This window comes from Cynocephalus volans, chromosome 16 (genome assembly GCF_027409185.1).
Source record: "Cynocephalus volans isolate mCynVol1 chromosome 16, mCynVol1.pri, whole genome shotgun sequence".
In the NCBI taxonomy this organism is placed as follows: domain Eukaryota; kingdom Metazoa; phylum Chordata; class Mammalia; order Dermoptera; family Cynocephalidae; genus Cynocephalus; species Cynocephalus volans.
The window spans coordinates 1,391,768-1,531,069 of record NC_084475.1 but is presented as its reverse complement, the minus strand read 5'-3'; the positions used below and the strand labels follow the sequence as shown (position 1 = coordinate 1,531,069).

At 50.5% G+C, this 139,302-nt stretch overlaps 6 protein-coding genes across 25 annotated transcripts; 2 read left to right on the top strand and 4 right to left on the bottom strand.

The window, feature by feature from the left end:
- Window positions 1–5,796: 5,796 nt before the first annotated feature.
- On the bottom strand, window positions 5,797–10,683 carry HEXIM2 (HEXIM P-TEFb complex subunit 2). Of its 2 annotated transcripts, none has more exons than XM_063081251.1 (3): window positions 10,616–10,683; window positions 9,697–9,803; window positions 5,797–6,820 (listed from the first exon to the last, which is right to left on the bottom strand). In XM_063081251.1, the coding sequence occupies exons 2-3, from the start codon at window positions 9,757–9,759 to the stop codon at window positions 6,026–6,028; spliced, it is 858 nt and encodes a 285-aa protein (XP_062937321.1). In that variant the 5' UTR covers window positions 9,760–9,803; window positions 10,616–10,683; the 3' UTR covers window positions 5,797–6,025. The 2 variants fall into 2 exon arrangements, with proteins under 2 accessions (XP_062937321.1, XP_062937320.1); XM_063081250.1 differs by having other exon boundaries at window positions 10,529–10,647.
- Window positions 10,684–19,752: 9,069 nt separating this feature from the next.
- HEXIM1 (HEXIM P-TEFb complex subunit 1) lies at window positions 19,753–22,050 on the bottom strand. The gene has a single exon (XM_063080695.1). It carries the CDS (start codon window positions 21,441–21,443, stop codon window positions 20,364–20,366), a length of 1,080 nt encoding a protein of 359 aa, XP_062936765.1. The 5' UTR covers window positions 21,444–22,050; the 3' UTR covers window positions 19,753–20,363.
- Window positions 22,051–25,854: 3,804 nt separating this feature from the next.
- Window positions 25,855–32,439, bottom strand: ACBD4 (acyl-CoA binding domain containing 4). Of its 12 annotated transcripts, none has more exons than XM_063081112.1 (13): window positions 32,393–32,439; window positions 32,154–32,279; window positions 31,879–31,989; window positions 31,498–31,618; window positions 31,343–31,427; window positions 30,944–31,064; window positions 30,613–30,699; window positions 30,237–30,307; window positions 30,069–30,144; window positions 29,498–29,629; window positions 29,244–29,383; window positions 26,653–26,774; window positions 25,855–26,272 (listed from the first exon to the last, which is right to left on the bottom strand). In XM_063081112.1, the coding sequence occupies exons 3-13, from the start codon at window positions 31,964–31,966 to the stop codon at window positions 26,251–26,253; spliced, it is 1,065 nt and encodes a 354-aa protein (XP_062937182.1). In that variant the 5' UTR covers window positions 31,967–31,989; window positions 32,154–32,279; window positions 32,393–32,439; the 3' UTR covers window positions 25,855–26,250. The 12 variants fall into 12 exon arrangements, with proteins under 12 accessions (XP_062937182.1, XP_062937183.1, XP_062937181.1 ...); XM_063081111.1 differs by having other exon boundaries at window positions 25,856–26,272; window positions 30,069–30,147; XM_063081109.1 differs by having other exon boundaries at window positions 25,860–26,272; window positions 30,237–30,346.
- A 1,755-nt stretch (window positions 32,440–34,194) lies between these two features.
- On the top strand, window positions 34,195–54,014 carry PLCD3 (phospholipase C delta 3). 2 transcript variants are annotated; one of them, XM_063080874.1, is made up of 15 exons: window positions 34,195–34,447; window positions 44,007–44,168; window positions 44,259–44,487; window positions 44,680–44,809; window positions 45,759–45,987; window positions 46,320–46,521; window positions 46,626–46,770; window positions 47,392–47,544; window positions 50,360–50,503; window positions 50,646–50,796; window positions 51,599–51,715; window positions 52,391–52,557; window positions 52,759–52,894; window positions 52,979–53,128; window positions 53,315–54,014. In XM_063080874.1, the coding sequence occupies exons 1-15, from the start codon at window positions 34,303–34,305 to the stop codon at window positions 53,401–53,403; spliced, it is 2,349 nt and encodes a 782-aa protein (XP_062936944.1). In that variant the 5' UTR covers window positions 34,195–34,302; the 3' UTR covers window positions 53,404–54,014. The 2 variants fall into 2 exon arrangements, with proteins under 2 accessions (XP_062936944.1, XP_062936945.1); XM_063080875.1 differs by lacking the exon at window positions 47,392–47,544.
- Window positions 54,015–59,059: 5,045 nt separating this feature from the next.
- NMT1 (N-myristoyltransferase 1) lies at window positions 59,060–92,620 on the bottom strand. Its single transcript, XM_063081220.1, has 12 exons — window positions 92,480–92,620; window positions 79,640–79,748; window positions 76,936–77,080; window positions 68,786–68,904; window positions 67,251–67,342; window positions 66,274–66,390; window positions 65,288–65,458; window positions 64,233–64,341; window positions 61,924–62,094; window positions 61,222–61,389; window positions 60,104–60,241; window positions 59,060–59,415 (listed from the first exon to the last, which is right to left on the bottom strand). Exons 1-12 carry the CDS (start codon window positions 92,608–92,610, stop codon window positions 59,395–59,397), a joined length of 1,491 nt encoding a protein of 496 aa, XP_062937290.1. The 5' UTR covers window positions 92,611–92,620; the 3' UTR covers window positions 59,060–59,394.
- Window positions 92,621–92,939: 319 nt separating this feature from the next.
- Window positions 92,940–124,201, top strand: DCAKD (dephospho-CoA kinase domain containing). Of its 7 annotated transcripts, XM_063080753.1 has the most exons (6): window positions 92,940–93,051; window positions 96,671–96,894; window positions 114,994–115,223; window positions 115,631–115,879; window positions 119,557–119,644; window positions 122,894–124,201. In XM_063080753.1, the coding sequence occupies exons 3-6, from the start codon at window positions 115,112–115,114 to the stop codon at window positions 123,183–123,185; spliced, it is 741 nt and encodes a 246-aa protein (XP_062936823.1). In that variant the 5' UTR covers window positions 92,940–93,051; window positions 96,671–96,894; window positions 114,994–115,111; the 3' UTR covers window positions 123,186–124,201. The 7 variants fall into 7 exon arrangements, with proteins under 7 accessions (XP_062936823.1, XP_062936820.1, XP_062936824.1 ...); XM_063080750.1 differs by lacking the exon at window positions 96,671–96,894; XM_063080754.1 differs by lacking the exons at window positions 92,940–93,051; window positions 96,671–96,894 and adding an exon at window positions 97,508–97,539.
- Window positions 124,202–139,302: the final 15,101 nt, after the last annotated feature.

Below are 139,302 nucleotides of genomic sequence, written 5' to 3'. Positions count from 1 at the left end.
ATTAGGGGCATCTAGGAGTATCTTGCATGCCTCCTTTCAAGATATCTATGTGTATGTCTATAGCTGCACATCTGTCTGTCCACCTATCTGTCTGCATGTTTATATATAGATATATACAGATATGCTTTTGGGGGGGGTCTGGCTTTTAAACTTACTGTGGAGAAAATAATGATTTTAAAACATCCAGGAATCTTCCAGTAAAGGAAGAATAAGGGAGAACAGAACTATCAGATATCAAAGCATATTATGTAGCTATAATAATTTCTTAAATGTGATTGATTCATCAATAAATTAAAAAGAACTGGTATGGAATAGAAAATTCACAAATACATGTATGAAGGTAGTTTATAATAAACATGGAAGTTCACATCATGGTGAAAATAATTTTTCAATACTGTTAGGACCACAGTGGTATAACCATTTGAAAAAATTAAAAATAAACAACAATTTTTTAAAAGATCCTCTAGAATCTGGAGCCCAGGAAAGGAGTGGAGGAGAGGCAGCTGGGGCGTGCTGCCAGGGAGGCTGAGGAAGCAGGAATCGTTCACGGGGCCGGGGAGCCTGGGAGTGGGGTGGAGGATGGGGCGGGGCCTGTGGCTACAAACACGGCTAATGTCAGTTCCAACCGGGGACACCTGGACCAGGGGCCCAGAGAAAAAAGATCACCTTTCTCAGAGACCCAAGAAGGAAACAGCCGGCTGGTACTGAGAGGCAAAAGAATGGCAGTGTAGCTAGAAAGGACAGTGGAGCGTAGGGACCCAGTGGCCCTCCGAGTGGGAGCGGGCCAGCCTGGCGGCCACAGGGCTTTAGCTCAAGGCAGGAGCATGAGGAGCCTGTCCCAGGGTCTCACGCTGGGACAAAGGAGTCACTGAATGGCCGACTGGGTGTGCGGGGGCCTGCAGAAGACACCAGGGAGGGAGGGGGAAGGTGGCAGGGGAGGTCACACGAGGAGGCCCGAGGAGGCCCCTTCCCTGCCTTCTCCGTGGAGCCATGGGGCTGTAATGAGGCACGCTCTGGAGGCCTTCGTAGGTCACAATGTCCTCCTCACAACCCAGTCTCCTTGAGAACTTCTCTTGGAGCCACTGGGGTAAGGAAGGAGGAGGAGAGAGAGCCCATCCTGGGTGCAGGAGATGGCAGGTGCCTCGAAGGCTTGTCTGGGGTGTCCCATCTTGGATGAGGTCCAGAGAGGATCCCCGGGGCAGGTGGTCTCTGGAATGTCCATGCCCACAGGCAGCCGGGACACAGTGTCCAACTGGGGACCAGCTGCTCTGCCTGTCCCCCTGCTAGGCAAGGCCTGTGTAGGCCCCTCCCTTCTCTGGGTCCACAAAGGACTTTCTGTTTGGGGAGCGAGGGGGATGTTCAGCCATGGAGAAATGAGCGAATCAAGCTCCAGGTGAAGGAAGCAATAATATCTCCTCCTTTGCAGGGAAGGGAGACAGTGCTTCCACCCCCTCCTTCCTGAAGGGCTCAGGGTCCAGGAAGCCCCATCTAGCCCCAAGAGTTGTCATCGTAGAGAGGCCAGTGGAGAGGGCAACGAGGAAACCTTCTCCAAAAGATAAGGGAAGCGGGTAGTGGAAAGAACTCCCAAGAACCACCTTGGAATGGAGCTGTTCACGATTATGCAACGCTCCGAAAGTAGTAAAATCTATGGTTGCTTCCATTTGACAGCACCTCCCACACAGCTGGCATTTTGCTAAGCCCTTAACTTTATCTCTTTGAAGACAGGAGAACACGATGGTCAAGAGCTTAAACTACAGTCAGACAGACCGGCTGGGGGGACTTGTGTGGCCTTGGGCAAGTTCCTCAACCTCTCTGAGGCGAAGTTTCCTCATCTCATGCCTTTGACCCCAAACCCACAGCATTAATCGCACTGTCCTCTGGGGCCACCTTTACTGTCTGGACCTGCAGGGAGGAGCCAGGAGGTTCAAGGGGGTGGTAATATTTTCAGGCCAGTCAGCATCGTCCCAGGCAGAAGCCCCCTGGCCAGGGATAGGCTCTGGAGGGCCCAGGATCCTGGACTAGCCTGAGGTCCCCCACCCCCTTGAACAAATGAAGAAAGGGGGTCTCTGAGAGAGAAGCAGAACTGGGATGGATCACAGGTCTCAGATGTGCTTTTCAGGTACAGGCACCGGGAGACCACATGGTTTTTCCCTCCTGGCTCTACCACCAGATTATCCAGAATGAGTAAACCCATAGAGATGAAAAGCAGATTGCTGGTTGCCAGGCTGGGGATGCAGGGGAATGAGGAGTTCCTGCTTAATGGATACAGGATTTCCTTTTGCAGTGATAATGTTTGAAAGTAGACAGAGGTGGCAGTTGTGTACATTGTGAATGTACTAAATGCCACCGAGTTGCTCTTTTATTTTTGTTTTTTGTTTTCTGAATTGCTTACTTTTAAAAGTTAATTTCGTGTTACGTGAATTTCATGTCAGTAAAAAAAAAATAATGGTACCTGTAGCTAAGAGATTAGAGGAAGGAGGGTGGGCAAGTGCTAAGGGGGTAGGGAAAGCACAGGGGGGCTGGGGACTGGGGGCTGAGGGCAGGGGGACGGTGCAGAAACAGGCTGAGGCGGGGGAAAGGTTTGAGGAGGAGAACCCGGGCTGCAGAGAGATGGCCTGGAGGATGCTGCTGGTTGAAGAAGGAGACTTTGATCCCAGGGACAGAACAGGAGGGGGTTTGGGGAAGGTACTTGTCTCTGAGCTGTTTGCTTCCTCCAGGGCTGGAAGCTTCTGGTGGGTGGGGGCAGGGACCTCACCCTTTTGGCTCTGCTTAATTTTCAGAGCACCATCACAGGTAGATCCTTTTAAAAACCCTGGCACCAATGGAATGAAAGGGAACATGTCAAGCAGCAGGAAGATTAGCCACCACCCACACCAGGGAAGTGAGGCTGGCACTGGGCTGTGTGTGTGCCACCTCCAGGCAGCAGGGAGACTTTCCAGGGCAGAGAGGACCTGCCCAGCACCCTCTGCAGGCTTCAGCACTTCCAGGGGGCAGCACCCCCCTTGGGGTCTGTGGCGGGGGAAGGGACTGGGTGAGCACCATGGGCTCTTTTGTCAGACCCAGGAAGGAGGGTAGGGGCAGCTACAGGAAGTAGGGAGAGTGAGAGGCTCCCTCCGGAATCTATCCCCCTACTTCCCTCCCCTCCCCACTTGCACAGCTCCTGCACATGCTCAGTGTGCCCACGAATTGGGTTGGCTGGGGGAGGACATTGACTGGCACCCCCACTTAAAGGGCCAGTGCCACCCTTGCTTGCTCCCAACAGGGACAACAGGACCTGGCCACCTTTCCCCCCATATGTTGTTGCCTCACCTCAGACCCCCTTGCCCACTTCCTAGCAGCTTCCTCCTGACTACCCCATTAACTTCTGCCCACCCACTACCTCTCATCCCCTGACCCCACTGCAGGCAGGGTCTGTCCACTGGGAACAGGAGTTTTCACCTGGGGCCAAGGAGCCCCTGCTGGGGAAGAAAGGGGAATCCAAGGCCAGGCTAGGCAGGAGTGGCAGGAAGCTTCAGCAATCACTCCTGTGAAATATTTACCCTCTGGCCTCCCTCCCTTGGCCCAGGTGACCAAGAGGGCCCTAGAAATGGGCTTGCGGGAAGCAAGGCCCTGGGCATTTGCTCTGGAGAGGCCTCAGGAGAGGGGACTTGTGTCCAAGCCCATCCTCCCCAGCTGAGGGCATGTGTCGGGTGGGGGAGTCTGTTTTAAAGTGGAGTTTCCATCATTGTGGTGGGGTAGAGGAGAAGCCCGGGCTCAGGACCAGGCAGCAGAAGGAACAACTGGAAGGCAAAAGGGGGAGGCACAAAAGGGAACCACGCCTGCCCCTGCAGCTGAGCCCCAAGGCGCTCCAGGTCCAGCCCCCAGGATGACCTCCACCCTCCAGGCCCTCACCCTGGGGTTGGCAGAGGGAACCAGAAGGGGAGGGGCTTACTGAGCCCTCCAGGCAGCCCCCCTGACACTTTCCCAGCTCACACCCTCTCCTTTGTTTTCTTATTACTCCTGACCTGCCCCTTCCCTGGCATGCAGCTCGTGCCCAGAGACGCTCAACCCACTCCCGCCCTGGGCACCTTCTCCCACACTGCACCCTTCCCCCTCCCCCTCAGCAGCCCTCCGGAATCTTCTCTCCCCTCCTAGCTACACACACACACACACACACACACACACACACAGCCTCCGGGTAAACAACCTTAGTCCTGGCCTCCCTCTCCCTGCGGGCTGTGGGCTCCGTGCTGAGGAATGCAGCAACTGGGATGCTGCCTACACAGGCCACGGACCTTTGGGTCCCAGGCCAGCACCCCACAGGGGAAGGTAGGCCTGGAATCTGGAAAGCCACTTCCTCTCTGAGCCTCAGGTTTCCCATCTGCAAAGTGGGGACGATCATTCCTGCTGTCCTTCTGCACAGAGCTGTCGGGATTAAAGGGAAGGAGCCCTCGGCCAGGGTTCCAGGCACAGATCCCCCAGGATGGGACTAGGCTTTCTCTTGAAACCCATCCCTTCCTAGAATCTGTTCTGGCCTCACTTCGTCGCAGATAGTGCTGGCCAGGCCTGGGTGTGGCAGAGCGGAAACGAAAGCTGTCCCAGCAACACACAGGGTTTTGTCAACATTTCCATCCTCAGGCCTGGGCCCTCTCTTGCCCAATGTGGCTTTCAAGATGAGCACCTGGAAGGGAAGCCGGGCTGGGTCAGCCAGGCCTCTGCCCCTCCCTATAGGGCTCACTGGTGAGTTAACTAACTGCCCCACAGTGATGCTCATTGTCAGCCTGACCCCAGGTCCCAGCCAGCAAGGATGCAGGGAGGGTGATGGAAGACACAGGGTGTCTGGGGAAGGGTGAGTCTGAGTGTGAGGGGGTGGGTAAGCTCGTTTCAGAGCCCAAAACGGGCTGGTGGTATCTGTAGTACCCAGGCTGACCCAGCTCTCTATGGCCCAGACCGAGAGGGGTTCACACACTTCAGAGGGAATTAACCACACACGTGACTGGGCCAAGAGGGGCAGGATGAGCAGATACAGCAGGCACCAGGCAGGCCCGGCAGAGCAGTTCTGCTAAGGATCGATGCACTGCCTCCCTCTGCCTCTTGGCTTTATTTTCCATCAGGAAAATACCCTCCTTGAGTGCTTACTTATTAGTGTCCTTCCAGGAGGAAGGGACAAACACGTGATGACTAACCTCAGGCCCAACCCTTGCTGTGAAGGGGGAAGGTGGGGGACTGTCAAGGACAAGAGGCACAAGGCACCCAGACCTCACCCAGCCCAGCCCTCTAAACGGTGGGGAAAACACACAGGGCCTGGGAGCAAACCCTGAAGGAACCCATGGGATTGGATCTTCTCCAAAAGTCCTAGCTCTCTCTTCTCCAGGGGTAGACCCCAGCTCCTCATAGCAATCTGGCATCTTTTTTTTTTTTTTGGGGGGGTCTTTTTTGTGACCGGTACTCAGCCGGTGAGTGCACCGGCCAGTCCTATATAGGACCCGAACCCGCGGCGGGAGCGTCACTGCGCTCCCAGCGCCGCACTCTCCCGAGTGCGCCACGGGCTCGGCCCACAATCTGGCACCTTGAGTGCAGGGTTCTGGCTAAGCCTGGAGGCTCCTGACTGAGCTCCCTCCCACCTATAAAACCTTCAGTGCAGTCTGATTGCTCCAGGACACACAAAGCAGAATTCGGGCATCCTAGAGACCCTGACACGTCCCCACCCAGAGGTCTGCTGTCCTTCCAGGCTTGGGGCAAGTGGGGGCCGGGACCTCTCTGGGACAAACATCTTTTGATTCTCAGAACAGTCCTAGTGAAATCAATCCTAGCCACTCCTATTTGGTCTCACCCAGACCGTTTAATTTCTCTGTAAAAAGTAAGATGACATTGAAGAACCAATTGCGGAAATGGCCAGGTGGAAGTCTGAACCTATTTTAATTGTTCTCAGGGGGCGCAGGGGGCTGAGAAAGGCTTCAATCCGCCGCCCGCCTCCTTGAGAACCAGCTGGCTTAAGTGTGTGTGAAACAGAACCTTCTCCTTGGGTCTACCGCTTGGGGGCATCCTAGGTGCCCGGCTCCCCATCGCGGCGGCTGCCCTCTCGGTTCCACATCTCGTTCTCCTGCCGCAGCCGCTGGTTCTCGGTCCGCAGCCTCTCTACCTCGGCAGCCAGCGCCTCCACCTGGCGACAGGTCTGCCGGCCGCTGCACCCCTGAAGCTGCTGCAGCCTCCTTGTCTCCTCCTCGGCCTGCGACAGCCTCTTCTCCAGATCCAGGTAGTCTCGCACCAGCTCCTGCTTGCTGCGGCCCTGCAGGCTCTCGGTGTGGTAGCGCTCATAGGCCTCGGAGAAATCCCTCTGCTGGAACTCACCGTGAGCTCGGCCCCGCCCATCGCTGTCCCCTGCCTCACTGTCCCCACTGGAGCCTGGGTGGGAGACCCCGTGGGGCACATCCAGGTTGGGCTCCTCCGGGTCCCGGTCGTTCATCAGGAACTGGGTGGTGTTGTAAGGTGCCACGGGCTGGCCTTTGGCGAACATCTCCTCGCGGACCCGGGAGGCCCTCTGGCTCTGCCTCTCATCCCGCTGTTGCTTCTCGGCCCAGCTCAGCTCCAGGTAGGGCCGCCAATGCCGCTTGCGCTTCGATGGCCGCCGACGGTGCTTCTTCCGGCCCAGCACAGCCTCCGCTGAGCAGCCCCCTGGGCTCTGGGTCCGAGGACCCCTACCATTCCAGCCCAGGCCACCGCCAGCCCCAGCAAGATCTTCATCCTCTGAGTGGCTCTCCATCCGGGGTGTCAGGGGCAGGGAACCACCAGAGTCATGAGGCTCAGGGGGTGTCTGGGGGCTCCCTGGAGCACCAGAGGTCTAAAGAGAGGGGAGGAGGGAGGAAGGATCACAGACAGCCTATCCCTAGGGATGAGAGCCTTCCCACGCCCAGCTAGACTGGTCATTCTCAAGCCCCTCACTTACCTGTCTTCTGTCTGTCCCTCAACCCTCCCCAAGTAAACTCACAGTGACAGCAGGAATTTTGCCTGTGTTTTTCACTCTGTAATTTCAATGCCTACAACAATAACTGGCACAGAGTCGGTGTTCCATAAATACTGTCTGAATGAATGAAGTAGGAGAAGGAGAAAACTGGGATGGAAGATAGCTCCTGATGCATCTGCTTGATCAGAAGCCCGAATGGCACTTGCTCGTCCCTCTTCCTAGAAAGCTTGTCTTTCAGACAGAGCTGGCTTCACGGGCAAGCGACCTGTGCGGTCACACAGAGCCCCACGTTCAGAAAGGCCTCCTATTTGGCTTAATGCTCTGCTGTCCCTGTCTTGAACTTTTTAATAATATTTGAACAAGGGGCCCTTTTGCACTGGGCCCCACAATCATGTATCCGATCCTGCTGCCAGCTATTTGCTTGGCTGACTCCTTTTCATCCTTTCAGGCTCAGTTCTAATGTCACCTCTTCAGGGAGATCCTCCCTGACCACCCTGTCTAAAGTAGACCCCATCTCCCCTCCTCAGTGACACTCCATTAAGTCACACAGTTAGCATCCCACATAGCATTTAGTCCATTACCATTTAACACGAGAATGCATTTTGTCTGTTAACCACTGTGTCCTTATGCATGACACAAGGTAAGTGCTCAATACATTTTTTTTTTTTTAAGTTTATGCCAGTTTCACAAGTCTTTTTTCTTTTCTTTTTTTTTGGCGGGGGGGTGGGGTGGGGGTGGGGGTGGGGTGGGCGGAGAGCTGGCCAGTACGGATATCTGAACCTTGACCTTGGTGTTAGAAGGCTGTGCTCTAACCAACTGAGTTAACCAGCCAGCCCCAATAAATTTTTGTTAAATGACCTAAAACTAGGGCTGGTTGGTTAGAGTGCAGCCTTGTAACACCAAGGTCAAGGTTCTGATCCACATCCTGGCCAGCTGCTGATGTCAAAAATATATATATGAAACAAATTAAAAAATAATAATAAATGACCAGGGCCTGCCCGTGGCTCACTTGGGAGAGTGAGTGTGGTGTTGGTAACACCAAGGTCACGGGTTTAGATCCCTATATGGGTATGGCCAGTTAGCTCACTCGGGAGAGCGTGGTGCTGACAACAACCAAGTCAAGGGTTAAGATCCCCTTTAAAAAAAAAAAAAAAAAAAGTAATAATAATAATCATCATCATAATAAATGACCTAAACTTATAACATGGGAGCATCCAAAAGATATTGAAAAATGAGACTTTCCTTTCTATCCTCCTAGGGTAAAGAAATGGAGCACATTTATTCCAGGCAGCAATTCGTATCACTCTATCACTGTTCTATATGAGTGGCAGGAAAGAGGTCCTAACTAAGGAGAGGAAGGGTCAACCTCCAGTCTGCAGTGAGAGAGTTCTAGCACCTAAGAGGTGGAAGGGATCTGTCAAGAGAGTGTGTGTATGTTCAGAGCATCTGTTTATCTCTGTTGTGGTGAGGGTGGGAGTACAGTGTGGGGGATGGGGAATGAATTGCTCTAAGTTTGTGGTTTGGGATTTCTAATAATAACCACTACCATTTGTATGTTGTTTTATAATGTATGACATGTGAATCTGGGCATGGGTCCATACAAGCATAGGGTGGGTACTGGTGGATGTGGTATATGCAGCCCTATAAGAGCTGGGGGTATGTTATGTGTGTATTGGAGACCCTGAAGAGAACTTCACGGGAAAGGAGGTATGTCAGGGTGTGTGTGGAATGTGTTGTTACTTCACCTGCAGAGAGATCACCAGTCATAAGCAATAGGCCTTGTCTCCATCAGTGGCTTGGGCCAACTGAGACAGAACTGCTGCTCCACCTGGGAAAGGCAAGGCTGCTGGGAACTCCAAGGCAGAGTGGCTTGTTTGTGTGTGTATACAAAAATTCACCTGCTCCCAGCCCTCAGTAAATGTCCCCTAATGATCCTTCCCTGCACCCAAGCCAGCCCTGGCCCCTGGCCCCACATGCTGCCTCCCTCCTGAAGGTTTGTCCTTCTACCACCTTTACCGCTACTGCAGATAAGCTGTGTGACCTGGGTGAGTCATTTGCTCTCTCTGAACCTTCTAGCCCTGACATGCCATGAACTCCAAATTAAACAAATCCAGGAAACACTGGAAGTGGCTAGGTAAGGTGGGTCAGAAGTTCCTCTGACCCCCCACCCTAAGTTCCCTGCTCACCTATAAGGAGTTGTGGGTTAGGGGAGAAGAATGGGTAAGGTGGGACAGTGAGAGAGATCATGGGCTGGGAGGGTTTGGGCTCCTGCTGCCAGATCAGAAGGTGGCATTCTTTGAGGGCCTGACACAATCTGTCCCTCTCCTCTCTCCTCAGTTAGATTCTACCCCCCCCACCCCCGCTTCCATATCAATTATGAACCAAAATGTCTCTTCTTCCTGAGACTCGGTTCTCAGCCTGGACAAAATGTTCTTTGGCCCTGAGATAAAAACAAGGTTCTGTTGTCAGGAGGCCCTAAGTTTAAACCCTGGGTCTATTGCTTATATGCTGCACGATTCTGGAAAAGGTTTTTCAGCTCTCAGAACCTTAGTTTCTGTGAATTGGAAATAATTCTTACCTTGAGGAGCTACTAGGATTTCATAAAATAGCATGGATTTTTCATCTGGCCTATTATCCAGCACATAGTAGGGGCTCATTTAAAATACTGGTTTTCCAAATCTACCAGCACGTCTGAGACAAGAAGCTGGGATCCCAGTTGGCAAGATCCATGTTCAGAGTACTTGGGAGCTTACCTCGGCCTCCTCCAGGGCTGCTGGTGACTCTGTATTACAGTTGGTCTGGTTCAGAGTGGCCATCTTCTGTTCCAAATCTTTCAGCAGATGCCTTTAACTAGTGACACCTGCTTTGAACAACAACAGAAACCTAAGTCCTGAAGGAGAATTCTTGGGAAGACTGGCTGCCTAGGAATTGTTTGTCCAGGCAGCAGCAGCCATTTTGTAGCACCAGCCATGCACATCCTCACTTTTAAATGAAGGCCCTGAAGGCTGGTTTTCACACCTCCAGCCAGCAAGGGGCCAAATGGGACTAAAGGGCCATCTTCCCAGCCCTGTTCCTCAGGCCCTCTGGCCAGGGTTTATGTCCTATACTGTCCTGGAAGTCACTGAGGCCCAGGCTGGCAGCTAGAAAGCAAGGGCTAAGCTTTGTTCCCCCAACAACCAAACTGGAAAAGAAGACTGCCTGGGAAGGCTGGGAGTAGAGTGCGCCTATGCCCACAAGGCAACACGTAGCAAGCTTAGGAGGAATCCTTTCCCCATTGCCTCTAAGAGGCCCTCCATTGAGACTGCAGTTCCGCCCCCCACCACCTACCCTCCTTCTTCCTAGGCTGGGCTCCACAAGGCAATACCTCTAGAAGCATGGCTGGGACCTGGGCCGAGCCTGGAACTGAGGCCTTTCGTCTACAGAGCCTGGCCTGATTCCCTCCTTCCTCTCCGGACGGGAAACAGAGGAAAGGGGAAGAAGTCTGCAGTACATGCAGCTGGGAGGGAAACCCAACTGGGATAAGGATGGATTTCTTAGAAGAGGGGAAATAGTCATGGAAGGAGGTTTTGCAAAGGTGAAACTGACCTATTTGCTGTCAAGGGCTATGCACACGACTACATCTGTGTGTCTTTCTGTGCGATGCCTGTGCAATTCCCAACGCCTCAGCCCTACCTCTTGCTGCAGTTGCTGCAGCTCTGCTCAAGCCGCTCAGGCGCTAAGGTTGGGGGGAGGGGACAGCCTGGAACGCGGTGTCTTCTGGGGATTGTAGTTCTTATAATCTGGGAAGGCGGTCCAAGATGCTACACGTCAGCAACCATGCCCGGGAACTTCGAAACCCATCCACCCTTGCGCGGGTGGCGTCCCGCGCTCAATGCTATCTTTTTGATTGGTCAGATCGTCTGCCAATATTCTCGCTTTCGTCAACGATTAGCTGTGCGAAAGCACAACCGGATCCGCCTTCTCAGAGCTCAATTAAAGAGCTCATTGATGGCGTTAATCTTTACCGGGCAGAAAATAGATCCGGCTGAGAGGGGAGGGGCCTGATCGCGGAGGGATCCCCGGCCGTTGAGGAAGGCGACAAGAAGATCGGTGGCCGCCGCCGCCGCCATTTTGGGCTGGGAGGAGGCAGCGGAGGGACTCGCTGCGCAGTGAGAGCACCCCATGGGGGGTGGTCTGGGAGCGGGGAGAGGCCGGGCCGAGTGGGCTGCTTGAAGTGGCCGCGCCGGGAAGCGGCGGGGAGAGGGACCGGGCACCAGGAAGGGTGAAGGTTGGAGTCTCCCCGACCGAGCCTGGTCCTCAAACCGTCCCGGCAGCCCCGCAGCCTCGCCCCTCACGGAGGGGGGCGGTTCTTGGGTAATTACCGCGTGTTCCCGAGACCCCAGCGGGAGAGAGGCCGGCGAAACTGCTCATCTCTGCTGCCCTTCCACAGGGGCTTGGGCCCTAACGCCTAGCTCCGCCAAGTTCTCTCCCCACCCCCCATTCGGCCTGGGTATGGCGGCGAGGCCCAGCGTAGTGGGACTCCCTCTTCGACCCGCGAGGTGGGGGTGACGCCAGATTCCAGAGGCTGGTACCGAGGGGGAGGGCGGAGGTCGCAGCTCTGGCCGCCCAGCCCTCAGGAGTGGCAGTCAGCTGCAGGCTCCGAGGGCTGAGAGCCCGGTGCACCCACGTTCTTCCCCCATATACCAAAACCATCCCGTCTCCCGGCCTGCGAAAATGAACAACCCTCTGACTACTGTAGCAACCACTAATTCCCCCTGGGACGAGCTAGAGAGGGGCACGTGGAAACTTTCACGAGCCCAGTGCGTGGAGATCTCTGAGCGCTCTTGCCCTCAAGATTTCTCCCATCCAGCCCCGATTTTCGGAATGACGTGACCTTGCACGTCGCCAGCCACGCCACTTTGGGAAACTTCTAATGTGTGCTGTCCCAGTTCTCTTGCAAGTTTACACCAAAGGAGTAGGTTTTTGTCCGTTACAGGAATGGGACACAGAATAGTCGCCAGTAATAGAAATGGAGTGGCCCATTTCGGATGCTCCATGAACACCTGCTTGCATTTTGAAATCTGAGTTATAACTTTTACCAAAACTTTTGGCGAAATGGCTGCTCTCCTAGAGGGAAAAATGAACGAATTCCATTGTAATCTCTGTAAACTACAAGATCTTTCCAGTTTAAAGAATTTTCTGCCCCAAACTAAACAAAATGGGGGAGTGTTTTGCGTGCCACCGGTGCATTGTTACTAAGGAACCTTTTTTTTTTTTTTTTTTTTTTTTTAAAGATGACTGGTAAGGGGATCCTAACCTCTGACTTGGTGTTGTCAGCACCACGCTCTCCCAATTGAGCAAACCGGCCATCCCTACATAGGGATCGAAACCCGTGGCCTTGGTGTTATCAGCACCACACTCTCCCAAGTGAGCCACCGGCCGGCCCAGGAACCTCTATTTTGAAATTCTAAGTAGTTAAAAATCATTGCTGTAGATCCGAGATGCAACTAAAATAGAAATTTCAGTTTTGATCCACTTCAAATGTAAGGTGTTTAGGATGTGAGGAGACCTACTATGAAAGAATAAACTCTCATCCTTAAATTATAGTTCTTAGCATCTTCTTAAAGATTAAAGTTTGATGTGAAGTTCTTGCAGATTGAATTGCAGATGAAACCGTGTTTCCTACTGCTTGAAATCTAAATCCAGAAAGACTTGTGGCTCAGAGTTATCTTCAAATAAGTTTTGTTGCTAAAATGTCAGTTAAAATTATACCTATGTAGGCTCTGAAGTAGGATGACAGGACATTGAACTTTATCTTTGTAGGGACCTTGTGATGAATCTTTACCAATTACAGATGGTCAAATGATTCCTAAGCCTTTGGCCTTAATAGCAAGAACCTTGAAAGTTTTTTTTTTTTTTTTTTTTTTTTTTTTTTTTTAAAGATGACCGGTAAGGGGATCTTAACCCTTGACTTGGTGTTGTCAGCACCACGCTCAGCCAGTGAGCGAACCGGCCATCCCTATATGGGATCCGAACCCGTGGCCTTGGTGTTATCAGCACCACACTCTCCCAAGTGAGCCACGGGCCGGCCCCAAGAACCTTGAAAGTTTCTTCAGAATTGAAACCCTGCTCCTCCTATTATTTGTAAGAGTGTCAATTCCATAGCTTTAACTCTTTTCCTCTCTGCCTCCCAGATGTTCTCAGAGAAAGCCTTAACAACTGGATTGCAAAAAACAGAATCATCATTGACCAGGGTTCTTAATCTAAAATTTGAACCACTTATTCCTAACTGAAGCGTCAGTACACTTGATTCATACTGTGGGTTGATTTTTGGCCTACAGCATGTTCACTGTACACTGATCAATAGGAGATGTGAATTACAGAGAGCTGACACTAATTTGGTAGGAGTTAAATAGTCACAGGAGCTGAAAGGTGTTTTAGGGATTATCTTTGTGGTTCTTTTGTGAAGAATTTAATGGGGGAGGATCCTAGACTCTTGTGATTCATCTTCCATTGTGAGGTAATCAAATTAAACCTTTGGATGCTACTAAGTGGTGACTACTTTACCAGTATACTGTATACCAGAATACTGTGAGTATTTGTTACTCATTCATAAATAAAAGTTTACCATCTTTAAGGTTGACCCATAAGCTTTTCCATTCCTAGACAAGAAAAGTTGTGAATAAAACCAGTTTATTAATTGTCTCCTGGTTATCTACTGAGCAAAACGCAGACTGGAAGTTAGGAACTCCAAGTTCTACTTCTGTGTGTGCTACGGCGGACTTCCTTGGCTTGGCTAGAGACCAGATCTTGGAGATAAGGCCAAACTGTTCATTTTGTTGCTGAGTCTATTCATCTAATGTTCATGGAGACTTTCAACATCCTACTCAGCTCTCCCCTTTCAAATGAGTTGATTTGTACTTTATGACATATTGTACTAACCCTATATGCTTCAGTTTCCTCATTTGAAAATGTTATCATTGCTTCCTCTATCATAAATACCTTAAGGAATAATAACTCTCCAGTAGCTATGTAAACATTACTCCCTATAACTTCATTTTTGGGGGAACTCTACAACTGCTTCAGAGGTTATTGGGGGCAATTGGCAGGCCCGCCTTACCAAGGTATGGCCTTGGTTGTCCATGGCACCATAAAAGCGTGACCATCCAAGTAGGTTGAGTGAGGGTCAATATGTCAAGGTGCCAAGCAGTTGTTACCGTGATGTCTGGAATACTTTACATTTACTTAATGGCCACCTCCTAGGGACCACCAGCTATATGTGAACAAGATTCATTCACAGAGGTCGGAGTGGTGCTTTACAGCATTCTTCCTCTTCAGGGTGAAGATGCTGGCTTCTAAACTGTGTGGTTTTTCCGCAGTTAGTTTTTTACACTCCTATGTTTAGATCCCACCATCTTCCCTCTTTTCTATCTTTTCTCTTTTTTAAATTGTTCACATTTCGCAGTTTTATTAAGTACACTTTCAGTAATAACTAGAGAGGAAGATAAAACTAACTTACGAGGTATTCTCTTCCATTTCAAAATTTGGTCTTTTGTTTTTGCCTAAAAGTAATCCTAGGGTTATCCAGATATGCAGAATTACATGTTTAAAGCAGGCTTCAGAACTCCAAATTAACCCTTTGGAGGCTAGGTCAAGTTCTATTGAGTAGCTTACAAAAGAGGTGTTGCTCTCATTTTCTCATATTCTTGTGTCTGGAGCACTCTAAATCTCCCACATTTTCCTTCAGGAATATACTTTTTACTCACTGCAGACCCAGGGCTTTTTAATGCTTCACACACAGTCAGTGGATGTGTCAAATAATATATGGCTTCAGATGAGAGTTTACAATTCCCTTCTGAATTTTTGGTCTTCTTGAAAAAAAACATTAAGTCAAATATAATGTTGTTAGCGCTGTACTGAGGGAAACATCACACTATTTCAGAAGACTTATTAACAGTTTCCTATAGCATCTCAACCATTTGAATTTTATTGGTGTGCAAAGGTTTGTTAGTAAACCACTAGGATCATTCCTGCTGTTGCCCACGTTGTATCATTTGTCGTAATCGAAGCTTCTCTAAGTAAAACTCAAGAAAAAGTTTATTCGGGAGGATTTGTGAGAGCTAAATTATTGATCTTTCTTTTTTTTTTTTTAAAGATGACCGGTAAGGGGATTTTTAACCCTTGACTTGGTGTTGGCAGCACCACGCTCTCCTGAGTGAGCCACGGGCCAGCCCTAAATTATTGATCTTTCTAAACCCAGCCTTCGTTTTTTCTTTCTTTTTTTTTTTTAAAAAAAAAGATGACTGGTAAGGGGATCTCAACCCCTTGGCTTGGTGTTGTCAGCACCACGCTCAGCCAGTGAGCAAACTGGCCATTCCCTATACAGGATCCGAACCTGTGGCCTTGGTGTTATCAGCACCGCACTCTACCGAGTGAGCCATGGGCCGGCCTCAGCCTTTGTTTTTTCAACAAGAAACAGAATGAGGTGTTAAGTTTTCCAGTATTCAAAGACAAGTGGTAAAAATTGGCCAAAGATTGAATCTTTGCCTCCTGGACAGTATATTTTGTTCCAGTTGCAAAGTATGACATTACCCTTTGGTCAGCAGCTCCCATGGTGTTCAGGACCTGAGTTTGTAATCTTAATTTTTAGTTCTTTTTGGCAGCTGGCCAGTATGGCGATCCGAACCCTTGACCTTGGTGTTATCAGCACCATGTTCTAACCAAGTGAGCTAACCGTGTTCTAACCAAGTGAGCTAACCTTGATATTTTCTTTTAAAAATTACTTTTCATTTCTAGCACCAAACATTTATACTTTGCATTAGAAAGAATAGTAAAGTGTAATTTTTTTTTTTTTTTTTTTTGACCGGTAAGGGGATCGAAACCCCTGGCAAGGTGTTGTCTGCACCACGCTCAGCCAGTAAGTGCACTGGCCATCCCTATATAGGGTCCGAACCTGCGGCTTCGGCGCTACCAGCGCTGCACTCTCCCAAGTGAGCCACGGGGCCAGCCCATAAAGTGTAATTTTTATTCCAATGATGTTACTTGTGCAATTGTGAAAAATAGTTAATCGCCCCCCCCCCCGCAGGAAAAAGCACACACTCAAAAAAGCCCACAAACTTAGGTACAAGTACTATCTTTACTATAGCCAACTTGGGCCGAGCCCGTGGCACACTTGGAAGAGTGTGGCGCTGGGAGCACGGCGACGCGGGTTGGATCCTATATAGGAATGGCCGGTGCACTCGCTGGCTGAGTACCGGTCACGAAAAAGACAAAAAAACAACTATAGCCAACTTTTCCACCACACTGTTGTGAATAGTTGTTGCCAGCTGTTACAGGTGTAAGTGGCCAAGGGTACTTCTGTGATACAATACCTAAATTTGACTAAATATAGCCAGCCCTTGATTTTCTGAGGGTAGAAGTATTTGTGGGCTTTGTTTTTTAATTCTGTGGAGTCTCTCTTTGGTTTCTCTAACTTTTGAAGTCATTACGGTAAAGTATATATATTTACATTTCCCCAAGCAAAGGATTTTTATTTTATTCTGGATGTAGTGAAAATTAAAATACTCATCAAATGGCAATTGCTGGTCTTAAGCAAAACCAATAATAATAATCATAGTAATAGTACCTTATTTTGGATAGCACATTTTCATGCTGTCTTATTTAGCAGTTATCTCAAGTAGACATAAGCAAGTATTAGCTCTGTTTTGTTAATTAAAAGAATGAGGCTCAGAGAATGTGAGCGATGTGTCCAGGGTTGCACTGCTAGTCCATGTCAAAGGTCTCCCTGGTTTTCTGACTCCCAGTTTTGTCTAATCTTTATTATGGTTACTGTCTTTAGAAACATCTAGTTCATAGAGCTGACCCGTGGCTCACTTGGGAGAGTGCAGTGCTAACACCAAGGCCGCAGGTTCAGATTCCTATATAGGGATGGCCGGTTCACTCACTTGGGAGAGCGTGGTGCTGACAACACCAAGTCAAGAGTTAAGATCCCCTTATCGGTCATCTTTTTTGGCGGGGGATCACAACCCTTGGCACGGTGTGGTCCACACCACGCTCAACCAGTGAGTGAACTGGCCATCCCTATCCAGTCATCTTTAAAAAAAAAAAGAAAGAAAAACATCTAGTCCATTTTCCAGAACTAAACCAATTTGGAACTCCCTGGCTCTCCCCACTAAAACTCTGAGAACTACAGGACTCTGTCTCACGAAGGCCTCTATAATGTTACAGGCTAGCCCAAGAAAAGCTGTCCTTTTTCAAAGGAGGATAAAGCTATTCAGCTAGCTGTATCAAAGGTTGGAAAGCAGTTTTCCCTCGCTGGATACTCAGGCCCCAATATGAGAAAGATAACAAACTAAAACTTCTAATTTGTAAACATCTTCTTTTGAGCAGCTCAGTTAAAATGCTTGGCAGAGGATTTTATTTTTTTATTTATTTATTTTTTTAAAGATGACCGGTAAGGGGATCTCAACCCTTGACTTGGTGTTGACTGCACCACGCTCAGCCAGTGAGCAAACTGGCCATCCCTATATAGTATCCGAACCCGTGGCCTTAGTGTTATCAGCACCGCACTCTCCCGAGTGAGCCACAGGCCGGCCCTTGGCAGAGGATTTTAGTAGAGAGGCTAGAATGGGCTTGGGGATCGTTTGTCATCACAACCCCCTGTTAATACAGGTAACTCAGAGTCTTCTCTCTCTGCCAGGAGAAGAGTATGCTAATTGTTTCATTATAGAATGTGTTGATAGAAAGCTGAAATTTTGCATAAACCATCACTGTAAGAACATAAATGCAGTAAGAAAATGCCAGTGTCATGGGCTGGCCTGTGGCTCACTCGGGAGAGTGCGGTGCTGATAACACCGAGGCCATGGGTTCGGATCCTATATAGGGATGGCCGGTTTGCTCACTAGCTGAGTGTGGTGCTGACAACACCAAGCCAAGGGTTAAGATCCCCTTACCGGTCATCTTTAAAAAGGAAAAATAAAGGGCCAGCCCCGTGGCTCACTCAGGAGAGTGCGGCGCTGTTAGCGCCAAGGCCGCAGGTTCGGATCCTTTATAGGGATGGCCAGTGCGCTCACTGGCTGAGCCAAGGTTTGCGATCCCCTTACCAGTCAAAAAAAAAAAAGAAAGAAAATGCCAGTGCCTTTGAAAGCAAAATTCAGACAAATTTGTACAACTCAGGGTAAACTGAAGTAATTTATGAAAGTTACTTAAAACTAAATATATGTATATTTTTAAAGACTGTACTGAATTTATCTCCTAAAACTAAATCATATCCTATTTTTCTGATAATAGTTAAGATAATCTTTCCAATATTCATTTTGGAAGTTTCATTTTTCTAATAGTAGGGGAAATAGAAGTAAGGTCTTTATAATTAAATCCTTCTTAAGAAGAAAATCTAAAAATCAAGAGGTTATCACTGCTGCATCCCATAGTGCAGTCCAAAATGAGGCTTTCACTCTGCACTGTGAAGCCAGAGGGCACTGTTGCTGCCTTTCCACCAAGCCCCGTTTTTCTGGGGCTACTGCATGACGTCATAGCAGAAGAAAAATTAAAAACACGAGGAAAATTATTTCAAAATAAACGTTTAATGCAATTTTTAGGCCAAAGAAAAAACCAATCATACATTGTCACTAGTGGACCATCTGCCAGAAGAGGACCAGCTCAGTCCAGCTGTGAAGGCCCTGATTCAGTCCCACTGGCATAATTTCCCTTGATTATTCATTTGTGTATGCTTCTTATGCATCATAAGGTGCATTTCACACTTGAAGTTCGGTCCACCTCCACTATTGCCATTTAGCTGCAAAAGCAAGCTTCCTGTTGGGAGGCATTTCTTCCCCTTTCCCTGCAGGGGTTTTTAACGTTCAAGGACTGGCAATCTCATGAGTGTCTTGAACCCTCTCCTTAGAAAAATGTACATATAACACAAGTCTACATATACTTTCGTGGGGTTCATGAACTCCAAGGCCCCCTGTGGCTTCTAAGGCCCCAAGTTAAGGGACCCCAGTGATTTGAGCAGTGTAATTGCCCTAGGGAAACACTGACCCAGGGCAGGTGAAGGACTGGGTTAACCATAGTGACAAGAGGGAATAATCTTAAATTTCTTATTTTGATTTTGGGGCAGAAATTAGTTGTCAGAGCCTCCCTGTGTTCTCAAGAGCACAACTACTCAAGAACCTAAGCAACTATCTGTGTAGTTTAGGAGATTGAGAATAGCAGCTATACAGAGAATGTGCCAGTCTCTCATCTAGCCCTAGGGCCTAACTTAGCTCCAGAAGTTTTACATTTGATTTGCAGTGAGGGGGCATTTCTACTCTTAGTTTGACCCACATGGAAAGGTGGACAGCACCTTTGTTTTTTTTTTTTTCTGTACAGTGAGCACATAAGTATTGGACAGTTAGGGTGAATCTTTGGAATCCCCTAGACTGCCATTTTCTATATAAATTCAATATTCCCTACCTCTAAACATCTTAAAGAGCTGCCCCACAAGTTTATTTAATTTAATCATTGCTTGCAGTAAGAATGCAAGAGGTTCACCATGAACCTCTTCCAGGCGTCCAGGAACTCTTCCAGCCTTACTGGGGGGAAAGAAGGGAGATGGATTATTAAAAATCACTCTGTAGGAATGAAATGAGGCTGTCCGTTGTCTAACCTAACGAACTGCTAAATTAGGTTTACATTTTTGTTAGTAGACTTTTGAATGGCTGTGAGAAGCAGAATTAAAATTTAAGCTGATTGTAGCCACTTTCCACTCCCCAAAACACCCAGCATTAGTTTATTTACTTCTCCAGCATTAAGAAAGAAAACCAAGGCACTAGAAAGCAAGCACACTAAAGTATTGAAGATAACTCTTTATATTTTGCCTGAACTGTGTATTGTAACATACTACAACTCATTGAAGGAAAAAATAGGCGAATTGAAAATTCTCCCATTACAGACTTTTCTTTTTTTGCAAACTGGCAAAATTTACTTCGTTACCCTTCCCCAAAAATATAATCACATAAAATAAGTCAATACTATTTTGAATTAGCTCTAGAAATCACACTGAAGCTATGTTACATTTACAAATATTAAATTTATTATAACTAGAATGAACTTAATGGTTCTCAGATTTGGCCACCTTTAGCTCCGTTTAAGGAGGGGATTTTTTTTTTAACAGAAAAATGCATTATAACTTGGTCAAGGTACTTACACATTTAATAATTAAAAAAAAACTTCTAAAAAGGAAAACAAGAAAACAACCCTTCAGTTTCACATAATAAAAGAACAGGAGAAAGCTCGCAAAAGCTACATCATAGCTAAATTCATGAAACCAACTAAAGCCGGGGGGAATTTCTCTTCTGACGATGTGTCATAAAAAGGTCCACTGTCTTATATACACGTATATAATGATACATTCCATCACTGTAAAAAGTCCCCTTTGCCCCCTCCCCCCAAAAGTTTCAGTCTAGTCTCCAAACTTGGAAAGCGGCGCTCGCTCCTGCTGGCGGTGCAGTTCGTTCTCGGTCAGCAGCTGGAGGTTCTCGGCGCGCAGCCGGTCCAGCTCCAGCTCCAGCTCCCGCACACGCTCGTCGTCGCCGCCCAGCCGCTTGCTTTCCAGCCGCAGTCGGTTATTCTCGTCCTCCATGCGTGAGAGGCACTTCTCCAGCTCCAGGTACTCCTTGATGAGCTCCTGCTTGCTCATGTTCTGCAGGCTCTCCGCGTGGTACCGCTCGTATGTCTCCGAGAAGTCCCGCTGCAGAAACTCGCTGCCGTCCCCTCCCATCCCGTCGCTGCCCCCATCCTCCTCGCCCGCTTCTTCCACAAAGTCCTCATCGCTGGTGTCGTCGGATTTGACGGCGGCTCGCCTGGGGTAGAGGCCGGTTTTGAGATCCGGCTCCTCCTGGTCGTGATCATCCATGAGGAACTGCGTGGTGTTATAAGGCGCCACAGGCTGGCCCTTGGCGAACATCTCGGCTCGCACCCTCGAAGCTCGCAGGCTCTGTTTCTCGTCGAACTTTTTCTTCTCCTCCCAGGTTAGCTTGTAATACGGTTTCCAATGCCGCTTCTTCTTGGAGGGGCGTCTCCTATGTTTTTTCTTGCCCAGTTGTCTCTGCTGCTGTCCCCACGCCTCCTCGCTCCTTGTGGCAGGAGCCCCCAACTTGTTGGCCTCGGAGTCATGGCACGGCTGGGCGAGCAGCTCTGCTTCGGGCTTCGGTTCCCCTCCAGCCGCCGGCGGAGAGGAGCCTCCAGCGGACAAGTCGTCCCCATTCTGGCCTTTTTCGCTCGCTTTCAGGCAGCTAGGTTTTGGACAGGCCTGGGTCTGCAGGGGAGGCGGCAGGGGTTCCAGGCTCCCTTCCCCCTCCGGCTCCGGACGGCCACTCGACTGGGGGGACGCTCTCGATTGCCACCTACTGTCCTCCTCGGGCACCCGCTCCTCTGCGCCTGTGGGGCGCTCAGGGTTCCGTTCTTCATGGACAACAGCAGCACCTGTACAGTTGCTAGTTTGAGGCTGGTGTTGATATTCTGACAAGAGTGGCTCGGCCATGCTGGTAGAGTTCTCGAAGTTTGAAGAATTTTGGCTATAAGTCCTTACGGAAAAAAGGCTTTTCTTTAAAAAAAAAAAAAAAATGTCCAACAAAGTCTTCTTCGGTCTGTAATTCCTGTACTGACGCCTTTAGTCCTTCTGTCAGCAAACTTCAATTGCAACTTGGGGAGCTAAAGTCAGTAAAGGGTTAAGTGCCCACAGGCATCCAGCTAGTGAGTCCAAGGGGGTGCAGCAGCAAGAACAATACGCAGTGTGAGGAGGGAGTGGGCCTCGAGCTTCCCCGCAGTGCGCCCCCACGACCGAAGAGTTGGTGGGCAAGGAGATGAAGTAAAGTCCAACGCGTTTAACCCAGTCCCGAAAGGGTTAAAACTACCCGATGACGCTGCCTCAGAGGGGCCAGATCCACAAAGGGTTAAATCCCCTGCCGCAGAGCCCACAAGGGGTTAAAGTCCCAGAGCCACCTCCTCCCACTTCCACGGGTGTCGCTCCAACCCGAGCTCCCAGTTCCCTAGGCCCGGCCGGAGCCTCAGCCGAGGACAGACAAACTCATCTCCCCTTTGGCTCGATGCTCTGCTCTGCTCAGTTCTCCACCTCCTCCTCTTTTCCTCCCCTCCTCCCCCTTCCGACAGCTCCTCTTCCGCCTCTTCCCCCGACTTCCCCTCCCAACCTGCCTCTCCACCTGCCAACTTCCAACTGCTGCCTCCCAGCCCGCTGCACCCCTTTTATATAGAAGCCTGTTCGCCCCGCCCATGCGCATGCCTAACGGAGTCCCCATCAGGGAAAGTCGGGAGTCGTAGTCCCTGTCTTTCATGCCCGCCGTCCTCGCGCGCCGTGCGACGTAACCAATCCCAGAACGCGTAGGGGGCGTCTCCGAGGCTGTCCCTTTCCATCGCTTATCCCTCGCTCTAGAAACGTGAGCGACCATTGGTCAAGAGTAGCACGACTCGCTGAGGAAGGAAGACCAATTACAGTGAAGATGGGGCGGGTTCTGGGCCATACCATTCTACTTCAGGAATGCGAGAAGATTCTATGGCCTTTCAGAGTCCACACAGAATATTTTTATGAAAAGGTGCGTTTTAAGGGCTATTTTAGTATTCTGTCCTTAGCGGAAGGATTCTGGAGGTTACGAACATTTGTTAACGAAAGCAAAAATGGTTTATTCCTAAAAAGTAGTCCCTAAAGTGTAAAGGAGGATTATATCCTATAAAAAGAGATGCTGGCCCACCGCGACTACCCCTGGATTCTTAAGATTACACTAATGGCTTTAGGGCGTATGGTTAGTGCCTGAGACTGACACCTGCGGAAGGATATTGTGAACATATTTTTGTAAAATTACGAAAAGCGCATGAAGAAGTAAACAAATGAAGAATAAAAAGTGCCGCCTTAAAGCGACAGTGTGGCTGCGTCTAATACAGCAGCCCCGGAGTAGGCCTCGGATGACGAGAGGGTGGTTGGAGTCCCGGGAGACGTCGAACTGGACTAGCCTCGGGACCCTTGGGTGAAGGTGGCCGAGTCCCAGCCCCAGCATGGTTTCCGAGAGTCGCCTCCCCCCCAGGGGCTGATGCAAACTGTGATTCCCGACCGAGCCGGGGTGAGGGGGGTTGGGGGGGTGAAGGCCTCTCGCCCGGCCTCAGCTTCTGTCGAAGAAAATGGCCTCCCAGCCGACTTTGGTGTCCTTACTTCTGACCGGGAATATTTCCTGAGTTGGGTGGGACAGGGGAGTCCGGGACAGCCAGTGAGCCTGTTTGCTAGGGAGGGGTTCGAAATTAGTAATGAGCATAAATGATCGATCCCGGCTGTCCGACAGGGAAGGGCGTATCATCCACAGAGGCCTTTCGTCGTCAGGGCTCCCGGCAAGACTGGGAGCGAAGCGGAGCCAGGGGCTACCCCAAGGAGGAGGAGGCCTTGCCCTGAGATGGAGGCGGGGGTTCTGGCCCAGGACTGTGGGGTAGGCATGCGGGGCCATATTCTCTCTCGAGAGCAGTTCTCCAGACTTCAAATCCCAACCCAAAGGACGGATTGCGAGGACCCGGAGAACCCATTCCACTCTCATCACTTAATCCTAAAATCTTGGCGTAATTTCCACGTTTGCTTCTTGCCACACGCCCAGTCAGTGACCCATTCTTATTATTTCTTCCTTAATAACAATCCCTTACATTCCAACCAGTTTGCACTGTATAATGTTCCTTTACACACTACCATCTGACCTCACCACAGCTCAGTGAGGTATGCAGGTTAGGGATTATTGTCTCCAATTTTAGATTCAGAGAAATTAAGTGACTTGCCCAAGGTCACATGACAGGTAAGCGACAGTTCTGGTTAGAGCACGGGTCTTTGTAACTCCCATGCCATTTTTCTCTTTGTCACCAACACAAAACCCCCTTTTTTTTCTCAAGAACTCTGGATTTAGTCCTTTTTATTCCCAACAGCTTCAACCGAATTCAGGCCCTTATTTCTTCACTTGGCAAACATTTGTTAGGAGGGCACAAAGATGAGTAAAATGTCCTTCTTGCCTTCAAGTTGCTCATGGACTGTGTGGAGAGGCTATCAAACCACAGTGAGCCAACAAGGCAGGTGAAGGCAATCCGACAGGAGCTTGTGAGCCAAGCTGCTTGGATGCTGGCAATTGTGGACAGGTGTCATGGAGGAGGCGACTTCTTGGCTGGCTCTGAAGGACAAGAGTTTTCAGGCAAAGTGACATGAAGGAGAGCATTGGTTGAAGAGCAGGCAAAGAAAGGACTTGTCTGGGAACTCAAGAGTGGTGCGTGGGGCAGTGGAGGGTGCATGTTGGAGCAATGGGGATGGGCGTGTCCAGCGCAGACCACCTGCGACAGGCGAGGCAAGTAGGAGTGCTCCTGGGCCCTGGGGTTTTGAAAATGACTATCCCAGCATGTTTTTCCATGGACTTCCAAGAACTCGGGTTTATCTGAAAAGCCTACCCTCCTTTGTGTTTCTGCATCTATCACTCAGGAGGCTCCCTGAGAACAAAAACTGCCCCTCACAATGGGAGCTCCCCGAGGAAGAGGGTTTGTGCAGACATCTTGACTGCAACAGTCAGAGACCTCCAAATTGTTACCACATTTTTACACTCCAGAGGACTCTTAGGTACTCCCACTCAGGGATTTGGAAGGTATAGCTGAACCCAACCTCAGTTTACTCGACAGGGCTCAGCTATAGGGTCTCATTTGTCATATTGGGGGAGGGTTGGCCAGACTGATAAATTGTGAATTCTAGAATTCTATCAAACAGGGGCCAGGCACCTTAAAATTACCTTAGTTCTAACCCGTTGCCAGGCATTTTTACATGTGCCAGTCATGGTTCAACCCCAGGACTGCCTGAGGATAAAGAGGTCATCCCAATTTCACCAACAAGGCTCAAACCAGTTAAGAATGCCCAAGTCCACACAGCTAGTGTGCAAGCGGTGGAGCTGGCTTCAGCCACACGCCTGCATCCGGGCACCAATTTGGTCCCTTTCCTACTGCCCTGCTGTTGTCCATCTTTACAAAGGGTTTATTCAGCCCCTCTACTTATGACCCTGGGCTGGGCCCTGTGGAGCAGCAGGGCCCCTGAAATGTCTGTCCCCACTTTGAGGGGACTGACAAAAGCCTGCAGCTTCCAGTGGAGCCATTAATGGGCAAGCCTGGGGCGTGGTCAAGGCCAGGGGCTGACGGAGGGAACTTAAGAGTTTAAGGGTCTCCAGCCAGAGGCCTTTCAGAACTGCCTCTCCCTCGTCTGGGAGCAGGAAGGTCCCGGCACCCAGGTGTTGGCAGCTGCCAGGAGGCTCAAGGCTGCTGTGGCTCTCCGCGGCTAGGGGCCGTGGCCGGTGGTCTCGCAGGGGCGGGGCACCAGGAGGCGCTCAGAGTGGCCGGTTCCGCCGTCAAATACGGGCCCGCGGCTCGAGCCAGGGTGGCATGGAGAGGCCGTCAGGGCTGGAGGCCAAAGGCGTCGGGCGGTGAGAAAAAGTTCGGAAGCAGACAAGCGGATCTGCACACACGCGGGCTCTCGGCCCACCCCGACGGGGCTCCGTCCACGCAGAGCCCCGGCCCCCACTCACGACGGTGCGGGTACTATGCTCTCGCTGGGCTTTGGCCTTCCAGAAAGTTCCCTAGGCAGACCCGAGCGAAGAGGTCAGGGGAGGGGGGTGGCACCAGGAGCGAGCAGCTGAGAAGGGGACCTCGGGCACTTCCGGCGGCGGGGTCCTCCCATACCTAAGCCCAGGACGCGGAGCAGCTGTCCTCCCCTTCGGGCGGGGACGAGCCAACGCCCCTGCCCCCGCCACGCTCCAGTCCTCCCCCCCCCCCAAGAGGGGACCCGAGCCCCCGACGGGCGGGAGGGCGGCGCCGCGCGCTTGGCCCCCCCCAGCGGCCCCGCCCTCCGGAGGCCCCCAGGCTCCCCTCCCCCACCGCCTTCCCTCCAGACCGAGGCCTGTTTTCCTCACACTTGCCTGGGCAGGAGGGAAAATAGTCTTCATCCAAAAACACCAACTGCCGGCCTCTCTCGGGGCCGGGGCCGTCCACGGGGCACTGGGGGACGGAGCAGGAAAGTGACTCGCCTCGCGCGCCCCGGCCCCGCTTTCCGCTCCCTCCGTGGGGGTCAGACGGCAGATTAAGGTTTTCTTTTATTTAGTGAAACATTCATTTGTAAGTGAATCTTCAGCGAAGACGTCCTGGGCGTGTGGGGGGACGACGGGCGACTGGGGAGGGGGCGAGCGAAATCGGCGCTCACCCCCCGCCGCCGGGGCCTGCTCTCTCCTCCCGCGGTGTCCGGGCCTCCCAGCCAACCACGCTTCCAGGCCCCGGCCCAAGTCCTAACTTGCCCAGGAGCGGAGCCTCCTCGGGGAGAGGGGAGAAGCCAGGGTAGGCAGGAGGAGACTCAGGCGACCCGGAGGGTGGGGAGGGCAGGGGCTGACACCCCGCAGCTCCGGCCCCGCCTCGCGGCCACCCCTGAACCGGGTCTCTGCACCACACTGCTGCCTCTCAGGGGAGCCTGCGCTGGTTGGGGAGGTGGGGAGGAAGCGTGCTTGTGAGGCTTTACGGAAGTGGGGTCTTATCTGGCCCCCATCAGGGAAGGGGTGCCAAGGCAAACACTGATGGGAGGGGGGATTTTTAACGCTGTTCTTCTCCTAAACCCTAGGAAGACTCAGGGCACAGCAGGACAGGGGCTCACAGCCTCCTCAGCTGGCTGCAGAGACCCCTCCCTCGAGAGTCACCTCTTCTGAGTCCGAAACTGTCGGAAGAGCCACTGGACGAAGAAGGGCCACAGGAAGAAGAAGAGCAGCGTGGGACCGGAGAGCCTGAGGGGCCAAGGCCGAGCACTGGGCTGCGGCCCCTGCTGCCAAGAGAGAGGGAGTCAGGAGCCAGCCCAGGTCTCAGCACAGCCCTTCTGAGGAACCCGCCTCAGAACTCAGTGGGAGCGTTGCCTCCCCAAGATTGTGAAGACTCTACTCCCAGGTCTGCACCACTAGGAGAAAGTGGCCTCCAGTGTGTCCCTGATGCATTGAACTCCAACTCCCTCTCACATCTTCCTCACCAGGGCAATCCAAGGTGCTATGAGAGGCTGGAGGTGCTTCCAGGCTGTCTTCTCTGAGCCACATAGTGACGACCCTGTTGGTATGGACTGAAGACCCTATACTGTAAAGGATGTGCCACATATTTCAAGTGAGGATCCTGGGTACTCAGATTTTAGTTTCTAAATATTCACCAGGAGCCAGGGCTCGTTGAGGAAGTGAATGATTCCAGGTCTGGGGCAGGGAAGGTAGGGGTGAATGTGGGACATCTTGTACTAGAAACAATAGCTTTTTAAGAATAATGAGGACATGTTAAAAGAACACAGGACCCTACTTGAAAGGGTCTCCACTGGCCAAAGTTCTAACAGTCTGAGATCCAAAAGAATGATGATTGCACTTGATTGGAACACTGACTCTTTAAAATCCATGAGTCCGTAATGATACTCAAAAAGAAAAGAAATTTGTCACCATTGAGGCAGCTTTTAAATCAACTCCTTACTTTAAAAATAGATAATTAAAAAGAAAGAATTAAGCACATACCCTGCCTTTCCATGAGGCACTGTCTTTCAGGGAAACTCTACAGAGAAATGATAGCTTAAATGTTAAAGGATAGAATTTAAAAGTCAATATTTTTTTGCAACTACTAAATAAATTATCAATTCAAACAGAGATTATCAATTGTTAAAAACTGTCTGACAGGGCCGGCCCGTGGCTCACTTGGGAGAGTGTGGTTCTGATAACACCAAGGCCATGAGTTCAGATGCCATATAGGGATGGCCGGTTAGCTCATTGGGTGAACGTGGTGCTGACAACACAAAGTCAAGGGTTAAGATCCCCTTACCGGTCATCTTTAAAATAGAGACTTAAAGGACAGAGGAACTAGATGCACTGTGTAGTCCTAGGCTGCACAGAGCAGTTAGAAAAGGCAATTTCAGGACAAGGGGGGAAATCTATATTTAGAATGGATATTTGATGATATTAAGGAATTAATAATGGTGTGTGATAAAACATGTTTTTGGCTAGGTAGTAGAATGTTCTTATTTTGAGAGACGTAAACCCAAATATTTCAGGGTAGAACACCATGATGTGTGTAATGTACTTAAAAATCTTTAGCATTTAAAATTAGTAAAAGGTGGGCCGGCGGGAAATTGTGCTGATAACACCAAGGCCACGGGTTCAGATCCCTATATAGAGATGGCCGGTTAGCTCACTTGGGAGAGTGTGGTGCTGACAACACCACGTCAAGGGTTAAGATCCCCTTTCTGGTCATCTTTATAAAAAAAAAAAAAAATTAGTAAAAGGTTAAAAAAAAAAGTAAAGCCCTGTAGGAGGAGAGGGGATGGTTTTAAAGTTAGCCATTGTGTATCTGAGGAAATCCCTTCCACCACGGCTCATGTCCACTGTGCTGATCAGATTAGGGGTCACCCTGAGATCCCCCACATCCAGCAACTCAGCCCTCTCCTGCCCCCACCACCCCAGGCTTCTCAGGAACAGACCCACTCACAGTTAATGGTGGGCACCAGCACAGTGGGGAGACAGACTCAGAGCCAGTCCCAGCACCATCACTTATTAATAATAATAGTAATAGTAACACCCCTATTTGTGAAGGCCTTCCTGTGTGTTGGGCATTGTGGAAGCACCGATATGCATTATCTAATCCTCAGAGCAACTCAGTGAGGTTTTCCCAGCTGTGTGCTCTTCGGGCAAGTTACTCAGTCTCTCAAAGCCTTAGTTTCCTCATCTGTAAAAGGGAGATGAAAAAAAACCTATTTCATAGGGTCGTTGTGTAGATTAAATGAGAGAATTCCAGTAAGTGCTTGGCACACAGCTGGGGCTCCAGAAATGGCAGCTGCTATTTGGTTTTCAGGAGCCCAGGAGCTGAAGAGTAAAGGGCAAGCAGATCTAGGAGTTGGGGTGCGGTGGGGGGTTAATAGCTGCGAGAGCTGAACTGTTTGAGGGCAAACCCTCAGTCTGCAAACAGAAGTCCCGACTGAGGGACAACAGGGACGCCAAGTCCCAATACAAAGAGCAGACCTTTGCATGACCCTTCCAACTCTTGGGATCAGTCCTTATATTTGGTTTCTCTTCAGGAAGAGGGAGGTAATTCTGAAGCCTTTCAGACCCCTAACCTCCATGCCTGCAACATGAGCCACACCATTCTCTGGACAGGGAGGTGGGCAGGTGGAGGCATGGGGACAAGGAAAAAGTGGCTGGATGAGGAGCCCAGAATAGAGACACTCAGAGTTCTGCCCCAATCTTGCTGCAGCCCTTGAAGTGGGGAGCAGGGCACTCACCTGCTTAGGGGGCTGGGACATGTTCTCCAGGCTCTGCAGTCTTCCCTGCACATCTCGCATGCTCTCCTGAAGTGCCCGAACTGTCCCCACCAGCCACGTGTCCAATTCCTGTGGCCCCAGCAGGCTACCCCCCAACCCCTCTGTGGAGTAGATACATAGGGGAGGGCACTCAGGAGGTAATTCAGCCTCAGGAGCATGGGGGCAGGCTGGGGCAGGTCCAGGGAAGTGGAGTAGCACAGCACAATCCCTCGTACCAAGTGTGACTCTTGGAAAGTCCATCCACGTGGCTGAGTAATGGGCTGCTGGGGTTTGAATACCAACACTGCCACTTTTTAGCTGTTTTACTTTGGGCAAATCAGTAACTTCTCTGAGCCTCATTTTGTCATCTGAAAATTAGGGGAAGATGTCATCTCCCTCACAGGGCTCCTTGCTCAGAGGATTACAGAACATGCTATTTATGAACGTGCCCCTTATGGGACTTGACACACAGGAAGTTCTAGAAGGGAACAGGGCAGAAGTCACTGTTGTCCCTTCCCAAATGGGAGGCCCAGAGGGAGAGGATGATTTCCCAAGGCCATGCAGCTGTAGGTGAGAGAGCTGGGAGAAGACTCCCATCCCAGCTGCCCTTACTCAGCACCTGCAGAGGGAGAGGAGGCAGGACAGGGACTTTGCCAATCCAGACAGGTGTTTGGCAGTTTGGCTGTTCTCTCCAGCGCCCAGCACCAGACTTTCACCTCTGCCCTCAGAGGGCAGCCAAGGGAAGGCCCAGGGCACCAGAACCATAGGGAAGGACAAAAGAGGGTGAAGTGTTGGGCAGGAGCTCACCTTTCTCTCTGGAGGACACAGGGCTGTTTCTGGTGTCAGACTCTCCTCTAGGTGCTCCACTCTGCTCTGTCCAAACCTGCTGCAATGAGTCACAGATCCAAGGGTGGGGGTGGGAACACCCAGGGCTCAGTGAGGTGGGGAAGGGGAGGAAATGGGGGGTGGTCTCACCAGCTCAGACTCCAGCTGCTCCAGGGAATCACAGAAAACCTCAGAGTCCAGGTCCCTGGGTGGCTGGGACTCTGGGGAGGGGTTAGGTAGGGTTATCGACAAGAGGGAGGCTGTGGATGGAGGAGAGAGGTATGCAGCTGGGCAGAGGTACCTGCTCAGGAGACACCAGAGGTAATGCCACAGCAGGCACAGATGGGCCCCAAAAGTGAGGCCCTGGAGCAGGGATCCCAGAACCTGCCCCCTGGCCTTTGGGAGCACAGCAGGTCTCAGGGCACAGTGTGGCATCCAGCCTTCTCCCCCCCACTCTTCCTGTAGATCCCCACCCCTCGCCCACCAGCCTGGATTTGGTCCTTTGTTCTCTTGGCCAAGCACTAACCTGGGCTTGGGGGTGCTGGCTCCTTGGGAAGGGAGGGAGGCTCTGGGACAGCCCGAACATCTCCATTCAGTACCTGCCCTTTCCAGCCTGCCAAGACACAGCACCCAGAGGTGTGGCTGGGAAGAGGCTGGTACCTCCCAGTGAGATCAGGTCCCTACTCCCCATTAGCCATGACCCTGAGACCCACCCCATTAGGGGCACTGGCTGGGGTTCTTACAGGGACATCATCTGGAGCCCTCTGCCCCCAGCCCTCCTGCAACTGAGCAGCCCCCTCAGCCTAGACCTCAGACAGTTACTTAGCACTTGTGGAGCTTCCACCCAGAGGCCTTACCTGTGACCCTTCTCAGGAAGGCTTCAGGGGGCCTTGGCATGTCAGGAATCACCCGGTACAGGGGCTCGAAGTAATCAAACATGTCCTCTGCCACCTCACCCAAGGGTACTGTGTCGATCACCTGTGGGGGAGGAGGACTACTGGGGAGGGGCTGGCCCCTCCCACCACTGCCCCTCATGCTGGGCCCCTCCACCCAGCTCCTGCCCTGTCATACACCTCACCTCACCTTGTGCCCAGTCAGGGACCAGAAACAGGCAGGATTGGGGGGCAACATGAAGGTGGTGATTCTCACAGGGGTGTCAATGTGTAGGAAACATAACAGAGGTCAGAACTGGAAGGGTAGGGGGCAAGTCACTTGGCTGGATGCTCGGGGACAGAGAACCCTCAGCCCTTCCCTACCTTCTGTGCCACCAGTTTCATCTCAGTGATGTAGGCGGTCATAGCCTCCTCCCTGCTCATCTTGCCCAGGCTGTTCCAGGCGTCCCTGGGGGCAGAGGGCTGTGAGAGGGCTGGTTGACAGCTGAGGCTTGTTTGCCCGCCCGTGGGGAGCTCACCACTTATATCGTCCAATGGGGTCCCAGAACCCAGGCCGGGGGACCAGGCAGGGCCCCATGGTAGCCTGCTTGTAGTAGCTGTAGAATCGCAGCATCTCTTCGTAGGAGGGGCGGTAAGAGCCTGGGCAGGGAGTTGGGAGGTGGAGGGCAGAACATCACCCCCAGCTCCAAGAGGATGAAAAGGGGGGAGAACCATACTTGGAGAGGGCAGAGATGGTAGCGGATCCCACTCGGGGAGGGCATCTGAACAGGGGCAAGAAGCAGAGGGGACCCCCAGGACAGCCCAGGCAGAGACTTGTCTGCAAAAACTGCAGGTCTGCTTCCTCCTTTGAGTAAGACCCCAGCCGTCCTGAACCCCAAATGGGGTCCCCATGGCCTCACCGTTCTTAGGCAGGTTGTGAATGACGCTGACTGCAGCCTGGAATTGTTTCTGGCAGTCTGGCTCTGGGCTTTCATTCTCGGTGCCCATGCTGCTCCGAGCCTGGGGCCCTACTTTTGAGAAAGAATCACCCTCCGTGTGAGCAGGCTTCCAGGGTCCACCCTGGCACCCCAAGCCACAGGTCTACTTTCCAGAGGGGCAAATAAGCTCTTTAGAGGCCTTGAGAGGGCTACCCCGGGAGGTCAGAAGTTGCATCTGAGAAGACTCTTTTTCTTACCTCAAGGCAGCGTGGATGGGGCCACGGTTACCAGGACCTCGGTGGTTGGGTGGAGATGCAGGTGGCAGGGGTCCCAGTGCCAGGTATGTCCCCAGATGCGCCTTTCTAGATGCCCATGTCCAACTACTAGACAGACCAATGCCAAGCGAGGTGGAGTCAGTGAGAGGCGAACAGTCTCCCATTCTGGCCCCCCGCACCCCGGCCCGGCACTCGCCCCACGGCGCCCACTCCCTGGACACCTGGGTCGTCTCTCGCCACTTGCCTGCGGCTTCAGACTGACCTCCGAGTCCAGTCTGGCGGCGATGCGCACGCAAAGCGAGGGGAAATTTTAAGCCAATGAGAGAGCCCGTTTCACATACAGCTTCAATACCCCAACCACTTAGCGCGGCCCTTTCAAGATTATGCAAATAGTTTCACTATGCCTCTCCCAATCAGGAGGGGCTAATCCGGGGGTCGGGCTCTTCCTCTCCCGACGACCAGAGGCGGGTGGCAGCGCCCCCAGGTGGACATAGTGAAATGTTGTGGAGTCTCTCGCGCCCCCTGCTGGAAATCCGCTGGTCCGTCCGCTGAAAGCAGGCCGGGCAGATCCGAGCTACCCAACGAAGCCTTCAGACGCTTAGGTTCTGGGGATAAAAGAGAGAATCATGTCCTGGAGCCAGTTCTGGAGGACACCAGAGCTGAGTTCTGGAAGACTTAAGGGTAAGCCAGGAGAAGAATGAAGAAGGTTGTTCCTGGAGGAAGCAATCTCAGCATCAAAAGTACAAAAGGGAAGACTTGATAGGAAAAAAATTCAGGGCCCCAGAGGGTTGTGAGGACCCCGGCCAGGATGCGGGATCTCTGGGTGTCGAAAAATAGGGTAGAGCGGGCCAAATAGATGGCAAATCTGTATCCTAAACAAACGCAGCTTTCTCTGTGGGATGCCACGCTGGTGGCCGCCGCCGAGTGGCGTTGTGAGCCCAGCTCTCCGCCCCGCCCAGGGCACCTGCTGCACACAACGCAGCCACTGGACAGCCCAGCCTTCGCCTACGTAGTCCGGCGGTTTCCTATATGGTAACACGGCCACCAGAACCCGCACGCGGACGCTCACCCACGGGGTGACGTCAAGGACACCTACACAGCCGTCGGCGGCAGTCTCGGGATCATTGAGAGCCGGCTGGGGTGCCAACCTGTCCGGGCCTCGAATCCCAGAGCCGGTTGCCGGGGACTCTAGATTTAGCGCCACCTCACTCTTCAGACCAGCCAGCTTCGATACTTCTGCCACTGAGGGGGCAGCAACTGGCGGGGCGCGCTCGCGGGGTGGGGGGAGGAGGAAGGAGGTCGTTCTATGATGTCACTGCCAGCTGCCCCGGGTCCCCGCCTCTCCCTGCCCCGGGTCCTCCGCCTCGGCCTGCCCCGGGTCCCCCGCCTCTCCCTGCCCCGGGTCCCCCGCCTCTCTCCGCCCCGGGTCCCCCGCCTCTCTCCGCCCTGGGTCCCCACTGTTTTGCAGCGCAGCTCAGCTCCAGATGCTCTGTGGGCTTGCCGGACCCTTAGCCCAGGCCAGGATGAACCGTCCTGCAGACCTGTCCCCTGTCTGGCTCCTGCTGAAGCCTTCCGGCGGGACAAGAAAGGAAGGGGTAGAGTGGGGTCCTGCGTCCGCATTGAGTCAGGGTCCCTGGAAAGGAGAGGGTGTCTGTGCGGGAGGACAGCCTTCGCCCCCTCCGGTACGCGCCCCCCACCCACCCCGGAATGGACGCTCTGGTCACTGATGGGACCGAGATCCGAGGATCGCTCGGACAATGGGGAGGCGCGCTCACAAGCAGGGGCCAACGCGGAGACTCGGGGGACGCGCATCTCCCGGCCTGGGGTCCCAGCCGCCTCCTCGAGCCGCCCCCGCCCCCCGGCAGTCTTCGCCCCGCCCCCTCCCTGTCCCGCCCTCTCTCCCTCCTCCCTGTCCCGCCCTCTCTCCCTCCTCCCTGTCCCGCCCTCTCTCCCTCCTCCCTGTCCCGCCCTCTCTCCCTCCTCCCGATGCCTCCTCCTCTCGACTCCCTCCCGGCGCCGCTAACTTTCTTCGCTCGGGACAGCGCACGGAGCCGGGGCCGGGCGGGAGCGGCGCCCCCGCCACCCTCCACCCGCGCGCACACCCCAGGCCCGGCCCCGGCCCCACAGAGCCATGCTGTGCTGCAGGAGCTGCTGCCACCCGCCCGAGGAGCCCCCGGTGACCGCCCAGGTCGCCGCGCCGGTCGCGCTCCAACTCCCGCCCGCGCCCCCGAACGGCGACACCAAGAGGCCCGGGCTGCGGGCGCTGAAGAAGATGGGTCAGTGACGGGCAGGGGGGCTCGGGGTGGGCGCCGACTGCCCCCAGGGGCGCGGCCTGGGAGGATTGGGGCGCCCCAGCTAGCCGTTCGAGGGCTTCCCGGGAAGGCTACGGCAAGGGCGGAGTGCCGGCTCCGTCCTAGGTGGGGGGTGGCACCTGGGGTCACCCGAGGTTCCCGCGCCGAGCCAGGCGTCCAGGATGTCCTTTGTTTCCCACCAGGCCAGGGCGTGCTGGAGTGCGAATCTGGACGAGGGGCGCAGACGGGGTCGCTGAGGGCGGGGAGCGCGGAGAGGGATGAAAAGGCTTGCGGCGCCCCGCACCCGCCTCCCCCATGCTGCCGAGGGCCTGCGGGCGCCTGCGGGCATCTTGGTTGCTGGCGGCCCTGGGGAGGTTGAGTATTTGTGACAGGCCTCCGTGGAAGAGGCTGGCCTCCCACGCCAGCCCGCCAACCCGTGGCCCCCATAAGGCAGCAGGAGCCACACGACACTGGCAGGACCGGTCTAATTAGGAAGAATGCTGTCCTTGGGATCAGAGAGCCGAGGTGCCCATCTCCGATTCGGGGAAAGGAATGTAACTTGGCTTGTGAAGCACGTGTCAGGCCGCCCCGCACTGGGTGGGTTACGTAAGTGGTGTCGTGCAACCCTCTTCACCTTCCTGAGATGTGGGTGGCATGATCCCCGTTTCACACATGAGGAAATTGACTCAGAGACGGCAAGGAATTTGTCTATGACCACACAGCTAGTAAAGGGCAAAGTCTGATGGGCACCCGGGCTGTGCTCCACCACACTGCCACCATGGGTACCCTCTCAGGGACTGGGCAACATAGGACTCATGAGTGGTTCAGGGGCTTGCATGAGGGGGTGTGCATGAGAGCATTTTATTTATTTATTTATTTATTTATTTATTTTTGTCTTTTTCGTGACCGGCGCTCAGCCAGTGAGCGCACCGGCCATTCCTATATAGGATCCGAACCCGCGGTGGGAGCGTCGCCGCGCTCCCAGCGCCGCCCTCGCCCGAGTGCGCCACGGGCTCGGCCCAACATTTTATAAATGTAAAGCACCTTTCAACTGACGTGGGGTATTGGAACTGCTGTCGGTAGAAGAGTTCATGACGGAGAAGTGGGGTGTGGAGCTAGAGAGCACAAGGGCAGGGCTGCCCAGGAAGCCTGTGTGAATCTTGGGGCAGAATTCAGGACCCCCAATGCTAGTCTTGCCTTCTCTTTGCCACTGTCCCCTCTCTCACTCATTTAACCTGAATTTACTGGATACTGACTGTGCTCTGAGCACTGCCCCCAGCACTCTCCTTACAGAGACGTGAGACAAATCTCTGCCCAGCCCTCCATTTAATCATCTGTACATTCGCAAACATTGAGTGCCTATGCATGCCCTGCCCTGGGGCTTTAACCATGAGCAAGACAGACACAGTCCTGCCCTTAGGGAGCTGAAGCGCCAGCCAGGAGGTCAGAGGAACAAGACCATAGAGGGAGGGGCTGGGGGGGACCGTGGGGAGCCAGTGATGGCCAAGGGGAGAGGCAAGTGGGGGCAGACCCTCAAGGCCCCTTCTTGTAGAGTTAGAGACTTTATCTGGTGGGCAGCAAGAGCCTGGGAAAGTCTCAGGCAGGAGCGGGGCAGGCAATGAGTTGTGGCAAGTGGATGGTTGTGGCAGGTTGGATGCAGCAGGGGTGAAGCAGGAAGACCTGGGGAGGGAGGCAAGGCGTCAGTTGGGTGGGGAGGCTGGGCTCAGACTTGGGCGGGTGCACACGAGATGGATTGTAGAGCCCCCTGGGAGGTAGACTGGGCCAGACTGATCAGATCTGAAGGTGTCTCCAGGGGGCAGTGATACCATTCCCTGAGCTAAGAAGCAGAGTGGTTTGGGGAAAGGAGGGTGGCCACAGCATAGCAAGGTGCGCCAAGACAGCAGACGGCTCCTGTGAGGCTGCAGGAGCAGCCCTGGGAGTCAGCCCCCTGCAGGGGCTATAGGTGCCCTGGGAGCCCTGAGGGGATGCTCCTGCACGCTCGCCTGCCTCTTCACTCCACAAGTTTGCTAACTGCCCTCAGTGGGCCAGGGTGCTGTGCCAGGAGCTGGGTCCACAGAGATGATTAACACAGAGCCTTGCCCTCAGGGAACACACAGTGTTGTGGGCAGAGACACTTGTAGACAAATAATTATAGCCGAGCCCAGGACTCGGCACCCATCAGCTAAGTAAGGCTGCATGGGAGCTCTGGGCACCTCATCAGGGTGACAGTCAGGAACTATGTGGGTGTCAGAATGTCATCTTGGCCACTGTCCCTCCCCACCACTGCCCCGTCCTGCTGAGTGACTGTCAAGACAGGAATGTCAAGTCAGAGTCTGATGTGGGGAATGTCCCTTCCCCAGGACACAGGGAGCCCAGGAAGAGGTGGAAACAAAGCCCAGGTGTCCTGTGGTCCAGTCCCTTGGGCCATTGGGGGCCAAGGCCTAGGTCTGTCACCCAGATAGTTTCCACTACCACCAGAGCCATGTTGCCTCCTGAGATGACCCTCACTGCCAGGCCCTGCCACCCCCAGACCCTGCCACCACCATCGCCACACCCCTTAGGCTAACAACAGATTTTATTTCAAATAAGGTGAAGGGACTAGGGCAGGGAGAGGGAGAGGTCAGAGACTGTAAGGAAAAGAAAAGGGCTTTGGGGCCATGCTAGGGGAACCAGGACAAGGAGGGGCAGGGGTGCAGCATGCTGAGTAGGAGTCATTTGTGCAGCCTGCGGGGTCAGGGTCGGTCCTCTCTGGTCCCCTGCCCCCAGGCTGGGCTGCTGGCTTGGCAGGGAAAGTTGAAGACTAAGAAGAGGGCTGGAGCCCAGCACACCCGCGATACCCCAGGCTGTGCTGAGCTTGCACAGTCCTGATCCCACCTAATCCTCAGACCCTCTGTGCGGAAGGTGCTGTCCTCCGACCACAGATAAGAAACTCGAGGTGGGGGTGGAGTCACCGCCCAGGGATGTGTGGTTCAGAGGCAGTGTCTGCCTGCCACCAGAGCCTCATTCAATGATGGCTCTTATTGCCAGAATTAATGAATACTAATGAACATCTTAATGACACTGTGCCAAGTGCCTTTTTTTTTTTTGGCAGCTGGCCAGCACAGGAATCGAACCCTGGGCCTTGGTGTTATCGGCACCATGCTCTAACCAACTGAGCTAACCGGCCAGGTTGGCCCAAGCACTTTTTGCATATTATCTCATTTAATGCTCACAATCATAGGAGGTAGGTGTTACCATTAGCCTCCTTTTACAAGTGAGGAAACTGAGGCCCAGAGAGGGTTGGTAACTTGCCCAGGATTCAAAGGCCAGAAGTAGTTGAGAGAAGATTTGAACCCAGGCAGTGTGGCCCAGAGTCTGTGCTCAACACCATGAATGAAAAAGAAGCTTGTACCTGGGGGTGGGGAGCTGCTGCCCGTCTCTCCCATGGTGGCCCTGCCAGCCTCCAGGGGGTCCTCATAGTGTTGCCAAATAAAATCAGAGCGCCCAGTTAAGTTTGAGTTTCAGATAAACAACAAATCATTTGAGACATACTAAAAAAGTATTTGTATTTTATCTGAAATTCACATAGAACTGGTGTTCTGAATTTTATCTGACAGCCCCATCTCCCCAGAGCCGTCTGTGCCTCTGCCCTGATGCTCCTCCCTTACCCCTAATCCTCCCAGTGGGCAGAGGACTGAGTGGGCAGAATTCTGCTGCCTTCCCTCCCCGGCCTGCACACGTCACCGAGTGTGCCTGGGCGAGGGAGCTGTCCCAATGGCCCGCCCAGGATGCCTCCTGCAGGGTGAGTGGGGCTGCCAGGTGAGGTTGGCAGGTGGGGGTCTTCAGAGCAGCCCCCAGTCCTGGCAGGTGCCTGGCCTGGGTAGTGGGGAGGCTGGGTAACCCCCCAGGATGAGCAGGGACATGCCAGGCAGGACTGGCGGCTGGCTCTGTCAGGCCTTGAGGCCTCCTGACCTCTGCTCCCACCTGGGCTTCACACCCGTTCTGGTCCTGCAGAGAAGGGGACTGCCACCTTCATCTCCCTGTGTCCAGCCTAGGGCCAGGAGAAGCACTGCCTGCCTTTCCTGACTTTGTTGATTCTCCAAGGAATGTTATGGACTCTGGCACTGAGCCTCTGCCGGGCTCCAGCCCTGGGTGTGGCAGCCGGCTGGGACAAGGGGGGACATGCCTGGTATCTGAGGTGCTGGGGCATCCTGTTGGCTGAAGTAGTGGGGTGGGAAGGTGTATGGGACCCCTTGCTGTGTGTCCTTTCCCAGGACCTCGTGGCCTCGGCCACCAGGAAACACTGCTCTTTCCTTCCCTCCTCAGCCTTGGCCTGAGGCTATGGCTGTCGCTGTTCCCTGCATGTCTCGCATTCCTGCTGGAGCCCTGTGTGGTGTATGTGCTGTTCCTGAGTGTGCACTGGCTCTCACATACACGCTGCCTATTTTCCTCCCCAAGCTGACCTGGCTTCCTCCCTTTCCATCCACCAGCCCCATACACACATGCACACACATGTGCACACCACCTTACACACACAGGCTGCTCTCTGCCCCCTCCCCCTCTTGTCCATGCCCAGGAAGCACACAGCCCTCACCCGTCCCCACCGGCCTGTTCTGGCCTCTGCCCCCTGTGCCTACCCCTGCCTCGGGTGACCCACACTGTTTTCAGCATGCACCTCTGTGCACGTCTATGGACAGGGTGAGATTTGGAGGCCCCTTGCAGCTCCGACATGCACTTTCCTGCCCCTGCCTGGCCTTGGCCACCCAGACAGAACTGCTGAGGCCCCAGACCATACACTCCCCAAACTGCCCAAGCTGAAGGTGGAAGCTGAGAAATTCCAGGCCCTCCCATTCCCCATGATCCCTGGTTCCTCTCAGGGGCCAAGATAAGCAGGCGGCTCAGGGAGGGCGTCTGAGCCCCAGCTGTACCGCAGCACTGGGCTGAGGCGCCATACTGCTGGCCAGGGAGGGGCCCAGCTGGAGGCCATGGGACAAGGGGGACAGACTTATCGGTACAGCTGGGTGCCTCTTCCCTCCTGGGTCACTGCCTCACTTCCCCAGAACTCTGCCTCAGTTTCCTTCATTTCCTGAGCACCCACCATGGGCCGGGCCCTAAACCGAGTGCTCTATGTGCTTTTGTTCATTATAGCACGTGCAGCCCTCTGGGGTCAGACTGCCCCAACTCCCAGAACATTCCAGCTCCACCGCTTGCCCACCTAGTGACCGTGGACAAGTTAGTCAGCCACTCTGTGCCTTTTTTTTTTTAAAGATGACCGGTAAAGGGATCCTAACCCTTGACTTGGTGTTGTCAGCACCACGCCCTCCCAGTGAGCCACGGGCCGGCCCTCATTTTAATCATTTTTAAGCGGTTAATTCACTGGCATTAGTAACATTCAAACTGTTGTGCCATCATCACTATTACCTATTTCCAAAACATTTTCACTGCCCAAACAGAAACTTTGTAGCCATTAAGCAGTAACTCACAGCTCTTCCCTCCCCCCAGCCCCTGATAACCTCTAATCTACTTTCTGTCTATGAATTTGCCTGTTCGGGTACCTCACATGAGTAGAATCGTACAATATTTGTCATTCGGGGTCCGACTTCCTTCACTTAGCGCAATGTTTTCAAGATCATCCATATTGTAGCATGAGTTGGTTAGAGCACCACCTTGTACCTTGTAACCCAACGTCAAGGGTTCAGATCACCATAAAGTTTATTTGGGGCTGGCTGGTTAGCTCAGTTGGCTTAAGCACAGCCTTATAACACCGTATTGTAGCATGTATCAGACTTTACTCCTTTTTATGGCTGAATTATATTCCATTGTATGTACAGATACTCCTCGATTTAGGATGGTGTTACATCCCAATAAACCCATCATAAAGTCAAAAAATCATGTCAAACCAACATGAGTCAGGGATTACCTGTCTCTACACATTTTGCTTATCCATCCTTCTGTCGATGGCCACTTGGGTTGCTTCCACCTTTTGGCTACTCATTTTTACTACTGTTATTTCATGTTTGTTCCCCCACCCACTCAGTCAAGGGTGGCCATGGCACTGGCCCAGCCCAGCTGCAAGGTCAAGGCAGAGATGGCTTGAACAGATAGAAAGCCATGGCAACAGCAGGAGGTGGGCGGCTTGTGCACCTGCTCAGAGCTGGTAGGAATGAGGTCGCAGCAACATCTGTGGGGTTGGACCTGTCTGGACCTGTAAATATTTACTGGGTGGCTAGACCTAGAGCCAGGGCCCTCCCAGCGTCACTGCCCTGGGCCTGGGCCCTCCTGCTGACCTCACCCCTTACCTCTTCCCTCACTGCCCCAGGGTTCAGAAGCGCAAGCAATGAGGAAATAGAGGCACCTGCCCAGGGATCTGGCCCCAGCCCAGCCTGGTACTACACCCTCATTTGTGTCTAGCTTTTCCCCTGGACGTGTAGTTGGAGGGCAGTGGTCCATAAGCCAGTGCCAGTTGGGTGGGCAGCCTGGGATGTCACCCTGTCCCCCAACAGGCTCCTGGGGAGCTGGGGGTAAGGGCAAGGAATAGGGGTGCCCTCGGTGGGGCTCAGTCAGGCATGTATTCAGGCTGCCTGTGTCGATGGCCTGTTTGCAGAAGACTGGACAAAGCAGGCCCTCAGTGACTCACCTCCACTTCCGGCGTTAGTCATTCATCAGCCCCCTTTCCACCCTGCACCCCCCGCCTTGGGCTTGGCATCAGAGGGCTTGCCGGGTTAGGGGAGGCAGACCCAGCTGCAGAGCCTGCTTGTCAAGGCAATGACGGGACCCTTTCCCATGGCTATGTGGGCGTAGGAGGGGTGGACCCAGCTGTGGTGGCACTGAGATTCCCCCTGATTATTTCTGCCTTCACCCCATTGTTTCTCACTATGAAAGCATTCAGAGGGTGCCCAGATGTGTGTGTGGGGGGGTCTGGTGAACCCCTTGGCCTGGCACATGACATATACACCCAGCTCCTTGTCTGAAAGGAAGAGAGTTCCACCTCTCCTTCCCGACTTGGGGGCACTGAACGGGCACCGGCCCAAAGGGCCACATTCTGGACCCTGAGAGACCCCTTGGAACTATTAGGGCCATAGGCTAGACCGAGGGGGCACCATAGCCACCTAAGGAAAGAATTTTCTCCTCCTGACCCTGAGACCCTGAATCTCAATTATGGTCACCCTCAAAGTCACAAAGCAGGTTTTTAAAATACAGATGTCCAACCCCCACCCCACACAGTGAGAATCTCTGGGCTGTGGGTTTTGCAACCTCCCCCAGGGGATTTCTAGGGGGACAGCTAGGATTGAAAAACTCTGACCCTCTGCCCTGAACTTAGGACAGATGGGGTAGGGCCGGGGGTAGAATGCACTTAGTCCCCATCTGTCCATGCACCTGCCTCGCCCATCAATAAGCACGAACTGCGAGCCTGGATCTGGGATGAGCACTGTGGTGAGATAAGACCTCATTCTACCCCAGGTTTATTCAAGTCCTCTGAAATTATGATATAAGTGGGATGTTTGTTTCTGGCAGCTGGCCAGTAACAGGGATCAAACGCCGGACCTTGGTGTTATTAACACCATGCTCTAACCAACCGAGCCAACCAGCCAGCCCTGTTTGTTTTTTAAAACAAATCAAGGAAGGCTTTCTGGAGGAGGTGGTGTCTGAACTTGTCCTTGAAGGACTCAAATATGAGGAAGAGAAGAAGGAAAGTATCCTTAAGGCTCCAAGAGAGTTGGGAAGGCCCAGGGTTTTAGACTTGATCCCTCAGGTCAGAGTTTGCAATTAGGCAATCAGGGGCCTTGGGGCCACAAAGCCAAACCCAGGGGGCTTGTTAAAATAAAGAGAGGAAGAGAGGCCCGCAGTTGTGTTTTATTTGGCCCACATGGTGGTTTTTGGTTTTTGGTTACTTTAATTTGATTTAGTTGCCATTGTTAAAAAATCTCGAAGCTTCACGTACGGATTCAGATTCTGGTTTTCTGGAAACTCTGGGCCCTCATCCACTCCTGGCTGTCCCCTCCCTCCAAAGGGCATGGACTCTCCAGTTTTCATGTTCCCACCTCTTCTATTGTCCCCTGGCTCAAAAACCTTTGGTTTTAAGGCCGGCCCGTGGCTCATTTGGGAGAGCGTGGTGCTGACAACACCAAGTCAAGGGTTAAGATCCCCTTACCAGTCATCTTTATAAAAAAACACAAAAAACCTTTATTTTTGACTCCCATGGGGCCATTTCAGAGCAGGGTGTGGCACCACCAGGGCTGGGCATCACATGTTCAAGGGCCTGAGGGCTGAACCTCTCCAGGGCACAGTGTTGGTCTCACTGTAGAAACCCCTGAATTTAGAATTTTGCAGCAGGTGTTATTGTGGTCTCCATTTTATGAATGAAGAACGTAAAACTTAGGGCGATCACGGTTAGTGCCACTAGGGTCATGTAACTGGGAAGTGACCGAGTTGGGCTTTGACTCCCCAGACTTCTGCCTTTAAATTTTGCTCTTCCCCTGCCTCCCCCTCCCCAGGAAGCAGCAGGGAGTGGGGAGGAGGAAGGAGTAAGCAGAGGAGGAAGGTGCAGTGCAGGGCCTGGGGGCAAAGGTGCTGGGCCCGCCCAACCTCTGCTCCCACCACTTCCCAGCTATGGAATCCTAGGAAGTTACTTGAGCCTCTCTGAACCTCGGTTTTCTCGTGTGTTAAATACATGAACAGGGCCTGCGCACAGTAGGTGTTTTGTTGTTTTTTGTATGTTTGTTGGTGGGGTTTTTTTGGCAGCTGTCTGGTACAGGGATCCTTGACCTTGGTGTTACCGACACTGTGCTCTAAGCAACTGAGTTAACCGGCCAGCCCAGCAGGTGCTTTGCAAGCATTTATTTGCTTTTATTTTATTTATTTTAAGAGTTTGCTTTTATTAAGGAAGGTGGACACTGTGGCTGGAGAGCACATGTGGGCCAAGGGATCACGTGGGGGTGTAACAGTGGCCGGGCAAGAGTGACCACCGAATGTCCCAAGACACCATCCTTCCAGTAGGGCCCCACAGGGTGCAAAGGGGACACCTGGAGATCAGCCAGATGGGGCTGGTCCTGGAGTCCTTGGCCTGTGACCCTGGAGCCTGAGTGACCTCTACTTCCCTCCCTTATTTGGGGGAAAGCAGAGGTGAGGAGCTTGGCTTGCATCAAGAGAGATTTAGGTTAGTGAGGCTACTTTCCCATCAAAGGAAAAGGCTGCTGGTGGCACATTCCCAGCTTGAAGGCTGGATGGAGGGGACTGACAGAAGGCGTGACCTTTAGTGGGGCCTGGGGCCTGGCACTGCCTGAGGGGTTGTTCTTCTGTGAGGGACTGCAGAGGTGCAGCTTGGAAGGCAGCACCCTGGGGCGTCGGGGGGCTTGGGGCTGCAAAGCCTAAAGCCAAGCCGCTGATGGTGGCTTGTTGCAATAAGGAGAGGGGAAGAGAGGCCTGTGAGGGGCAGGGGAGCTCAGTGAAGGGCGACGCCTGGGTTTGGAGAGGTTCGGGGAGGGGCTGGTAAGTCCCAGCTGCGGGAGGAAGATGAGAGCCTCGGGCAGGGCCAGACCAACGCCCCAGGGCGCTCGCCCCGCAGGCCTGACGGAGGACGAGGACGTGCTGGCCATGCTGCGGGGCTCCCGGCTGCGCAAGATCCGCTCGCGCACGTGGCACCAGGAGCGGCTGTACCGGCTGCAGGAGGACGGCCTGAGCGTGTGGTTCCAGCGGCGCATCCCGCGCGCGCCGTCGCAGCACGTCTGTGAGCAGCGGGGAGGCGGCCGGGCGGGGTCGCGGGGTCGCGGGGTCGCGGGGTCGCGGGGACGGGGCCCTAACCCGGCCCTCGCCGCAGTCTTCGTGCAGCACATCGAGTCCGTCCGCGAGGGCCACCAGTCCGAGGGCCTGCGGCGCTTCGGGGCCGCCTTCCCGCCGGCGCGCTGCCTCACCATCGCCTTCAAGGGCCGCCGCAAGAACCTGGACCTGGCGGCGGCCACCGCCGAGGAGGCGCAGCGCTGGGTGCGCGGCCTGGCCAAGCTGCGCCAGCGCCTGGACGCCATGAGTCAGCGCGAGCGGCTCGACCAATATCCTGCCGCGCTGCGGGGCGGGTCGCAGGGGGCGTGGCCCTACCCCGGGTGGGGACCCAGGGCTGTCTGAGGGTGGAGCTGGGGAGCCGCAGCCTGGGCGGCGGTGGTGACTGACCTGTCAGCTACCTGCTAGCGAGGGGGTGGCGTGGGGCGGCCCGGCCGTTGCTGGTATTTCCTGAGCACACACACCTGGATCCACTTCTATCTGCACCGGGCGGACTCCGACCAGGACAGTAAGATGAGCTTCAAGGAGATCAAGAGTCTGCTCAGAATGGTCAACGTGGACATGAATGACATGTACGCCCGCCGCCTCTTCAAGGTGGGCCGCCTGCGCTGAGCCCGGGCCTCCGCCGCCAGCTTACTCGGAGGGACAGGCCTCCTTCTGTGGAGAGGCGACATCGGGGCCTAGTTACCCTTTCCCCTCCGGAGGCCACAGGGCCAGGATGGGATTGGGGGTGGCCGCCCGGCACTTCTTTCTTCACTCTCAGGCTGGGCCCAAGGGTAGGGTGGTACCTCCCACCCCTCCAAAGTGAGCAGCAAAGCTGTTTTCATTTCTCTAAGTCTGCAGGGCACGTTTTTGTACACGCGATCATGTGTGGCTTTCACTTGGGAGTTCGGGCATCGGCTTGCCGACACGTGCCCGTAGACACACGAGGAAGCCCTCACCCTGAGGGACCTTTACTGTGGCACATGTAGAACTTCCACATGTAACCATGTACAACGCACATGTGGGAGCACGGGGCACACAGGGGTGCACTGTGCATCTATGGCCCAGTCCGAACATGTGACAACACCTGTGTGCACGTTGACCTGACCAGCCTGTGACCCTGAAAGACAGGAGAACCCGTGGTACTTGTGCACTTGGGCCAACAGCTCCATGTGGACTGCTCCGTGAATTTTCATTTATTTTTGCTCATTGATCCTGGCTGTGAATGTGTGAGTGTAAGAATGTGCACATGTCCACACGGGAGTGGCATTGTGGTACAGGGCTCAGTCCTGCCCCAGGGTCACCGTCTTTCATCCCACATCTTGATTCTTGGAGTAAGTCATGGTGCAGAGGGACAGGCATTGAACCCAAGAGACCTTCCCTAAAATCCCAGCCCTGTAATTTACCAGCTGTGTGAGCTTGAGTGACCAGAGTCTTGCTCTCAGTTTCTCCACCTGTGAAATGAGGACCTTGCTTTTCCTGCTGTGGTAGATGACGGGTGTGTCAATGGGGCCAAGTTTCCCAGGGTGTCCCCCTCTGAACATCTCCGCCTGCTCCCCAGGAATGTGACCATTCCAACAACGAGCGGCTGGAGGGGGCCGAGATCGAAGAGTTCCTGCGGCGGCTGCTGAAACGCCCGGAGTTGGAGGGCATCTTCCATCGGTACTCGGGCGAGGACCGCGTGCTCAGCGCCCCTGAGCTGCTGGAGTTCCTAGAGGACCAGGGCGAGGACGGCGCCACACTGGCCCACGCCCGGCAGCTCATCCAGACCTATGAGCTCAATGAAACAGGTGGGGGCCCAAGAGATGGGATCGGGTCAGCACAGCCCGGGTCTTGGCACTTGACAGGTCTGGGGTCCCAGTGCAGCAGGCTCTGCTATTACTGGCTGTGGGTGCCATGTCGGGCAGGTTACCTCGCCTCTTCCAGGCTCAGCTTCCACATCTGTAAAGTGGTATAATAATGTGTCTTTCTCCCCGAATTTGGTTGAAGATTAAATGTGTCTCATATGTGGAGTCTAGTCGATAGATAGTCTGGTCATTATCACTTGAGTGAGCCTTGGGGGCATTTGGGCCCAGACATGAGGAGTCCTTCATATGGCCTGACGTTCTCTCCATCCCTGTAGCCAAGCAGCACGAACTGATGACACTGGATGGCTTCATGATGTACCTGTTGTCGCCCGAGGGGGCCGCCCTGGACACAGCCCACACGGGTGTGTTCCAGGACATGGGCCGGCCCCTGGCCCACTACTTCATCTCCTCCTCTCACAACACCTATCTGACCGACTCTCAGATCGGGGGGCCCAGCAGCACGGAGGCCTACGTTAGGTACTGTAGTGGGGTGGGCACGTCTGGGAGCTCAGCCCGCCAGTCGCCCTGCTCTGTGGCACCCACACAGCACCTTTCCTGTGCATCCATCTGTCCGTCCACAGGGCCTTTGCCCAGGGTTGCCGCTGTGTGGAGCTGGACTGCTGGGAGGGGCCAGGAGGGGAGCCCGTCATCTACCACGGCCACACGCTCACCTCCAAGATCCTCTTCCGAGACGTGGTCCAAGCTGTGCGCGACCATGCCTTCACGGTGAGCCCCGGGGACCCCCACGCCCTGCCCACGTGCCCGCTGCCCTCGGTGCTTCTGAAGGGAGCCATTCGTTCACCAAGTGCCACTGGGATCGTTGTCCAACGGGGCAGAATAAAACTAAATGAGTTGCTCCCTTCTCCCACCCTCATATTTAATAAACGTACTGCAATCACAGAATTTCCAGAAGAAAATCGGGGGAGTAGGGAAGGACATTTTAATCATGATTTTCAAAGAGGAAGCCATCAGAGAAGCTCAACAGGAGCTCTGCACAAACATTGCAACTTTTGTCACCGTCAACAAACGGTGGGGCAGGGGAAGAGTTTGTAACATAACTGACATGGTCAATGTCATTAACACATAAAGAGCAGTTATTTAAAAAAGCCGTTCCTGTAGCGGTCCTCAGCCTCCCAGTGGCCCACCCTTCCCTGAGGCCCCGCATCCGACCCCTGCTGCTCCACATACACACTGGTCCCCGTGTGTGTCCCGCATCCCACCAGTTCAGCCCGCCCAGGGGGCTCCACAGACTGTCTTCGCCTGTCCTGACGGGTCGGCAGCCAGGTGTGGGGGGCACTGGCAGGGGGAAGGTGAATGGCTCCGAGCTGCTGCCCTTCCCTCCCACAGCTGTCCCCATACCCTGTCATCCTGTCCCTCGAGAACCACTGTGGGCTGGAGCAGCAGGCTACCATGGCCCGCCACCTCCGCACCATCCTGGGGGACATGCTGGTGACAGAGGCACTGGACTCCCAGAACCCCAAGGAGCTGCCATCCCCAGAGGTGATGCTCCCCGACCCCCAGCCTGGGTGGAGGGAGGGCCTGGCTGGAGTCCGTCACCCAGCCCTGCTTGTGCCACCTCTCTGGTTCAGGGACTCTCACCTCTCTTGCCTGAACCTTTCCCTGCTCCTCAGTTCATCCGACCTCTGCCACCCCATGGTCTTGTCCCTCTGCTGCCCTCTGGCTCTCCATTCTTTTTATTTTTTATTTATTTTATTGTTTTATTTTGTTTTTTAAGTTTATTATTATTTTTTTTTACATTCTAAGATGCTGTTGCAGAACAGTTGGGGGTGAGGGGGACAGGGGAAGAGAAAAGGAAATAGGGTGGGAGGAGGAGGAAGGAGGAGGGTTATGGTTGAGGCCTGGGCACCCCTCATTCCTGCAGGGGAGACCAGGGGGCTTCTAGTGGTGGCTTGATCACTGCTGGGTGCAGATGTCGGGTGTGTGGCTGAGGCCCTCAGCCCCCCACTGCCCCTGCTCAGGAATCAGGGGTGCTTCCTGAAGCTTGGTGGTTGTCGCTGGGCTGGTTGCTGGTGTCTGGGGGCCATAGCCAAGGCCCTTGGCCCCCCGACTGCCCCAGCTTGGGAGCCCAGGGCACTTCCTGTGGCAGCTCAGTGGTCATCGCTGGGCTGGTTGTGAGTGTCGGGGGGGGGGCATGGCCAAGGCCCCCAGCCCTCTCCCTCCCTGGCTTGGTAGCCCAGGGGGCTTCCGGTCCTTCTTGGTGTTATAGGTGTTCTTTGGTGATGTAAGACCTTTATTAGTTAATATCAAACTTTGTCTCTGGTCTGTGGGTATTTTGTTTTTTCTTTCAGTTCTGTGTTGGATTATTTGCTGTTCCCACCACTTAAATTCTGCACTGGAACTAATTTGTTGTCCTTTACTTACTTCTAAAATGGGGGAACTTCCTGTGGGGACCAGCACTTGAACCCTGTGGTTGAGCTAAATTGCTACTTTGCTGCTGATTCCCTGGGGAAGGCTTTTTGTGCGGTTCTGGTTTTAATTTTTGGCCTTGTAAGCACTTCCGGGTCTTGTGAGATCTGGTACACCTGGATTATGTGGAAACTCTGGTCTGGGCCTGCATCTTTTCAGCAAACTGCACCCGCTGCAGTTCTATATTCCTGACCAGTCTCCACTGAGTGGTCCTGTGCTGACTGGGGGTGCAGATCAGCTGTCCTTGCTGTGCCCCAGTGTTCCCCCGGTGGGCCCGTCTCCTGCACCACCCATACTCCAAACACTCCCCATGGGGCCAGCTGTGCACTGGTCCCTTGAGATGACTCACCGGCCTCTGAGTGGCTCCTTTTCTGTTATTATAGCTCCTCACTACTATGTGGGTCCATGGGAACCCTATTAATCTTGCTGGACTGGGGGCCACCAAGGCCCTTTTCTCCCCTGCTGCCTCCAAGGAACATCACACAAAGGGCACAGCTGCGGCTTTTTCCAGTTCTTGCTCCATGCCCTCACCAGCTCCAGCCTTGAAGTGGTTGGGGCTCGAAATGGGGGAAGCAGTCCTTTCTTTCTCTCCTTGTGGCTTCTCCTGCCTTCATGTAGTCTATAGGTCTCTTCTCCTTTTCCCCTAAGTTCTAGTGGCCCCAGATTGGCTGTCGTTGCTTTTTAATAGTTGTAAATTGGTTGATTTATGGGAGAGAGTGACACTGGGGACCGTCTTTTCCACTATCTTGACCAGAAGCCCTGGCTCTCCATTCTTGATTGGACCCACCTTCAAGGCCTTTCATGGCCCAGCCCTGCCCATGAGTCCCTGCAGGCCCAGCCATTCCCACCTTTCCCAGCCCTGTTTGACACTGTCTTCTCCACCCAGAACTCCCTGACCAGCCATCTGTGCTTGCTAAGCACCACCTGCATGGAATCCCAACTCAAGTTGTCTCTTCCTGTGGCCTTACAAACTTTCTAAGCTCTGTGGCCAGAAGTGGCCTTCCTCCTTTCCTCCCAAACCCCAGAGCGTTTTATCTGCCCTCTCAAAAGGACATTCATCCTTTTAGCCACCCTGAGAAAACTCTCCTCCTACTTCCAATCCCAAATGTGCGGGGAATATTGACTACCTTTGTGTGTGGGGGTGAGATTTGATTTTTGTTACTAGTATGAAAATAACATACGTATGGTTAAAAAAAAAAATAATCCAGCTTTACAAAGGGTATAGATACAATGGAAAATGGGTTTTCCTTCCCTCGGCTGCTCCCATCCTATTTCACAAGCAGTAACCATCTTCAACAGTTTCTTGTGCGTCCTTTCAGAATTTTCCCGTGCATATATGCGTACATACCCATGTACATAATTTCTCTTTTAAATGTTTCACAAAAAGGATCACATGATTACATGTTCTACACACATTTCTTTCTCTTTCAAGCTCCTTCTCTTTCTTTTTTTTTTTTTTTAAGATGACCGGTAAGGGGATCTTAACCCTTGACTTGGTGTTGTCAGCACCATGCTCTCCCAGTGAGCTAACCGGCCATCCCTATATGGGATCCGAACCCGTGGCCTTGGTGTTGTCAGCACCGCACTCTCCCAAGTGAGCAATGGGCCAGCCCTAAGCGCCTTCTCTTTCAAGCCTGAGCTTCGTGTTCATTTTAACAGCTGCTGCTAGTGTTCTGACATAGGGAGGGGTCGAACCTCACTAGCCATCTCCTATCCATGGCCTCGTAGGTTGTTCCCCACTTTTTCTTATTAGAGACATCCTTCATCTCTGTGTCTCCTTTCCTGCCCCCTACCCCCAGCCAGCCCCTCACACAGTGGTGGTTGAGCAATGGACCCGCCAGCTGATGTAGGGGCAGGAGGCCTTAATTCTTCCATATTGCCCCTGTAGCAGCTGAAGGGCCGGGTCCTGGTAAAGGGGAAGAAGCTTCCAGCTGCTCGGAGCGAGGATGGCCGGACTTTGTTGGACTGGGAGTTGGAAGAGGAAGAGGAGGAGGACGAAGAGGAGGTGGAGGCTGCAGAGCAGAGGCGGCGGGTACGTGGCCTGCGGGGCCGGCCAGGCTGGGCGGGGGCTTGGTATTCCTGCAGAGTTTGCGGCGGGCGGGGCGGGGAGGGAAGGAAGGTGGGAGAGCTGGGGGGGCTGGAGCCAGCAGCCCCCACTGAGGCCGGTCTCCCAGGCCAAGCAGATCTCCCCAGAGCTGTCTTCCCTGGTCGTGTACTGCTGCGCCGCCCGCCTGCAGACCCTGTGCCCTGGCCCCGGCCCCCGCCAGCCCTGCCAGGTCAGCTCTGTCAGTGAGCGCAAGGCCAAGAAGCTCATCCGAGAGGCAGGTAGGAGCTGGGACATGGGGCATCGGGGCAGGAGGGTGGAAGCGGCCTGCAGGCTTCTGTTGGAGTATCCTAAAGCTGGTGTGGAAAGGAGATTGAAAGGACTTTGGGGGGGGGGAGTAAAGAGATCAGGAGGACACTAGAGAGGGATCAGCTCATGGGACGATGGCCCAGCACATGCCAGCGCCAGGTCAGGTGTGGCTGGAGAGACGAGCCACAGGGAGGAGGGAGAACTGCTGTCTGCCTTCACGGGGCTCACGGCCTAGGGGCAGGGCTGCCGCAGATGGGTGATCAGTCAGGCCATGATGTGGGCCGGGAGAGCCCAGCAGATGGTGGTGAGATCAGGGAAGGGTTCCTGGAGCAGGTGATACCTGGGAGGACACATCACCTGAAAGATGAGGAGGAAGCAGACCGCTGAGGAAGAGGAAAGGATTTCCAGATGGGAGGAAGAGGTTGTACAAAGGCCTGGAGGCATGGCCTCTGGGAAGGGTTCCAGGGACCCACAGTGTGGCTGGAGGGATGTGGGCAGGACGGGTGGTAAGTGGCAGGAAATGGCAGCCTGGAGCCGGCTCACCCGTGCACTGAGTCAGGAATATGGGGACTCAGGGCTGGGGTTGCAAGGCCGGGCTCAGTGGTGAGGGTCCCTGCCCCACTCTGGACTTCAGCAGCCTGCTCTGAGTCCCTCTCACCCTAGGTCAGAGGAGAGTGAGGAGCTGGGCAGGGGGTCCCCAGGAGGTTACAGGCCCTGCACTGGGCAGGGGACACACCAGGGGCATGTTACAGTCCCCACCCTACTCTTCCCCAGGGAACAGCTTTGTCAGGCACAATGTTCACCATCTGACTCGTGTGTACCCGCTGGGGCTGCGGGTGAACTCGGCCAACTACAGCCCCCAGGAGATGTGGAACTCGGGCTGTCAGCTGGGTGAGTAGGGCCGCAGGAGGGGACAGGGTGTTGCCATGTGGGTGGACTCTGGGCGGCCACGGGAGGCCTCAGCAGTGAGGGAGCCACATAGCCTTCCAGAAAAATGCAGTGTTGAGGACCGTTATTAAAAAGTTGTCAGCAATGTAGGTGGGGAAGTCGGTCAGGCTTCTGTGTTCCTGACAGTGTAAAAGTCTCACATTTTTATGAAGTTAGAAATTAAAAAACTCCACTCCCATGTGCCCCTGACACACACACATACCTGGCAGTCCCACTAAGTCAACGCTGACAAGGGTGGGCTCTGGGGGACTCTAGGCACTGCCAACAGAGGGACATACGGTCCCTTTAGGGTAGGTATGGAAACCCCAGGCTCTCTCAGGCCCCTGCTCTGACCCAGGCCAGGGCCTGGCCCTGGGGGCAGGGGCTTCTCCAGCATCTCCCATCCCAGCCCCACCCTCTAGCCTGAGGGATACCAGGGATAAGGTACAGATGACAGCTAGGCCTGGGTCCCCTGGCTGCAGTGACATCTCTGCCCACAAGTCATGGTGGGGACAAGGCGGCACTAGCCAGACAGGAGGACCCTGGGCCTCTGTTGAGAGGAGCTAAGTCCTCCCTCCAACAAGATCTGTCCCCTGAGCCTGAGCAGTGAGCCCTGCTCTGTCCCTGCTATGTCCACAGTGGCCCTGAACTTCCAGACACCAGGCTACGAGATGGATCTCAATGCTGGGCGCTTCCTCATCAACGGGCAATGCGGATACGTCCTGAAACCTGCCTGCCTGCAGCAACCTGACACAGCCTTTGACCCTGAGTGCCCTGGGCCCCCCAGAACTACTCTCACCATCCAGGTCAGCAGCCTGGACCAAGCCCTAGCCTGGGGGCGGAGCTGGTTCTGGAAAGGTCCCCGCCTGAGGTGGAGGAAGGTGGGGCAGGCCTGGGGACAGGCTGGTGTGAGGACGGTCTGAGTCTGCGGCCCATTCAGGGAGAGGAAAGCGGGGCATGGGCCCCAGCAGAGGCCAGGCCAAAGCTGCCCTTCCTCCCTTTCTCAGGTGCTGACTGCACAGCAGCTGCCCAAACTGAATGCTGAGAAGCCAAACTCCATCGTGGACCCCCTGGTGCGCATTGAGATCCACGGGGTGCCTGCAGACTGTGCACGGAAGGAAACCAACTACGTGCTCAACAATGGTGGGGGGCCCACTGGTGGAAATGGGGCGGGGGGCACAGGTGGGTCTTGGGTCTTGGGCTCTGACTGCCATGCCTGTGCCATAGGCTTCAATCCCTGCTGGGGGCAGACCCTGCAGTTCCAGCTGCGGGCTCCAGAGCTGGTGCTGGTTCGATTTGTGGTAGAAGATTATGATACCACCTCCCCCAATGACTTTGTGGGCCAGTTTACGCTGCCTCTCAACAGCCTGAAGCAAGGTTGGTGGTTGGTGAGGATGGAAAGGGATGGGGGTCCCGTCCTCTCAGACCCTGTCCGTCTTTGTGCCGCTGAGAGCCTGCCCTGAACCAGGCCTGAGCTGAGGCCCAGCCCCCAGGGGTGGGATGTGGTCTGCGCTCTGTAGGGTGGTGGGCAGAGGACCTGAAGTCCAACTGCCCTTCCCACAGGGTACCGCCATGTCCACCTGCTTTCCAAGGATGGGGCCTCGCTGTCACCAGCCACACTCTTCGTCCACATCCGCATCCAGCACTCCTGAGGGCCCAACTGACCCACCCTGGGGTTCTGCGGTGCCAGTCTGCATCCCCTGCAGAGCCTCCCCTGCTCTGGAGTGGAGGAGTGCTGGGCACACTTGGCCTGCTCACTAGGTGCTATCTCACCTGGGTGCTGAGGGCTGCCTTGGGCCCTCCTAAAGGACAGATGCGTGATGTGTTCCCTGCAGAGCTGCTAATGTGACTTCAGTGAGCTCCAACCTGGGGCCTTGAGATGGCCCCAGCCCACCTCCTCATCATGGCTCATGAAGAAGAGCCAGGCCTGTTGCTGCCAAGAGACTTTGGGAACAAGACACCTGTGAGCCTTCAGCTCCTCTGCCCCATGCCATCCAGCGGGGCCATCCCAGCCTCCTTCCCCCAGAGAGCACAGCCACCCACCCTTGCCCCCATCCTGGGCACTAGCCAGCCCCAGGCCCTCCCTTACCCCCAGTTCTTGAACCTGAGCTCCTCTTCCCTTCTCAAAGAATGGAGCGCTAAGGCTTGGCACCCTGGGGAACTCTAACAGTAAGTAGGTTTTTAACTTGTGTCATAGAAGAGCCCTGAAGGGGACAGTAGACCAAGACTATCTATTTTAAAAAATAAAAAAAGTTTATTTTACCACTGCCACCACTGAGCACTTCTGTGATGTCACACCCACAAGCCCACGAGGAGGGACCAGGGCTGGAGCGAGAGTCCCTTGGGCCTCTTCCCCCAGCAGGGCTTGGATTTGCCTGAGACCGTCGGGGTGGCCGGAGGAGATGCCACAGCTCAAAATAGCCCTGATCTGCTCCTGGCTTAAAGCTGCTGCCAGCAGCACAAGACTCTTTGAGGACACCAGTTTATAAGGTCAGTGCCGCCCCCTCCACCGCTCCATACGCACATGGTGGACCTTGAATGGGAAGGAGCAGGACTCTGAGGGTCTCTCAGACAGACCCCCACTTTCCAGGCTCATCTGGGTTCAAGGCCCCTGTCTGCTGAGTAGGGCAAATCCCAAAGACTTGGGACTTAAGCTCTACCAAGCAACCAGCTTTTTATTTAAAATTTTTTTGACAGCTGGGCAGGACAGGGATCAAAGTCTGGACCTTGGTGTTATCAGCACCATGCTTTAACTGAGTGAGCTAACCAGCCCGCCCCAACCAGCCTTTTAGACGAAGGCCTGGAAAACAGCGGCCTCTATAGAAATGCTGGGAGAGAATGCTGGGACACCTGATGACAGAATCCAGGGAAAGCCTAAGGCCTGAACCTGTCAGAAAGGTGACGTTATGGGGCAAAACATGGAGGCTTGGCATTTTAGATTCCATCAGGCAACAGCACTGGACAAGAGCAGAGCTTGACAGCAGTTCCCAGAAGCTGGCCTGGGATTGGACTGGGTTAGGCCTTGAATTGGTCCCAAGCCCCAGAGGAACCAAAACCTAGGGCTGGGGCAGTCTCCACCTTCTTGTAACCCTGTGATCTGATACAGGAAGTGCCAGCCTCCCCTGCTCCTGGTTCATGCTGGCAGTGGCATTTGGGTCTGATGAATTCATGTGTTCGAAGAAGGAAGATCAGAATCTAAGGGGCCCAGAAGGAATGGGCCAGGCAGCCCAGGCACCTGATACTCAGGGCTGTGCGGAGGGGAGGGCCAGGCAGCCAAACTGCAACCCTAGGGGGTGGCCAAGTCCAGTTTTAGTGTCTGATGAGCAAGTAGAGTTGTCCAGCCCGCGTAAGAACTGCCTGGGAGTCCTGTCAAGTGAGCACCAGCCCCAGGGCAGAGCCCCCTGTCCTGCTTCTCTCCTCTGATTTGGTGCAGCAAGAGGAAGGGCTAGGAAGAGTCCAAAGCTAGGAAGCCTGCCTTGAAAGGGCAAGTCTTTAAGGCTAGGAAGTTGATAGGAACTGAATATGCAAGGTGGGGGCAAAGGAGAAATCCCAGCTTTTCACCCTAGAGGTCCCTAGGTGGAGGCCGCCCACAGGGCTGTGTGCTCCAGCCCAAGGCTATGGGCAGGGAGGGAGGCTTGAGTCTGAGCCAGAGTAACCTAGTGTGGGGCAGGAATGGGGTGAAGGCACAGGGAACCTCTCAGGTACCCTGGAAAGAGGCCAGGAGACACCAGCCTTGGGGAGCCTGAAAGGACCACAGGGTCAGGGAATGCAGAAGAAGTGCCCCAGAATGAGACGGGGGAATGGGAAGTCTAAACGCAGCTACTGAGGCCCAACAATCTGCCATGTTAAAAAGCATCCCTGGTGGCTCAGGACCACCCAGATGGTGGCCCAGGAGGGGAGATCAACATCTGGACCCATTGCGGTGCCTGCACCCTCCAAGAGAGGAGCCACTGCTGACCTGGAGAAGCCCAGGACCAGCTCCTCTGCCCAGGCGTTCAGCTGTTGGCTCGGAGCCCAGCTGCTCCTCTTACACGGCATGAACCTGGGTGGGTACCGGCTCCTCTCCGGCAGGTGGGAAAGGTTGGGGGAAAAGAGCCAAGTCTGCCCTGAAAGGACAGCCTTGCCAAAGGTCTTCCAAAGTTGGCCAGGAACTGTTGCCCACGGTCTAGCCCAGCCCCCAGCTGCCACCTTCTGACCAGAGGAATACCACCAGGAGGGCAGAATGGTTTGTTCAGCTGCTTCCTTTATTAGAAACAGGTGAGATGTACTGAGCAGAACAACAATGCGTTTGGTATTTCCTCCCCCACCCTGGAAATGGATGCCCCCCCTACAGCCCAAGGAATAGCGAGACAAAAAAACGAAGCTTCCCCCAACCTGTTCCAAGACGCAGCACCTGTGTGCCAGTCAGTCATTATTTTTGGATTTAATCGAATGATATTGTCCTAAACAGCCTCCCTAGGTGAAGCCTGTTTGCTGGCCTGCTTTTACTTTGCAGGAGGGCAAAACTGAAGGCTTGGGTCTCCTCTGGTTCTGGGGCAGGTGGGCTAGGCCACAAGAAGGCTGCCCCACGTGGGTAGGCACTGACCAGAAAGACACTCCTGACCCCCTCCCCTGGCCCAACAGTCCCTCTCCCTCACCTAGACCACAGCTCCACGAAGCTATCCAAGGCCTTAGGGGGGGTAAACGCTGATTGCCTTTGGGGAAAGAATTCAAGACCACGGGGACACCCACCTTTGGGCATCAGAGAGCCAGCAAGTAAGGGGGACAATGGCAGTTAGAAGAGAGTTGCAGGCAAGGCCTGAAATTTTCCATTAACCTGGGTATTGAAGTGGCTTGCTGTGGGCTGGCCTTTAAACAACACATCAGCATCTTCGGAAATAGGTATGGGTGGGGAAACGAGCACTACGTGGGCCTCAATCAGGAGCTAAGGCCTCCTTTCTATCCAGCTCTCTCCCTACACAGAGACCAGAGAACATGGTCAAATTCAGTCAATCCAAAGGCAGGAGGTGAAGGTCATTTTCAAAACAAGGCAGCCAGGACTGTGTGGCAGAGGGTGGGGGCCAGGCCTGGGGAGGCATTCCAACAGTGGCTGCCCAAGGTGGGTCAGCTTGGAGTCCCCGAGGTCCTTCCCTTGTTTGGTTCAATCCAGTCATGGTGCCACCATCCTGCAAGGCTCCTGTGCAGAGCCGTGAATCCCATGATGATGGTCTCTGAGCTTTCAGTCCTGAAGTCCTGGAAGGGCTAAGTGAAGAACCCAGGGAGTGTCAGGAAAGAGCGAGACTAACAGCAGCCCCTGAGCCGAATCACGCAGATCCAGACGAGGCAGGGCCCCCACCGTGAGATAACAGCAGAGTCCAAGGAGCAGGCCACCTTGTAAGGAAGACGCTGGCCCCTTTGCTAGGAGATGTTTCTTTCAGAGCAGCCACCAGGGCCTCACTGTTGCCATTCCACGACGTGGGTCAACCAAAGCAAAGCTCACTCCAGAGATCTGTGCATCCCAAATCTCAGAGGCAGCTCAAGCCGGGACCTGGGCCTGGACTAATCAAGACTAGGACAGGGAGCCTTTCCAAGTTCCAGGGCCCGCCCATAGTAGGAAAGACATGGGCACTTTGTTCTTTGATATCCTCTAAGGTCTGGACAAGGTAAGCTGCTCTGGGAGGTGCAGTGCCATGTGTCTGGGGTCTATGCATCCATAAAGGTGAGCCCTTGCTTCTCCGACTCCTCCCGTCTATGGAATGCGGCGTGTTCTTGTTTAGAACAGCAGTTTCTTTGGTCTGGGTATCTTGGAGTCAAGGAGTCAAAGGTCAGCCATGATTGCTGGTGCTCGCAGTTTGCAGTATAGGAATGATGGGGAGAAGGGAGGCCCCTAGCAGCCTCTGATGCAAACCCACCACAGTGTAGTTGCTGGCTCCAGCAGCAGTCTGCAGAGAGCAGGCAGCATTCCCATGCGGGCCACAGACCCCACCCCAAGCACTCCATTTCCTCCAGCTTTGGGGACTCCACAGTATCAGCCTCTGACAAACCACATCAAAACCCACAGCCTGAAACAAACCCCGGCTGATCTGCACGAAGTGGCTTCAGTTAGTGGGACCAGGCTGAACCTGGCCTCCAGCTGAGGTTTCAGCCCCTCCAAGAAGCCGCAAGGTGAAAGCAGGAAGGAAAGCCCCATGCCACATGGTATGCTCCCCCCCATTTGCTTCCTCCTACAGCAGAAGCCACATACGAGCCTGGATGCGGGTTGCTGACAATCACACCTAATCCTCCCCAGGCCACTTGGCGGAACACAATTGACAAATGCCTACGTAGACAGCCATGTGCCCAGAGGCCTCATTACTTTTTGGGAAACTGGCAGCATCGCTAACCATCACCTACCACCACAAAAATCCACAAAACAGCAACAGTGAAAGTCAGACGCAAGAGACTGGGCAATGTGAAATCCTTTCCGTTGCCAAGTCCAGATCTGCCTCCAGTCACCACTTGTTGCTGCCACGTGTAGACTGTGTCTTGGAAGAGGGCACAACAAGAAAGAGCTAATGGGTTGCAAGGCACAGGCCAGGGGCTGGTGGCTGAAGGGGTCTGGGTACTGGCCCCATGTCATCCCTGCCCAGCCACCCTGAGGACATCAGGGTGCTGGCTCCTTGTTCTAAGATGAACTAAGCAGACCTTGCACTGATACTGTCTATACAAGGTCCCAGATGCTACAAGGAGGTCCAAGGTCCCGTTCAAACTGCCAGTCACTCCAGGCAGTGGAAAAGCAAAATCTCACAGGGACTTGTCCCTAATAAGGTTGGCAATAGCTGGCCAAAGAGCCTGTTCTAAATCAGTTGGCAGGATGACCACGTACTGGGAGCTGGCCAAGTGGACAGAAGAAGGGACCTGATTAATAAAATCTCCTTCCATGGATTGTCCCTGATGCTGTCTCAGAACACAGGAAAGGTCTGACCCGTGCAGGAAAGTCCCTGCTGCGGGTAAGCCCCATCCAGGAGGCTCCATCTGCCATTCTGTGAGACCTGAGCCCTCTCCAGAGGCCAGCAGAGTCCCTCCACCTTCCTTCTCAAAGCCAGACTGTTCCAGCTAATTCAGAAGGGGAACTAGATGAGGTTCCCCAGATCCTCTCTCTCTTGCTCCCCCAAGAAAAGCCAATGCCTCCTTTTGAAGGAAACAATGAACTGCATCAATACATGTGTCTGTTTGTCACTGTCCTTGGGTTCTAATTTTGAGGAATGATCTGGATTCAGCTTTTCATTAGAGACCAAACATCCTTGTACATTTGGAACATGAAAGATATTTAAAATATTTATATATATATAATATATATATATACTTTTATTATTCACCCGTTAACTCCATAATATGCCAATCACGAGCTAGTTTTCAGCAGTTACATTCCCTTGATCACGGCTGCATGAGGATGCGATTAATAGGAAAACAGGGAGACCAGAGACACAGCCAGAGGTGACATCACGCAGCCTACGCCATTGCAATACAATTGTCAAGTTCGCTGGCGGTTTGGTAAAGCCGATTCAGTCCTGTTCCCTTTGCCAGGGATTCTCACATTTGTGAAAACTGGACCAACAAGTGGTGGGTTCCATTTCCTGGTGTGAATTCTCAGTGGCTTTATCCAGAGTCTCACTGGCAACTGGTTACTGTAACACCAGCCCAACCTAGGGAGGCCAATGGAAGCGGAGTTGAGTTGACAGTCGCCCAGACTCTCCCCTTTCCCCACCCAGCCCTCAAGTTCCACAGCAGAACACCCCATGCTGCGTGAGCAGACTCACGCCAAGCCGGGCCTCTGCGCCAGGGTTTACACGCTATCACATCCTTCAAGGAAAGCCACGGGAGGTTGGCGTCCTGAGGAAAACTGGCCCACAGGCCTGCCTCCAGTTCAGCTGTCAGTGTTTGGTAAATGCTCACTACACCCACGCCCCTGGGCTGCCCTGTGGGGCTGGGGGAGGAAGGTCTAAGGAAATGCCGTACAGGGATGAGGGTGGCAGTCCACAAGAGGAAACGCTCCTCAGACACTAACCTCCTCCCCAACCATGGGCCACTCAACTTCCACGTCTCCCCAGATGCGCAGGACGCCCTGCCCTGGCCAGATGAGGCGGCTCCACTGATGGGAAGAGAAGCTGGAGACGACCTTCCTGCTCCTGCGTGGCCTGGGCCTGGCCCCTCTCCCATTCTCACACCAGTTGCTGAAGAGGGAACACTGGCCCGCTGATCTGGCCATCAGAGGGAGGGGATCATTCAAGGGCCTGAACTGATGCTGTATCCCAGATCCACAGCCCTGTTTCTGCTGGAGACACCAGAGCCCTGATGTGGCAGGCCCAGACTCCAGCTGCACACGGCACGTACCTTCTCTGCCCCCATGCTGGGGCATTTCCAGTTGTAAAGGTAATACTGCAGGTTGCCGTCTCCTATGCCAAACTTGAGTTTCTCCAGAAAGGTTTTGTTCTCCATGAGATCCAGTGCATTGAACACGTCAAACCCTTTCTGCAGGGTGGCAAGGAAAACAAAAACAGGTGAGGCCAGTGAAGGTTGTCCCTTCCTGCCCACCTTGGCTATCAAATCAAAAGTGTTCTACAGGCAGCCACAAGATCAAGGTTCCTGCAGAAGCTCCAGCTGCTTCTGTGTTAAATCTAAACTCCGGCCAGTGCCCAGCTCACCAGCTGCAGTTCTCAGGACACTCTGAGTGCCACCCCTCCAACCTGGCTTCTCAGTGGCCCTCTGAGTATACACTGATGTACTCAGTATCCAGGCCCCTGCTCCTGCTGTTCCTTGTTACCCCTCCCTGAAACACTCCAGTCATTTCCACAGTCCTCTCTGGATACCAAGCCCTGAGCCCTCCCTCAGAAAAGCTGCCTCCTGTCAGCTCCTCACACTTGGGTGGCTTCCTTACTCCGGGGACACCCTGACGCTCAGGACCTGGCTGTGCACCATGGGATGCAGGATCCCTCATATGCTGCTTTGAGACTGATGAAGACACTTACTAGGGTGCTCGCAGGGCAGGGAACGGCCTGTGCACAGTGGGTTGGCCGGGTGCAGGGGCACCAGAACCGTGCAATGAACTGCTGACCTCTCCACCCCAGGCTCTGCAGTCAGACACTCCAGTGACTCACCGAGACAGGGACCAATCTCCCCGTCCCCACACTGGGAACGCTGTGAGAAGCAGCCCTGTCTTCCAAGGGCAGGCCTGGCTATTCAGGTTCCTTGGCGGCACCTCCTGTGAGAACGAAACTCACTGAAATAAATCAGGAGTTCAGTGCCTTCACTTTGTCTGGACTCTCCTTGCTCCCTCCTACTTTTTTGAGTTTTTGGCTGAAATTGCTGGGACCCTACCGAAGCGGAGCAGGAGAGGAGGAGGACTCCAAGCCTCCCGTCCCACGGACAGCACCTCCCGGGAGCTGTGCTCACCGCCACTCCACTGCCCCTTCCCCCACAGGTCTCCAGAGACCCTCTGCTCTGCCTCTTACCATTTTGGCGAGAACAAGGGCGTCACTCATGAGGTCTAGAAGAGGAGTCTGGGTGTGAACATTGTAGAAGGAATAAGCAGCTTTGAGACTCTTGTGGGTTGGATGGTTCATGATGGTGGAGGGAAGCGTATAGAAGCTCAGGAAATCCGTCACCTCACCATTTGCATTCTGAAGGGAAGACAACAGAAAGAGGCAATGTCACGCATGTACAGTGACACTGCAGCCTGGGAACAAAGTATCTTCTACTCCTTTCATGCCACCTTCAGCAGCTCTGCCCCTCCAGGTGAACGAGCAGGAACTGAGACAGGATAAGAGGGAGGAAACACACTGGCTAAGAGTAAATGAGGACAGAGCCAGGCTGGACTGTGGGCTGCACCTGTCCAGCCCCCTTTCCCTGCCTGGGCATCACCAAGAACTCTTTTTGTGGCTCCCATTCCCCAGACTGTGTCTCTGATGTCTGGCCAGCAATAGATTAAGCTGGGACAGGCAGGGAATCAAAGGCTTATCTGACTAAGAGGGGCTCAGTTCTCTCTACTCCGTGTAATCAAAGGTGGGTGGGGTAGGGGACAAGGGCTCCAGCAAGGTCCGTGTCTTTAGGGAGGACCAAACATGGATGGTCAGGGAAGTGCAGGGCGCCAACACTACGCCCTGGCACCCAGCCACCTCAGGAGGACGCCTCTCCAGAATGAGTCCCTGACTCACCTCCACCACAAAAGTATCGATGATATTCTCCTGGGGGTAGAACCAGTGCTCCACCTCTTCCTGGCTCATGATGGGCGTGAGGTGAAACTGCTTCAAGTACCTGGTGAGCAGCTGGTGCACTACTGGAATGTCTTTTTTTTCCATTGGTCGCAGCCCAGCTGTCTTGGGAGTCTGGAAGGAAGGTAGCAGAGACGGCATCAGATGTGCTGGTCATCCTGGATCTATCCACCCAGGTCCTCAAGAGAGAATCCTCCGTCCTCCGGAACTCGCTCCTGCTCGCTGTGCGCATTTCCTCAGGCACAGGCCAGCCTCTTCAGTGCCTTCCAGCCCTTTCCCTGCTGGCTGAGGCCAGCACCCAGGCTAAGGCTGCTGCATCCATCGCTGGTCCCAGGCTGTCTTCCTAACAACCCATCATGCCCCTCGTCTGGGCCAGTTGGCCATTCTAGCTAAACCTTCTGTCCACCTAGCCCAGTGGTTCTCAAAGGAGACGATTTTGCCTCCCAGGGGACATTTGACAATATTTGGACACGTTTTTGGTTGTCACAAGTGGGGGAAGGGTGCTACTGATCTCTAGGGGATAGAAGCCAGGGATGCTGCTAAATATCCTACAATGCACAGGACAGCCCCCACGACAAAGAATGATCTGGCTCAAAATGCAAGTGGTGCCGTGACTGAAACCCTGTCCCCCCTTGAAGCCCTTCCCAGGACCTTCCTCAGCCCAGCACAGTGCTACTGCTGGGGCCCAACAGAGCCTTTGCGAACTCCTTTCCTCTGAGCCCTCACAGCCTTCTCACACTGAACTGTAGCTGAATCTTCCAAAGTGCTCTGGTCTCTCTCCACTTCACGGACAGACCCCAGGGCCCGGCCAGCATATGCAGATGCATGCCTGGTTTGTCTACTCAGACACTGCTGCACCAGTAGTGTCCCCAGCAGGGCAATGCTGCAAGAGATATTCAGAAGAAAAGCCAACTTCCGGGATTTAATCTCAAACCAGCGTCCTACCTCACAGCTGCTTTTTCTTAGCAAAATGCTTCAGTGGAATGAAACCATGCGATCCTATGGAGCAAATACTGGGGCTGGTAGAACGCCCAGAGGTTCAGATACACAAACGTGTGGTTGGGCCGAATCTGAAAACAGGGTGGAGTTACAGTTCAACACCTTCAGTCGCTGCCTGACAGCACTGTTTCCCAGTGCAGGAATTGATTTTAAAACTTCAGTTCCAGGACCTCTGGCCTCCAAATTCTTTGCTACCCCTGACCTCTCTAGGGAACACTGACTGACCTCATTCTACATGGCAGCTCCCACAACGGTACCTCAAATCCTAGAATGAACATGTGACAGTGCTGGGGTTTTCACCCCAATGTGGGAGGTCTGGACATTCTTCTGGCTGCTGCAGCACTTTAAGAAGGCTCTCTTCCTGCCTACATAGATGCAGGGCAAATCTGTCATGCTAACACAAGAGAGAAGACACCTACCATGGCCTCCAAAATCTGTTTTTGTGGCAGTGTGTAACTGCATGGCAGCAGGCTCTCAAGACAGGACCCTAATCACCCCAATCCAGTGACGGATTAGCCTGACTCCAGGGTGATTAATCCCATTTGGTGTTGATGTGCCCGGGCGGACAGCCCTCTGATCAGCAGGCACCCAATAACTGTGCAGACTGACAACTGCTTGGAAGCGCTCAGAGGAAAGAGAAGGGATTTTAAGAATCCGTACGCTAGGATCCTGAAGCCAGGCACAACTGGAGAACAAGGAGCATTTGCTTCTTTGGGAGACTAGGCAAACTGAGACCCAGAAGAGAAAACCAGCTCACTCAAAGTCGCCCAGTCCTTTAGTGCCAAATCTGGGTGGGGGGACTGGGGTTAGAAATCTGAGCTTCCCTCACAAGCTTAGGCCAGCCCTCCTTAACCTGACTCGGCAGAGGGCATAGCTCATTTACACCGGGCTCTGGCATGTGTTGTGATGTACATGAAGGTTCAGTAAGTGGATTCATCTTTCTATTTACACTTCACATTTAGGCTAAAATTACAGAGAATAGGTGTTTTCTGAGCCCAATCAACAGCTGGCAGAGAAGCTAGCCAGGTGCAGACTCAGGAGAACTGAGAAAGTCAAACTAAAATAAAACCCTTGCTTTAGATAACAGAAACAACAGAAATGGAAAGCATGGGGATCCGGAAGCTACGGGCTGGCTCACTTTTGTGGTAAGACGAACCCTCCCACCCCCGCAAAGCCTGGCTCTGTTCCTGCTGAGGGGGGACATCCCTTGGCCTCTCTCTGGCCTCTGCCCATCGCCCCAGAGCACCACTGGCCTCTGGCAGTCGGTAGAGCTTCATGGTACGCTGCATGGTCATATTTCTGCTCAGGTGGGAGAACTTCACTTCAATCAGCTTCCGTGGGTTTAGTGACCGATGCCAGTACCTGTGGGGACACAAATATCCTGTCCTCAGAGGATTCTGGCCAGTCCCATTAAGAGGACAACAGCAGGGAGACCTTCAAGATGCCCAGCAGGTGGCGTGAGAGACACGTCAGACCCACTTGAGCCAGTTGCGTTGCCCGCTCTCCAGCCTCCCCCGACTGAATGCAAAGCCACCATAGCTCCTCCTAGTTTCTTTCTCCCTGTTTTTCTTTCTCAATTTCAAAAGCCACTCCTTTGTTACAGCAGTTGTCTGGGGAGAGCAATCCTCACTCTTGGAATCAAGTCAGTGGAAAAACTATGCCCAAGATCGGCATGTGTCCACCCTCCCCCTACCTCCTCTTCGGCCTTCACATGGGGATTTTTTAAAGTTCTCTAGGCAGTCATGCTTTGGGTTGACCACTTAGCTCAGTTGGTTAGAGTCTAGTGTCAAGGGTTCAGATCCCTGTACTAGCCAGCCGCCAAAAATTAATTAAAAAAATAAAATTCTCTAGGCAGAGATTATTCAATCGTTTCAAAAAACTTTCTAAGGCACAGGTTGTCCTTGGATCACATGGTTCAGACATGTTCTCTTTGGCTCACACAATATTCAAAACAAAATTGAGCCAACCATTTAAACCTTCAGGACATTTCCCATAGAACCCACATTTGGGCTCATCCTTAAAAACAAAAACAAAATCCCCAGCAGACTGACCCCCGCCCCTGCAACTGGCAGTACTCAGCAGGAACTGCAGATGGCTCCCCTCTGGACAAGGCCGACGCTTTCCAGTCTGCCATCCCTAAAGCCATCCCACTTCACTCCACACTTCACTCCTGCAGGTGCCAGAGAAGCCAGATGCTCCTGGGCATGCACCGGGCCCAGCAGCAGAGTAGCAACTCACAGCAACATGAGCTCCTCGACTACAGCATGGGTGCCAGTATTTCTAGGACCCTGAAGGAAGAGATTTTTACCTGCAGGTGCCAACAGGCTTTGGTAGTACCACCCCAGCAGTGTAAACAGCTTGGAAGATGCCCTCCAGGTGGACCCGCCGGGTTATCTCACGGATCAAGACAGGAGCCACCCTCTTGGAGCGCAGCTTCTTGTGGACACATAGGAAGTTGATTTCCACCATCTTTTTCTCTCTTAAGGGGGAGGAAAAATCCAGGTGACAAAGCTTTTAACAGAGAAGATAGTGGCAATCTCTTCAAGCATGTGGAGCCACACCTGGAGGGACCAGGGTCTTCAGCACAGGTGTGCTTCTGGCCACCACCTGCACTCGGCAGTTGGTACTGGGACTCCCTCCCGCTACTCTGCCAGCCCCTCCCAGGCAAGATGCCTGCCTCACGTCAACACAGGCCCTACTTCCAAAAGAAAGTGGGACTCAAGCAAACACCTTTATTTGAAGGCACCACCAGCATCTCCCTGATGAAGTCCCCGTGGTGGGCGGGGGAGTCCCACCTTTAGCATGCAGGGATGTGGCACAGGGAACCCCAGAGCAAATCAAAGCTATTCTAGAATTTTAAGGGTCTGGTTCCCTCAAGAATACATAGCCATTAAACCCAGAAGACCGTGGCAGAGGATTCTGACATTTCCAGGGAAAATGAAGAACAGAGATTGTAGACCCCAATAACTACCTGAATCTGGATCACACTGTCTCAGGCCCATTCCTGAAGCCGTTCAAGTAGCATCACATATGACTGATGCAGGAGAGCAAAAATGAACCCCTGCTGAGTGAGCACCCTGGGCCTCAGGCTGGCACCTTCCAGCCCAGGTCACAGCCATGGGAACCAGCCACCACTCAGAGCAAAAGAGGTGGTTCCTATGAATTTCTCTTCCCCGGGTGTCCTCCCTTTGTGGCACCTTCTCTCTTTCTTTCATGGGGAGTATGTGTAGCTTTTCTCCTCCCTCCCAGACCAAGCAGGATGGTGGTGCTGTGGGGGTGGGTGCTGGTGCTTACGTGTCATAGATATGGATATTTGCTGGGATGGCGCTAATGAACCCAACCAGTTTCCGACTTGAGACCACTCGAACCCCGCAGTGCCACTGGGGAAGCCAGCCGGGTGGCCGGAGAGCCCTGGAAAAGAGACGGGGCTGGGGTGGTGGTGCTGCTTGCCAGCAGGCTGAATAAGCTGCTTGGGCTCCACAGCCAAGTGTGGTTCTAACCTGGCGCCACCACCTCCCTGAGGGTTAATACCTGAATTCTCCTTAGGGCCAAGCCTTCCAGGACATAAATGGAATCAAGCCATAGCCATTTGTCACTGCTCAGCCCACTTGTCCTACTTATTCACCCAATCCAAGACTGTCACACTGAGGAGTTCATGCCTGGTCCAATTTCTCTGTGTTTATTCTGACATCTTGAACCAGAGGACTGGCCTCTGCAGTTTGGAGGCCAGAAGGTCCTGTGGTTGGGAGCTGACCGTGGCACCCTGAGCTCTGGTCTCTCCCATGTGCCCTCCAGACATCACTCTCCTCTTTCTGCTTGTTCATTCCTCCCTTCCCTCCCCTTTCAGCCTCATGCCTCTCCCTTCCTTGATCGTAAATGTGGGCCAGGCAGGTAGATGGCTCAGCCAGGCAAGGCCATTTTCCTACAACTGAGCATTCTCAGGAACTAGACAGAAAATGACCCTTCTTTTCTTTAAATCTTAGTACGTCTAGTAGGTCTCACTCCACCCCACCCCCTTGTATAAAGTCACCATGATCTTTTCTTTTGGGTACCAATTCTACAAGGTCTCTCTCACCCAGTCTGTTTTAAATAAGGTTTCAACTCTGAGCTCCACTGAAAGCAAGTCTCCTTCAGATGCAAGAACTCAAAAATTATACACTAAGTTGCCATTCAAAGGCTGGCTCTTGGCCAGGACGAAAACTCTGGGGTCCTGTGGCTGCTCTGCTCTAAGCCTTTTCCTCATGAACCACAGGAAATCCCTTACAACTCACCACAACAGAAATTCCGGGGAATAATCAAAGCGGAACATGTTGTCATCGTCTTCCACGTAGTTCTCATTCAGGAGGGTGTACAGTTCCTTCAGCTGTGGAGGAGCAAGGAGCTCACCGAGAGGCATTCAGCCAGCTGGGGGACCAGCTCCTACACCCTAGGGCTCCAAGCTTTTCAGAAGGACAAGGCAAACTACCAAAAACAATGTCTAATCTCACAAATCTTTTTCACCCCAGACATGGCAGGGACTCTTCTGTAATAAGCATCTTAGCTGTAAGAGGAAACTGAGCCACGAAGGGAGAGAGTGGCAGACCCAAGTACATAAAGTGACAGACAGAGAATGTCATCTAACTAACCAACCACTCCATCAATCTGACCTAGCAACAACAGAGAGCCACTGGTCTTTGCTTCTGTGAAAACACTTTGGAGAGCTGACTCTTGGGGCTGGCCAAGGAATTACTCTAAGGAGAGTCACTGCTATTTCCTACCATGCCTGGTTTTCATCCTCTGGCCCCAAATAAAGTCCTTTTGGTCTTTTTCTGCCTTCCCAGCTGTCTCCATCTGCTGGCCCAAGTTTGGTATTAAAAAGTTCTGTTCACATTTTCACCACTCCCTCCAAGGGAAACACATCCCTCAGGTCAAAAGAAAAGGTTCTGGGTGGCTGGGGAGGAAATGGGAGGAAAGATCCTCATTAAGCAGCCCCAGCTCATCAGTCAGGACACAGACTAGAAATAAGAACAGGGAAGCTGAAATAAGGATTCAGCTCTAACCTCCACAGAAAGCAAGTCTCCTTCAAATGCAAGAACTCAAAAATTATATAAGTTGCCATTCAAGGGCAAGAATTGGGGCTGTATCTTTTTTGTTTTTTTAAAGATGACCGGTAAGGGGATCTTAACCCTTGACTTGGTGTTGTCAGCACCGCACTCACCCAGTGAGTGAACCAGCCATCCCTATATGGGATCCGAACCCGGGGCCTTGGTGTTATCAGCACCACACTCTCCCGAGTGAGCCACGGGCCGGCCCGGGGCTGTATCTTTTGAGCAGTCCCAAGCGCTCCCACATACTCCCACAGAAGAGGGGCATGCTGTCCAGGGTGGGGATGAAACAAAACATGAATGGATGAAAAAAGGGTACCCAGGGCTGGCCCATGGCTCACTCGGGAGAGTGCGGTGCTGATAACACCAAGGCCACGGGTTCGGATCCCATATAGGGATGGCCGGTTAGCTCACTGGTGCTGACAACACCAAGCCAAGGGTTGAGATCCCCTTATTGGTCATCTTTTTAAAAAAAAAAAAAAAAAAAAGGGTACCCACCTTGGGGAGCTACAGAGCTTAATTCTCAACTGGCCTGAAAAGCCAAGCACTATTTATGTGGTGTCCTGGGCAGGCCCAGGAAGCAACAGATGAGAGTCTGTTCAGAACTCCTTGGCTCAGCTCTCAAGTGAGTCCTTGAGGAGGGGCTGAGGAGACGTGGTTGTGGTATGACTACAGGGCTTACTGTGAAAGTGGTGTCCAACCCACACTTGCAGCCTACTTACCACACCACGGTCCCCCAGGTCCAAAGCATCCCACGTGAAGCCTTGGGGCAGGGTATATGGCTCTTGGCGAATGTTGTCCTTGTCAGGCTCCACAGGACCATGGGTGTTCACCACTTCACCTGGAAGAAGAGCACAGCCATGAATCTCACCCTCTGCCTCCTGGGGAGAGAAGGGGCTCAGCTCAAAAACAGACCAGAGTAGGACCAGCCCGTGGCTCATTCAGGAGAGTGTGGTGCTTGCTGAGAGCACCAAGGCCTCGGGTTCAGATCCTATATAGGGAGGCCAGTTAGCTCACTGGTTGAGTGTGGTGCTGACAACACCAAGTCAAGGGTTAAGATCCCTTACCGGTCATCTTTAAAAAAAAAAACAAAAAAAACCGGACCAGAGTAAATTCCTCCTGTCCCTAGGAGTCCTCCATCTGAAGAACATTCTGTGCTTGGCAAAGTACAACCATCTCATCAGCTACCCTTGGCCCTAACTGAGGGCCAATTCATGGCAAAACCTAAGCACAGTCACTGGGATCCAAGGTGGTTTGTTTTCTGAAATCCTTTTAAAGCCCCTTTGGGTTACTGAATGACAAACATTTATCTTCACTAATTTGGCTTCCTGCCTCCTGGTTGGTGTAAGGAGTGTTGCTATGGCCCTGGCCCAGGCCCATCGATCTGGATGGATTTATAAGGAGTTGCAACAAGGCTGCTTTTGTGTCAACAGCAAGAACAATGTACTGGGCCTATTTCTGAACCAGATGATGGCTTCTAGGCACCAGGCTCAATCTTGGCCCTGCCAGCCTTGGCTTTCAACAGCATGGGCCAGTTAACTGCTACTGCCAATTCAGGACCTCAGTGTTTAGAGTCCTGCAAGTACCTTTAGGCTGAATCACCAAGTGTACACAATGCTGCCAGGAAGCTACCCTCAGCCACAGCATCCCCACCCTGGACAGCATTCTCCTCTTCTGTGGGAATATATGGGAGATCTCAGAAGATACAGCCCCAATTCCTGCCCATAGCTAACTAAATCAGACTCATCTGATAAACTTGGACAAATTAGCCACATAATTTTGGCCCTTGGAATTACTTTAGTTTCTACAATTCATTCATGTTCACACTCAGAAGAATGCAATGTTTAGTGAATTTTGAAAACTGAGTCTTCAAAAGGGACCCAATCAGTATAGTGCTCCTAGCACAGAGCTCTGTAAACACCAGGCACTCAATTCATACTTTTACTGATTTTCAGACTCCTGACCCAAACTTTTCATTCTAATGTGTAACAGGCAGCTCTACACCCTCCCCGAATGGGTCTGTGGGGCAAGTGTAGTGGAAATGGCTACAGCAGGCTTCAGCTGAGGACAAGGCCACCAGGACTAGCATCGCACTCTCTTCTACTCGACATGTTTACTGAACACCAACCGTGCATCGGTGACCATGACAGATGCTAGGATACAGCAGGGAAAAGACCAGGTCCCTGTCCTCACAATATATACCATCTTCTGGAGAAACAGTCAATAAATGAGTCATTACCAACATGCTAAGGGTCAAAAACTGAAAAGAGCACAATATAGGGACAAAGGGGACATACAGCAGGGAAGCATCTAGCTACATCTACTTATAATCTGGCTCCCCAACAGGTTTGCTTGGGAGAGACGTCATACTTTTCTTCCCTAGTTAAGAAACAGACCTTTTGTTTATTCATAAAGTAGCCCATGTGAATTAATTTAATATAAGTCAATCTGCTTCCAATTCACTGCTATGTATATAAAAAAAAATTTTTTTTAGCCTGCAAAGCCAAGGGCCAGACCCTTGGAAAGCACCAGGGATTTCTGCTCTAGTCTTACCTAAGTGCTAGTCAATTCCCTGTCTTGTACTGAATTTATACCTTTTCTAAAACATACTTTAAAACCTTTTTGCAATTATTTTTTTCCTAAATGATGTCCATGACCACGAATACTGATGGTCTTCCCTACTGTGTTACAGTAATATCAAGGCTAAATCTTCTCATTTAGGCAGGTTAGGAGGTCTACAGGCAACAGGCATTTCCTTTTTTTTTTTTTTTTTCTTTTTATGTGACCGGTAAGGGGATCGCAACCCTCAGCATGGTGTCGCCCGCACCACGCTCAGCCAGGGAGCGCACCGACCACCCCTATACAGGATCCAAACCTGCGACCTCAGCGCTCCCAGCGCCACACTCTCCCGAGTGAGCCACGGGGTCGACCCAAGACTCTCTCTTTTTTTTTTTTGTGACCGGTAAGGGGATCGCAACCCTTGACTTGGTGTTGTTAACACCACGCTCTCCCAAGTGAGATAACTGGCCATCCCTATATAGGGATCCGAACCCGTGGCCTTGGTGTTATCAGCACCCACTCTCCCAAGTCAGCCACAGGCCGGCCCCCAACAGGCATTTCCATTCACTCACTCCTTCCCAAGTGCTCACTGAACCCTAGAATGTGCCAGCAGCTGGTAAGTGAAATGGACACAAGTCCTCAGCATCATGGACATCAACAGACACACAAGCAGGCACCTACTGCCCAGCATGACGAGGGCCTATGAGAAGGAAGTAAGGAGTGCTATAGAACCGGCTATGTGTGTGTGTGCACATGCGTGTGCGTAAAGACTGCTCAGAGGCAATATCTAAAGCCAAGACATCAAAGATCATTAGGAATCAGCCAGGCTGGAGGTGGAGTGCGTGGGGCAGGAAGGGTATGTGCACAGAGGAAACAGTATATGTAAAGGCCTGGAGATGAAAGGCAGGAACTAAAACTAGAAGAAAGCTGGGGCCCATCATGGAGGGCCTTGCAAATGATACTACACGGCAGGACTGTATCCTATGGGATATCCTTAATGGGCTTTTAAGGGGTGGGCAGAGATGACATCTTCAGATTTGCAGTTTACAAAGAGCTCTCAGTAAGTGCTTATGAACTGACATTACTGAATAACAGTTTGAATATCATGTAAAAGTTTAAGTCTTTATCTTTTCAGAAACCAGCTCTCATAGGTTACCAAGTCTGATATCTGCAAAATACAGGAGACACTGAGAAAGCAGCAGCCACTTGGAATCCACTCCTACTCCGGGGTGCCAAGGAAGCTGAGAAACAGCCCAAGGCTCCTGCACTGTCCTTCCCAGTGCCCAGCATCGTGGCTTCTGCCTGTCCTAGTGTGTGGGGAGCAGCCTGCCCTCCAGCTTATAATGGCTCTTGAGCATCTCCTGCTGAGCAGGTGTGGGAAGGCTGCTCTGCTGAGTACGGCAAGCATACAGCCACTTATCTCTAGGCCACCATGAACCAGTCAGGAAATGACAGAGGAGGACACTTGGAACTTGCTTTAAAAGAACTTGGAACTTTAGAAGAAAACACTGGAATTTAATGGGTTTCTTTCTGTACACTCTTCCCCCCAAATTCAAAGACCCATAACTAAGCACTGTTGTGTAACTGCGAAGGATTTAAGAGAAAGGAATGTCTGTGAATTGGAAGGCATTAAGCCAAATGAACAGGATAAGAGAGAGGGAGAAGAGAGGGGAAGCTTCTCTCCCTGTTGCACAGAAACGAAGTGTGACTCCATATTCTCCCTCTGATAGTTACTTTTAAAACTAATCTGAGTAGTCAGATTCCAAATCACTGAGCTGAGGCAAAAAAGGATCCCGCTCCCCTCTACAAGAGTGGGAGAAGGGATGACTTTAAAAAGAAGAATGAGGGTTGGCCCATGGCTCACTCGAGAGGGTGTGGTGCTGATAACACCAAGGCCACGGGTTCAGATCTCTATATAGGGATGGCCGGTTAGCTCACTTGGGAGAGCGTGGAGCTAACAACACCAAGTCAAGGGTTAAGATCCCCTTACCAGTCATCTCAAAAAATAATAATAATAATAAAATAAAATAAAATAAATAAAAAGAATGACATGATCTGAAAAGGGGGATAAAAGTTCATCTAGGGGTACACACAATTGTTAAACAAAATAAAACATTTATTTCAAAGGCCTTTCAATGGTGAACTTAGGATGATTTTAAACCTCTAAAGGCTGGTTGGTTAGCTCATTTGGTTAGAGTGCGGTATTATTACACCCAGGTCAAGGATTCAGATCCCCTTACTGGCCGGCTGCCAAAAAAACCCACCAAAAACAAAAACAAAACTTCTAAAGAATTCTAGGTCTCTTTAGTAGAATACAATCTAATTAAAACTCTCTCAAGAAGGGAGTGCTGTGAACAGAGTATACTTGATATGCATGAGTTTTATAATCATTAATTCCTGTGATATTATGACATATATTGGTTTTTGTCCACAGTTCCTAGCTCATAACTCCCATAATCCTTGTTCTTTTATTATAATGTTGAGACACTTTAGGCCTCAGAAAACCATCTCTCACTCTTACCTTCTCCTGCTCTCCTTTCACCTGCTCCTTTTTCTCCCCAAGTCGGAAATTCTCTGACCTATCTTATCTGATTATAGGTCATAAGACCTCCATTCCAGAAGTCCTGCCCCATAGCTCTGAAGGAAGGGATGATGCACAGAGGGGCCGAGAAGAATCTGAACAAACAGGCTGGCTGGGCTTCCCCACCCAGTCTGTTAGTGTTAGATCACACCCTTTTGTCCAATCCCATTGCCACACGGTTGTCCACGCTTCAATCAGGCCTACATAATGAAACTTCCATAAAGCCCCAACCGCACAGCGTTTGAGGAGCTTCTAGACAGCTGAACCCATCCACATGCTGGGAGGGTTGTGCACCCCAACTCCCTGGGACCCTTCCAGATTTCTTCATCTGGCTGTTTACTCATTCGTATCCTTTAAAATATCCTTTATAATAAACTCGTAAATGTAAGTAAGTGTTTCCCTGAATTTTGTGAGCTGTTCTAGTAAATTAATCAAGCATAGAGAGGGAGGAGGGGGCTGTGGGAATCCCAATTTATAGCTGGTCTGTCAGAAGTCCCAGGGACCTGGGCTTGTGACTGGCACACAAAGTGGGGGCAGTATTGGGGACTGAGTCCTTAACTTGTGGGATCTGATGCTACCTCCAGGTAGATAGTGTCAGAATAGATTTGAATTAGAGGACACCCAGTTGGTGTCCGCTGTGGAACTGATTGCTTGCTTAGTGTGTAGGGAGAAACCTTCCCACATCTGGTGTCAGAAGCATGTTGTGAGAGTACAGTGAGAGAAACTGACACCAAATGAGTAGGAAAAAAATACTCACTTAAGTTTCTCCCACTATACTCCAATACCACTTCCGGTACCAATCGTAAACTCCAAGTTATTTTGCCCATGCTACTGACTGACTAGCTATTAACTGGGGTTCCCACAACCCCCTTCCTTGAGTTCGACTGATGCACTAGAGTGGCTCGCAGAACTCAGGGAAACATATCTACATTTACCAGCTTATTACAAAGGATAGAAAGGATAGAAGAGATGCATAGGGCAAGGCATGGGAGAAGGGGACTGGATCTTCCATGCCCTCTTCAGGTGCACCACCCTCCAGCAGCCTCCATGTGTTCAGCTATCCAGAAGCTCTCAGTCCTTTTGGGTTTTTATGGAGGCTCATTACATAGGCATGACAAACTAAATCATTCGCCATTGGTGATCAATTTAACTTTCAGCCCTTCTCCCCGTCCCAGGAGGTTGTGGGGTGGGGCTGAAAGTCCCAACCCTCTAATCCTGCCTTGTTCTTTCCAGTGACCAGCCCCCATCCTGAAGCTACCTAGGGGTTGCCAGCCATCACTCAACTCATCAAAAAGACACTCATCATTTTGGAGATTCCAAGGATTTTAGAAGTTGCATGTCAAGAGACTAGGACAAAGATCAAATATGTATTTCACAGTATCACAGTCTCCCATTTAAATGGGAAAAAATTAAGGCACGAAGCTGTAGACAACACCACCCTAAGGACACTCAAAAGCAGAACTGTGTCACACCTCAGTCATGCAGACTAACCTAAAGGTGGTACTTTCTACAGGCTGACTAACTGAGACAAAGGAATCCTTAATTTGGGTTTGACTGACCATGGACCTGAAAGGTAGATGGGTCAGACACTCACAGAGCAACCACTCTTCCACAGTCCCACACACACAGCTGCAAAGGCACATCCAGAAGAAATAAAACTGAACCTCAGGGCTGGCCAGTTAGCTCAGGTGGTTAGAGTGCAGCATTACAACACTAAAGTCAAGGGTTTGGATCCCCCTACAGGCCAGCTGCCAAAAAAACATACAACTGAACCTCATTCCACCTTCCTGAGTATCAGGGCCCCTGTAAGCAACTGAGTGGTTTCTCATGAGCTTTCTAAGAACAAAACTGGAGCACTTTCAACATTGGTGAGAAATGAAGGCAGACAACAAAACATTACCGGAATGAAGAGGAACAGAAGCCCAATAATCTCAATTTGTCTCTTTACCAGGCCCCACTAGCTATGAAGGATGGTGCAAGGTTACCCGTTTGCAAATTCCTAATGAAAAATAAAATCAAACCACAACTCCAAAACATCTTCTGAAAACTGGGCCAGTGGCACCTGCTACGGAATGCCTCTTAAGGGACTTCACTCAGGCAAAGTGTGTGGCTCTCCGCATCCTTCCTGCTCCTTAGCAGGGGAGTGGGCCCTGGGACCCCACCTCACTAACAGCAATGCCGTGATCCAGTGCCTCGCTGGAGGGCTTATCCAGGGTCTGGGGCCTGGACCACCTGGGTGACTGACAGACAAGGTGGTTCTGGAATCAGCTCCATCAGGCAGCGCTTTGCTTTCCATTGCCTGTGAGGATACACATTCTCAGCTTGCTTCTGAGTTGTGACCAAGCTGTCCAAGAACTGCATCTGCTCCAGAGCAGAGCATGTCAGACTCTCAAAGTGGACACAAATGCCCTGGAAATTCTGATTCTGCAGGTCTTGGATGGGTCCTGAGATTCTGCATTTCCATAAGGCCTTACGCGATGCCCATCTATGCTGGTGCTACTTTCTACAGGCTGACTAACTGAGACAAAGGAATCCTTAATTTGGGTTTGACTGACCACGGACTGGTCTATGGACCACACTTTGAGTAGCAAGGCTCTGTACTATATGCTCCTCATCTCTGCAGTAGATGAATCTCCTTGGGCACAGCTGCCTTTCTCCTCTCACCAGTCCTTGACCCTGCTCTGACCCATCTCCCTCCTCCCACCGAACATAGTGTCAAGTTTCACTATGTTTCTAGAGAGTAGCAATAACATGCACAACCTGAAGGTCATTTACATTTAGTGATGGAATACATGTTTTTTTCTTTTTTTTTTCTTTCTTTTTTTTTTTTTTTTTAAAGATGACCGGTAAGGGGATCTTAACCCTTGATTTTGGTGTTGTTAGCACCTCGCTCACCCAGTGAGCTAACCGGCCATCCCTATATGGGATCCGAACCCGGCGCCTTGGTGTTATCAGCACCACACTCTCCCGAGTGAGCCACGGGCCGGCCCTACATGTTTTTTTCAACATACATACTTTCCCAGACCCACAGAAAATAGGAATTGGGTCATCAACGGGCCTAGGGTCATGATGTAACTACTCCAGAAACTTTTTGTCAACTGCAGTCTCTGAACTTAGCCATCAAGCTTAGCTGTGGCTCAGTCTTGGCAAGCATCTATAACTCTGCTATGTCCAATCCCTTCTGGAATCCTTTCAGATTTTCTGCCTGTCCCTCTCCTTTAAGAGTTAATTATAACTTTTTAAAAGAGTACTGAGGAAACCTACATATGATATTCCAGGTGTTGAGCTATCACAGGTAAGCAAAATGTCAAATTACTTTGCATTTGGTAAGCTGAGACACAGGAGGAAGAGGCTGGGGACTCTGCCTATTCTCGGATTAAACATCTGTCCATACAGAGAAGATGGTATCTCTATAAATCTAAATGGGAAGATAAACCCATGGGCAGACATCCCGTCTCATCATGTGCCAACACGTTTTTTTTTTCTTTGTAGATTTTTACTGGATAATGATGGACTAAAAGCATCATTATTTGATCTCAATGTGTGCTGCTGTGAAATGATAAGGTCTTTGAACAATAGTCTTTTTTATACTGCATTTTAAAGACTACCTTGTAAAATAGCCACCAAGGGACTCTAGGACTCTACTGCCCTCCCTCACAAATTCAGCACGGAACCCCTATGGAGGCACAGCTAAGGCACATCCCTCACCTGGGGAAGAAAGCACATACATACCCAGTTTGGGGACCGGCTGTGTATCCCAGAACTGGTAGCTTCGCTTGCTAGCCTCCTCCATGGTTTTGGCAGGTCCCTGACCCACTGAGAACAGCCCAATGGCCTTCTGTATTTCTTGGATCCTCTCTGCTGGCAAAGAGTTCATCTGGGTAAGACAAAGTTGGGGAAAGAAAGGCCCATTATATTAGTAAGACTTTTGACTAATTATGAGTCCAAAAGTTAAAGGGTACAACTCAAAGAAAGGGTGTGTAGTTCCCCTGTTCTAATCCCAGAAGTCATATATTGTACGACAACTGGAGAAACGGTGGTTGGTGATGAGCTCTACTATAGGTGGTTGCTGCCTGTGGGGTTTCTCCTCTCGCACTGTTCCACGGCAAAAGTAATACATGCACAGTGTAAAATTTCAAACAACACAGAAATGTGTAAGACAAATAGAAAGTAAAAACCTAACAACACCATCCTTTAAATATAATCCTTGTCATCAACAGTCTTAATTTGGGAGAGCGAGAAGAGGCAAATGTAATTTCAGACTTTTTTGCATGCAAGTTCCAAACACACACACACACACTTTTGAAGAACTAAAATTGGAATATATGATATTATTCTACAAACTGCTCTTTAAACAACTGCCTCTCAGGTGAGGACACATAGATCTGCCAATTTTAACAACTAAGTCTACTGTAAGTATGGACTTAGCCAGCACCCTACTGATGGGCATTTTGGTGGTTTTATTCTTCAATTTTACAAGCAATGCTATAATGAATTTTTTTTGTACAGCTATTTTTGCTCACTAGGATATGTATTCCTGCAGGATAAAGTTTAAGAGTCTTGCTAGGTCAAAGGTATGCACATTTGAAATTATACTACATATCATCAACTTGCTCTCTTTAAAAAGAGAGATGGCCAGTTAGCTCAACTGGTTAGAGTGCAGCCTTATAACCCCAAGGTCATGGGTTTAGATTCCCATACCGGCCAGCTGACAAAAATAAAAAAATAAATTTGTCAATTTTTGTTTTATGGCTTCTGGGTCTTATGTCAGGCTTAAGATGAGAAAAATATCCACGTTTTTTCCTAATACTTTTACCTTACTATTTTTTAAAATTTAGATTGTGAAGGAAAGGAAGAATATAAACCAATATATTTATATTTCTTATTTCTGGGAGGTAGGACTATAAGTGATTTTAATTTTCTTCCTCTTGCTGTGTTTTTAAAATAAATTCTCTACAATGAACTACATTACTCTTATAAAGATGAAAACAGAAGGGCTATGTGAATGGTGTTTTGTTAAAAATTTCTAATTTCAAAGTGAACCGTTTTGAGTTCAAATCCTTGTAGACCCATCTAAACACCCACTCCCAGATAAACAAACAAAAATTCCTAAAGCCAAAGCATGGACTTGGGTTAGAATTCCTGACTGAAAGTCACCTCTCTCATGTTTAAAATGGAAAGACCCCACCTAGCTAGGAGAGTGAAGGTTCAGGCTAATTTAAAAGAAGTGCCTGGGGCCGGCCCGTGGCTCACTTGGGAAGAGTGTGGTGCTGATAACACCAAGGCCACGGGTTCGGATCCCTATATAGGGATGGCTGGTTAGCTCACTTGGGAGAGCGTGGTGCTGACAACACCAAGTCAAGGGTTAAGATCCCCTTACCGGTCATCTTTAAATAAATAAATAAATAAATAAAAATAAAAATAAAAATAAAAGAAGTGCCTGGCAAGAGCTTAGTGAACATGGTGGTCAACAATAGTGGTAGTTTTTTACATACTGGGTTTGATATTGGAAATAGTCAAAAATTGCTTGAAGCTATGTCTCAATAAGGTGGGAGATTCAAGCTGGAGTGTAACCTCTGAGGCATAAAGCAAGGTGTGGGCACACTGGAATGAGAACAGATTTCTCGCTAGATGTACAAACTGTTTCCAGAGGCAGTTCTTTTCTGTTTTGTTTTGTTCTGGCAGCTGGCTGGTACAGGATCGAACCCTTGACCTTGGTGTTATCAGCTCACTGGCCAGCCCCAGAGGCAATTCTAAAAGGCTAAGAGTTATTGATATGTTTTGAGCTGCCCCTCCCTGGGCCTACTTTGAAGACAACACTTATCTGAAATCAAAGGTTTTCTTTTGTAATGTTGTTTTATTTAAGAAACAAAGCAATGCTCACCCACAGCTCTGGGTTTCATGTCAGTGTGTCAGTGTTGGGTGGTCAGCTCTAGGCCAGTGGTTCTCAACGAGTAGAACTCAGAAACAGACTCTGTGGGACTCAGAGTTTCCATTATAGTGACTATGCCATTAAGAGAATGCTTGCAAATATAGAAAGGTCTGACTTAAGAAGAAGAGGCCTTTCACTCTTACAGTGGTAGAGACTTAAGACAGAGAAGGCTGAGAACCACTGCTCTAGGCAACAGGGGCTGTCACAACATAATTATCCCATGGCACCTGGCACAGCACCACATGCAGTATGCACCTGTAAATTTTGATGGGCACCATGCTTGGGAGTTAGTGTCTAACCTGCTGTGTCTTTTAAGGTACTGAGAGCAGTTTCATCACCTAGGTCTAGGGCAGCAGAGGACAGCACTGGAATCCAACTCTTCCTTCCATCTTGAAGTAATACCAGTGGAGATCATCAATCTAAATTGTTCCTATACATTTACCTCAAAACTCTCTCATCGAAAAAGTGACTCTCAGCCACAAGAAAACAGAGCCTCCTTGTTACCTTCATAGGCTGATCCTGGGTTGAATCTGTCTCAATGCCTTTTTCTTTCTTCTTTTTCTGTTTCTTTTTCTTCTTTTTGGCTCCACTGTCATTGGCTGGACTCAAACCACTGTGAGACAAAGTAAATACTGATGCAGGGTTTTTTAAAAAATCATCTGTTGTGAGCTACACTGACAAAGAGCTTTCTGTGGAGCCAGACCTTCCTTAATCAAGCCTGTTGGCTCCAAAGCAGACTGGAGAATCCAGGTCCCAGAAGGGGCATTTGGAGGACACCAGCAAGCACAGTTCTCCTCCCCTCTCCCACCCACCCTTTCAACTTCCCAGGGAGGGAGCAGGAGCATTGTGCAAGGAATGTCCTATTTGTTTGAAAGGGCCTTTTCCGTTCTTGCTTTTATTTTATGTGCTTATTTTCTTTAGATTGCCAGGTTGATGGCACCGAAGGCAAATGATAATTGTTAACAGGACATTCACACCACCACCACTTCCGTTAAGCCCTCAGTTTAAAAGAATGACAACCAAAAGGCAATATTGGTCTTTTGGGAATGCTTTGCCTTTCCTTCCCTTTACCCCCAAATGCACTGTTTTATGAGGTTCCCCAGCTGGATCTAAAGCACAAGGCAGTGTGGAAAAGGGACAAAGGGATAAGGAAAAAGACAGTTTAGCATTGCTGTGATCTCTGTCCAAATAGTCACTCATGAGAAATGCCTAAATCAAGCCTATAGGACCGAGGACAACCATCAGCTGGCTCAGACTGACCGATCACCACGGGCAAAACCCAGCACTAGGAATCTCGGGAAGATAAACAACAAACAATAACAACAGCAGCACCCAGCTAGTCCTGCCATGGAGAGATAACATGAAACGTGTGTGTGTGTGTGTGTGTGTGTGTGTGTGTGTGTGTGTGCACACATGGTAAAGGGGACTTCCTTACGCCGCCTGGCCTCTACATGAAACATCTGTGTGCGCGTGTGTGTGCGCGTGTGTGTCTGTGTGTGTGTGCACACGTGTGTGTGCGCGCATGTGTCTGTGTGCACGTGTCTGTGTGTGTATGTGTGCACACATGGTAAAGGGGACTTCCTTACGCTGCCTTGCCTCTACATGAAACATCCAGTGGATGCAGTAAAAAGTTTCTTAGCCACGGTAATAAGTTAATATTAGGAGTCCAACCTGAGTACAATGAACCCTAATCTGCAGGATCAGCTGAGCACAGGGTATCATTTTAACTGTATATTCTAGATAGCCAATTTTCTTTCTTTTTTTTAAAGATGACCAGTAAGGGGATCTCAACCCTTGACTTGGTGTTGTCAGCACCACGCTCTCCCAAATGAGCTAACCGGCCATCCCTATACAGGGATCCGAACCTGTGGCCTTGGTGTTATCAGCACCACACTCTCCCAAGTGAGCCACGGGCCGGCCCATAGACAGCCAATTTTCAAAGAACAGTGTTAAATATATTTTCCAGGGCTGGCCGGTTGCTCAGTCAGCTAGAGCACAGCCTAATGACACCAAGGTCATGGGTTCAGATCTCCATACTGGCCAGCCGCCAAAAAAAAAAAAAAAAAATTTCCATTAACATTATGGTAAACACCTTTATAATTCAGGAAGACTTCAGGGTCTCAAAATGCCTTGGGGTTATTAAGAATATTAATATCTAATAGTAAATGGTACGGTATATACACATAGGGAGAAAGCAATCTGTATTCATGGGCTGCCATCTCCTTTTGTAGAATGTCTTCAGATTCATCTCTTCCTATTACTGTTAGGAACACTTGCTTCCGAACTTTGTGACCTTACCCTTGGATTAAAGTTACCTCCAGCCTTTACTGGATCTCCCTGATTTCACAATCTTTCTGCATCATCCTAAACTCTAATATCTATGGGTCTTAACTCTGTGAAAACAGCTTTCCATGTGTCCATTCCATGCTTGAAAGCTTACAGTGACAGCAGTTTCTTAACGTGGAAGGTATCAAGCCTAAACAGTCCCGAGGGCCATCACTCTCAGTTCCCATCTAAGCTGTCCACCGCTCACCTCCCACTGCTTTCATGGGAGCAGGCCTCTCAATGGCCGCTGATACAGAAAGACTATGAAGTCAAGGAGATCCAGTAAAGGCTGAAGGTTCCTTTAGTTCAAGCGTAAGGACATGAAGTCTGGACAAAAGTGCACCTACTAATGCAAAAGAAAAAAAAAATAAGTGTACCTACTAGGTATTATATTAATGAGACTCAGAAGGCAAAACATGGAGGGAAGATTGATAATATTCAGAGGAAAAATAAAGTGAACTCCTTAAAACCAGATGCTCAGCAAACCCTCGAAGGCCATGGCAAAGAACAGGAATCATGGAGTCATTTACGGTCTAAAGATAACTTTTTCCTCTTAATAACTCCATTTTGTTATCACACACAGGCCCACTTGCAGCCTGTGACACCTCTACGTTGTTTTTGTATTCCGGAGATATTCTCACTTCAGTCTCAGGATTATGTGTATTATAAGGTTTAAAAACTGGTTGATATTAGGAGACAAAGCAGCATCCCACTGATAGATATAATTTACAAATCCTTATTTATGTCACCTCATGGAATGAATTATCTGGTCACTGTATACAAATTACCATAAAAATAATTTTTTATAATTCTATGGAAAGAAGAATCAAAAGGTCAAAGTGAAGTATTGCTGCATATTAACCAACTGGATAGTTACTAAACACAATGCCACATAAAGAAAATAGAAGAAATTACTTCTTCCAACTATAGAAGTCTTTACAAGTGTGCAGACTCACTATAAAAACCATCTTACTGCCTTTGCTCTTGCTCTTCAGCAGAGATACTTCTGTGCAGCCATCACCTCAAAGACCCCATTTTTGTGGAAGGATATTGGACAGAACTATTGTTCCGTGTTTATGCATTACGAATGCATGTGCCTGGCAAACTCCAAGACCCAAACTAAAACTAGAGAGCTAACTTAATTTCCCTTGTATTGGCTTGAATTTGCACATGCAGCTACTGAACAACAATCCTGTTTCAACTTGTACATCAAGCATACAGACAACTGAAGAACAAAGAGAATTTTTCTTAAATGAGTGAGTCATTTTCACTGAGACCCAGGCATAGAACCACGTCCATGAGAACACACTGTCATGAGCTCCCCGTGGTCTTACAGTTACACTCCCAAACAGAAGACAACTGACTCAGGCAAGAGACTTCCAAGGAGTCCATTAGGGTTAGTCTTCAAGGTAATTATACTAATTTTAATTATTCATAAGAAAGCAAGCCCAGAGCTACCGGTCAGCTGCCAAAAAGGAAAAAAAAAAAAAAAAAAAGATACTAAACTAAAAGATTAAATTAATAAAAAAATTTTTTAAAAAAAGAAGAAGAAGAAACCAAGCTCAGAGGCCTTGAGAGTAGGACTTCAAGAAGCATCCTAGGAAGTCAAAGCCATCTCACAGAAGAACGGCCTCAATCTGGATCCGGGAGAACCAAATCAGAGGACCCCACAGAAGCCAGGCTAGACCGTCTCCAAGAATTTAGCATCATTTTTAAAGGGACTTGGGGCTGGCCGGTTAGCTCAGTTGGTTAGAGCACAGTGTTGTAACACCAAGGTCAAGGGTTCATATCTCCACACTGACCAGTGTCCAATCAATCAACCAACCAACCAACCAATCAATCAATGTACTTGAAGCCCACATCAATCAATCAATCAATCAATCAATCAATCAATCAATCAATGTACTTGAAGCCCACATCAATCAATCAATCAATCAATCAATCAATCAATGTACTTGAAGCCGACACTCGCTGGGTGGGTATCTCAGGGTATTCTAGGATTCAGCAAACTGAAACAAAAATCTCTCAGAGATCTAAGCCACCTTAATATACTTCAAACTGAGACTGATTTGCTTTACGTAAGGTCTGGTTCTGACCAAAGTCCAACTTGTTTCCTTTGGTTCCAAAATAAAAAGCAGAAAAATAGGTAAATTTGCCTTCTTGGGGAGGAGATGCCTCCAGTGGAAAGAGACATGGGACTTCATAAAAAAATTTTGAGACTTACATTCTAAAGGAAGCTGATCAACTCAAGTCATTAATGACCCACCTAGCAAAATATGGGACAAATTCACAGAATGACAGATCCAAGAACAGGGAAGAAAAAAGCAATCAAACAAAAGTCACCTTTTAATGAAGGCCAAATAGTCTAAGTTCAAACATATGAAATCCTACAGATGCTCTTGTATAACATCAGGGCTGCGGGAGGAGATGGAAAATGAAACTCAGTACTTATTTCTAGAAATAGAATGCAATGCCGGGTGGATGAGCGGGTAGGAGGTAAGGGCAAGCTGACAGATGAACAGCAGGAGCAGAGAACTTCCAGATAACACGAGCAGCTAGGGCCCATAATGTGGGTTTCCTCTCAATCTCACTGGATGCCACAATCCACTCCGAGGTGCATGCCTGGGAACAGAAAGCTTTTATCACAGGGAATGCAAGCTAACCCTCTCCAGTGCTGCAGGAACCTCAGGGCCATCTGCATAAACTGTTGTTTACAGATAAGGAAACCGAGGCCCAGAGACCTGAGGCAAATTGGTCATCAACCAACCAACTAGTACCCAGGGACAAGCCACCAATCTCTAAAAACTTGGGGCCATTTCTCCCCAAATGCTACAGTCTCGTTCCCTGTAAGAATGTATCTGAGAATGCTCCAAAGCCAAAAGAATATTGTTTCATCACACTGGGCCCTAGAAGAAAGTTTTAGTGCATGAGATGAACAGGTGTTAGAGGTAATAAGGGGAGTAGGCCGTGGTTCATCCTAAAGCCTCCTCTGACTACTCTAGTTCTCACAGGTGTCTGCATGTTTCAAGATTATGGTCTTCGAAGCAGCTTAATACTTTATACATAATAAGGGTTGTTTCCTTAGCTTCCCAGTGAAATTTAAAACTTCCTGAGTACAAGGACCACATCTTATCCAGCTGTTTCCCACAGCACCTCTAGTTATGCTGAGCACACAGTTAAGGGTTTGACAAACATATGCTTGACTGACATATTCCAGGCATAACAGACTAAATTAAAACCCTGAAAAGCCAGAGCCCAAAAGAGTTCAGCAAAACATCATTAGTACAGTTTCCATAGGACAGCTGTGTTAATATCCTATGAAAGCAATGGAAATGCTGTGCTCTTGTGTGCCACTGGAGGAGACTTTAAATTATGAACTTTCTTATTTGTTGTTTTCTCCCTCCTCAGGATCTGTCCTATTCCTAGAAGAGGTAAGACAAAAAAGCTTCACTGTAACAATCTGAAATGGTTTCAATGTCTTAAACACAGATATGAGATCAAAAGAAAAAAGAGTTCAGAAAATAAAGTTCACAACTTTTGGTTACCTGTTTTCTACCTCTAAAAAATGGAAGTTAATCCTTTAGGCTAAAATTCAAATTTTCCAGAGAAACTTACTAAAATAAATCCTAACTGTTAATATAATTTTGATTCTACTTTTAGACATCAGGAAATCCTTCTGCAAATCAATTTACTCTTGAAGTATGATACATTCACCAGTAATCCTATTAGTACTCAGAAAGCCCAAAGAGAGGTGAATGAAGTGGCATTTGCAAGGATGCCCAGGAGGAAACCACATGGCTGCCTATTCTCTGTACTGCTGTGGCTGTAGGATCACCTAATGCAATACCCAAACTCTGCACATTCCCACCAATTAGTTATTTATATAAAAAACTGCTATGCATCCTAAATGATGGGAAAATTAAAAACACTTTAGTACTGCCATAAAGGTACCCTAGGAGTCCTGTGAAAACAACAGCAAGTTGTGGGAAAGGATTACAAATGATTGCTTTTACTGCCACCCTCTGCCCTCCCAGGGATAGTTTTAAGGGTGAACAAGCCGATTCCTGTCATGGAGGATAACTGGTTTTTAGAGGTCACATAAAAGCTCTGATATACTCAACCGTTTAAAATGGAAATTTTAAAAAAAAAGGGAATGAGACTAACATGTAAATTCTACATCCTGAGTTTGTTTGGTGAGCTAGACTGTGACCTGGCAACTCCAAGGTCAAATCAAATGCTGTTCAAAGTCAGGCACAGAAAGAGAAATACCACATGTTCTCACTTATTGGTGGGAGCTAAAAATTAATATATAAAATCACACACACACACACACACACACACACACAAAACCGGGGGTGGGGGGGAAGAAGATATAACAACCACAATTACTTGAAGTTGATACGACAAGCAAACAGAGGGGACATTGGTGGGGGGGAGGGAGGAGGGAGGGAGGTTTTGGTGATGGGGAGCAATAATCAGCCACAATGTATATCGACAAAATAAAATAAAAAAATAAAAATAAATAAATAAATAAATAAATAAATAAAATACACACACACACACACACACACACACACACACACAAATGCTGTTCAAAGACAATTATCAGTAATTTTCTGAGCAATGGCTCAACACTGGCAGCAATTTCACCCACTAAAACGCCCTCTGAAAAAGATACTGGTCTATCAAAGAAAGTTGGATTTTTTGGGGGGGGGGGCGTGGCTGACTGGTACAGGGATCTAAACCCTTGACCTTGGTGTTATAAGGTGGCACTCTAAAAGGAGAGTTTAAGGGCCAGCCCGTGGCTCACTTGGGAGAGTGTGGTGCTGATAACACCAAGGCCATGGGTTCAGATCCCTATATAGGGATGGCCAGTTAGCTCACTTGGGAGAGCGTGGTGCTGACAACACAAAGTCAAGGGTTAAGATCCCCTTACCGGTCATCTTAAAAAAAATAAAAATAAAAATATATATATATAAAAGGAGAGTTTAAAGGAACCAGCCATCTCCATTACCAACTAGTTCCCTAGTTTGGGAAAGTCCACAGGTTGCTAAACGGACCCAAAGACAGGACACACACTGCTGCAGATTCAGGATGCAGAATTCAGTAGGGAAAAGAAAAGTAGCAAATTCAGAATAGATCCTCTAAGATGTCAACAGGAAAAGTGAAGATGCAATCTCAAGCCTCACTACAAAAACTAAATCAAACAGTCTTTATAAGTGAAATCATGGATGACATAATCCATGGAAAGGGCTTAGCACAATGCCCAATACACAGTAGTAATAGTAATAAAAAACATTTATGGAATACTTAATAATAGTGAATCCTCAGTTGCCTCTCAGTCAACAGCACTAGAAAATATTTTGAAGCGAGTACTGATCCTGCTGAAGAATTCTGGTTTAATTTTGTGGTGCTCTCAACAGAGAACACCATATTTTGTATTTTGCATGCCTTAAATGCAACAATCACAAAGGCACCTTCTTTGAGGAATGAGACGAGAGGCTTAAAGGGTAGAGATCTCAGATGAAAGTTAGAGACAAAGAGCTAAAGAGCATCCTCTTAAAGTTACTAAACCTATGGCTCATAAATCCATGGGCTCTACAGGGAAAGGGTTAACTGCCAACTTAGTAAAGCTGGGGAATTTTAGATTGAGCACATTAGTTAAACAATGTGAAAAATCAGCACAACTGCTTTGCCATGAGCAGCAGTCTCCCTGAAATAGCTCTCATTTACTTTTCATTTCTTCTGCTTTCTAGTCTCTTCTCTTTGAAGCAGCTCTTGATTAGTTTCTTTTTTAATTGCCACTTAATTGAGAAACAAAATTAGAACATTATTTCATATCAGTGATGAGGCTTCTCTTTTCCTTTCTGCTTTGATCTAGTTTTGGAAAACCAAAAACTAAAGAGAGAAAAAGGGACCAAAAAGATTTCTTCTTTCCAAGAGCTAGATGCAGCTATAAGCCATACAGTATGGAAAGGACTACCCTAGGAGAATCTGAAGGAGAAAGCAAAAGCAAGTAAGGATAACTTTATGGGAATTATTTTCAAAAATACCTTTTTTTGCTCTTAAGTTTCTTTATAACAGATAATATCTCATAATCAGGGAGTGAAAATCCACGTTTACCTGTCCCATGGAGTAAGTGAGCAGGATGGAGAATATCCCTTATCAGAGGGCTCTTAACCCATGGCTTACCAGCATGTCAGTGGTATTGATGACATCGCAAAATAAATTCCAAAAGACTCCTAAGAACAAAATACAGTCATGCACCACATAACAACATTTCAGTGAACAACAGACCGCATATAGCATGGTGTTTCCATAAGATTATAAGGAAGCTGAAAATTCCTTTTCTATGTTTAGAGATGTCTACATACACTAATACTAACCACTGTGTTATAACTGCCTATAGTACTTAGCACAATAGATGCTTGTAGCCTAGGAGTAAAAGGCTATTACAGCGTCTAGGTTTGTGTGAGTATACTCTACGATGTTCCCGTGACGAAATCGCCTAACAATGTATTTCTCAGAATGTATCCCTGTCATTAAGTGATGCATGACTGCAGTCTAAAAGTTCTTTCTTGTTTCAAAACACCCAAGCTTTACTTATTTGCTACCCCAGATTAAAATCCACTGCCAGGGGCCGAGCCCGTGGCGCACTCGGGAGAGTGCGACGCTCCCGCCGCGGGTTCGGATCCTATATAGGAATGGCCGGTGCACTCACTGGCTGAGTGCTGGTCACGAAAAAGACAAAAAAAAAAAAAAAAAAAAAAAAAAAATCCACTGCCAGCTGATAAGGTTTATTCTTTAGCAATACTTCTTGGAAAGTTTTTCATTAAAAAAAAAGCAAATCAAACCATATAGATAAATCTTGAATAGCAGGAGGGATGCAGCATAAAGATTATTTTAGTCTTATTCCCTTTTCAATTGTTGATAGTAATTTATGTCAGGCAAGTAACTAGGGGAAAATGCTTACCTTCTTACCTCTATTGAGTTGATTTTTTTAAAAAAATAGCTACAGAAAAACTGTAGACAGATACATACATACGTATACATACACAGACACTGTATATGCATGCATGTGCACATATATGTATGTATGAGGGGTCTTCAAAAAGTTCATAGATAGATTCATATTATCTTTTTTTTTTTGGCATCTGGCCGGCATATTATCTTTCAATGCCATTTTTCTTTTCTTTTTTTTTTTTAAAGGTAGATTTATTATTATTATTATTATTTTTGTCTTTTTGTGACCGGCCGCACTGCGCTCAGCCAGCGAGTGCACCGGCCATCCCTATATAGGATCCGACCCCGCGGCGGGAGTACTACCGCGCTCCCAGCGCCGCACTCTCCCGAGTGCGCCACGGGGTCGGCCCTCAATGCCATTTTTCTATGAACTTTTGAAGTACCCTTGTATTTATACATATACATGAAGTTTTTTTTTTTTTTTTTTTTTTTGTCTTTTTCGTGACCAGCACTCAGCCAGTGAGTGCACCGGCCATTCCTATATAGGATCCGAACCCGCGGCGGGAGCATCGCTGCGCTCTCGGCGCCGCACTCTCCTGAGTGCGCCACGGGCTCGGCCCTATACATGAAGTTTTATACTCACCAAAGTTTATGCTTATTTAATCATGGAGGAAACACATGACTAGAAAAATCGAGAACTAAACTCATACACAAAGAGTCATTAGAAATTAGCACAACCGAAGGCTGACCCGTGGCTCACTTGGGAGAGCGTGGTGCTGACAACACCAAGTCAAGGGTTATGATCCCCTTGCCAGTCATGGTTTAAAAAAAAAATAAAAAAGAAATTAGCACAACTGTATTTCCTATTAATCCAGTGCATGAATGTAGCTCATTTCATTAGCATAAAGCTAGCACTGAAAAGCGAAATTCCCCTTCAATTCTTACATGACTTTTGAAAATATTTTAAATAACATTATAACAAGAAACATTACAAAGGTTGGTCGGCTGGCTCAGTTGGTTAGAGCGCAGTGCTGATAACACAAAAGTCACGGGTGCCAGCCACCAAAAAAAAAAAAAAAAAAAAGACACATTTCAAGAAGCAAAAAACAGTAGAAAGTTTCCACAGCAAATTGAAGATTCTTTGATTTCTGTAGGTATTTCAAAAATTGTAGTAAGGCTTACAGTGAGATTTACTTGCGGAAATAAAGTGTGTATGCAAGAAAAACCTGACTCAGTGAGGTAAAATGAAACTCCATTAACATTGGGCCAGGCACATTTGCCATTCATTCATACAGCAAATACTAATTACTGCCCACTAAGCGCCAGGCATCTAGAAGACACAATCCCTGTTGTCCTGCACTTTATAATCAGGTGAGGCAGAGACTGAACAAATTAAATGAAATTCTTAAACATGTTATTTAACTATTTTTATAAGAAAAGCTACAAAAATACAGTATGTGGTAAGAGCAGAGGGGCAAGCTAGGGGAAGGTTAGGGAAGATCTGAAGAAAGAACAGGAGGAAGAAGGAAGGCTGCATTCCAGATGTTACTTCATTTAATTCTTACAACTCTAGGTTAAGTAACTTTCCCAAGGTCACAGGACTATTAAGTGTCAGAATCAGGCCTTGAAACCAGGATTTTTTTTTTTTTTTTTTTTTTTAAAGATGACCGGTAAGGGGATCTTAACCCTTGACTTGGTGTTGTCAGCACCATGCTCACCCAGTGAGCTAACCGGCCATCCCTATATGGGATCCGAACCCGGGGCCTCGGTGTTATTAGCACCACACTCTCCCGAGTGAGCCATGGGCTGGTCCTGAAACCAGGTTTGAATGATTCCAAAGTCCGTGATTTTTCCACCATGCCAAGATGCTTCTTTCCAAAACCATTTCTTCTGAAACTTAATGGAAAGACGTTGATTCTACTCCAGATTCTAAATGGCAGAATTAGACTCTCTCCTCCAGACTGTGCCCTGTTTTTCACCTGCCACCTCCAAACTCATTTTCACAGACCTCTAGATTTGGGATGCTAATATACGTAATTTGTTCATCCAGACCATAACCAAAGATTTTTTTAGACTATCACTTTGTTGTACTACAAATAAAACACAGAACTTTCTGGCAAACAGTTTTACAAAGTTACTCATAGATTACAGGGAACAAAACCAATTAAAGAGCTATGGACACTGGTCAGGGCAAAGATAAAATAAAATCAACTACATAAAGAGCAAAGAAAAAGCCATACTTTCACTTATGAAATGACTTTCACATTAAACAACTTTCATCTATGATTCAGATTTCTATTAAGGAGGGCTGCACTTTCCCTTCTTCCTGTTCCACTTCCTCCTCCTCAGCTCTTCCATTTTTAGGAATACCAAAGTTCAAAACAAGGGGGGTTTTTTGGGGTTTTGTTTTTAAAAAGATGACAGTTAAGGGGATCTTAACCCTTGACTTGGTGTTGTCAGCACCACACTCAGCCAGTGAGCAACCAGCCATCCCTATATAGGATCCAAACCCGGGGCCTTGGTGTTATCAGCACCACACTCTCCCGAGTGAGCCACGGGCCGGCCCTAAAAAGCAAGGTTTTTGTTACATTAGATCTGTTGTGAGCTATAGCAACAGAACAGTCTTACAAAAATCAAATCTGGCAGGCTTCTCTTTCCTCCACATTCTTCCTTGTGATTTTTAATACTGTCGAAGAACATAAAAAAGCTACGTTGTTTAACCTAGGATTCACCACAAGCAGATTATAAACCACTTAAATAATCCTTTGCTCTCCTATCTGTACAAGATAGGAGAACTTAAAAAAAAAAAAAAAATAGTTTAGGGCCGGCCCGTAGCTCACTCGGGAGAGTGCGGTGCTGATAACACCAAGGCCACGGGTTCGGATCCTATATAGGGATGGCCGGTTAGCTCACTTGGGAAAGCATGGAGCTAACAACACCAAGCCAAGGGTTAAGATCCCCTTACTAGACATCTTTAAGAAAAAGAAAAACACAAAAAGCTTATCCAAAGACCTCACCCTTCTACCTTTACCTCTGGGGCTACCAACAATACTGCAAATGACAAGCTGGCCATGAAAATCAGACTACCACAGACTCAGCCAGAATTATACTTCCAGAAGAGTCTCTCACAACTTTCAGTTTTTTAAAAAAAAATATGCAAATATAGACAGGGAGAGAGTGAGCGCCAGCGCCAGACACCAACAGTGTGAAGAAAGATGAATGACAGGCTGTGGCTAACAGAAGTAAAACTAATTTGGAAAGAACTCACTACTCAAGACGCCTGATGCATATCTTCTTCCAAGGAACAAACAGTCACTAATGGCAAGACCCTAAAATACAGGATATGCAGTATTAAACCCACAGCTTCCAAATACTGTCCTAGAAGTAACATCACTCAATTTCTTAAAGCTTGAGGCTACTTCGCAAAGTTAACAGAGCAATGATGCTGAAAGACCTAATTATGTATTGTTCAGGAAACTTATGGATTATTTGGAGGAACGGACACAGTATAAATCAAAGCATCATACAATGAATTACGCAGGATTTATGAGTCTATATTTTGGGATTCTCTGGTAAGTATTATTTTACAACATAATTATATACATATGGTTTGTTCACCCTGATGAATTTCCTCACTGAAGGTGAAATGCAGCTCATTGTTTTATTACTCGTTTATTGCCAGTCACGTTGCTCACACAACACCTCTATAGGTAACGTTCCTTTTGAACTGTAGTTACTAGACTTGTCCCGTGTTGTGCCATCGAAAACCGTAGTCTAACATGCTCTTTTCCCCTGACACGCCTGAAGCACACGAGTGGAACATTACAGAGAACTTTTATATAATGAAAGTATTGAATGTCTCTGGCCCTTAATATACTGAGCACCCACCTCTGGTAAATGACAAAGGCAGCAACCAATTGCCAGGCAGGAGCCCAATGTCTTAGCCAATAAGAATGTGGGGGTGGGGTTAGACCAAGCTCCCGGTGACTTCCCCGCACCCTAGAGACCCAGGTTGTGGGAGACTGGGCGGGGATTGGTCTCCGAGGATCCCGTTACCCCCGGTTGTAGCTGTTGTCCTCTTCGTTCTCGCAATCGCTGCAGTGCTCATGGCCGTTTCCCTGCCCTTCTATCATCTGCGGCAGCGGAGGTGCCGGCGGCTTCACTGCTGGCTCACTGTCGTCCGCCATCTTGAGTTGCGAGAGCCGGGCTCCGCGCCCCGCTACATGGGGTGTTCCTATTGGGCGAGGGAAACTTGCGCTGTGTTGTGGACTTTGTAGTTTTTGTAGTGAAGGGAGCCGCCACTGGGAGCCATTCATTTCCCGAAAACCGGAAAAAATGGACTACAATACCCAGAAATTATGAGGAGAGGCTGTCCTGGGAGGGGTTGGCAGCAATACCCGGAAGCCTAGGCGTTCGGCCGCGCTTTGAGGAAAGAAGAGCCGCGAGGGTGGTGGGGTTGACCCTCTCCGACCCGCGCGGCCGCTTGGCATGCTGGGAGTTGTAGTTCAGTGCTTGTTCGGGGCGTGGAGGCTCCAAAATTCAAGCTTTGACTTCAGCCCGCCCTTGCTAGGGCCTGGGCCATAGGTGAGCCGTTATTGGCTGCCATTAAGGACCGTTACCTTTCCCAGGTAAGTGAGAAGCATGAGGCCTGCGGGTGCGACCCTCCGGGAGCCCGAATGCGACGGGCCGTTTTGGAGAGTGCTTTCCTGCAGGACGCCAAGTTGGCTCCTAGCTGCCTTCCTCATGCAGGAGTATGGGCATCCCCCAGTTGTTGGCAGTTCAAGGCCGTATGAGAGGTGGCAGATTGTGGTACGTGGAGCATTGAGCCTGAGCCAGGAGATGTGACTGCTCGGCGGGTAGGGCTCGACGCATCTTGGCCTCCAGGTTCTGGTCACGACGCTCTTCCACGCACGTAGTCCCTTTCCTTCCCCACAGGAGCCCTCCACAACGACTCTAGTGAGCACTCAACTGCCAGGCTCTGTGGTAAGGCTTTTCATACATTATTTCACTTAATCCTCTCAACAAGCCTAGAATGTGGGTGCTATTATTATTCCCTTTTCCACATACCAAAAAAACGGCCCAGAGAGGTTGGTAAATTGCACAGTCACGTAGCTAGTAAGTGGCAAAATCGGTACACAAATCCAGATCTGTCTGCCCCTAGACGCTCTGATTCTTTACCACCACCAAGGTCCCATTAGTCTGATACACGTATCCACCCAAGGAAATCAGTTATTAGGAGATAACTGTGACATCTTAATCTATTTTGAGCCATGACTGAATGCTTCAGCCCCTTGGGTCTCACTCCTGTGAACAAGTAATCTCATTGGAGACCTAAGAAGAGAGCCTAATGACATGGTTCCCATTCTTAGAGATTTCCTACTTAGGTTGGGTATGGTGGGTGGTGAAGGACTAGTTCTTACCGTCAGAGAGTTCCATGGCCAAAAAGGGAAATGATTTTTGCCTCTGGGAAACTCTCAACATGGGAAGAAATAGTTCCCATCTGAATAAGGGAAAGAAAACACAAATAAAACATATTGCTAAATATAGTCAACTCTGTTTTCATTTCAGTGGCAGGAGTAGGAGCAAATATAATCCAAAGCAGCAGATAATCCCTAGACATTTATATTTGACTTTGGAAGGCAGGCAAAGATGTCTACTCAGGCTGAGAGCTGTCACCCACACTCATCTGTCCAGGGCCAAGGAGAAGGGGAGGTCAGAGATAATAATAAAGTCTTACATGTGTTAAGTGGATTTAACTTTTGTAAATGTTTAACCTACTTTAGCTCATATGACCTTGTGAAGTAGATAGGGAAGAGGATTTGAAGAAAATTGTGTATACAGAAAAAATTCACAGTGATACCCAGTTGCAGAGCTTGGACTAGAACTCACATCTGATTCCCAGCCCTGTGTTTTCTTTCCCCACAGATACACACAGGTGGAGTGAATGCTAATGAAGTATCACCACAGAAGAGTGATTATAGGGAATGAGGTGCTGGTTTTCATGGACCCTGCCATTCTTGTAGTTCAAAACTTAAGACATTGCCTTATATTTTAATGTAGATAGAGCAGTTTTTGCTCAGTGGAAAGCCTTTCTGGGAGGTAGGCAAGCAATGTGGCTGTCAAGACCAAGCTCAGAATGCAAAGTTCCAGAATCCAGCACCTCTGAGAATTTCAGCATTAGAAGGGACCTAAGAAGCACTTAGTCTCTCCCTCTCACTCTCTCTCTCTCTCTCTCTCTCTCTCTCAGGAATTTTCCTTTTTTTTTTTTTTTTTTTGGCAGCTCTAACCAACAACCGACTGGCTGGCTCAGGATTTTTCAAGTTAGAGTCCTCACTTAGATTTTGTAGGATCCATGATTTCTCTATAATAAAATCGAAGTTTTATATTTTTAAAGAGATATTGAAGGCCGGCCCGTGGCTCACTCGGTAGAGTGCAATGCTGATAACACCAAGGCCACGGGTTCGGATCCCTATATAGGGATGGCTGATTTGCTCACTGGCTGAGCGTGGTGCTGACAACACCAAGCCAAGGGTTGAGATCCCCTTACCGGTCATCTTAAAAAAAAAAAAAAAAGATTGATATATATATATATATATATATATTTTTTTTTTTTTTTTTTTTTTGTGTCGTTTTTTCGTGACCGGCACTCAGCCAGTGAGTGCACCGGTCAGTCCTATATAGGATCCGAACCCGCGGCGGGAGCGTCGCCGTGCTCCCAGCGCAGCACTCTACCAAGTGCGCCACGGGCTCGGCCCAAAGATTGATATATTTTTAAAGAGATATTGAATATATGTGATCACTTCTTTTAAATGATTCCTGGTAACAATATTGTCACATGTCATTTTGATGCCTAAGTTTATGTTTGGTTTATCAGTCACATTGGTACAGAATGATCAACAGGCTGGCCTGTTAGCTCAGTTGGTTAGAGCATGATGCTGATAACACCAAGGTCCAGGGTTCCATCCCTGTACTGGCCAGCCACCCACTTCCCCCCGCCAAAAAAAATTACTGAATGATCACCTAAAGCAGAGCAATCTAGAGTTTCCTAAACTGGGTCTACGTGTGTTTTCTTGGAGTTCCAAGAGTTCTCATATTTGTTCCTCCCCCTGCCCCTGTAAAAGAGCTTTCTACTTTCAGAGAGCTCTAATTAGTGGAAAGTTGGCTAAGTTCTGCCTTATGGAGTGATGCAGAAATACATAATCCTGTGTCCTTGTAATAGTTGTTACATTTTGTGTGTGATTTTACTTTTGTTCGTGTGGTTATTCAGTTTGTGATTAGTTTCCCCTACAAGACCTTACATTCTATGAGAACTGAGAACAGGTTGGATTTTCCTCACCTCTGTATTCCTTGGGCCAGCACACAATAGGTCCTCGATTAATATTTGTTGGGTTCATTAACTTATGAGTGAGTAAATGAGAGAATGGTGAAAATCAAGGGATAAAGTCTTCAGGGTAGGGAAATGTAACAGCAAAGGGCAAAGGCAGGAACACACAGTATATTGACCCCTTATGTTTGTACAGTGCTTTATTGCTCACAAAATGCACTAGCATGCCATCTTGTCTGATCCCTTTGTTTGTCCCTGTGTGATGAGCAGGTCAGGTGTTACTTCTGTTTTACGATGAGAAAACAAAGAAGTTCAGTGATTTGTCCAAAGTTTCACAGCTACTTAGTATGGCGTTTAGACTTAAAGGTGGATGTTTTAACACAAAGCCTGGTGCAATAAACTAGATTACCTTCTTCCTTCCCCTTTTTCATGGGGGAGCATATGGTGAGACATATGTCTGGAGGGGTGATTGGAGCCAGGTCACAGAAGGCCTTAAGTTTCAGGCTAAGGACTTTGGACTTTAGTTTCCAACTGGGGAGGACATAGGGCAGGGTTTTTTTTTTTTTGCTTTTTGTTTTTTGTTTTTTTGAAGCTTTTAAATAAAAGATAAATATTAATGGTATTTGTAAAGTATGGTATAAATTTAATTGCATATTAATATTTATTTAAAATAAACATACAGAAAATTAATTTTAAGAACCAGGAGTCAAAGGAGTCATCTCTAATGGACTCAGAGTGTTGCTCATCAAACAAAACTTGAAGCAGCGCTATATTTCAGGCAACATGCTAGAGGCTAAGGACACAGAAGTGACTGAGATGAACGTTCTTGCCAGGATAAAATGAGATCCTGTAAGCAGCTAGAGCCAGCTCAAAGCTTATTATTGCTATCTGAATAATGGAGGATTTTTTTTTTTTTTTTGCAGCTGGCCAGTATGGAGATCTGAACACTTGACCTTGGTGTTATCAGCACCATGCTCTGCCAAGTAAACTAAACTGGCCAGCCCAGATATGTGTTTGAGCTGAAAAGGCCCTTGATGGCATCATCTCAAAACTGCAAACGCTGAGTTTTGGTACAGAAGAGGTGCCTGGATGGAAGCCCCTGCAGCAGCCCCTTCAGCCTTTTCTTCGGGATCATCCCAGGGCAGAGGTGCAGCTGCTGTTAGCAGATTGGACCACAAGGATACCTGCTTAGAAGACAAGGCCCTCACTTGTACACCAGTAGTTCACAGTACTATAAGGCAGTATCTGGGAAAAGTAGGATTATCTGGAGAGGGTTCCTAACAATATATCCTAGGAAGATGCACATAACTGTGGGGTGGGCAAGCAGGTTCCTATCTCTGTCACTGTCTTGGCCAGCCATGGTTACTGATGGGACTCTGGGAATCCCTCTGATGTGTCAGGAGTAGGGAAAAGGTTGAGAACCACAGAGCTAGGTTATCTGTAAGTTGTCTGGTCAAGGAAGGGGACTGAGCCATTAGATCTGCGTTTATAGAATAGGAATTAGATTTGTCCCGTGTGGCCCTATGGTTTAGAACTAGGAGAGGTATTATCTGAGGAAGAACTTTTCTTCTTCTTTTCTAACCACTATACTGAAGAGGATGAGGAAGAACTGTCTTACTGCCAGAACTGTGCTTCAAAGATAGTGTGAAGCTGTCTTGAGAAGCACTGAGTTCCCCAACACCGGACACCTCCACGTACAGATGCAGAGACGATGTGAGGAGATTCAAACAGGGTGTTTGGACCAAATGGCCCTTTGATCATAAGATGGAATCCTATTTATTGGGTGATGGCAGTAAGTCTCTGACTGTTGAAGCTGAGGAGAAAGGTTTTACGGAGGGCTGGCCCGTGGCTCACTTGGGAGAGCGTGGTGCTAACACCACCAAGTCAAGGGTTAAGATCCCCTTACCAGTCATCTTTTGGGAAAAAAAAAAAAAAAAAAGATTCTCAGACTGGGGTGATCACAGAAAGATGTTAAATGACTAATGACTGCATTCCTAAATATATTTGAGGGTACTTCAAAGAGCTCATGGAAAAATCGGGTTAAAAGATAATACGAACCCGAACCTTCCATCCTCGTATGTAATCCCTACTGTGCCAGGCACTGGATGTACTAGTGGTAAAGATAGACAAGATTCCTACCTTAAAGGAAGTTGAGAGCAGAGATTCAGTTTAGGGAGAGGGAAGGGAGATAAGGTAGGCGTGAAGAACCACCTACTATACCTACTATACGCTGTATGTGAGACGTGATTAGGTGCTTTTATGTGTTTCCAATTCATTCCACATCGCTGAACAGTAGCGATTATACCCACTTTAAGAGAGGAGACAGGATAAGAGGCCAAGTGACTTGCTGGGCTTGTATGAACAGCTTGTAGGCTCTGCTGTCAAATAATTTTGTATGAGGGCAAATGAGTTAACCTCTAAAGATCAGTTTCCTTTTGTGTAAAACGGGGATGATCACTTAAGGACTGTGAGGATTGAGGTAAGACCTGGCAGGTAGGAAGTGCTCAGATAACTACTGTAGCTATCATGATTACCACTGCCAAGGCTGCACGAGAAGTGAGTGGCCGACCTAACTATGTTTTTTTGTTGTTGTTGAATTGTGGGGGGAGTTTGTTTTTTGGGTTTTTTGCGGCTGGCCGGTACGGAGATCCGAACCCGTGACCTTGGCGTTGTAAGGCTGCGCTCTAACCAACAGAGATGACCGGCCAGCCTGAACCTAAATTTGAAGTTAGGACTCTACGCTCCCCGCCCCCACGCATGGAAAAGCTCTGGCTTGCGGGGAGCTCCAACTCCGCCATCCCTAGCTTCGCCCCCGCTCGACGGCCACGCCCTTCCCCGCCCGCCTCCCCGGCCCCGCCCCTTCCGCTGGCCGGACGTCCGGTCCGCGTGCGCGCGGTCCCAGGCCCCGCCTCGCCCGCCGGGAGGCAGCCAGTGAGCACCGCGGAGGTTGGGCGTGTGGCGGTTGCTGATACCCGGTCAGACGCCCCGGTACGTATCGCACCGCGCGGGCCGGTGGGTGAGAGCTGCGCCTCAGGAGCGCGGGGCGGCGGAGACGGCACGAGACTGCTTTGCTGCCCTCGGGTGTCCCGCCGCCCGCCACGGTTGGAGGCCGGGTTCTGGGAGCGCGGAACCGCAGCGCGAGGTCCCAGGCGCACGGCGCGTGGGGCGTGGAGTACGCGCCTTTCTTTCTTTCTTTTTTTTTTTTTAAAGCCTGGGTTACAATTTATTGAGCACATGCTATATAATGGACACTGGGGTCAGCGCTTTTATATTCGTGGCTCTTTGGCTTTACAGCAACCCCGCGAAGCAGGGTGTTATTTCCCGTTTACAGCTGTGGAAAGGTTTACAACTAGAAAGGCACGGAAATTGTGGATTCAAATCCAAGCTTAGGCCAAAGCCACTGCGCTTCAGAACTGTGTGGTCAGACCTAGGTTTGATTTTTGAAACCGGCCTCTGTCACTTCCAGTTGTGTAACCCTGGGTACCTTTCCAGCCCTCAGTTTGCTCATCTGAAAAATGGGAATGCTGTCATTGCTGCATAACGACATTTCGTCAAGGATAGACCGTATATATAAGGGTGGACCCATAATATAATACTACATTTTCGTTTTATTTTATTTTTATTTTATTTTTTTAAATTTTATTTTGTCGATATACAATGTGGTTGATTATTGTGGCCCATTACCGAAACCTCCCTCCCTCCTCCCTCTCCCCCCTCCCCCTCAGCAATGTCCTTTCTGTTTGCTTATCATATCAACTTCAAGGGTAGTTGTTATGTCTTCTCCCCCCACCCTGGTTTTTTTTTTTTTTTTTTTTTGTGTGTGTGTGTGTGTGTGTGTGTGTGTGAATTTATTTATTTATTTTTAGCTCCCACCAATAAGTGAGAACATGTGGTATTTCTCTTTCTGTGCCTGAATCGTCTCACTTAATATAATTCTCTCAAGGTCCATCCATGTTGTTGCAAATGGCAGTATTTCATTCGTTTTTATAGCTGAGTAGTATTCCATTGTGTAGATGTACCACATTTTCCGTATCCACTCATCTGATGATGGACATTTGGGCTGATTCCAACTCTTCGCTATTGTAAAGAGTGCTGCAATGAACATTGGGGAACAGGTATACCTTCAACTTGATGATTTCCATTCCTCTGGGTATATTCCCAGCAGTGGGATAGCTGGGTCGTATGGTAGAGCTATCTGCAATTGTTTGAGGAACCTTCCATACCATTTTCCATAGAGGCTGCACCATTTTGCATTCCCACCAATAATGTATGAGAGTTCCTTTCTCTCCAAACCCTCGCCAGCATTTATCGTTCAGAGTCTTTTGGATTTTGGCCATCCTAACTGGGGTGAGATGGTATCTCAGTGTACCTTTAATTTGCGTTTCCCAGATGCTGAGTGATGTTGAGCATTTTTTCATATGTCTGTTGGCCATTTGTATATGTTCCTTAGAGAAATGCCTACTTAGCTCTTTTGCCCATTTTTTAATTGGGTTGCTTGTTTTTTTCTTGTAAAGTTGTTTGAGTTCCTTGTATATTCTGGATTTTAATCCTTTGTCAGATGTATATTTTGCAAATATTTTCTCCCACTCTGTTGGTTGTCTTTTAACTCTGTTAATTGTTTCTTTTGCTGTGCAGAAGCTCTTTAGTTTGATATAATCCCATTTGTTTATTTTTCCTTTGGTTGCCTGTGCTTTTGGGGTCCATGAAGTCTGTGTCCAGTCCTATTTCCTGAAGTGTCTCTCCTATGTTTTCTTTTACAAGTTTTATTGTTTCAGGGTGTATATTTAATTCTTTAATCCATTTTGAGTTGACTTTAGTGTGTGGTGAAAGGTATGGGTTTAGTTTCATTCTCCTGCATATTGATATCCAGTTCTCCCAGCACCATTTGCTAAAGAGGCAGTCTCTTCCCCAGTGTATAGGCTTGGTGCCTTTGTCAAAGATCAGATGGCTGTAGGTGTGTGGGTTGATTTCTGGATTCTCTATTCTATTCCATTGATCAGTGTGTCTGTTTTTATGCCAGTACCATATTGTTTTGGTTATTATAGCTTTGTAGTATAGTTTAAAGTCAGGTAGTGTTATGCTTCCAGCTTAATTTTTTTTGCTCAGTGTTGCTTTGGCTATGCGTGGTCTTTTGTTATTCCATATAAATGTCTGGATAGTTCTTTCCATTTCTGAGAAAAATGTCTTTGGAATTTTGATGGGGATTGCATTGAATTTGTATATCACTTTGGGTAGTATGGACATTTTCACTATGTTGATTCTTCCAATCCAAGAGCATGGGATATCTTTCCATCTTCTTGTATCCTCTCTGATTTCTCTCAGCAGTGTTTTGTAGTTCTCATGATAGAGATTTTTCACATCCTTGGTTAACTCAATTCCTAAGTATTTTACTTTTTGGTGGCTATTGTAATTGGGCAGGCTTTCTTGATTTCTCTTTCTGCATGTTCACTATTGGAGAATAGAAATGCTACTGATTTTTGTTTGTTGATTTTGTATCCTGCTACTCTGCTGAAATCATTTATCACCTCCCAGGGTTTTTTTGTAGAGGCTTTAGGCTGTTCGATATATAGGATCATGTCATCTGCAAACAGGGACAGTTTGACTTCATCTTTTCCAATCTGGATGCCCTTTATTTCCTTCTCTTCTCTGATTGCTCTGGCTAGTACTTCCAACACTGTGTTGAATAGGAGTGGTGAGAGTGGTCATCCTTATCTAGTTCCTGTTCTTAAAGGAAAAACTTTCAGCTTTTCCCCATTCAGGATGATATTGGCAGTGGGTCTATCATATATGGCTTTAATTATGTTGAAATACTTTCCATCTATACCTAACTTATAGAGGGTCTTTGTCATGAATGAGTGTTGAATTTTATCAGATGCTTTTTCAGCATCTATAGAGATGATCATATGGTCCTTGTGTTTGATTTTATTAATATAATGTATCACATTTATTGATTTGCGTATGTTGAACCAATCTCGCATCCCTGGGATGAAACCCACTTGATCATGGTGAATAATTTTACGTATGTGTTGCTGTATTCTGTTTGCTAGTATTTTATTGAGGATTTTTGCATCTATATTCATCAAGGATATCGGCCTGTAGTTTTCTTTTTTGGTTATATCTTTACCTGGTTTTGGTATCAAGATGATGTTTGCTACATAGAATGAGTTTGGGAGATTTGCGTCCATATCAGTCTTTTGGAATAGTTTGTAAAGAATCGGTGTCAATTCCTCTTTGAATGTTTGGTAAAATTCTGCTGTGAATCCATCTGGTCCTGGGCTTTTCTTTGTTGGAAGCCTTCTGATAACAGCTTCAATGTCCTTTATTGTTATTGGTCTGTTCAGATTTTCTACGTCTTCATGGCTCAGTTTTGGGAGCTTGTGTGTGTCCAGAAATTTATCCATTTCCTCCAGATTTTCAAACATGTTGGCGTATAGTTGTTTATAGTAGTCTCGAATGATTCCTTGTATTTCAGGTGAATCAGTTGTAATATCACCTTTTTCATTTCTAATTTTTGTTATTTGAATCTTCTCTCTTCTTTTTTTTGTTAGCCATGCTAATGGTTTGTAAATTTTATTTATCTTTTCAAAAAACCAACTTTTTGATTCATTGATCTTTTGTATTGTATTTTGGGTTTCAATTTCATTAAGTTCTGCTCTGATCTTAATGATTTCTTTCCGTCTGCTAACTTTAGGTTTGGATTGTTCCTGTTTTTCTAGTTCTTTAAGGTGAAGTATTAGGTTGTTCACTTGCCGTCTTTCCATTCTTCTGAGGTGAGCATTTAATGCAATAAATTTCCCCCTTAATACTGCTTTTGCAGTATCCCACAAGTTTTGGTATGATGTATCACTATTTTCATTAGTTTCAATAAATTTTTTGATTTCCTGCTTGATTTCTTCTTGGACCCATATGTCATTAAGTAGAATGCTGTTTAATTTCCATGTGTTTGTATAGTTTCCAGAATTTCATTTGTTATTGATTTCTAGTTTTAATCCATTATGGTCTGAGAAAATACATGGGATAATTCCAATTTTTTTGAATTTGTTGAGACTTGATTTGTGACCTAATATGTGATCTATCCTGGACAATGATCCATGTGCTGATGAGAAGAATGAATATTCTGAGGTTGTTGGATCGAATGTTCTGTAGATATCTGCCAAGTCCAATTGGTCTAGAGTATTGTTTAGATCTTGTGTTTCTCTGCTGATTGTTTGCCTAGATGATCTGTCTAATATTGACAGTGGGGTGTTCATGTCCCGTGCTATTAATGGTATTCGTGTCTATTTCCTTCTTTAGGTCTAATAGAGTTTGTTTTATAAATCTGGCTGCTCCAACATTGGGTGCATACGTATTTATGATTGTTATGTCTTCTTGATGGATCAGTCCTTTTATCATTACGTAGTGTCCCTCATTGTCTCTTTTTATGGTTTTTAGTTTAAAGTCTACTTTGTCAGATATAAGAATAGCTACTCCAGCTCGTTTTTCTTTTCTGTTTGCATGGTAAATCTTTTTCCATCCTTTCACTCTTAGTCTATGTGAGTCTTTATGGGTGAGGTGGGTCTCTTGAAGGCAGCATATAGTTGGGTCCTCCTTTTTTTTTTTTTTTTTTATTAGAAGATGACCGGTAAGGGATCTCAACCCTTGGCTTGGTGTTGTCAGCACCACGCTCAGCCAGTGAGCAAACCGGCCATGCCTATATAGGATCCGAACCCGTGGCCTTGGTGTTATCAGCACCGCACTCTACCAAGTGAGCCACAGGCCGGCCCCATTGGGTCCTCCTTTTTAATCCAGTCAGCCAGTCTGTGTCTTTTGATTGGGGAATTTAAGACTTTTACATTAAGAGTTGTTATTGAAAGGTGTTGATTTATTCCTAGCATTTTATTGGTTGTTTGGTTGTCTTAGGGGTCTTTTGTTCCTTGCTTTCTGATTTACTGTTTGGTTTCTGTGTTTGTTGGTTCCTTAGGTTGTAGATAGCCTTTTTGTTTGTTTGTTTTCTCTTCATGAATTACATTTTTATTATACTAGTGGGTTTAGATTTTTCTTGGGTTTTTATGGCAGTGGTAGTTATTTTTCAGGTACCAAACCCAGTACTCCCTTGAGAATTTCTTGTAAGGGTGGTCGTGTGGTTGTGAACTCCTGCAGTTTTTGTTTGTCTGAGAAATATACTATTTGCCCTTCATTTCGGGAGGATAGCCTTGCAGGGTAGAGTATTCTTGGCTGACAATCTCTGTCTTTTAGTATTTTGAATATATCATCCCATTCCTTTCTGTCTTTTAGGGTTTGTGATGAAAAGTCTGATGTTAGCCTGATGGGTGCTCCCTTATAGGTGATTTGATGCTTCTCTCTTGCAGCTTTTGAGATTCTCTCTTTGCCTTTGAGTTTTGCCAATTTGACTATAACATGTCTTGGAGAAGACCTTTTTGGGTTGAATACGTTTGGAGATCGTTGAGCTTCCTGGATCTGAAGATCTATGATTTTTCCTATACCTGGTAAGTTTTCTGCCACTATTTTGTTGAATATGTTTTCAATGCAATCTCCTTTTTCCTCCCCTTCTGGAATACCCATGAGTCGGATATTTGAGCGCTTAAGGTTGTCTGGTATCTCTCTCAGATTTTCTTCAATGCCTTTGATTCTTTTTTCTTTTTCTTTTTTTTTTTTTGTCTGCTTGTGTTATTTCAAACAGCTCATCTTCAAGTTCAGAGGTTCTCTCTTCAACTTCCACAAGCCTGTTGGTTAACCTCTCCGTTGTGTTTTTTATTTCACTGAATAACTTCTTCAGTTTGGCAAGTTCTGCTACATTTTTTTTCAGGGCATTGATTTCCTTGTACATTTCCTATTTCAGGTCCTGTATACTTTTCCTCGTTTCATCATGATGTCTAGCTGAGTTTTCTTGTATCTCATTCAGTTTCCTTAGAATTATCACTCGAAATTCCTTGTCAGTCATTTCAAGGGCTTCTTGTTCTCTTGGATCTAGAGCTTGAGATTTATTATCTTTTGGTGGTGTACTTTCTTGATTTTTCGTATTTCTAGTATCTTTTCTTTGATGTTTATTCATTGTGGCAGGGGGTTTCACAGTCCACACGTTTGACACTATTGACTGACTAAGATGTTGCTGTGGTTGCCAATTTGGTATGGCTACCTCAGTGACTCCCTGTTCCCTGTGCTCTGGCCCGGGCTGCTGGGATGCACCGAGGCACCGCAGAGCGTGTGGTCTCTGCAGAGCTTCCCCTTCCCCTGCAGGATGTCTCCCTGCTCTGTGCGCACTAGGCCAGGCTTGGGATGGAGCCGGGTGGCAGCGGTGAAGCCTACCTGCTGCTGGCTTGCGCGGCAGCAGCGTGGACCCTGTGGAGTTCCCGCCTCCCCTGCCGGACGACTCCCGGCTCTCTGTGCACTGGGCTGGGCTGGGAATGAAGCCGGGTGGCGGCGGTGAAACCTACCTATTGGATCAGGCAGTGGCGGCCTGCAGGGCGTGTGGTCTCTGCGGAGCTTCTGCCTCTCCCACTGGACGTCTCCCTGTCTGGGCTGCCGGTTGATTCGCTCCCTGCTCCAGGGACGGTGGGTGAGGACGGGGGGTCAGAAGCCGTGGTCACCGCTGCAGCCCGGGGTGACACACGCCAGCTCAGGCCTCCACGTTTCCACGTCTGCAGCTGCGGCTGGGACGTGGGCCGTGGCGCACCAGCGGGTCACGCGCGCAGGTTGGGGGAAGATTCCTGGTTCTCGGCAGGGTAAAGACACCCTTTCGAAGCCGTTCCTTTCCGCCGATTCTGCTACAGCTGCATCTGGCGCGGGCCTCAGGCTGCTTCTACTTGTGGCAGAAAAGCGGCAGGCAGCTCTCCTCTTCCGCCATCTTGACCTCCTCTCTATCATCAAATGTTTTATTAACGATCTCTCAGCCAACAGTTCATTTAGGTCCTCCTTTAAATTTGTGGAAGGCAAAGGTTGGAAACCACCTGACTCAGGCACAGATTTGTTACATAGTCACTATGGGCGGTCACATTCTCAGCATGTACACTGACCTTGTGAATTGTCCCCTTGTGGTGCCAGGGGGAGTTTTTGCACTGTGGGACAGTTCATTTTAGTAAGATTTGGCATGGGTGGCTAGTCATGCCTCTCTCTGAAACATGGGAGTTGGGTGAGTGTGAAGGGGGCGCTGGGTAGGAGAGCCTTTGAGAGCTGAGTTGGAAATTTATTCCCCTTCAACTGTGCCTTTGTGCCCCGTGGGAAATCATACATCCGCCAGGGATTCTCCTTCCCCGGTATGACGGCCACCTGGAGCTACCGTGGGCAAATATCTAATTTAACTTCCATTTCCTCACCTTTAGAGGAGTAAATTAAAGAACTGACTTCATTAGGTTGTTGTGCTGGTCAGAGGGGATCAAGGATGTCCCTGTCACACAGAAAGCACTTAAACAGTGTGGGTGGGTGGCTGCTCTTACACTCTCGTTCCTGCCTGCTGGAAAACTCACCTTCCTAGGCACTGTCTGCCTCAGTTTCCTTACCTGTGAGCCCAAGATATTGTCATCCCAGGAATGTGGGGGTGGGAAGTGGTATGGAAAAGGTTTTGTGATTCTCATATTAGGTTTCCTGAAACAGTTATGTTCTTATTTTAAAATAATGTTGAGTTCCTGTTTACTTTTGAGCTGGACATTTTGCTGCATGCTTTATGCATTTGGGGGGGGAAGGGGGGCATCTAGCTGGTATAGGGATCTGAACCCTTGACTTTGGTGTTATCAGCACCACACTCTAACCAAGTGAGCTAACCAGCCAGCCCCAACAAATATATATATATATATATATATATATTTTTTTTTTTTTTTAAAGATGACCGGTAAGGGGATCTTAACCCTTGACTTGGTGTTGTCAGCACCACGCTCAGCCAGTGAGCGAACCGGCCATCCGTATATGGGATCCGAACCCGGGGCCTTGGTGTTATCAGCACCGCACTCTCCCGAGTGAGCCACGGGCCGGCCCCCCAACAAATATTTTTGGGGGGCCTTCTCCTTGTCAGGCACTGTTTTAGGCACCTTGGATACAGCAGTGGCCAGATTATAGGGAGAGAGGCAGGCTGCAATAAATAAACACATGCCTATATAATGTATTGGATGGTTGAGCTGATAAGTGCTGTGAAGAAAGGTGAAACAGTAAGGAGACTGGAAGGTGAAGCAGGGATGCTATTTTATATATTGGGACAGTGTCTCAGATAGAGGGACAGTTGGGCAGAGAAGGAAATGAACCATGCAGCCCTCTGCAGGAAGAGCTTTTCCTCCAAAGACAATGGCACGTCCACAGGCTGGAGGTGGGAGTGTGCTCAGCATGGTCAAGGAGCAGCAAGGACAGAGGCCAGTGTGTCTGGAGGGGAGTGATCTGGGTGAGAGTGGCAGGAAGTGCTTGGAGAGGACAGAGCTTGAGCCTGTCGTGAGGGTCTTGGAGGACTTGGCTTTTACTCAGTGAGATGGGAACTGTAGGAGGGTTTGAGTAGAGGGCTGACATGGTCTGACTTGCAGAGTCACACTGGCTGCTGTATTAGGAACAACCTATTGGGGAGCAAAGGTGGCAGCAAGGAAATCCCTCAGAGGCTCCAGGAGAAAGAGGTTGGTGATACATGCCCCAGGGGTGTCTAGCTAGGTTGCAAAGGCAGTAGGTAGAGCTGGCAGGGGCACTGGTGGATTGGACGAAGGGTGAGAGAGAGAAGCCAGGAGGATGTAAGATTTTTTGCCTAAGCAAGTGAAAGGATGGAGGTGCTGTTTAGGGACATGGAGTAGACTGTAGTGTCTGTGACATGCCCTTGCACTGAGTTGGAGAAGATGAGATGACTGTGACCTATGTCTTTTTTATCTTCCTTTTTTTCTTTGTTATTTTTTATTTTATTATTGCTTTTGACCTACGCTTTTTGGTGGCTGGCTGGTAGGGGATCCGAACCTGTGACATTGGTGTTATTTTTTATTTTTTATTTATTTATTTTTTTATTTTTTTTAAAGATGACCGGTAAGGGGATCTTAACCCTTGACTTGGTGTTGTCAGCACCACGCTCACCCATTGAGCAACCGGCCATCCCTATGTGGGATCCGAACCCGTGGCCTTGGTGTTATCAGCACCACACTCTCCCGAGTGAGCCACAGGCCGGCCCTGACATTGGTGTTATAAGGCTGTGCTCTAGCCAACTGAGCCAACCAACCCATATGTCTCCTCATTTAATCCTGATAAAGCCCCCGTGAGTAGTCATTATTAATCCCATTTTATACTAAAGGAAAGAGCAGCTCAGAATGCTGAAGTAAATTGGCCAAGGCCACACAACAAGTTAAGGGACAGAGCTGAGATCTGACTCCAAAGCCTCTGAGAGTGGGCATTCCCTGTGATCCTTTTTCTGCATAAATGCAGCATACTATCAAGTCAAAACAACCTCCCTTCCCACCCATAAAAGCTTCCTCCTGCAGTGATGGTTTGAGCTTGGCTAGTGCTCAAGTAGAGAAGAGAGACTTCTTCCCTTCCTTCTCTTAGTGTTGGCAAGGGGAGGAGGGAGAGGGAGAGGGAGACTGGCCACCAGCATCTCCTCTTGTGGCTCCCTGTAGGTAATTGGCAGCCTGGAGGAGGTGGTGACTTAATAGGTCTAGCAGACAAAGAGAACTTGGACTCAGAGATTTAAACAGCAACTTCTCACCAATAATGAAAGATCAGGAGTGGGGGAACCTTATATAAAAATAGCACTTTAGGGCCAGCCCATGGCTCACTCAGGAGAGAGAGGTGCTGATAACACTAAGGCCACAGGTTCGGATCCTATATAGGGATGGCCGGTTAGCTCACTGGTTGAGCGTGGTGCTGGCAACACCAAGCCAAGGGTTAAGATCCCTTTACTGGTCATCTTTTGGGGGGGGGGGATAGCACTTTATAGTTAACTGGAAAACAATATTTTTTTGCAACCACGGTTCCACGAGAAAATAATTGGGTCCCAAGGCAGGGAATGACTCGTTTTCATGAATAATTATATTGATCATTGGAGCAAAATAAATACATCCTCTTTGGAAAGCAATTCAAAGGAGAAGCATCTGGCTGGTCAGGCATACCCAGTGTGAAATGCTGAGAGGCTGCGAGAGGAGGAGGAAAGGAGCCGTGAGCTAACAAGGGAGCCAGGTCCCAGCCCGCAGGTTCACACTCTTTGGAGATGTGAATCAACAGAATTTGCTTCCAACTTAAGTCCTGAGCTCTCCCAAGTGGGGAGACAGAGACAGTCTATTCAAATATCAATTCCTTATTCTGTTTAACCCACTGTGTGGTTTTTTTGTTTCTAAATTTTTCCAGGAAAGATTTACTAGCAGCAAACAGCATGTTCTAACGGAGAAAGAGGTAGATTCCGGCTTCCCCTTTGCTACTAATGGGAGAATGTGACCCTAAGTATTTCCCTTCCCCTTCCCTGGGCAGATACCTAGGCCCAGTCATGGAGTCCTTTGGTCATTCATTCTATAAATAGTTATCAAACACTCCCTCTGTTAACTAGTAGGGACTATTGATCGAGAGCTTAGTGTGTGTTAGGCACAATTCTAAGCACTTTACATGTATTAACTCATTTACTCTTCATAGCAACTCAAGGAAATAGGTGCCATTAGTTCCCTTTTACAGGTGAAGAAACTGAGTTGAAGAAATGTTAACTTGACCAATGTCACTCACCTAGTAAATGACAGGCAGATATATTGGACACAATGTTAGATGCTCGAGACAGGGATATAAAGTGGACATGGCTTGTGGCCTCAAGAATCTTATTTTATCTAATATTTAAAAATAGCCGCACAAAGGGAAACAAAAGTACAAAGTGGGATGGGTACAGGAGAGGAAAGTAAACAGCAGTGAGAGATGCCAGGGCCTCATTTGGGTTTGGCTGCTCTGAGAGGACTGTGACTTGCCCCATCACTACTTTCAGGTCCTGGTGCAGAGAGATCTCCCTGGTCCCTCATTCATTCATTCATTCAGTTGTTTATGGCAGTTGGCCAGTATGGTCCCTCATTTTAAATGACGTGCCCCATCACTCTTGATACCCCTCCTCACTTATAACCACCACACATATATAGTGAGCTTATTATTTATACCCCTCCTCCAGCTCTGCCTCCTGCACTAGAATGTGTGGTAAGCTTGCTGAGGGCAGGCACTCATGTTTGAACAGTGTGTGATTGACTGGCAGAATGATGCGGGATAAATCAAGAGAAGCTAGCCAGGAGGTGAGTGTTGTGGCAGAGGGAACAGCATGCATGGAGGCTTTGAGGTAGGAAAGAGCTGGCATGCTCAGGGACAGAGGGCAGGCCAGTGTGATGAGTATAGGGTATGGACAAGGAGTGACTGGGGGTCACACAGGGCCCAGAGGCCTCTGTGAAGGGCCATTAAGGGGGAAGAAGGCAGTGAAGATTTTAAGCAGGGGAGTGACATGATCAGATGACCTTTTAAGCCATGATCCTGGCTACCTTGGGGAGAAGCAAGGCAGGGAATGGAGGATCAGGTCACAAGGCTGTTGTGGTCTGGGCACAAAGCGCTGGTGGCTTAGCTTAGCAGGGTGGGCCTAGTGGAGTTGGAACTTGGACAGACCTCACTGAGCAGTGGGGCTTTTTGTCTGGACGCCCATGAAGCAGGCTGCTCTCATTTTCCCCTAAGACTAACACTGCCAGAGGAGATTCCAAGCGAGGCTGTTCTTCCCTGAATGTACTTTTTTTGTGTTCTCTGGACTGTTTGGGGCTGAAGAGGTAAAAACTGAAAGGTGATTTGGGGAAGCTAATGAGAAGAACCACCATTTATGGAGCACAATAGAATTTGATCCTCATTTCATAGGCATTAGAACGCACAGCAGGTTTGGGATGCAGACACCACCTCTACCTCGAAGTCCTTACCCTTTTCTTTACACCCTCTTGCCTTTCCACTGACGTGAGAATGGGGAAAAGAAAGAATTAGATGCCGCTACCCTGGATCAGAGTCCTGCTTTTCCTCCCAGTCCCACCTTGGCTGATGAATTATGTTAAACCTGTTTGTCAGTTTGGGGAGCTTAGTATCTTTACTATGTTGAATCTTCCAACCCATATACACAGTATGTCCCTCCATTTATTTATATCTTATTTGATTACTTCCAACAGCGTAATCCCATGTTTGGGATTAGTTCCAGAATCCAGCTTCCGTTTCTCCCCCGCTGGGCATTAACTTCTCTGTTATTATGGGACTCGGTGCTGTCCTTCCTTCTCCAGCCAAGCCAGCTCTGTGCATGGCTTTTGGTATTGAGGAGGAAGATTCCCAGACCACCAGTGTTATTCTTTGGTTACTCGTGTTATTCTTTGGTTTACCAGGTGAGCATTTATTGACTTCCTGGAAGAGCACTGAACCACAGAAGGGAAGGAAGGAGGCACCAGTGTGATTCACAGACTCTCCTGGGAGCTCACGCTGTTGTTGGTGCTGGAAGTCCAACCCTCATTTGCAGGTGTGGAGGCTGAGGCTCAGAGAGGTGAAGGCATTCGGGCTCAGCTCTTTCTCATTTATGGAGCACTCACCACCCTGGGCCAGGCTGGCGAGAAGGCTTCCGAATGTAGTCACACAGGTAGTTGTATGGAGAGTTCAGAGACTGGGACCCAGGCCTCTCAGCTTCCATTTGATTTGTAGTGGATTCAGTGGGTGGGGTGGAGCCTGGGTTTTTGTAACTTTTTTTTTAAAGATGACTGATAAGGGGATCTTAACCCTTGACTTGGTGGTGTCAGCACCACACTCTCCCAAGTGAGCTAACCGGCCATCCCTATATAGGATCCGAACCCGTAGCCTTGGTGTTGTCAGTACCACACTCTCCCGAGTGAGCCACGGGCCTGCCCTTTTAAAGGTTTTTTTTATAGGACATTCAGATAATAGCCTGGGTTAGGAGTTGCTGTGAGATACCCAGTGCCTCTGTGTAAGTTGCAGTGGAGTGAGAGAAACTGGAGTGGACTCTGGAGAGTGATGATATGAGCCAGAGCAGGAAGAGGGTCATGAACACAGGTGATCAGAGGTGGTCACTTGTCCTTGTGTGCCTGGCGGGGAGCTGCTGGGCAGGTCTAGGTGGGACTTGGAGGCAGCTTGGAACCTAAGCCTCTGTTTCATCCTCACTAAGCCTGGAAAGGACAGGGGGCTCATGCTTGCTGCAGCTTCCTCCCCCACAGATCCGCAGGTCTGTGTGCAGCCGCGTGAGTGGGGCGGTCCTCAGGCACCAGGCTGCCCTGTTCACCTATCAGTGCTCTGTTCTTCTCAGCTGTTGTCATTTGTTACTGCCTGTCTTCAGTTTTCCCTAGAGACAAGACTTGTGTTTTCCTTTGGTTGCCCAAGAGGTCCCTGGCAGAAGCTGCTACAAAGTTCAGCCAATGGCTAGTGATGGAGTGAGTTACAAAGGGACTTGTTACAAAGAGGACAGGAACAGCTGCTATTTGTCCAGCCCCTGTAAGCCAGGGGCCCAGAGCCTCCCCAGGCATGTGCTCCTCCGTTCTATTGGCCTTCCTAATGGAGGCCGAGCAGCTGTTAGTCTGTTTCTACAGATGGTTATCCAAGTCACCGAGAAGGGAAGATATTCATTAGGTAGCCTGGGACAGAGCTGAGCCTAGAACCTACCTCTATGCCCTGGTCATTGTATACAAGTCCCCTTCCCCCACATTCTGCAGGAAGAAAGCAACAATATGATAATCAAGAAATTATTTCTCTTGGCTCTGAATTAATTTGCTTACAGACAGATTCACCTTCCTTATTGTGTCTTACTTATTCTAAAGGTAAATTAGTTTTTCATTCCCTTAGTACACTGAAGGCAGGGCTCTAGAGTAGGGGTGGGGAGCCCTGAATTTCATCAAGTTTCTGCTGTTAGCTGTGGGCCTGGGAAATTCCCTTCTCTCTGGTCCTCAATCTCCGCCCCTGTAAATGAAGAGTTAGAATCTGTGCCGAGCCTGGCTATCCACCAGAACTGCTGGGGCAGCACCATCCCTGGAGATTCTGATTCAGTACATCTCAGGACGAGTCGGGGCATCCGTGGTGGTGGTGGTGGTATTGGTGGGTGGTATTGGTATTGAGATCTGCTCAGCCAGGTGGTCTTCTAGGCGCCTTCAGCTGAGCCTCGCAAAGTTGGGTTATCAGGTGACAGTGGCTTGCGTTCCGTGACAAGAGATCAGGGCCCTGTGGGAAACTTGCCCTTGCCCCTTCACTCAGCCTGGCCTTTTCTCAAGTCCCACTCCCATTCCTCCAGATTGGTCTTCGGCAGAAGAGAAGCAGACTCTCGTTGCTTTAGGGATGACAGCAGAGAGTTGGGATTAAAAACGCTATTGCTGGGCTTTCTATTTCAAAGCTTCAGCTAAGTGGATTAATTAAATTATTTCTTACACCTGAACTCTGTCCCTAACTCCTCTTGTAACCTGGAGGGAGACCACCTGGGGGTGACTCCAGCCTTGGAGAGATTGAGGAAAAGTGACTTTATTTATTTATTTTTTTAAAAAGATGACCAGTAAGGGGATCTTAACCCTTGACTTGGTGTTGTCAGCACCAAGCTCACCCAGTGAGCAAACCGACCATCCCTACATAGGGATCCAAACCCGGGGCCTTGGTGTTATCAGCACCACACTCTCCCGACTGAGCCATGGGCCGGCCCAAGAAGTGACTTTAAAACCGCTGAATAATTTAGTTAGTTCTCTCCATTTGGACGATGACTCTGTGGTGGATATTTTCCTCTTTTCACCCCTGGCTTCCCTGGGGGAGAATGAACCTAGACAGATTTAAACTTCTAGGTTGGTTCCCTGCCACCCCAAGCCACCCACCCACTCACCCTACATCCAAGTGGCTGCCTCACCCTGTCCTCAGGGGAGGCAAACTCATTTCGGTATAAGTTTAAGCAAAGTGTAATTAGGTCAGTAAATCTACTGTTTAACAAAAAAAGGTCCTACGACAGATTTCAAAGCCCTGAAGAGTGATTTGATGCTAAAGGAAAGGTGGAAGAGACTTGGCCTTTGATTTAATTACTTCCAGTCTGGGAACTAAATCCAAGACATGGTAGCCCTGTTTACTCCAGAAAATACAACATGACTTTTTAAAAAGTCTGTTATGTGACATTTTGAGGTTGCAGGAATGGTGACAAGACTTCATGAAAGTCTTTTTTTTCTTTCTGTGCCTTGCAATATAACTGTAACCCCTGCCTTCCACCCTCCAGCACCTTCCTTGCTTCCATTTATTGGGCATGTACCATTTATCAGGCAGTATACCATGGGCTTTATATGCATTTTCTCACTCAGTCTGCACAACAGCCCTATGAGGCAGGTTCTGTTAACCCCATTTTATGGATGAGAAAATTGAGGTTCAGAGAGGCAAGTGAGGTGCCCATGGTTGCATAGCACGTAGTGGAGGAACTGGATTTGCAGAGGTCCATGCTCCTAACCTTTGTGCCATACTGCTGCTCCTTAGTCTGAGGGAGCTGTAAACCACAAATTCAAAGTTACATCACCACCACCCCCAGCCTGTCACCCTTTCCCTCACATTCCTTCCTGGCAAGATCTGTACTTCGCTAAACCTCAGGCTTAGTGGCCACTGAGCCACTGCTTGCCGCTGAGCTCCCCACCTGGGCCACTTCTTGGTTGAAGACAAGGGATTATGCATCTCAGTCTGTACTAGCCACCTGGGCAGGCAGTGGGACCTTCTATGGGGAGCAGCCTTTTGGGCAGAAGAAGTTCCTGGACTCTGCTTGTGGTTTCTCCTGCTACCCACTTGGGTGGCTGCAGGAAGGCCAGCTCTTCCCCGTGAGCTTCAGTGTCCCAGACTAGAAAGTGGAAGCTAGCAGGGATCTGTGGGCATCTGAGAAGTGCCTCAGGTTCACCTCTGAGGAACAGGTGTCCCTTTCTACAGGAAGTCTGCCTGCAACGGGATACGCGTTCTCCAGAAAACTCTCTCGCCTACTGGCACCTGACATTGTTCTGCCTGCTCAGCATTTTGATTGCCTAAACTTATACTGTTAGTTTGCCACATTTTTTATTTTTTTTTGGTGGCTGGCCGGTACAGGGATCTGAACCCTTGACCTTGGTGTTGCCAACATAGTTTGCCTTCTTTATGAGTGTTTTTTAAAGAATACTATAAGTTTTCCTGGAGGTTTTCTCCTCTCCAGATGGCCCCAGAGCTCCTCAAGCTCAGGGCTTGACTCTGCCCGGCCAGGCTGTCGCCGTCTCCCTTCCTTTCCTTTGCCCCCTTCTCCCCGAGTCCTTTTGGCCCAACGCTGATTAGGCCTGCTTGCCTCTGACAGGCAGGTCCTTCTGGCATTCCTCTGGTGGACCACCCAATCTGCCGAGCTTGCCCTACTCTCCAGTGATTCCTCGGCTCCTGGCTCCGTCGTCTCACTGACCTCACTCTTTCCTGAGAAAATGTTCCTGGTGGGCCTCACGGGGGGCATCGCCTCAGGGAAGAGCTCGGTGATCCAGGTGTTCCAGCAGCTGGGCTGTGCGGTGATTGACGCTGATGTCATTGCCCGGCATGGTGAGTTGGAGGGGGTGGGTTGGGGGTTGTACATAGCAGCATCCCTGTGCTTCCTTCTGTCATGCCTCACCTTTCTGTAAGTCCCTCCGCAGTCTCAGAGGAGGGGAAGGCTCCTGCCAGTCCTGGTCTGATGTCCTGCGTCTGCCCCGTGCTTGCCCTCTCTGCTCTTCTGTGTACTCTTCCCTCTCGTTAGAAGTCTCCCCTACCAAAAAAATAAACAAAAATAAAAAATAAAAAAAGTCTCCCTCTCCTTCCCCTTGCCCATTGCCACCATGAGGGGTTCTGTGTACTCTTTTCTTCTCCTGAACTGCTTTCCCTCCGCTCATTCTGTTTTGACTCCAACTGTAAGAAGCACCTCTGAGTTCCCACATCATTTTGCCTCTGGTCACTCGGGTTCCTCTGGCTAGCCTGGCAGTTCCAGAGAGTGACCCAGCCTCCTCTTCATGCCACAGTCGTCCGACCAGGATGCCCCGCCCACCAGCGCATCGTGGAGGCCTTTGGCACCGAGGTCTTGTTGGAGAACGGCAATATCAATCGCGAGGTCCTGGGAGACATGATCTTTAACAAGCCTGACCGGCGGCAGCTGCTCAACACCATCACCCACCCTGAGATCTGCAAGGAAATGGTGAAGGAGACTTTCAAGTTCTTCCTCCGGGGTAAGACCCAGAGCCTGGGATAGGGGTGGGAACAAAGCCCTCTCCTTCCAGGGCCAAGGCCCTTCTCCTCTGCAGAGAGTTTGGCCAGGGTGGGGGAGCTGGTTATCTAGTTGTTTATCCAGTTCACACTGCATATTGGCATCCCCTCCATGCAGAGCCTCGTGCCAGCCCCTGAGGAAAGAAGCACATGTCCCTCAACTCCTAAGGAGGTCGACAGGTTAATGAGAAGAGACTCATTGGGCTTTTGAGCCATGATCCCCAGGAAGTAAGTTGGTTTTTCTAGTAGGGATGTGAGTAATAATAGCTGATGAATAATGGAGTCATAGTCCTGAGTTCAAATCCTGACCCTGACTGTTTCTAGCTGTGTCTTTGTTGAGTGATCCAACCCCTTTGCCTGTTTACTCATCTGCACAGTGGCGATAATAATGCCAATGTGAAAAGGAGGACTGAGAGTCCACATCAGTGACTGTCAGTTATTCCACAAATGTAAACCATAGTCAGTTGGTGCTGGCTGAGCCACTTAGGAAAGCAGGTTTATAGACTGGAAGTTGGGGGGTACCAAGATGGCCAAAGTAGTTGGTGGAGGGCTTCTAAGTGGAGAATAGTCCTCTGGGACTTGGGCTCCATGGAGAGAGTTAGCCTGGCAGGTGCAGGGACAGCCAGATGTGCCAAGATTGAAAGGAGGGGAGGGGAGAGTGTTTGAAAAGCAGGGGTCTGCGGTCAGTTGGCAAGAACCATCTTCCAAGCCATACACCACAGTTCAAGCTTTTCCTGTTTTTCAGGACAGTGTTGGGCAGGGACGACCTGACACTCACTTAATGTACAGGATGGGGTCAGTCACCAGAAGTGGGAGAGCATAGAGCAGTGGCTTGAGGTCAGGAGAGAGGCTGGCCTTGGGCCCCTGGAGATCTTCCTGCCAGCTTCTGGCGTATGTGGCCTGCAGCCTGGGCCTCCTAGTTGAAGGCTTAGCTGCCTCTTTCTCCACTGTCAGTCATGATGCTGAGACTTTCCTTCCTGGAGGGTAGCGGGGAGCCTTTCAGATTTTCTTCGTGCTTTTACATTGTGACCATAACCAAACCACTTATTCTTTTTTTTTTTTTAATTCATGAAAAGATTTTTTTTTTTTTTCTTTTACTTTGTGTGTGTGTGTGTGGCGGCTGGCTGGTACAGGGGTCAAACCCTGGACCTTGGCATTATCAGCACCACACACTAACCAACTGAATTAACCATCCAGCCCCCAAACCCCTTATTCTGTCATGCCTCGAGTTCTTGTGTACAGATTGGGGAACCTCCCCCGCCTCCATTCCCCTCTGGCCAAACCTCCTTCCAGAAGAAGGATGACTTGACAGACTTCCATGACGATGACCCTCCTTTCTCCTTCCCCCAGCTCTGGCCATGGCTGGAACTGGCTCCAGGCACCCTCCCTGCTGGACTAGCTTATGCCCTTTGTCTCAGCACCTTGCTGCAGGCCTTCCTTCCTTCCTCCTCCCTCAGGAAGAGTCTCTGGACCTTTTCTGCTTTTGTCCTGCTTCCTATATCTGTGCCAGTACCCCCTCCCATCCCCCACCCATGAGCAAAGCCTCCTGCCTTTCATTCTTGCCCTTTTGCATTCACTCCCAGGCCAGTTAGAAGTACATCTGCAGGGCTTCAAGGTGGCAGTGGTGGCTCTCCACTTCTGAAATTAAGCATTGGATAATGTCACGCGCTCCAAAGCTCTCCCACTGTGTCATCCACCCAGACTCCCCGCCTCCCTGCCTCCCCAACCACTACCACTTAAATAAAAGCCAGAAAGCTCTTTTCAGCTCGATAAGGTGAAAAATGGGGACGACAGCTGTGGCTTCCACAGTCCCAGTTTTTCCCTGATGAGTATAACAAATACAACTGTCAAAGTTGGTATAATCAAGCGTCAGATAAGATCACCAGCTGTTGAGAGGTCTCTGTGTAGGCAGACGGATGTCTTAATAGAGTCGGGATAGTTTGCAGAGCTTATCAAGCAGGAGGGATGTGACAGTTGAATAGCTCTTTGCCAGTGAACCAAAGAGCTGGCCAGGAGCTCCCAAGAGGGGCCGAGCAAAAGGACAGTGAGTGGGGAGGAAGCGAGGGGAGCAGAGAAGGAAAGGGAGATAAGAGGCCCAGAGAGGATCCAGTCTTGGCCTGCTCTGAGTTGCAGGGGCGGGTTGGCGGGGCCAGGGAGCCAGCACTGCTGGCCTCCCTCCTCCGGGGGACAATAGCAATAATAACCATTGGTTATGGGGCACCTAGGAGGGGCTGGGTGAGGGGGTATTGACTGGTTTACATGCATTCAAAGCTCATTTAATCTTTACCGTCACCCTGCGAAGTAGGTATTCTTTTTGCTCATTTACACAGATGAGGTTTGTTAGGGGGCCCAAATGGTGGGGAAATGGGGGTCTGCAAACCAAGGCATGTCAGCAGAGCCGATGCTCTTAATCCCCTCATTCAACTACAGGTTTCTCTTGGGCTTCGTAAGCAGCAGGTCCTGGGGAACAGGAACCCCAGCAGCTGGGTCTGTCACCCATGTTCCCTGCATCTCCTTGAGCTCTGGTTTCCTGTGACACTCCTGCAATTGTTATGATGTGTCTGCTTCTCTGCTTGGAAGTGTTAGGAGTGGGATACCATCTAGACCAAGGGCCTCTGGGCAGAAGCATTTTCCTGTCCCTTATCCTCACTGCTCCCCTGGACCCCTCCCAGCTTGTGGATACACACGGGGGTCACTGGTGTAAAGAGGACTAGGAGCATTTAGATTGAGGTTCTCCTGGGTGGGCAGCTTAGGGACGTGTCCATTCACAGTGAGTGAGGGTGCCGCCTTTTACTAGCTTTGGTTTGTAGTGGGATGGCCAGCCAGTGCCTCTTACCCCACTGTAGTGAATTATATGGTATGAGCCATAACTGCCTCCACTGCCTCCAGACCCAGGCCTTACAATCCTTGGCTGGAAGTCTGCCTCTGACACAAGAGGCAGCTTCTTTCCTATTGGGGCTGCTGCTGCCACCCCCAAATGAGCCTCTCATGGAGAGTTGGTAGAGACAGCCACTATGGACTCTTCTCAGCAAGGGGCCAGGCCTGGACCTGCCTCTTGGGGGAGAACCTATCCTTTTGGATTTTTTTTTTTGTTTTTGAGCAAAGGTGGGATGAAGTAGAGCAGGAAGGGCCAGCTAGTCCTGGAAACTCGCCATTCTCCTGTAACTGTGGCTGCTGTCATTTCCCTGCTCAGAAATGACAACTCTTTGCGTTCAAAAGCAAGTGAACTTGTGCCAGCCCTGACCACCTGGTCAGCTTCGCCTCACCCTAATTGAGGCCTCCGCTTCAGCCCATACAGTAGAACCTCCCTGTTCCATGTGCATTGCTGATCCTCATTCCTGGAGTCTTCACCTCTACCTTCTCATTTTTAAGAATCAAAAATCATTCCTATTTTTCAAGGCTAATACAAATGCCAGCCCTTCTATAAGGTCTTTTCTGAACAGCCAGCCAGAAATGATTTTCTGCAGCATTCTGTTCTGAATGGCATTGGGACTGGCTGGTGTTCAGGGTATGTCTGTCCTCTGCTGGGTGTTCTAGATGGTAGGGGCCAGTGGTTTACTCTGTTGCCTCGCCCAGCACATGATGAGTCCAGAGTGTGTGCTTGCAGAATTGAATTGTGGGTTTTCTGACCTCTCCCTAGGATACCGCTACGTGATTCTGGATATCCCCCTGCTGTTTGAGACCAAGAAGCTCCTCAAGTACATGAAGCACACGGTGGTGGTGTACTGGTGAGTGCGTGGCACAGCCTGGCCAGACTGAGGCTGGAAAGGAGGACCCTCGGGATAAAGCGGGTACCTAGGAAATGGCCCACATCACTTTGCTGTTTCCCTGTGGGGCAGCCAGGAGGCACAGTAGGTTTGGGCAGCAGTACCCAGAGTGTATAGAAACCAACCTCTGTGCCTGACCCAGATACGCCTGGGGCAGATATTGGAAGTGATGGGGCGCCAGGCTTCTCTAGTGCTTGGGTAGGGCTCCCCCTGATGGCTATTGGAGGCACTTCAGCCAGATGTCAGGCCTTGCCCCAGGCTGTTATGTCATGCAGTGGCTCCCTTCTCCCTCCTATAGCACTTCTCAACTTTCCAAACAACTTCCACATTTATTACTTCACTCAGTTTACCTTTCAATGTGAGGTGGTCAGGGGTTGATACTTCTGAGTTATTGAAGATAAAATTGAAGGGGAGAATTACAGAATTTGTCTAAGGTCACCCACTGGCAATGAACAGAAAGTTGCATGGAGGAAACTGTCCAAGCCCAGCTAAGGGATAAGCTTTGTTCTCAGAATTCCCAGGACATGAAGCAAAACAGAAGCCAGGTTTGGCAGACAGAGGAGGATCAAACTGTCAAAGAAAATGAGTCACAGTCCCAGCAGAGTGAAAAAGTAGATGAGAGTGTTTTTGCCTCCCAGAAACTTCCTGGATGCCACCCACAAGTATAGCATGCACATAGGTGGGCACTTGGCTCTGCAGGTATTTTGGGCACAGGGTGGCTCTAAAGAGACAAATGCATGGGAGGCTCCTAGCACACTGCAGACAGGGCCTGGAATGAAAGCTCAGTGCCTTAAGCATCACCCTGCCCTTCCCCCCTGCTCCCTCGTGGGTTGTCTTTTTTTTCTAAAGCCTGCAGCACCCAGTCAGTATTCCTAGGCAATTTCCCATCCAAGTACTAAGCAGGCCTGACCCTGCTTAGCTTCTGAGATCAGGTGCATTCAGGGTGGTATAGCCTTAGACCCATGGGCTATCACTTAAAGCCCAGTTCAAATCCCTTGAGCCTGGTGTAAGGACTTGGGCATCCTCTCAGCTCCCCCACTGGGTTGTGTCTCCCCATGTAAACCTGCAGCCTCTCTGGGTTCTTTGTTTACTGTTTGTGAAAGACTATCATCTGAAGTCAGGCAGATCCCACAAGGACCTGGAATTCTCTCTGCCTTAATAATACCATGGAAACTTTGTACCTCGGGATAAATTTTTTTTTAAAGGGGTCTTGGGGGCTGAGCCCGTGGCGCACTCGGTAGCGTGCTGCGCTAGCAGCGCGGCGACGCTCCCGCCGCCGCAGGTTCAGATCCTATATAAGGATGAGCGGTGCACTCCCTGGCTGAGCACCGGTCACGGGAAAAAAAAAAAAAAAAAAAGGGGGGGGGTCTTGGATCTTAGAATGCAGGGACTGATTGCATCTGCAATCACCAGATGACTTCATGCCTACCCTTGCCACCCTCCTCTTCCCGCGCTTTCCTTTGAGGATGGTCCACTTGCTGAGAGCAGAGAGAGCTGTGGCTTCTGGTGGGTGAGTGGGCTTCTCTGATCCTGCCTGCTCTCTAGAAGATCTTCTTTAGCCCCACTCACTAGCCAGAGGAGCTTTTGCCAGAATCCTGGGTACTCGTCATACCCCACTTTCAGCACATGTGGGTGTACAAATCTCAAGAGATGCCAGAGAGATAAGAGAAAGTGATTATTTACTTTTCACCAAAGGGATCTACACTTTACAAAATAAGGATCCCCTCATGGATCCCTTTAACTGGCAAACTGCCCCTGGTGTGTTTGAAATATGAGTCATTTCTCAAAGTGTGATTATACCAAAACTTGATTATTTGTGTTTTTGAGGAATTTGCCAATGGTAGAGTAAGATTTGGGTAAAAATCCCATTACCACAAATAGCATCAAGCCTTAAACTAACTGTAATGGGACTATTTCTCAGCCCCAGGAAGCAGCGTGGACGGTGCTCCCTTCACCTCCCAGAAGGCCCTCCAGTTTGGGCCACCCCTTTGGAAAGATGTGCACTTACAGGTAGCCCTAAGCCATCTCCATTCTCTCACCCAGATTTTCTCAGCCGTAGATTTGTGGCGTCCCTGACTGAGGTTCGGTATAGTCCATGTTCTCAGCCAGGCAGGGATTGGCTCCGTAACCTTGACAGTACCCTGTCCCCCATAACAAAGGAAAGCTGTGGCTTGTGTAGTTCATTTTCACGAAGGGTGGCCTTGCCTGTGTCTGACCAAACTGTAGTGATCAAATCCTCCCATTTTATAATGGGAAAACTCAGGCCTAGTGGCAAAGCAGAAAGGCCCCAGATGGAAGAAAACAGTTGCTGCAGCCCTTTCCCCTCTTGCTCCTGTTGAGGGGCTGAGGTGGCTCCTATTGCTAGAAGGGTGTTAGAGGTGACCGTGTCCAAGAGAAATGACCACAGCCGGTGAAGCCTGCTGGTTCCTGTATAGCCAAAGGCAGGAGAGGAGTTTCCTGAGCAAGGACCCAGGTGATGATATCAGGGTGGGGGAAGGAACTATTCTTTGAATTTCCCTTGGAGTTGGGAGACTGGTTCTGGTCTGCAGTGCTTAGTTCTGTCCCAATGCTCCTGGGGTCCGGTTCTCAAATCCTTGCTGCTCTTGGCAGCACCTTGGGCTTGCCTGTCCTGCATCAGTGGCACCAAGCACAGCAGTCACCACCTGAGCATGGTCCTTTTGCTTTGTATGTGCAAGGGTGGGGTGTGGAGGCAAGCAAAGGGGCCTTTGTGGTGGCCCAGGAGGCTGTTTTCTCAGGGGAACTGCAGGAAGCATTTAGCTTGCAGGCATAGGCCTTTCAGTAAAGGTCACCCATCCAGGGATCCAGGATGGAGCTGATTCCAGGTGATCAAATCCTCCTACTGGAGAATCTTGGGCCTGTTGTCAAAGCAGAGAGACCCCCAGATGGCAGAAAACAGCTACTGCAGCCCTTTCCCCTTCTTGTTTGTATTAAGGGGCTTAGATAGCCCACAGAGCTAGAGGGTCCTCACAAAGAACAGGATGAGGTATGGGAGGGAGCCACTGAGATGCCAGGCCTCCATCCCTGGCTGTGGGACTCTTAAGTAACCCAGAGTGTGGTAGGATTTGGATTTGAGGGAAGACCCAGTCCCCAAGCCCTGTACCAGGCTGGGCCTGACAGTGCTGCCCACCCCTGTAACTTGCTGATAAGAGGGAGGATGGGGCCTACAGTGCCCTTTTGCCCTGTCCTTAGCGACCGGGACACACAGCTGGCACGGCTGATGCAGCGGAACAGCCTGAACTGCAAGGACGCAGAGGCCCGCATCGAGGCCCAGCTGCCCCTGAAGGACAAGGCCTGCATGGCCAACCATGTTCTAGACAACTCAGGCGAGTGGAGTATCACCAAACGCCAGGTCATCCTCTTGCATGCTGAGCTGGAGCGCTCCCTGGAGTACCTGCCGCTGAGGCTCGGGGTCCTCACAGGTCTGGCTGGCATTGCCAGCCTCCTCTACCTGCTCACCCACTACCTTCTGCCTTCTCTGTAGCGGGGCATTTCAAGGCAGGAAACCCAGGCCTCCCTCTCCTTGGAGGCTGAAGTCAAGTAACGCATCCTGTTTCCTCTCAACCCCCTCAACACACACATACACGCACACTCTGAACCTGGGCTGGGCTCCTGCACTGGGCCAGTCCTTCTTTGGAGTGCATCTTGTCTGAAGCAGAGAAACAGCCTGCTGGCTGTAGGCACTCCTTCTCACTTGCCCCTCCCTCCTCTGTTACCACCTACAGAACAGTATCATGACGGTGCATCAAAGCATCAGTCAGAGACTTAAATTTCTGTTGGGTGAGGGTAGGGACCACTGTCTCTGTGGTCCTCACCAGTGTTTAGAGCTGGGAGGCCAAGGGTTCTCTGGGCTTGAACCCTGTTCAAGCATGTGCCCCATCACGGCCAACACCTCCTTACTGGAACACTGGAAATTGTTTTGGATCAAGGATTTCCACCTTTGAACAGTGTTCTCCCTTGGTGGAAGCCCTTGTCCAGGATGCAGTGAGGATTCTCTCATGGGTACTGCTGTAGCCAGGCAGAGGCTGGGAGATCCACCATCCAACCATGAGGTTTCTCCAGCGCTCTCCCTACCCTGTTCAACACCTCCCACCACTCTCTGCCTCTTACTCTGTGGACTCCTAGCTCTGAACTCTTGATAGTCCACGTGTACCATGCTATTTCTCACCTCTGTGCCTTCTGCTCCCCAACCTGGAACCTGGAGTACCTTTTCTTCCCCCCTCCCACCTCCCCCCCCACACACACACAACTGGCTAACTCTCAGTTCAGGCATTGTCTGAAGCCCCAGGCTGGAGTTAGGTGCTCTGCCACCACCCCTACATTTTACCTTAATCCACAGTATAGAAATCAGCCAAAAGCTAGTTGGCTTCTCCTACTAGACTGTAAGCCCTTTAAGGGCAGGGACAGTGTTTTAATCATCTCAGTGTTCCTAGTGCAGAGCCTAGCTCGCTGTTGGTGCTTAATAAAGTGTGTTGATCTGAAATGTCCTAGACAAACCAAGGTTCCCAGACTTGGCTGATATCATTTGGAGATGCACTTGGCCTCATGTCACACTGGTCCCTGGGCCCCTCAGCCCTGGGCCCCAGAAGGTACAGTAGCAGTCTTTATTTTTTCCTGGGCCTCAGTAGGACTCCAGCCAGTCCAATGTACCTTTGTGGCAGGTGGGTGGAGGTGCTGGGGCAGCATCACAGCCACTTACCCCGCTGCACCATCTGCCTTGCCCACCATTGCAGACATCAGCCTTCCCCTGCCAGAGCTCATACACCTGCTGATGTGTTAATCCTGCAGCCAGCAGCCTATTAAGGCCAGAAATTAGCATGACAAATGTGAATGTGCAGTGGTGGCCATATTTAAGCGCCCCCTTTCCCAGAGTTGCTCGTGCTCAGAGACCAGCTCATTAACTCACAGCAAACCTTCAAGGGGCAAAGAACGGCTGTGCAAGGCAGTGGTGAGCAGCTGGGTAGGTGGCAGAAGGCTGCTGTTTCCCCAGTTTGGTGGGACCTGGCAGGAACGAGGAAGGGGGAGGAAAGGTATGAACCCCCACAGTGCCTTGTTACCTCAGTAATTGAGGAAATGACTTCATGAATGCTCGTGGCCTGCTAGACATTGTGCTGCAGTTGCTGAATGTGTTGCCCTGTAGGTAACATGATACTGGTTATGCCCATTCCAGGCCCAGAGAGAGAGAGGGTCACAGAGCCAGGCTGTGAACTTTGCCACTGTACCCCTGAGCCTCTTCTCAGGAGGAGCAGACCTGGGACTGAGGCCCGGCGCTGCCTCCTGTGTGAACTCCTGCCTTGGTTTCTGCTATCATGTAGGCATCGTGATGCTTACGGCTCAGGGCCTAATAATTGGAGGACGGGAAAACCCTTTGTAAACTGTAAGATTCCAAAGAATTCACTTCTTCCCTGACGCATCTGTCAGTTTGATGAGAGAACATCAGAGAATGCCCAGGCTGGGGAGTGTGGTGAAACCGCAGTCTAGTCTGCCCTTGCCCTGGTCCCACCACGGCTCCCGCTGCCGCTCCCGCACCTCCCTTCTCCTGGGCTCCTTGCCCCTGGCTTGGTGGTCCAAGGCGGCTTCCTTTCCTGGAGAGGGGTCGGGCCGTCGGGAGCCCAGCCTCGCGGACGAGCCGGCGGCCTCCCCTCGCCGGCCGGAGGGTGGCAGCACCCGCCCGCATCGGGGCCAGGCCGCCTCCGCCGCTCTCGCGCGGCGGATCCTAACTCTCCCTGCGGGGCCGCGGCCGGCCTTAGATCCCGCCGTGCGGAGGCCGCGGAAGCCGCGCCGGGGGTGGGTGCGGGGGCGGACGCGCCGCCTGGCCCCGGACTCTAATTTCAAAGCTGCATTGCTCGCCCGCGGCCTCCGCTGGGGATGAGGGGACGGGCGGACCCCGGGCTCCCACCCGCCCGCCGCGCGCCCAGGCCCGCGTGCCGTTCCCTCACTTGGGGCCTTGCCAGCCGGCGCGGAGCACCACGGACACCGACGAGGGCTGCAGGCGCCCCCACCTCTTGGCGGAGGATGAAGGGCACAGGCAGGCCCCTAAACCACCCCCATCCCCGGGCCCTGCTGGCCCGAGGCAACTCGCAGTGACAAAGTCCATTTAGGAGGTTTTCTCCTTGAACTCTCCCAGCTCCGTGAGGCAGTGAGGGGGTGAGGGCCACGATTTTGCAGAAGTTGGGCCACCGGCCGAAGTCACCAGCAGGCAGAGCCGTGGAGCTTCTGGGCTCGCAGTGCGATGCTCTTCCCGCTACCTGCACTGCCCCTTGAACTACACCTTGGCTGTGTGGTAGTAGGTGACAACTCTTCTTCAGATGTGCGGCCTCTCTCTTTCCTTAGGGCGGCCAGGGGACGGACGGGAAGGTTTGGGACACTTGCATGATGAGCCTCCATGACTAGAAATTGGAGAGGGACAGCCCTGTCCTCTGAGGGCCTCTAGTTCTTACAAAGGCACTTTAGGTAGGAAGGAAAGTCCCAGGGGCAGGACAGGGAATGAGGATGGGACCTTCATCCACCAGAGATGGGCAGGGGAGACCTCTGGAGATGGTGGGGAAGGAGCAGCAAAACGAAGGAGGTGCTGTGGGTTGCTTTCCTGCTCCTTTCAGGAAGGGGAGACTCTTTTGGCTCCTCAGTCTCACCCAACTGCAGAGCTGAGGCTGCACCCAGCTGGGACCCACCTTCCCCCTCCCCTCCCAGCTCAGAATTCCAATACAATTTCCAACTAACCAGCATGTCAATAGAACAAGTCAGGCGGCCCTGTTGCTGGCCAATTACAGGAAATCACTCTGCTCCACAGCTCAGCGCTCAGGGAGAGGGAGGCAGGGAGGAAGAGAATTCCAGGGAGCAGGCGCCCAGCTTGCAGGCTGAGAAGGGACTTCAGGCAGAGGCAGGGGGTGCTGCAGCCCTGGAGGGAGCGAGGGGGTGGGATGTGGGGGTGTGGGGAGGCTCCTGGGGGAAGTCCAGCCTGGGGCTCTTCCTCAGTCTCACACAGGGCCCTGGATCCAGCTTCCCCGCGATGGGGAGATTGGTGTGCCCCAAACCACAAAGAGACGGCGGGGGGTTCAGGGTGGGTGAGGAGGGTCAGGGAGGTGAGGCATCTGCTTGGAGTCAAAGTAGAGAGAAGGGGGCATGGTGAGACCAACCTCCCCCAGAACCCTGCACACGAAACAGTCGGGTTGGGGGTGAGGATGGGGAGGGCACCCAGGCCTCCTTCACCCCGCGGAGCCCTGCAGGGCCATCTGAGTGCCTGGAAGCTGTGGCCCACACAGGCGAGACCTATGCTCCCAAGGATCCTAGATGGCGAGGAGGGGAGGAAAGGGGCTACAGCCTGCCGTTGACTAGACTAGCAGCAGCCTCACTTGGTGAAGGGTAAGTCTTCCTCCTCAGAAGGGGGTACAGGAATGTGGGAGGGGCAAGGACCTCCTCACTTACCTGCTCAGCTCCTCTGCCTTAGTTCCTACCCCTGGCCCTCAAGAAGCTTTCACTCAGGTGAAAGGACCCCAACTCCCCTCCACGTCCATCTGTCTGAATCTACCAGTACCTTCTCTGCCTACCTGGATGCCTCTTCACAACCCCCACCGCATCCCTCATCACATCTCTCACCACGCCTCTCCCAGAACTGTCCCGCCTGCCTACCCCAGACCGCCCCTCCAGCAGACCTTGAGATGCCCCTGCCCCCAGCACCAGTGATGAGCTCTTCTTCCCAGTCCTCCAGTCTTTCCCCCAAAGTACTGAAGATCCTCGAGGGACGGAAACTTCCCTGTGACTAACTCCACCCAGTGAATGACTTGTGGCTGTGGTTGTCTTGAACCCCAAAAGGAGGCAACTGTGACCGGATGATCTCTTCAGCTCCAGGCTACAGCCGCTTTCCCAGGCCCCCTCCCCAGCTCCCCAGGATCTCACTGCACCCTCCCCCAATTCCAAACCCTCTCATTCAGACCCCTCCTGGGGTGGGACCTGGGTTGGATGCAACCCAAGGGTAGACAAATGGGCAGACGTGGCAGATAAGATGCACCTCGGCTCTCAGCGAACCCGACACCCAGTGTCGCTCAGGAAATGCGGTCGAACGGCAAAGCCATCTTCAGAGTTCGTTTGGTGAGGTCACCAGGGAGCAGGGTCAGCGCCCCGGGGCTCCTCTTTCCCCGGGGCCCCTGCCCAAGTACTCAGGCTCAGACGTCCGAGGTGGAGGTGTCGGGGCTGGCCCTGTTTGTGTCCCCCGCTTGGTACATGTGGGCGCCGCGGCTCCCGGGAGTAGCGCCGCCCCTGCGGTCCCTCCCCCCGGTGCTGCCTCTCGAGGGCCGGGCGCCCGGTACTCGGCGATCCGGAAGAGGGCGCCCGCCCAGCCTTGGGCCGTGGTGCTCCGCCCGCCGCCCACTCCAGGCGCTCGGCAGCCCGCAGGCCCCGCGCCATCGATCGGGCCGCGGGGCTGCGGGAGCACCGCCTCCCCACCCCTCGCTTTTCGCTTTTAATTGAAGTTTGTTTGAGCAGAGCGTGGAGCGGGCAGAGGCAGAAACCAAATATTTAGTTGCTGCAAATTGGCACCTCCAGATCAATTACCCGGCCCGCGTCAGGGCCTGCGCCGCCCCCTGCGCCCTGCGGAATCTTAATGCCGCGCTGCCCCCGCCCGGGCCCGCGCAGCCGGCCTCCAGTCCGCTGCACGTTTCTCATCAGCTCCAGCCATACATCACCCGTGGCCGCCGGGGAACAGATTTTCAATGGGAAAAGTTACCCGGGAGGGTCCTCGTTGCTGATTCCTGCTGCGCCCTGCGCTGTCTGGCCTCCGCCCCCACCCGGCCTGTCTGATCGGAACAGCCCTGGATCAGGAGTGAGCTCCAAAGCAAGGACTTTGTGTCACACGGACCTGGCCCCAGTCCCAGTAGCTCCTCTGACCCGCTGGATAACCTTGGGGAAGTTACTTATGTTCCCTGAGCCTCGGTTTCCCCCTCTGTAATATGAGGCTTAACCTTCACCTTGTGGGGCAACGACATGGAGGGACAACACCCTGCACCGGCTGGCACATAGTGGCTTTCCATAGTTATTAGTTCTCAGTCTGCTAGGAGGTAAAATAGGTTCTAAAATGAAGTGATGGACACTGAGTGGAAGGCAACTCAATCAAGCCACTGAAAAAGAGCAAAGGGAAAGCAGGAGGCAGCCAGTCCCTTAGAGTCCCAGGCAGGGACTGGACAGCCAGCAGGCCCCGATCAGGGTCCATCAGGGAAAGTTCTGACCCCCAGGTCAGGTGTATCTGGACACAACCAGAAGATCTGTTTCTCTTATGCCAAGAATGGAGAGTTAGGCCTGGATATAAGCTGGAAGAGTCCTGACCCCAGGGCTGGGGCCAAGGACGGAGGCCAGAGGGATCTGAAGAAAGTGGCCAAAGGCTGCTGACCCCTGCCATGCTGAGTACCAGTAGGCCACACCTCTGGCAGGGGACGAGGAGGAGGAATCAGTACAGCTGGGCTGTAGTCGAGGCTTTGCCTTTTTCCAGCCACATGACCCTCGCAAGTAACTTAACCTCAGTTTTCCCATGTGTAAAATGGGGCTGCCTCTCCATCTCCTGGAGCATTTGTGAGGAGTCAAGGAGATGATGTTATGTAAGAGGGAAGGAAACTCACAACAGGCATGAAGAAGATGGTGCCAAGTTCGTGTGTGAATTCCCTTCCTTTCCATTCTCAAGGTTGCTTCCATTCCAAGAGCCCCCTGAGGGAACTACAGTCAAATAGGCATTTTTGGTTGTTGTTGTTTTTAAAGATGACCGGTAAGGGGATCTTAACCCTTGACTTGGTGTTGTCAGCACCACGCTCTCCCAAGTGAGCAACCGGCCATCCCTATATGGGATCCGAACCCGTGCTCTTGGTGTTATCAGCACCACACTCTCCCAAGTGAGCCACAGCCTGGCCCTCAAATAGTTATTTCTAAATGGCTGCCCTGGCAGACAGAGTGACGGGGGCTCTGGGTGAGAGGAGAGGTGTGGGAAGGCTGTGAGCCCAGGTTTAGTGCTCTGAGAGCCCTTCCTTCCCGTAACACCTAAATAACGAGACCCTCCAGACCGTCCTCCTCGTCACCACTAGCCCCCGCCAGAGACCTTTGCCCATCTCCTATCCCCACCCCCACCCGTGCCTCTCAGGGCAGGAGTCAGCCACACCTAGAGGAAAGTTCTCTTCCCGTCAAACCCTGAGTCCAGGTGGAAAAGCAAGGATGACATGGAACCCAGAGCCCCAGGTCCCAGCCAATGAAAGGCAAACTCACTCCTCAGCCTCAGTTTTCCCAGCTATGAAATGGGACCACAGGTCAAGTCCCACTTTGAGGTGCCATTTGGACTGGTGGGTTACCTCTGGAGGTTACAGAATCCATTGCCCTCCTTTCCTTCCCCACCTGCAATAGGATGATCTCTGCTGGCAAAACAACTCCACCAGCCTCTTTGGGGATGTCAGCCCACCATTTGTCAAGTCAGGACGTCCTTCCGACAGTCTACTTTAAATCTCTCACTGCTTCCTTCAGGGGAAATTTAAAGAACAAATAGCAAAAAGATAAATGCTTGTGGATAAGAGATGCCACATTATTTTTTTTAAATACCCCGAAAGAGGGCAGGGGGTGGGGTAGGAATTACCTTCAGACACAATGCTCTTTACACTAAACATCTTGGCGATAAATATAGCTGTGTAATTCTTTTTTCTCCTTGGCAGAGAGAAAGGCTGAGGCTGGACAAAAAGGCAGAGGGACCCGAAAATATAAATCAATATGTGACTTTAATATATGTGTTCTCAGTGTCTGTGTGTGCTGGGGGATTATTAGTAACCTTGATTCCAGCTCAGTGTCCATGTGAGGCGGGGAGACACGCGGCCCCCAGGGAGGAGAAGAGGAATTAGGAAGCCAAATTCTTCTCCTGATTGACACCTGGGTAAACATTATCCCGGGAGAAGGGGAAGAAAAAAAGATCAATGCGGGTATATTTATCATGTTCTGGGACAGACGGGGGAAATTAAAGAAACAGTCCCCTAGCATCATTGAATATGTTCATCTCCAAGGAGGAGGCAGGCAGGGTGGATCCCAGGTGGAGGGGGCAAGGAGAGGACCACAGGTGGGAGACAAAGTGGTCATATCCCAGGGAGCAGTGGCAATTGCTTGTTTTGCCCTGGGGAGAGGCAGCAGGTACTAAGGAGCCAGGTGTTTAATGGCAGGACAAAGGCACCAGCTTTAATGGGGGAATCATAGGCCACAGCATCTAATGTGAGATCAGACTCTGGCTTCAGTGGAGGACCAAGGGGCAGGTGCTGGGGGTACTTGGTCCTGAGGTAGCCTGGTGCCTCTCCCCACACCCTTCCCCTGGCAGGGCATTGACCTACCCTGGGCCACTCACTGCCCCCCAGCCCCTGCCAAAGTCACTTTCCCCTCCCCACACTCCGGAAACCTCCCCTTAGAAACAGCCCTGACAACCCCATAAAGACCAATGCCTCTTGGCCCCTTCCTTGAGTGGCTGTTGCTGGACATGTTCTCAGGATCCTGAGGGGCCACCAGATTCTGGGGAAGAAAGGTTCCAGCTGGAGAGAGAGGGTAGGAGGGGAGGTCCAGAAAGGGTGTGATTCTCCAAAAGCCACACAACAAACCTAGAAGAAGGTAAGCTGGAGCACTCTGGTTTGGGGCCAGGACACCTGGGTCCCCTTTCTCAGCTGCTCTCAGCACTAGGGTTTGTGGGAAGCAGGGAACAGCGCTATTTCTGGGTAATGCAAAGGGCGCTCAGTGCTGGCAGGGAGACAGCCCTCACAGATCTAGCCTGACGTTTTCTGCTGATGCTGGGAGCCAGAGAAGGAGGCTTGGACTCCTGAAGCTCTCACACCTGGGCCAGCTGATCTTGTGCCCAAGTGGCCCCAGCCAGTTACACACCAGTCTTCCCTGCCCTGGCTGCAAAATTCCGCTGCCAGGGGAAGGGTGTGGGGAGAGGCACCAGGCCACCTCAGGACCAAGTAGCCCAGCACCTGCCAGATCCCACAGGTCCCACCAGGAAGCCATAGTGAGCCCTCAAATATATTTTTCGCAGACTCTACAACTAAGAGGGAGATATGGGATTTTAGGCGATCTAAACCCTAGGAGGTCCAGCAAATGGGCCTCAGGACATCTGTGAACGTTCTTCCTGTCCCCCATCATCGAAGGCAAAACCTTATGTGTGTGCATTTTTCTAAGCTAAGGGTCTAAGCTTTTGTCAAAGTTTAGAGGGATCTGTGACCCTTAAGAGGGTAAGAATCACCACTGTAGACACACAGACACACACACATACAGACACACTCACATATATACAACACAAACACAGAAATACATATCCACATATCCACATACACAAACACTTTCTCTCTTCCTGCTTCAGGTCTCTTCCATCTTGCTTCTATACTACACAGAACTGCTGCCACGGAAACCCTCTCTCCACAACTGCTTCAAACCTATTCTTTCCAGGTAGAGACTTGCAGTGATTCTAAGTGTCTATCAAATTCAGTTTCAAACTCCTGGGTCTGGCATTCCAAGAGCCCTCCACCAGGAAGCCTTTCTTCCTGACACAAGCAGGAAGCTTGTTCCCAGCCCACATTGCTGTGCTGACCAGCCCTGCCTTCCGCGGCCCAGCCTCCTGCCTTCGCCTGCACGCATTCTCCTGCAACATCCTTCCTCCCCACGCCCACTTCTACTTACTGAGTCCCACCCGTTCTGCAAGGCCTGCCTCAAATGCCACCTCTTCTGTGAACCCTTTCCTGATAGCCTAATCAGAAATGCCTGCCCTCCTTTAACCCACCTCCCGCAGCCCCTTGCCTGACCCTCATCTTTCACAGCTCAGCATCTGGGTCACCCTGTGGAAATGGTAAGATCCTGGAGGGCAGAGCTATTGGGGTGTCCACAAGACCTCTCTGAGTCCATTTCCCACCATCTCACCTCCTGTCCTGCTCACCACCCACCCCGAGGTAATACCAAGGTCAGATGTGAGAAAAAATAGATGAAACAACATTTCACAAATCACAATGTAAACTCTGTTCAGGTGCTGCCCTCCTCCCGCTATTACTGGCCTCCCGCCCACCCTTGGCTCTGGCCCCTCCAGCCTCTCCCCATCCACCCAGTCCAGATGTCCAGAGCCTGAGCAGCTCAGCTGGAGGGAGAGATGCCATGTCGCACCATCTCTGAGTCTCGGTCTCTGTTTGTGCTGCCAGTAGACCTCTGGTCACCCCCATCAGACGGGAGTCACTTGGAATGTGAGGACCTACCTTTTTTTTGTCTGTCTGTTTTTTCCTTTCCCCACTCCATTCAAATAAGGATTTCAAACAGCTTTCAGAGACACACATGACAAGATAAAAAACAAGTGGAAGACAGAGGTGGGAGAGGTCCTGCTTCCTCCTCCCCCAGGCTCTGTTTCTGGCACCCTGCAAAGGGCACCTTTCGGAGTGGCCCATCATGGCCTTTGCCAAGCCCATTCATCCTCCTTTCCAGTGACACAGGTGCGGACTTGGCCAGTGACCTCCTCCTTTGCCAACCCACCAGGCTCCGCGGCCAGTCCTGGCCCTGCCAGCTCCAGCTCACCCAACCCAGCCCCTTGTACTTGGGCTCTTTCTCTCTCCCACCCCCATCTGCAACCACAGCACATCCCAGCTGTCTGATTAACTCAATTGATTAATTAAGCTCTAATGAGAGCCGTGACTCACCCTTGCAACTGCTGACCAGGAGGCCAGCCATTCCAGAAAGGGCATTAGGGGCCACAGGCATGGTCTTACGAGGGCCCAGGGGCCAGAAGCTCAGTGGTTGGTGACACTGAGCTGGTAAGGGAGGCACCAAGCTTGCCCATGGCTAGATCTTCTCCAGAGCTCCCGTGGAGGAGGGGGAACTGTGAGGTCAGGAGAGGGGTTACCCCTTGGCCAACCAGTCACTTCCAGAATAACACATCTGGCACCAACCCTGCCAAAGGCAGGGAGGGCAGGGCAGGTATTGATTGGCTAAGAGGGGCAGGGAGGTGACTAGATTCCCTCACAGTCCCTCCTTGACTCCCAGGCCCAGAGTGCCCAAGGCCCGGAGGATACTGGCCATGTGGAAGCTGGACACTAGCCATAGGGGCCAGACTTGGCCCTGCCAGCAACCACCAACTCCATGGTTTCTTCCACCCCCACAACTCCCAGCCATATGATCAGATAATTCCCCCACCTGGCTGCTGGCTTCCAATCCCAAATATCCCCAAGGGCTCTGTAGAACAAGTCCTAAATTCTAGTTTCTCCCACCTCCCTCACCAACCCTGACCCCTGGCCTACCCCTCCCTTGTCTGCGATAGGAGGCAAATGCCCTTCGTTAACAATAATCAGCTGAATGGAATTTTCCATCTCTCTTTTTTTTTTTTTTAAAAGATGACCGGTAAGGGGATCTTAACCCTTGACTTGGTGTTGTGAGCACCACGCTCAGCCAGTGAGCGAACCGGCCATCCGTATATGGGATCCGAACCCGGGGCCTTGGTGTTATCAGCACCGCACTCTCCCGAGTGAGCCACGGGCCGGCCCCGGAATTTTCCATCTCACAAAGTACATCCATGTCCATTCTTCCCCAGAAGCTTTCGAGGCAAACAAAGCAAAGAGTTCAGTCTAGAGATGAGGAAACTGAGACCTCAACTTGCCCAAAATCACACCTGGTTCTTCCCAGCCTTTGCATACGTCTTGAGGAAGCACACTCCTCTTCAGCTTTGCAGTCTGGGCCTAGAAACTACTTTGGACAGGAGGCTCCCTGTCTCCCCAGCTGCAGGGAGGGCCCCCTATTGTGTCATAGTTGTTAACTTGCTCTTATCTGCCACGGGGCCCTGAGGGCAACTGCCACTCTGTCTATCCCTACTCACCCCCACCACGCTGCTCAGGGCCTCACCTGCAGTAGGGACATAATGGAGGGAAAGAAAGGTAGGAGGGAAGGAATGAATGAGCCACCACAAGTGGCAGATGTTCTGATCCCAAGTCTAGTGCTGGGAGGAAGGACACACGAAGGACCAGACAGGGCTGCCCTGTCCGGGCATGTCAGCTGTTGATGCACAGGGAACCACTGCACACATGGCCCGATGGTCAGAGACCAAGCAGATAATCCCTTCCTTCCCCTTCCCCTCCCCTCTGCAGAGAGGATGTGGTGAGACTAGCCCAGGAAATCACAGGAGGAGGTGGGGAAGATGGGCAGGGCAGACGCGGACAGGGAGGGTGTAGCTCTGGGGTATTAGGGCTTCCTTCAGGGAAGACAGGGGACCTGGGGTGGAGACAGAGCACTGGCTGGGAAGTCAGAGACGTGGTTTGGAGTCCTGGCTTTGCTCGACCCCTCTGAGTGAATATGGGCATGTGACCTTCCCAACTGAGAAAGTCTGACGGCATGAGAGTCCTGCAGCCCCAGGAGACATCTGTGACCAGGGAAGTGAGTGAGGTGGTGATGGGCCGTGGTGGCGGGAGGGGTGTTGCAACACCCCCACTGCCCATGGTGGTAGGGGTGACTAGAACCTCTGATCCCCAAGAAGAGCCCTGTTCCCCGCAGCCCACCCCCACCCGCTGCTGTCGCCGGCCCTCAAATTCAATTACCAGCTCAGCTTTCAAATAGGGCTCCAGCCAGTAACTTTACTGGAGAAAATGATTATGTGATTATTTCAACCTTGCTCCAAACACCGTTTTAATTGGATCTGGGAAAAGGCGATTTGGGCATCAGAGGGGCCACACGGGCGGGAGCGGCATGGGAATGTCAGGCAGGAGCCACCAGCCCGTGAGCCTCAAAGGGCAGATGGGACTGCTCCGGAGTCCCCTTCCCCCCAGAACTCCCACTCCCTCCCTGATGTTCATGTCCATCCTAGATCCAGGGTGAGCCTCAGCAGGAAAGAGAAAACTGGTGTGTGTTGTGCTGGTGGGGAGCCTTGTAGAGCCCATCTGCCCAGCAGCTGTGATGTCCCCTCCCACCCCTGAGCCAGAGCTCAGCCAGGCATCAGGTGGAGAGAGTGACCTAGGCTTGGGGCAGGAACGAGGTGGGGGGGGCAGGGAGCTGTTCTGAAAGTTGAAAGATCAGGAGGAAGGACACATGAAAGGCTCTACCTTTGATCCATCTCCATTGTCTTAAGGTCTGGCTTTCCCAGGTTTCTCTCTGACTCCTTTTCCCCATTGCCTTAAAAAACACCATGCCAACACTCTTTTAAAAATTGTTTGGAAGGTGCCATTCTGGAAAATGTGCTCTGGGGAGCTGCTCACGATGGGAATGAATGTGTCTCCCTCACCCCCACCCCCACCCTCAACAAGATGTGGGTCCTTGGAACTGTGGGCAGGGACTGGCCAGGCCCCAGGAGACCCCAGCATCTGCCAGCTGTCAGCAGGCATTACCAGGCACTTAGAGGGCATCGACAAAGGGACATTGAGGCAGGCACAAAGAGGATGGAAGATGTTGATTAAATTCATTCACCAGTTATTGAGCACTTACTGGGTACCAGGCACAGGGCCAGTGCTGCCTCAAGAAAGCTGACAATTCTGGTCTGGGAAACAGGATATCCTTTTTCCAGGAATAACCTGGAACACCAAGCCTTGCAGAAAAAATGGTTCGGAAATGAGGACTCGAGCACTCAGGAGCCAGTCAAACTCAGTAGGATGAAGTCCAGGCAGCCTTCCTGGAGGAGTCGGTGTCAAGGAGGTCTGGGCTGGGTTTGGCCGTGGGGAGGTTGGTGGGTGTTCCAAAGGACCAAGCGGCAGAGATGCAAAGCAGAAGGGAGAGAGAAGGAGAGAGGAAAGAAGAGGCCTCAGCACATCACCTAAAGGGGGTAATTTCCATTTTACAGACTAGAGTCCTGAGGCACGGACAGGTTCAGACACTGGTCACGCCTCACACACAGCCAGAGGGACTGAAAGCAAAGTCTGCCTGTGCCCCGAACCCCGTCTTTTCCCTGTTTCACTCCGCCTCTCCCTGCGCGGCCAGCCTCACGCTGAGGGCACCAGCAGGCACAAGCAGGGGGCTCGGTTGGGCATTAGGAGGCCTGTTCCAGGAATTTCTAGGATTTGTGAGGATCTGAGAATAAGATCTGAGGCAAACAGGACCCCAGTCCTCCAGGCAAGTGTCTGCCTGGAGACGGGGGTTTCAAAGGCACGGATCAGAGGGGAAAATTATATTGTCAAAGAAGAAAATCAGTCCTGCCATCCCTCCTTCACTCATTAATTTCTGGGGAAGTATTAGCTGTCAGCAAGCAGCAGCCCTCCAATTCAAATTACAGAATTTGAATTCTTAATTTCTCCTAATCCATCAGTGAGCTGCCTTCATGGGCTAATATTAGCAGCGCTGGTGAGGCTCGTAGCAGAGTCATTGATGTCTCTCACCCTCTGAAAAAAGCCCTAATCGATAGGGCTGGGCCTGGGGCGTGGGCCCCTCAGAGGCAGGCACCCCTTCCCCGTTCCCCAGCTACCTCCGGTCCCAAGAAGAGAGTGCGGGAGGTCTCTGGAGAGATGGGAAAGCCAACAGCAGGAGATAGGGAAAGAGCAAAGGAGAGGCGGGGAATATGGAATCAGAGCTTGGGAGAGACCCGGAGGAAGAAAAAATTAGTGAGACCAATCAAGGTGGAGGCAGAGTGATGAAGAGACTGAGCCAGAGGCCTACAGAGATGGATGGTGACCGAGCTGGAGTGGAGAGAAGGAGCCTTCTAGAACCTAGAGTCAAAGCAACCCACACTCTGGCTTTGTGCAGGGAGAAAACACGACAGAGCAAAACCAAAATCTCATGGGACTTCGTGGTGTCACAGGGCGTGTCATGTACCATGCATAACACAGTCCCCATACCTCTGGCCCCCTAGCCCACTTTGCCTATAGGTGTTATGGAGTCAGGCAACTCACCTCTAATCAGAGCTCAAAGGCCTCCTCTGCCAGGGAGCCCTCTCGCTTTCTATCCAGCAGCACCACCTCTTTACCCTCCAGCAGTAACACTCCGCTGGTCAGCCACCTGGGCCCTGGAGACACTCTGTGCTGCTGCTTCTTTCCCACCCATGGGGAGAGCATGGAAGATGAGACTACAGGGACAGCCACTAGGCTAAGCAGCAAATTTCTTATTTAACCTCTTCATCAAAGAAGGTGATGGGATAAGGATTATTATTACCCCCATTTAACAGGTAAGGGGAAAAAAACAAACAGAAAGAAAGAAAAAAAATGAAAAAAGAAATAAGAAAATTTTAAAAAGCAATTAAGAAAATAAAAAGAAGAAAAAGGAAAAAAAACCAAATAAAAATAAATAAATAACAGGTGAGGAAAATAATAAATAAACAACAGCCGAGTGAAGTGACTTGCCTAAGGTCATGAAGCAATGACACAGCGAAGTTGGGATTTGAACCCAGCCCTTAACACCACACCGCAGAATCTTAGGGGAAACCCCAGGGTGTTGTATACGGTGCAGTCCCCGTCCTTATTGAGCTACCAAAGGTTAAAGGACATGCCAAGCCAGTCCCATGAGTTCCTCACATGGCCCTAGTTTCATCAGCCATTCTCTTTTTTGGTGGCTGCCTGGTATGGGGATCCAGAGCCTTGATCTTGGTGTTGTAACACCACGCTGTAACCAACTGAGCTAACCAGCCAGCCCTTTCGGGCACTCTTCTTACATCCAGATAGCCTGGTACCTTCCAGCCCCTTGCCCAGTTCACACTTTATCTCCCACCTTTGCATGTCCCTGCATCCGACCCTTCCTCCAGGCAGGCCTGCTTCAAGTCAGGCTTTCAGCTGGAAGTCTTCCCCTACCCCCATGCCTGACGCCCTTGGCCTGTCCCTCCCTGGCCTCATCCTTGTCCTTTCTGTGAATGTCCTGCCTCCTCAGCAAGTTGTGAGCCTCTACGTGCACAACCGGGTGCCCTCTGATGTCCTAGGACCTAGCCTTGCCCAGGCGTGTGCTCAGTAAATATTTGTGGACTTAACTGATTGATTAGTGAGGTGAAGGCAGGAGACCTGGGACAAAGACGCTTGAAAACAGAGCAGTGTCCCTTTCAGCCTGGGCCCTGGGAAAGTGTCAGGGAGCCAGACACACACAGGTGGGGACTTCAGGCCCCAGCAGGTATGAGTGGCCACATGTGGGCAGTGCCCCACTCCCAGCTGTCCTCAGGAGACCCTCTGTCCCCACGGTGGGAGGGCTTGGGGTTGTGAGTGAGGAAAGGGGAATTTGGGAAGGGAGGGCTTGAGGCTGCTGTGACAGTCCCCCCGGTCCCCAGGCTCTGTCCAGGCACCCGGAGTGGGAGGCAGATTCCAAGGTCTTCACCTGGGTTGAAGTCTCTGTCCCCAACCCCTTTGCTGCTTCTGCTCTTCCCCACACTCCCATCTGAGAGGCTGGGCCGAGATAGACTATTTTGGTCCAAACCTCTGAATTATGCACGGCCTGGCCAGGGAGCCCGCCACTCTTGACCAGTGGCAATGGGGGTTGGGGAGTAGAGTGAGCTTCGTGTTTCACTTTCGGCATGTGTAACATGATGGGGTGGCACGCATGGGCTTGTGTAGATTTTGTGACTAAGGGATTGTGGGCATACACGATCAACTATGGGTCCACAGGAAGGAGTTCTGGGGTCCCAGAGACACTTCTCCTCTCTCTGTGGCTCTAGGATGGTGGACCCCTGGACCCAGCACTCTGTGGTC

Coding starts and splice junctions, on each gene's coding strand:
- NMT1 (XM_063081220.1), bottom strand. CDS start 92,610: ATGGCGGACGACAGTGAGCCAGCAGTGAAGCCGCCGGCACCTCCGCTG. Junction 62,095..64,232: donor AGCTCTACCGACTGCCAGAG/GCCAGTGGTGCT, acceptor CCTTCCTTCCAG/ACTCCCAAGACAGCTGGGCT. Junction 61,390..61,923: donor TCGATACTTTTGTGGTGGAG/GTGAGTCAGGGA, acceptor TCTTCCCTTCAG/AATGCAAATGGTGAGGTGAC.
- PLCD3 (XM_063080874.1), top strand. CDS start 34,303: ATGCTGTGCTGCAGGAGCTGCTGCCACCCGCCCGAGGAGCCCCCGGTG. Junction 45,988..46,319: donor CTATGAGCTCAATGAAACAG/GTGGGGGCCCAA, acceptor CCATCCCTGTAG/CCAAGCAGCACGAACTGATG. Junction 46,522..46,625: donor AGCACGGAGGCCTACGTTAG/GTACTGTAGTGG, acceptor GTCCGTCCACAG/GGCCTTTGCCCAGGGTTGCC.
- HEXIM2 (XM_063081251.1), bottom strand. CDS start 9,759: ATGGCCACTCTGAACCAGACCAACTGTAATACAGAGTCACCAGCAGCC. Junction 6,821..9,696: donor CAGCCCTGGAGGAGGCCGAG/GTAAGCTCCCAA, acceptor CCCTCTCTTTAG/ACCTCTGGTGCTCCAGGGAG.
- ACBD4 (XM_063081105.1), bottom strand. CDS start 31,966: ATGGGCACCGAGAATGAAAGCCCAGAGCCAGACTGCCAGAAACAATTC. Junction 31,428..31,497: donor CCCATTGGACGATATAAGTG/GTGAGCTCCCCA, acceptor CTCTGCCCCCAG/GGACGCCTGGAACAGCCTGG. Junction 30,347..30,612: donor GCCAGCACCCCCAAGCCCAG/GTTAGTGCTTGG, acceptor CTCCATCCACAG/CCTCCCTCTTGTCGATAACC.
- HEXIM1 (XM_063080695.1), bottom strand. CDS start 21,443: ATGGCCGAGCCACTCTTGTCAGAATATCAACACCAGCCTCAAACTAGC.
- DCAKD (XM_063080750.1), top strand. CDS start 115,112: ATGTTCCTGGTGGGCCTCACGGGGGGCATCGCCTCAGGGAAGAGCTCG. Junction 115,880..119,556: donor TTTCAAGTTCTTCCTCCGGG/GTAAGACCCAGA, acceptor ACCTCTCCCTAG/GATACCGCTACGTGATTCTG. Junction 119,645..122,893: donor CACACGGTGGTGGTGTACTG/GTGAGTGCGTGG, acceptor CCCTGTCCTTAG/CGACCGGGACACACAGCTGG.